Genomic DNA, 144,179 nt, shown 5'->3' on the forward strand with positions numbered 1-144,179 from the left:
AAGACCTATGTGCTTGTTTTTATTTTGTCTGATTTGGTATGAAAATGAGTTAAAAGCTTTAAATGCATGAAGAAGCCAAATAAGATTGATAATATTTTCCAATGACCATGCACTGTTATTGCTTTACTTTTTTTTCTCTGTTTGTTTGTTTGTTTGTTTGTGGGGGTGAGGGCAGGGGCTAGGATTGAGAAGCACTACTGTTCTCATAGTTGAACTAAGTGATTCGTGTTTTCTTTTATTTAGGTACCCTTTTGCAGTTGAGGTGAAAACACGCTAATAGCTGATTTAAGACTGCAAATAGATTTCCTTTTCTTATTGCTTTTTATGAACTTCACAGAAATTGCTTGCGATCTTTCAAGGGTTTTTTGATGACTGAGAACCACTGAATGTCAAAATTGGTGTTTCAGGGGAATTGCTTGATAACAGTTACAGGATTGTGCCAGTAGATGGCAGAGTTAGAAAAACTTTCCTGCAGACAGCTCCGCATGAATGAGGAGATTTTGGGGTTTGTGACTTCCAGCAAGGTCTTTGGCTCCCGAGACGAATTAACTGCTTGGTTTGATTTAATATTTTCTTCTGTGACAGTGAATGTTGCAGTCTGGTAATCTCAGCTGTAGGATTTAGAGCCAGATCTAACTGCTATAATGCTCAAAATGATGAGGTTGGAAGTAAATTTGCAGTTATTCTGCTCAATGGTTGAATATGCTGTTAGATTAAATCCTGTCTACCCTACAGAGTGCAGACTAATACTATGACAAATCTAGTCTTTCATGCTTGGCCAAAATATTTTGGGGCATTTTAAGGTCACCTGTGGCTGAACCTTCTGAGACATCAGTGTGCTCCAGCTTGGTTATCTGGAGTTCCTCATATTTTAAGGACTAAGAGTCTCTGATTAATTTTAATGCTGTCTGAGAAATGCTATGTTCCTTGGGGTACTGTGAAAAATTGCTGTGAAAGCATTCTTAACATGGCTAAATTGATAAGTTGCAGATTTTTAATGCAGCTTTTAGGTGCTGTGCTTGGAAACATTTGGTGTGAAGGATCAGCTGCTGCAATGTATTCTAAAAATATTAGGGGCCACTATGAAGAGCTAAAACTTTGTCAGTATTTCAGAATCTGAACTTGTTGCTGATGGTAATGATGAGCATCATTAAACTGAATTTTTTTGAAGGATTTGGTTTGAAATTTTAAGTTGACAGATGCAAAGGCGGAATGTATACCTCTGAGTCTGTATAAAACTGAATGCATATTCCCTGCTATAAATCGGCTATTTATTCAAATGGATATGTACTCAAATTAGTGTCTTTGTGATAATGAAATGAAAAATTCCACAGTATTTAGGAAATTCAAGGAAATATTTCATGATGACCTACATCAGTCCTTTAGCCTGTGAAGCGTGCGATTGGCCATGGAACAGTCAAAGGAAAAAACATTTCTCGGTTCTTGAGCACAATCTAAAAATTATAAAGATGGGATCAATAGCTGTCCAAGTGCTGTGATTTTGTTTGTTTGAATAACTTTGTGGGCAGTGTTGACTATATATGTTTTGGAAGGGCTGTTGACAAGGCAGGAGAATACTGGGAATAGAAGAGAATGGTGGGGTGTAAAGTGAGAGCAATTTTTGTAAGTTTGGCTAAAAGAATGTGTTCAACTGTCTTTATGGATTGGTTATTTTTCTCAAAACTAAGGCCACTATTTTCAAAAGCAATTATAACACTTGCATAATCAATTTTATGCATCAGGGCACCTGTATTACACTCTTTGCTCTCTAGAAATGCACCATTACTGATTTGCCTATTAAAAAAAAATCTATTAAGATACTGCTAATTGAACATCGAAAACTGAAGCCACTCAGTATCACTAGTAGAATATGGTGAATTAGGCCAAGCTTGAGGAATAAGCTGATATTGTTCATTTTGGCACAAAGTGGATAACAATAAAGTACCTGTAAAACTACTGATCCATGTTTTTGTTTTGTTTTTTAGAAAATTTAACTGGTTTAGAAGAGTCAACCCACTTTTTCACCCAGTCACACTGCCAGAGAGATGTTCAAACCAGACACCATTTCATGCTTCCTCTGCATGGAATTGTCTCACACAGCTCACCAGTTAATAAATGCTGTGTTTAAAGTCCAAGCAGTGCACCAAGTTCTGCTGCTGTTTCACATCTGTGAAATAATCTTTTCTTCCAGGATTCCTGGCCCCCTGCTGCCAATAGAGAATACTGTATACTCCCCCTAACTGTTTTTGCTAGTTGCTAACTAAAAACTTCCACTTGAGTGCTGACACTGTGAGTTGTGGTATGCAATACCCAAAATGACAGGGGAATTGTCTGTTTCCCTATGAAATGTTACCTCTTCTCTTCTTCTTACACTTTGTGTTTCACTGGAAGTGCCATTTGCTTGGTGTTCTGAGGCTGGGGGTAACTCACAGGTGTTCTGTTTGTCAGTGGGTTATGAACTTGATGTTCTTGGAGAATTTAGGGACTTTTTTAACAAAGAGCATGTTATTTCTTTTGCAAATGTTGCTTTGTCATTGTTCCAAAGATGGCAAGAGACCATGTGTTTTTTAAAATTCAATCTTCTCAGCTCACCACAAGAAGTAGATGTGCTGTTAATATCACACAGCTCCTTTAATTAGGTAATTATCACTGGAATGACAATGCTAAGAAATCAGGAATGGGAAAAATAATAGGCTTTCCAGTCCTTAACAGTCTATCAGTTACTACAGTAATCTTTTAGCCTCATTCTCTTACAAACTAATATCCTCAGTGGTACTGTCATGCCTATAATTTTGTTCCTATCAATGAAGCTGCACAACCTAATAGATCTGTCCCAGGTAAGCAGTTTTCACTCTGCAGAGCAGAGATGCTTTGCCTACTCAATGGTCCGTATCAGCTATTAAGTACTGACAATGGTCTTCTCTGAACAGCCTTTTAGCAAACAGCTTATTTCAGTGAGTTTGCCTGGTGCAGCAGGAATATTGAAAGGCAGGGTTTTTTTTGGTTGCTGGTTGGAGTTGTTGATAATTTAATATTCAGTGTCAATTCAAGCAATAGTTGTATCTTTATGTAAGTCTGTTGGGTCCCAAATATGTCCTTGCTCATCATGGCTTTTTAAGAAATTGGTGCACAAAATGTGACTTGCCTTTAGCAGTTCATCCTTCTGGCCACAGAACACATTTATTAATCATTCAGTACATCTTGCTATTTTGCTAGGTGGGAAAACCTTTGAAGATGCATTGTTTCAGAGTTCATTGGTTTGTCTTGGTTTTTGTTTTTTCAGCTTCTTTTCTTGTTTTCCAAAGGGAGAAATGGTAAAATATAGGATTTTATTTTATGCAGTGTATTCTTTGACTTTTTCCAGCCTGCTGTTACTAAGATGATTAATTGCTCAGGCTGGAAGATAGGACTTTCTTCAGAGAGTCCTCTTTATCTGATAGAGGCTATATTCATTGAGGGTAGGGAGAGGAAAATATATTCGTTTTGGCTTACAAAATAGTTTGTGTATTTTAGAAGTAAAGTTTGAAAAAACCCCAGCATTTCTGAGAGAGGAATATGAGAAAAAGAAAGGCAGCTCCATGAAGTAAATCATGTTTGTTGTTTAGGAGCTATTAGACTGAGCTACTTGGCAATTAGAAGAGTTCATTCTATTTGTATACAGGAGACCAAATTATGCACTACTATTATTTATAGTAGTGCTTTCATCTGCAGACTAAGCCTCTGGACCCCTTGCAGGACACCTTGTGCAAAGTCATTCACTGTAGCATGAGATGATGTTTTCAGAATCATCATCTCCAGGGAGAACCATCTTGGTTTGTCTCACTGGAGAAGTGTACTTGATGTCACCTTCCTGGGGGGAAGGCTGGACTGTCATCCTGTGGACCCAGCTGGCTCCTCAGAGTCTCCTGAGAATGGGGTTACTCTGTGTGGATGTTTGCTACACACCTCAGGAGGGACACAGGGTGGTGGCAGAGCCTGAAGGAGGAGCTGGGGGAGAGCTCAGGACCCAGAGCTCTATGTGGATTTTCACAAACAGTGCTTACCCTGCTGATCCTGGTGAGAGGTTCAGATAGTCTTGGGAAGGTGATGGCAGAAAAACCCGTTTTCACGTGCTGTGTTCTGTCCTGAGCTCAGATGCTGTCTGGACCTCATGTAACAAGTGCTATTTTCTGAGGATTTCCTTTTGTCTGGAGTTGCACGGACACTAAAATCTCTGTAAGAACATAATGACCTGTATGACAATACTTACAAGCAAAGGAACCAGAGTGATTTCTGACCTGCTTTGTGGCCTAGAGACAAAAGTGTCTATTATACCCTCTATAATGCAAAGGATTCCTTCCCTGTGTGCATCTCCTGCTTCCCTTCTCTGTATTTCACTGTGTGTGCCCTTCTGCAGTGGGTGTTGAGCAGATGGGCTGGACTGGCATAGGATTATTTTCATCAGCTGGTTCTTAGGGAACCCAAAATGAGGAGAGATCCATTTTATTTAGCAGCTGTGAGAATGCCCTTTTGGTGGTGCTGACAGAGGTTCATCTGCAGCCCCATCTTTGTAGGAATGTTTCCACTGGTTTGATTCTTCTCCAAAGCCAGTTCCACTTTCTGGTTTTGTGACAACGACATCTATATGCTACTGAGGAAAGCTGCAGTGTCCTGATGTGTGTCTCTAAGCTCTTGTGACAATCCGAGCCTCTTGCATAGTTGCATGGAGCAGTGTTAGAGCTGATCTAAATCAAGGTGGCTTGGCTAGCTGTAGAGTTTTTGACTGGGATGGGGAAAAGGAGGGAAAATCTTGTGAGAAGGGAAAATCCGTTTACTTCTCTCTCTTTCTTTCTTTCTGTCTCTTTCTCTACCAGCTTTATGAAATAAAAGTTGTAGCTTTCAGATCTATGTATTTTCAAATAGTACTGCCTTCTACGGTTGTTTCCTGTAAGTGAAAAATAAAAGCAAGAATTTGGAGTCCTTCTAAAATAGATTTTCTCTTTTTCCTTGAACAAAGTTTTGTGCATAGAATTTTATTTGGTATTTTAGCAGAACATTTAGTTTTCTATACCTCATTTGCTACTCCTGCTTGTCTTCCTTACCACCATCCCAAGCTGCTCCTCCCACTCTAGATAAAAATTAAGAGGGGGCAGGAGTGCCAGAAGTATCAGACTGCATCTCTTAGTCACTCTAGAAAGGCAAGTTCTGTTTTTCAATGAGTAAGTTGGAGAATAAAGGAGCAGCACTGGAGGAGGAAGAAAATTTGGGGCTGTTTTGGAATGGAAAATACCTGTCACATCGATCAGCTCTTGTCTTCAGCCTCCAGAAATGCAAGCATTAATCCTGTCCCAGAGTTAGAATATCACCTGATAGTCTAAATCTGAAGCCCCCATTTCTGTTGGTGCTTTCCTGCCTTCATATCAGTGTCATTCATACTGTAGAATTAAATTCTGAATTATGTGAAATGATTACTTTCTGTAAGTGGGTTGAACTAGCCTTTTGGTCATAGTGCTCTAGAAATAAATAATCCATCTTTAGGACAGACTAGATGTCCACTGGAAACTTTTCCAGCACTTTATTTCTGTTGTGGGCATGAGAAAACACTGTCAGGTTTTCGTTTACACAATGTAGTTCATAGGTTTTTCTTCGGAAAAAGGAGAAAGCTTGTTTTTGACATCAGTTTCTTCAGCCTAAAACTTACTGACTGCTGCTACCTTACCTTGTCCATGTAAGATGGAAGACTTTTCCTGCCTGCTGTAACTGACTGATGCATTATGTGCCAAAGAGAAGTAAGAATCCAGTGGAAAGGATGGAGATTAAAGTTATTTTAGGGTAATGTACATCTTTATCTAAAGAGGTCTCAAAATATACAGTTGTTCCAGTTTTAGATTGGATATTGGCCAAGTATTGGAAGTGGTGGAATAACCATCTGTGAAAGTGTTCAAATATTATCTATCTAGTATCTTGAAGACATAGTTTAGTGGAGGACTTGATAGTGCTAAGTTAACTGTTAAACTCGATGAACCTAAAGGTCTTTTCCAACTGTAATGATTCTGTGATTTAACGAATGTCTTAAGTGCTGTACTGGTGGGTTTACAGCAACCTCTGTGTAAGATGCTGTGTTTTATCCCTGTTTGACTACAGTAAGGTAGGAGTTTTTGTAACTGGGCCATTTCTTATAGTTATAGAGCAGATTTATCAGAATTAAAGTTACATCTGGGGGGTGAACAAGAAACAGGGATAGCACAAATAACATACTGTTTTTGAAGCATATTGAAGTGCTTCAATAACAAGCTGAATATTGAAATGCTTCAATAAAAGCTGAAATACTCCATCAGCTTTTTTACTTAGGTTGAGCAGTTAGATCAGAGAAGTCAGTGGCACCTTGTACACAAGAGAAAATGCAGGAGCATCACTGTCTGAAGAGCCCAGCTGGAAAGTAACATAATGGCACATTTCTTCCTGCCAGTGATGTCGTCTTGTCATCAAATTGTCATCATTAGTCCTTTTCTTTCAGGTTGCTGTACTTGGCTATACATCAGATTTTGTCCTGCTTACTTATAAAATGTATCCACCACAGTTTTAAGTGATGAATGGAAGTGTTGCTTCTCTTTTGTGTTGTAAGCAGTAATGTGGTGACATAAACAGCAATGGATGCTTTTAGAATGATAAAAGAACTGCAATTAGCCCATAAACATTTTTATCAGATTTATTTACAATATTTACATAAATACCTTGTTCTTTAACACGTAGAAAACTGAGTTGGGTGTTTCATGCAAACTACCTAACTCAAAATTCCTTCTTGTATTTCATCGTTCCTGTTCAGGTAGAAATATGAAGCCTGTGTTACACCTCTATACGCCTTCAAATTTTGGAAGGAATGTACAATAGTGGGTTCCTATCGATTTTTCTTTTTCCCCTGTGGGTTTGGTTTTTTTTTTTTTGTGGCTGTATTTGTTGGTTTTTTGTTGAGTCTTCAGTACTGGCAAAAATATTTGAGTACTGCTTCAATCTGTCTGGGACTTTTCCATTACAAAAGATACTTATGCTGGTTGTTGGGGTTATTTTGCTTTGTCTATTTGTTTAGGGGTTTTTTTAGTCCTAAAGTACCTGGATTTCCTCTCTTTCTTAGCAGATAATTATTTAAAAAAAAATACTTAATCAGGAGTGTCCACTAGATGTTGGTTAAGGATCTTTAAGTTGATGCTGGAAAAAATGTATTTCATGATGGTGAAGATGCAAATTTTGGGATCCTTTGCCTCTTATCTAGAACTGTTCGTGGAAAAACACCCTTCTTATTTGCTGGATTGGAAGGATTCTGAATTTGTAGTGTGGTTGCACTTGGATTCTTTGGCACTGTTGTAAAAATGAGTTAGGTGGTGCCTAGAGTGTATTTAGGAGTTTAACTGCGTAATATTTTAACCTTCAGTGGAGGTAAGAAAATAAGAAAAGTTGGACTATTAGGTTTGTACTGAGGACAGAACATGTTAAGTTTTAATGAGTTATCTGGAGCATAAAAGGGAGCAAGCACAGAATCAAAGAAGTAAGATTTTATCATTGTTGCAGAAAATAAGAGCAGTATTACCTTATTTTATCTTAAAGAAGAATGGCAGGATGTTGTTTTAATATTATTGGAAGGTGGAACAATGGAGTCCATGTTGGAAGATGTGGTAATGTTTGAGTTTTTGTAATAAATGCTGACCTCAAAAATCCTTATGTTGAGAAAGATGAGCATGCATGAGCAAATGTGATGAAGGATATATGAGATCCTGCAAAGTAAAATAATGAAGAAAGCACTGGCCTTGGCTACTTTGTGCTTACAGCATGTCATTAAGCATATCTTAAAGATTTTTTTATTGAAGATTTTTTGTTTGCTTTGTTGTTGTGCAAAATATGTAATAATTTATAATTAGGTAGTATTCATTATTTATTTGGAAAAGGTGAGGGAGAAGAGAAGCAATGGACTCGGAATTGATAAAACGCTTGTCTAACCAGCAATGCAGTTACAATGACTATTTTGAGAAGACCTCAGTTTTGCAGCAGTGCTTACTACTTCACACATTTCTCTGTCTCATATCAACAGGTCGAGGGAAAGGATGCAGTCAAGATACAACTTCAAGAATAAGAGAGTAGAGACATCTTGTCTGACTGTTTTTCTGCGATATCCCTTAAGCGTGGCATTTGCTTCCCGTCTAAGTAAAATAAGCCAAACTGCAAATTTGCAAAGTGTGCAGCGGAAGCTTGAGGGAGGTAAGTAACTGGCAGGTAAAAAAATGTTAGTTTTGGCTGCAATGTACTTGGTAATTGCTTCAACAAGAACATCCTGACTTTTGTTTCCCCCCTAATTCTGATCTCCTACCTGCTGATATGTATGTGACATCTGTCAGAGTTCTGCCAATCAGCTGACATGGTTAGGCGTCATTCTGTCTCTGCTTAAGAAACGTCTTTCCCTCTGCCTCATGAAAGCCTGAAAAGGACATGCTTGATGAGAAAAAGACAAAACTTGGTAACTAATTTAAGAGGCCATATAGAAAGAAATGGATTCCTTTTTACAGCATTTAAACTTGTGCTTTGATTCAGAAATACAAGTTACCCTTTAAGCTATTCTCTTTGATTTTGGTTTTTCCGTTTTATTTCTGGTGTTTGTTTGTTTGTTTTGTTTGCTTTTTTAAATAAATGCAGTATAAAAAGCTCTCCAGAATAGTGATAATAGTGTTGTAATTCTGGCAGTTTTTGAGGGAATGAACTATAGATTTCAGACTTTATCTGTAACCATGTGGGTGGCTTTTCTCCTCAGCTGGACACATCTGATGAGGGGTCTGACAGCAGCATTATAATGAATTCTTGATTTGTCACATCTCTCAGACCTGTTCTGAAGTCCTGCTGGTCACTTAAGGGACCTGAGGGTGCACTTTGCCATCTTTCTGAAGGAGCTTGCTCTGAAGCTAGGACTGAAATCTTAAAAAGCTGTGATTTTTCTTTTTATTTTCTTTTCCCGCTGCTAACAGACTGGTGAACCTTGATCTTTCCAGATTGTGTTCTCTAGAGTTTTGACAAGCTTCCTTACCTCAAGCTCCTTGCAAACATTGCACATCCCGTGAACACGAAAAGCATTACTTGACCAATCACAAATAAGCAATATAGTCCACTTGGTCATGGGTAAATATTTCACAGAAAGATCTGTGTGAACAAAGATATGAAAGGCCATTGTTTAAATAGTTTTCAATGAGATGGGAAAAGACATCAAGAGCCATCTCTATCACTGAAGAGAGACTGAACTGGCTCTGTTCAATCACTGGTTAAAGTCTGGTTTTGTTTGTGCCTTGGTATTTGTTTTAGTAATGCTCTGTCTCTGTGAATATATTTGGCATCCTGCAGAAAGCAGCTTAAATTGTGTGCAGAGAGGTGCAGTCCAAGACTCCTGATGGAGCACTTAAGGATTGAAGAGATTTGCATTCTGAATAAGAAGATCCTCATTTCTGTGTGTAAACTAATATCATGGTACACTTGGCTACTGCACAGATTACCAGTGTTGGTTGGTGTGGGTTGGTTTTTCTCCTTTGCTTTGATGGGCCCAGTGGTAGAATAATATATTTTGGTATCTGGCTGGATAACTATGTTTTAACTGGCAAATAGTAATGGAGCATTTTAAAAAGAAAAACACCAGCATTGCAGCATTTTCCCTTGGCAGTAATGGACAAACACCCACAATTCTGAAGTAAAATTCTTCTTTAGATAAAAAAAAAAAAGGTACTTAGGCAAACATTGCACTGTTTGATGCAGGAATAGAAATGTGGTAGTTCATTGCTAACCCCAATGTGTAGCCATGGTAGGTGGGGTGTATATTTACCTGACACCCCTGTCGTGGTTCGGGAATGATATTCTCCAATTTAGTGCTCCCACCAAAACCACACTGCTGCTCCTTCCCCCCACTTTTCCCCTCCCCTTCCCCACTTCCAGATGGAGAAGAGAGTTGGAGCCCCAAAGGCACAGATCAGGGGTTGAGATAAGAACAATTTGCAGGAAACAGTAATGAGACAAGGAAACAAGGAGTAACAGGAACAACACTAATGACAGAGGGTGCAAGAAAAGAAATTATTCACGTAGAAAAAGCAACCAGTAATAGACAATACTGGACAGCTCCCTGCACTGTGTTTTCTTGACTGGAAGGAACGCCTTCTCCCTGGAAGAGAGTCTCTTTCCTGTGCCCTGGCAGTGATGAGAGGTGGTGCAGAATAACCTCCATGTCCTGCTTGTGTCCTCCCCTGGACGAGGAACAATACTGGAAAAAAATTAACTCTCTCCTGGCTGGAACCAGGGCACCTCCCCACAGAAAATATTGTTTAGTGAAGTTGCTGCAGAAAACTGCAGAAGTCTTACACCAGATTTAAGGGCAGGTAGATTCTGCCTTCCTTTTTCTGTGTTGTCTTTGATGCAGAGACTGCAGAAGCTGCTTTGGAGCCTGTCCAGAAAGTTATTGAAATCAGTCTTCAGTAACTATTGGCTTTTGCTGTGTACCAAGGTCACTGAGCTGCATGAGCAGACAGCCCTGTTAAAAACAAGATTTGAGGATTTTAGAAGGTGCGTTTACTACTCTTTTCTGCCTCTTTTCCTCTCCAGCTGTGGTCCTGCTGGTCAGTTTTGATATCAGTAGCAGCTTTCCAACATCTGTCATGTCAGAGCTCTGAAAAATAAGTGAGATATTGGCTGCCCCACAGCTGCTGGCACTGATAATTAGAAATACAAGTACATATCTTCTGAGCAGGGTGGTGGTCTGTATTTCTATACAAAAGAGATGGTAGTTTTGGATAAAATTGCTTGGTGTTTTCCTGGTGAAGTATTGTTCTCAGCAGAAACAAAATCAGTATGTCAAAACTTGACTCCTTTCTATCTAAAGCTTCAAGATAGTTACATTTGAACTAAACTTTTTCAGCTTTTGAGTAAAGTGGAATTTCAGAAGGACATGCAGATGCCGAGGTTACTTTTACTATACCAATCACAGCATTCTTTCCACCACAGTGTGAGGCCTGGATTCAAGCTTATCCCTTACCTGCATCAGACCAGTCACCAGGTGAGTGTTAAGACACCAAGATATGATTGGCTTTGGGGTGGATCTCTTGCTTCTTCTCTTGAAGCATTTTGATTCATGTTCACACTGATACATACATTCACTAATTCAGCCTTGGTGGAGGCAGGAAAGGAGAGGTAGAAATAATTTTGTTGTGGCTGTCTTTGCTTCCTGTTTTAGGGGTAGGTCTTGGATGTCTAGAGCAATAGTGTCAGGATAGTTTTCTGAATCTCAGGTAGCTGTAGGAAAGGCACTTCTTGCAGAGTTCTTTAGGGTGATCAAGATTTGCCTTTAATTTTCTTACACTAGAATTTGTAATGCAGAAGGACAACATTTTATAGAAAATAGCTTGTAACTAAGGTGAGGTTAAAAATGTAGTACCATAGTAAATATCTGGAGGAGGACTTGGTAACCAGCAGTCTGTGGAGAACATATGACCTACACATTGTTTGTTATGACCAAAGGTTAAATATTTTTTTTTCACTTGGCTTTTTCTTTTAATTCATACTATTATTGCCTGTTGTTAAAGTCAGAATAGCTGGCCACAGAAGCTTCAAAGCTGTAGTTCCTTCAGCAAGGATAAAGACATACAACCCTTATTGTAGGATTTCTGTGAACTCTATATGAGTTTGTGTGGTCTGTTTTATTCCCAGAAATCCCCAGTGATGACCCCTGCCTTCCTCACAATATCTTTTCACAAGGGAAACTTTTCCAAATGTACATAACTGGCTGGGTGCCTTCAGCATAACAGGCTTATTAACCACTAATCCAGCATTAACAATTATAAGTGCAGCTGCTGCAGAAATGGACAGTGAGGAAGCACAAAAACTGTGCCTGAAGACAGAGGAATAAATAACAGTATGGTGATAATTGCCTCCTGTAGGGTACTGCAGTGTGGTGGCATCACAAAGCTATTCACTGCATCTGCCTTTCCTTCCCTCTGTGATGAGTTTCCTTCATTCCCCCACACTAGCTTGCCTGCAACCTTTTAGAGAAGTTCACTGGATTATGGCTGAGATGTTAGGAGTAATTAGATAAAATATTGCTGTCAATTTCTGTGGAGAGATACATTTATTACCTTAGTTGAAGTCAGGCCAAATATAGCTTCTTCCATGTATAAGTAGTTGGATGAACAGATAAACAGCTGGGTCAAGTAATTTTCCTTTATCTACCTCCAGATAGGACAAAAGGTAACAAACCGAAATGACTGAGGAATTGGCAATCTGTCACTCCAACTGTGGCTTGTTTAATCATGGTCAAATTCCTCACCCTCTGCACAAACTGCTGAGCACTCGCTTCTTGTGTCTTACCTTGTCAGGCTGAGTGAGGAGCCCTCCCAGAGAAAGGTCACACTTTTAGCTGATGGTAGGTTGTTGCTGGCATGAGTCAGGGCAGGATGAAATCCTACTGCGTGTCTCTTCCGATGTCAGCTGGAATTCTCTGTAGGTGTGCGAGGAGTGGGAGATCAGCACTTCCAAATCAATCCAATGTGCACTGTGGCATATTGGCCGCTTGGATTTAATAAGTGACACACCTTGTGTCAGAAGCCTGGGATCTGTCTGAGTGCTAGTGATGGCTTGCAACAATTCTGCTTTCAGAGTTGTATAAGAGTTATACAACTGAATATATATTGCAAGCAAAAATAAGAAATCAGAAATCAAAGTTTTGAAATTGAGTGAATCATAGGAATTAGGGCAAGCTCAACTGACTAAGCAAAGCTATTGAATTTGATGCTCCATCAAGATGTAAGAGTGTATTTGGTGTGATTGTGACTCAGCACTTGCTGGTGAGTCATTGCTCATCACTGGGACCTCAGTGCTGTTGGTTTCCTGGCTGAAAAAGAAAAGACGAGTGGGAAGAGATTTAAACCTACAGAGAAAGTTTAGACTTAAAGAATATAAAAGAGAGGGGGAAGTTTTACCCCCAGTTAGATTATTTTTCTTGAAAGACTTTATTTTTAACTTTTGAATATGTTTTCAGTGGAATGAGATTAATTTTCCCAGCATTACTTATAGTGGATGCTTTTCATATTTTATTTTGCAAAAAATTCATTTGTGACTACATAAAACTACCAAACCTTTAAGGCAATGTAGTTTGCTTTGTCCATGGCTCTTTCACACAGATGAGTTTAAAATACTTCATACCAACAACTCAGTTATGGGAAGACAGTAATAGTGGGGAAGTATTGAAATCAGTAAGTACAAACAAGAGGATAAAGGTCTGTGAATATACAAGTATTTAATGAACTATGTATGTGTAGTAGAAACTGCAGAACAAAGTCTTCTCAGCAGTTACAGTGTTCTGAGAAGGTGTGAGGGCTTTAGGGGAGATGAAAGGTGAAAAGCAGTGAAATCCTCACCTGAACTCTGATGGTCTCTGTGTTCATTATATCACAAGTCAGTAATGGAGCAGAAGTGTAAGGGTTCCATCCCCTGTATCCAGCCAGAGCGAGGGTGCCCCCCTTCAGCCCCAGTGATGGTAAGGATAACAGTATTAATCTTTTTGTGAAGCTTCAAACTTGGCTATTAATAGAGATGCTTTTGTCTGGGGGGGATGATTGGGTGTTCTGGTGTGTTAACCTGTTGTACCAGAGATGGAGGTCAGGAGGGAAAATCCTTTTCCCTTTCGTGTTCTGTTTGCCAAGTCTGGCAGAGATCATGGGCAAGCTGTAGTTTGTGCTCTAATGTACAGCATGGGCAGCTGCTTGGGAGCACCTGGGCATCCCAATTAACAAGGTCTTAGCACTCCTGCAGGGCCAAAGCATTGGCAGTGCTGTGGATTTTTTTTTCTTTTTCCCGTGTCAAATTGAAGTTGTGTCTTTAGCCTTTTGATTGCAAGCCTTGGAGTATTAGTGATCCATTCCTACCCATGTCTATGGTACTGGCTATACGTATAAAGAATTTCCAGGTGCAGCATCAATTCAGAAAGGTTGCAAAATCTTGGGGGTTTTTCTAAATGCAGCTTTGTATGCCATTTGCTGCAGGTGATGTGCTGCAAAATACCTGCAATGTCATATTTCACTGTTCTTTTTTAATCCAAGAACAGGATAAAATCACTTAATGTGGCAAAGACAGTGTCATATGTGCTCTTTACTTATTTTGATCTCTAGACTCTGAGAGTCTTGAATTTAGTTTTCAAATACAAGCACCTCCATGGGAGTCGCAAATCTCTGATGGGCACGTGGTTTGGTACATTAGGTACAAAAGCATGCCAGTGTCCCCACTGGAATCTTTGGCTATCCAGCAATGTTCCATTAAGGAACATAAAAGGAGATGATTACAGATAGACACGGTCTGTGAAATACATCTGGAGGATTTAATAAATGAGGACAGTAATTTTTAAAGGATATGTCATTCTTTTCGTACATGTACTCTTTTATCTCTATGTGGAATGATCACTGGTATTTGATTTATGTTTAGAAGTAATAATATTTCTTATGCTCGTGCTTTTATTGTATATAGTTGGTACTTTTCCAGATCATTAGGTAATTACATTTAAGTGGTGACTGAGCTAATGTGGAGCTAGGCTTAGAGTCTGAAGAAATGGATATATGGCAAAGCCCATAAGACCTGATTCAAAAAGATTTTTCACTTCAAAAAGCCCATAATTAGTTTAATGCAAATTACAGAGGAAGATATCTTGGTGTAAAGCAAGAACAAACAAAGGAAGGTCCCAAGTTAATACTTCCTTTCATCCTGATTTTGTTACAGCTCATGAGTCCAGTGATGTCTTTGACATAAGAATATCTGTGTGGTAGTGTGAGCCCATCTCAGATACATGCTCAGAACATGCTGGTGTCACACTTTCAGATGAGATCAAGCAGTGTAGGCCTGGAGGTTCTACTTCAAAACGTTATCTAAGGATTCAGAATTTAAGAGCTGTTGAAAATAACTTTTAATTTCCGTACTAGCAGTGAAAAACAAGTGGCTAAGTAATTATTTAGTAGGTTCCTTTATTTTTTTTTCCCCTTCAAAATTATAAAAACAAGGCAGTTTAATTTCATACACTGTGGGGTATTGAGTATCTTGAGTATTTTACAAAAAAATGAACAGAGAGAACAGTTCTGGTTCTCATCAGTTTTTTTGGGATGACAGGTTTTGTCCTTTTTTTCCACATTAGAACAAGACTGGAGTGTTTTGATGATACCGCAGAACAAAATTGCGCAGAAGTTGCCCATTTTCAATTTTGAAAGGCCAAGATTTTAATTTCAGCTACTCTTGCTAGAAACTAATCCCACCGTACCTTGGATATCTTCCAGGTGGAAACTTCAACTTGTTTCACTGGAAATGTTCTAATTAGTGCTTGTTCCAGCTTCAGAGTCTTTTAAAACCAGACAAAGCAGCAAACTGCTAGCAAATCTGAGCCAACAAAGATAAAGTGTGCAAAGATTACACTAAAGTACCCTAAGAAGCAGGGGTGTAGTCAGGGTTTTGGACAGATCTAACTTAGCCTAGAAATCCTGTTGGTTTGAACAAGATATTTGTCAGTCCTTGTCAGTTACTTGTCTAGAAACACCCTGAAATCCAGCATTGTGGTATTACTTAATACTGGAAATTTTTCAATATATCACTATTTTGCATGGCTTCCTCAATTTTGATGTGTTTCTGTTGAGCTGAAGCCAACCTGAAAATACTTCCATGGCTGGTTTGCTTAATGTGGTTTTATTTAAATATTAATGTGAGAGAAGTTTTTTCACTATTAAATAAGAAACTTTAGGAAATATGAAAGAGACACTGAGTTTTCTGGTCAAGTGATGGTTTTGTTCTTCTAAAAGGGACCAGCCTTAGAAGTAACCTTTTCAATATCTTTGTCTCTGCTTGCAAAATAACATTTGCTCTTTAGTAGAGGAGTCCCTGTTCCTGTTTGGGAGGCAGACATTAGGGAAAAAAAGTGAAGTCATATTTACCCCCTCCACCTCATACTTGCAAACAAGTGCTTATAATTTTATTAGTGTGGTCTTATAGCTATTTTTCCACATGAAAGACAGGGGAGGAGTAGGGGTGATATTCGATAAATGCACAATCTGGAGGTTTTTCCTACACTCTCCTGGTTTGTTGTCTTCATCACTCTGCTGCAGATTGTAAGACTAGGATAGAAGATGAGAGATGCTATTTAAGAGTGCAGACATTTCAATTTAAAACTATTTTCTCTGTCTAGGCAGGGGTAGATATGCTGGAAGAAAAAAAAAAGAATGGATTATTTATAGGATTTTGTTAAAGGATGAAGAATCTTTTTCACTGTGAAAAGGCTGTATAGGTGTTACTACTCCCTTTCCACCATGCACCAGGTGATCAGAATCCAGTTATGCACTATTGCATATGCCTGAGCTAGGGGTAATTGGGGCCTCTAAGAATAACTGTGATGTTAATGATACACTGTGAACAAATTTTCCTGTGGCATTACGCAATTATTCCTGGAGATCTTGCAGTGTTATTGTTTCTGTGGTGTTACCTATTACATTAGTGCAGCAGTGAATGGATGTAGAAGACAAGTGTCTGTTGCTTGTCTCTGTTCCATATTTAAGGCGTTAGGCCACCACTGCCCTCTGTGCTTCTGGGAAGTGTTGAACATATGGTAAAGTGGAAGCTGTTACCATAAAATGTAATACAGTTTGGTTATATAAATATATTTGTAATTTTATTTTTCTGTGTTCTTTGATAGTAAAGAAACACTGAATACTTTCTCTTTGCTCTTGAAATGTTAGTGGTTTTAGTTGTTACTTTGTAATCTATATGTAGCAAGGCAGTGTTGCTTTCCTTGTTATTAGTCACTAAAAGAAAGGATTCAAAAGATTCATGGAAGCCTTTTGTATACCTGACTTTGAAGAGTACATGTTTATGTCAGCAGTTAAATCTGTACATACAATCAAATAACCATGCTTTTCATTGATCCTTGCTCCCCTCCATCTCATACAGTTTGCAGTTAGCATAATGAATTGCTTTTTTTTGCATGGAAATTGAATCCACTCTATTGTTCACATGCATTGAATTTAGCATGGTGTGCTACATACTGATAGAGAACAATAATGTGCAGTGCTATTCACAGGTGTTTCTGTAGCTCTTGTACAGTCTTTCTCTGATGGGAACCCATCAAATAGGTTTTGTTATTCTTTGTTTCAGCTTTGAAACCTGAAGTATAAAGAAGAAAAACTGAGCCACAGTGGCAAAGACTGATCAAACTATTTGTTTGCACAACTGCTTTTCTAATACCTCACTTCAGTTTCAAATAAACATTTCTTGTGTTGTCAGTTTTCCTCAGTAATAGTTGCATGTTTGGTGTTTAAATAGTATCAGACCCACTTCTTTGCTTTGCACTAGGACTTTATAATAATACCACTTCTTTCTGTGAGTATTTGTAACTTTGGCTATTGGAACACAGGTACTGATTTTTCACTGGTGTTGGGTTTGGTGTGAAACTGGGCGAAAATGGCTTACTTGCAGCTGTTAAGGGGGAAGGTGTAGGATTTCAAAGCACTTGAAGATTTGCCTTCAACTAATGTGAGCTCAATATTCGGCGCATTCTGCTTAGATGTGAACGTAATGCTCTCTTCAGCCTGTTTGCTTGTGTACAGGTGGGCATTGGTTGCTCCCTCCTTACAGTCTGCCTATCAAAATTGCAAGGCTGGGCACCAGGATTCAAGATCTCTTCTAGTTACTTGGGTGCCTTATCATTAAAGAAAGGTGTTGTTCCTGTGCCAGAGGGATGTAGGGCAGAAGCAGGCTGTTGTCATGTGAGACGATTTGTTTCCAAATGTAGTGGACTCTGATGGAGCAGGGGCCTCACTTATGTAAATGTTTAAACAGAATTATCACTGCATGGGTATTTCTGAAATGTTAAACAGTTGTACTGTGAAAGCCTTGTCTATGTAGAACAACATTCTTCAGTAGTCCTTGAAGTTGTTTAGTACTGGTGAAATTGTTCGGTAGTTCTTCATGCTCTTCTAGTAAATATTGGTCAGTTGGTGATCAGCAGGAGATTTCGATCAGTTTGCACCAAAATTCCAGGTTGATATTGGTGCCCTCAATAGAAACAAATGATCTTTCTTTCTCATGTAATATTTGTTTAAAAAATAAAAGACCTCAAAGCTCAACATTTGGAAAGCATTTTGTTTATAATTGTATAGATAAAAGTGGTCTACAGCTTCCTTGCAGGTGGAAGCAGAGGGGAAGGACTGAGCTCTTCTCTGTGGTGACCAGAGATAGTATCTGAGGGAATGGCATGAAGCTGTGTCAGGGAGGTTTAGGTTGGATATTAGGAAAAAGTGTTTTTTACCCAGAGGGTGATGGGATGCTGGAACAGGTTCCCCAGGGAAGTGGTCACAGCACCAGAACCTGACAGAGCTCAAGAAGGGTTTGGACAATACTCTCAGGCACATGGTGTGATTTTTGGGGCTGTCCTGTGGAGGGCCAGGAGTTTGGCTTTGATGATCCTTGTGGATCACCCTTCCAACACAGAATATTCCATGATTCTATATATCAAATTAAATATATTCTTTGCTTCAGATTATTTGCTTAGTTTTGAGATTTTGGTGACTTTGCTTTGTTACCAAGGTCAGCTTGAAAGAAGAGGTGGCCTAATTTCACTGAGGAAGGTATGCAGGGAATTGCTCTTGCTGTATCACTTATGTGGTTATTTGAATGCAGTGAGTGAAATGCACAGGAGGCAAGATAGATAATAGCTACAGAAAATATTCAGAAAGAGTGATGTGGTGGGCTGACCTCAGCCAGCAGCAGAGCTCCTGCCCTAACCTCTCTCCCTCTCCTATCAAATGTGTATAATGATTTCTTGGGAAGACAAATGCCATCAAGAACATCCCCACATTCTGTCCATTTCACTGATATTTTGTTGGTAAGCGTGGCATTGTACAGAAGGAAATGTCCATTTATTCAGTGGAGGCAGCTGTCCCAGCTGTGTCTCCTTATAGCCTTTTGCCCACCCCTAAGCTGCTGGCCTCTGTGTGTGTGAGGTTGGAGAGAAAACCTTAGTTCTTGGTTCTTGCCCTGGCGAGAACTGTTCAGCAATAGCCAAAATGTTGGTGTGACACAAACACTGTTTCACCTTCAAATGCAGAGAACAGATTATACAGTCTGCTATGAAGAAAGTTAACTTTGTCCCAAGAAAACTCAGTGAAAACAAACAGGTTTTAGGAAGTTTTATTTTAATTGCATGAATCTGTATTTGCATCTTAGCAGAAAAGCATGACCATGAGAGATAAGTAAGTGAAGAAGAAGAAAAAAATCTACTAGGTCATCTCCAAATTTCATGCTGACTTTAATTAGTATACTGCTTTCTGTAAATGAATGGAATTACACACTAATGACTGAAATAATTCTTAGAATGCATAGATTTTTACATGACAGAAATTGTTTGAACTTTAATTACAAGATTAAAAGATAGCTTGATAGGTTTCTCAGGACAATATGCCCCTTGAGTTATTAATTTCTAATTATTACTGACTGTAATTCTGACAAAAATATTACCCAAATTACAGTAGGACACCATCTGGGATCTGAGTTCTGTGTAAGAAGTGCTCAGTGAGGCTTCTCATAAAGTGTCAAAATGGGAGAAAGGCTTGAAGCAAGGCCAGAAAAAAGTCCATTCCTGACTCTGGGAAGGCGTTTTGTCTCTGTTCTGGGAGCAACTGATTCTGTTTTGAGACAGTTGTAGAGTTAAACTTGATGAAAAAAAGTGTACTTAGTTGGATATTTATTCATTTGTTTCACTGTGGCTGGTCACAGTTGTACATGTTACTTGTATTAGTATATGTTCTGCCAGTGCTCAAGTGCCAACTTCTTAGTCTCCAGGAGAAGCAGAGAGAGGTGGAAAGAACCAAAGAGATTCTCCATGTTCTCCATGTGATTGTCCTGTATGCAGTTACTTGTTGCTAAAAACATAAGCTTTGCTCAGAGGTGAAAAGTGTTAATCAGTACATGGGTGAAGAACTTGCCACTTTGCACTTGCTGAAATGAATAATCCTTTGCAGACTCTGCAGCGCTCACAGTTGCAGCAAATATGTTATCCTGATCTCTCAGCCTTGTGCAAACAATTCGCAGTTGTTGTTTTCATTTAAATCCACATTGATTGTAGGCACACACTGTTGTCACTCCGGCTGAGGTTGGATGTTTATTTAGATATTTTTAGACAATTACAAGTAAACAAAATGTTAGATGCAGTCTTCCTCTTACACTTGGGGAAAAAGATGCCTTCCTAATTATTTTGGTATTTTCTGTCTATAAAAATCTTCCTTCTGAGTGGTCCTTATGGAGTGATTTTCCTAAAGTTCTGTGTGGCTCTGATAAAGACCTCTCCTTATCTGTCTTTTTGTTAAGACTTTTTTACTAATGGAAGTGCTCTGTGTACAGACAGATATCTTTGGTAACAGTGAGGATTTCTTATTCTGCAGTGATGCCTAATTACCTAAGGGGCATAGGAAAGATGCAAATAGCTCTGAGTATTTGGGAAATTAAGGCTGTTTACCTTTTGTTCCTGGTTAGCAGCTGATAAATGACCCTTTCTCCAGTTGAAGCAGAGACTGCTAGCATGTTCATGTTGAAAATTGGACCAAATATTTATATGCACATTTTGATAAGCTCTTGACATCTTTTTGCATTGTCAATTCTCTACAGCACAGAGACATATAATGCAGTATTAATGAAGATGGTGCAATTAGTAATGTGCCACTTTGCTTGGATATATCCTCCCTGTGTATGTATCAATGAATGTCAATGAAGGGAGAAGTGACAGAGGGGTGAAATGGTTGAATGGATTTTGGCTCAGCTGTCTCTGCATGAGGTCCAGACTAGTTCATTTTGGGCTCTGCAGTTTCATGAATATGGCTTAATAAATGGAAAGGAGCAGTGAAATATATTTCTGTATATAAGTAGGTTGCGCATTGAGCTGACATTTGCTGTATACACATGTTCTATGTGTATATGCACACACACATGTACAAAACGTGCCTTGCATGTATATGATCTGTAGATGTGTACAGATGTTAAACAGCAGCTCCTTCAGATTCAAGTAGTAAGATACTGGGTACTTAAAGTGTCAAAGGATTTCTTTCTGGTTTCCTAGGCAGAAAACTAAAACATGTATTGCAAGTTTAATTTTGAATCCATAGAGTAGCATCTACTAACAGGAGACTAGAAAGTCTAATTTAATGTAAGTGCCCCTATACTGATGGTTTGTGTAGAAGTTCAGGATTTTGGAAAATAAGGTTTCATAAAATATGTTAAAACATATGAGAAGCAGTCACCCAGAAGTTGGAAGGAACTGAAAAGCAGTCGTAGATTTGATGAAGTTTTACGAGTTAGCAAAAGCAATGTCCATTTGCGTTGCATCTCGTGGATGAATTCATGCTTTATTTCAGATAGAAAGTCTTTCTGGCAGTGACAGTGCCTTCATCAAGTACTTCAGTGTTCCATAGGCATAATGTATTGGTAAGAGGTTAATGGATTTATCAGTGTTGCTGTAATTGTTGTTTTATTTCTTTATTTTTATAGAATTTGCTATGGTGACTCTCCTGCTGCCAGCAGACTGGCAGCCACTCTTTGATCAGCCCATTGTAGACAGCTGTTATGAGATGTGACCCAGTGTGATTCCTCTCAGAGTTCTTATTGTGATTTCATTTTACTTTCCCCAATCTAAAAGGGTCTCTGACTGCACAGGTATTTTCTGCCTTTCATATGGGGAAATCTGATGCTTGACTCAGAATAAACAGCATGCTGTTCAGGCTGAAAGTGCAGATAGATGCAACAATGCCTCACAGTCCTTCCCCGTGCCAGAAATAGCAGAAGGCATTTAAATTCCCTCCAATGGCTTTTTCTTGGCAGAGAATTAGATAGCACTAGAAGCACAGAGCAATACAATGTGGGGTTCCCAGGGCCAGCTGTAGCTCAGCTCCGTGGCCCAGCTGTGCCTGGGTGGATCAGCAGAGGCACAGCGCCTTTCTCATGCAGACCTTGGTAAATGTCGAGCTGACTTGCAGAAGGCTGGGGATCAAAATGCCTTGGATTTCAAAAGGATGGAGTGAAATGCTGTGAAGAACACAGGATGAAATGTGATAATAGCCCACCGATTTTTTTTCACAGCTCCTAATTCTCTGCTGTGAAGGCCATGCTTGAAATGAGATACCAGTGTCTGGTGCCTGTTGAGCAAAGCAAATCCTGCACTCTGCAAGTGAGGCTGTTCAGTAACATTAATCTAAGTGTGGATGGTTTGAGTAAGACAAAATGTACCCTGTGTATATTGAAACTCAGAAAAGTGGTGTACTTTACATTTACAAAAAGAAAAAATCGAATGAGCATTTAAATAGTAAGGTTTTATTGTGGAACAACACTGAGGTTTTTTTTCTGGATAGGAAAAGATCCTGTATTTCATCACTGTAGAAATGTTATGTCCTTTTTCACTCAAGCAGACTAAAACTTAACAGCATGAATGATTTCAATGAAAATGAATGTTGGTTTTAAATGCAGTTCTGTAAAACATATCCTGGGGTAAACGCAAACCCTTCTGTGTGCTATATCTGAATTACAAAACAGCAGGACCTAAGCTGAACTATAAAACAGCAGGATCTAAGAGGGAATCTTTTAAGGAAAAGCTAACATAGGTGATGTACAGTGGGGCAATCAACACAGTCCCACTGAGACAGCACTAGGCTGTGCCCCTGGAGTGGTGCAATTGGTAAGAGATTGTAAGGCTGAATGGAGAGAAAAAGAAAATAAAAATGCTTGTAATAGCATATTAATAAAGTATGTCTACTCTTGGAAGTGTTGCCATAGGATTTTCAATGCAGTATGCATTCAAAACATCAGTTGGTGAAATCATCTTCTGCAGCCTGGGCTCCTCCTTGCAGTGGAGCATGGGGCTTGCTGCAGTGTTGGTGCCCAGGTGCTGATGCTGATCCTGCCTGCCTGCCTGCCATTTATTGTGGTAGCATCATTATGCTGGGGTAGGCTTGCATCTAAGTACTTCTGAAATGCCTCAGAGCAAAGAAGTGCAAAGAATGAGATGGGTGATAGATCTACAACATAAAACACTGGATTGCTGCCAGGTAGAGTGGTTTTTTTTATTGTTTAAAAGGAGAGAGTTAATGAGTGTTTTGAATAGAAGTGCTTTGTTTGGATAGGAAACAAAGAGGGATGTTTTGTGAAAATCTTAGCTTTACTCACCATAGTGGAAGGAAGCTAAGGATGCATATACCTACCGAAAATCTGGAACCCACTGCATGAAGTGTTGGGCATATTGGCAATACTCCATGTTCTAAACTCTTTCATAGGTTTCAGATTTTTTTCATACTGTTGTCAGTAAAAGTTTTCAGGAGTCCTGTGAGTTGTGTCACAAAGCTAGTTTATAAGGTGATTTTCTTTCACATTAGGTCAGAGGCAGTGCCCAGCTATTCTCTTCCCATAAACTGAAATTGGTGCTCCCGTGAATAAGTCCTAGCTTTGACAAGGATGCATTTCCTAGCATGAACAGTGGATTTCGTGAGGTCATTGGTACTTTCTCAGCATTTCTGACTAGCCAGATTGTGTTTAATTACAGTGAAGATAAATTTGAATCGTTTTGCCTTGTTGAAAATGACACTGAATCCTACACAAACTGTTACCCTTTCAGTTCATAGGATTGCATCAGGAGTGAAAACAGATTGTCCTCTTTGCCCTGGCAAAATGTGAAGGGAAATATGACTTCACCAACTCAGGTCATCACTGCTTTCTCTTTTCCAGACAGCAGGGGTTTTTTGCATCAAAAATCAGGCTGAGGCTGTGCCACCAACTGTGCAGTTTCATTACAGAATCCATATTGTAGTCCTGCCTGTGCCCTGATGGCATGCAGCTTCTTAGTCTCCCCATGGATGTTGAGGAGGTCAGGCTGGTTTTAATACCTCTTCCCTCTGTCATGTCTGACTGAAACATTCTGAGTTCAGTGATCATAGGAGAAGGCTGCCTGTGGCATGGCAGCCCTGATTTCCCTTTGTGCTCAGAGAAGGGCAGTAGTTGTATTGATGAATGGGTCCCTGGGGTGGTGCTCGAAGGTGGGAGGTTACAGTGCAAGCTCAGACACAACTTGTTTGTAATCCTTCCTGTGTCAGAGAGACCAGAAGCTGTCTCACGTAATTTATTTCTTCCAATTAATCAAAATCTTTCTTTCGTTTATGAAGCTGAATAAAGAGAAATGCATAAAGATTTATACAAAGATTTAATATTTTTAGTAAAACTCTGCCATGTTTAGTTGAATCAGTTAGTGGAAGAATCACAAGGAAACAGCAGCCCAGTTTGTTGTAAGACCTATATGTTCATCTGAGTTTCTTTAAAGAGTGTTGCTATATAATTCTGCCTTTAGGAAGGCCTGTGCATCACCATGATGTGTCTGTAAACAGGATGTGAAAGTGGTTATGCTTCATTAGATGAAGACAGTAATATTCTGTGCACTCAGACCTGCACTGAGCTCTCCTTCAGGATGCAGGCTGGGTGCTGCTGATGTTCCTAGTCAGGGGAAGCAGAAGATATTTGGTACCCAAACAAGTGTATGCTGCTGTGTGTCACATGTGTGCAGTGTTCTACCACCAAAAAAAAAAAACCAAACCAAACAAACCCAAAACCAAAAAACCCACCCCCCAAAACAAACAACAACAACCAAAAAAACCTGCCGAAAACCAAAAACTGCACAAAAACTAGCAGTAATACATACTAATTTGTCTAAGTGGATGTGGCCACATGTTGCACTCTGGTGTATTTTTATTTTCATCATGGTCTTTGTAAGCTACTTCTGCTCAGCAGATGCTCTGTCCTCTTGAAAAGAACAAACTTCTCTGGTTAATTAGCTGTTAAAGGTTTGTTTCTGACAATTTCTTTAATATGTTAGGCTCTTGCAAAATATATATACCCTTTAAAGAGAAAAAAAAGAAGATTCACTTCCCATTCAAAATCATATTAACTTCTCAAGCATTGTGTCTTAGGTCTAGCTTTGCTTCAGGCAAATAGGGGATACACCTTTGGCAGGCAGGAGTCTGAACACTCAGTTTCTATTGAAGTAAACTTCTCAATCCTAGGCACCTTTAAAAAATGGTGTTCTGATTATTTCATCCTGTTTCCAGTCTTCTTATTCATCCAGTTTAAGTCTTATCTTAACCTGTAACCTCTGCCCTTCTCATGGGGAGGGGAGCAGCTTGTGATTTCCTTTTAATGGGAGTACTAAATTGAGGGATACCATTCCTGAGCCATGACAGGTGAGTGTAAAAAAACCACACAACATTCTCTGTACTCCTATAACTTCAGAATCTTGTTTAATACACAGAAAAACTATGCACTAATACTTTGTCAAGGTAGAGTGGAATCTTATGTTTTGACATCGAAGGATTCCTCTTCAAAATGAGAATGCTGTAGTAGTTGGATTTATTTAAAAAGTCTCTGTGCTAGTGAAATAGTTATTTTTGGAAATCACAGAAATACCTTTGGCATAGTTACCACTCATTCTAATTAACATGTTTCCATGCTTAAAAGAGTTATGATACTATTGTAACAGGTTTTTTTCCCTGAATAAAAACTTACTATGCTTTTCTTCTGGCAGAACTGATTCTTCTTTTAGGAAGAATGTGAAATAATGACATAATGAAAAACACTCAGCTTTTTTTTCTTAGTTTTCTCCTTTGTGTGCTCTGCCTATTGTCTAATTTTTCATACCTTTCATAATCTAAAATTTAATCTCATTGTGTATCTACCTCTCTTTTTATTTTTTTTTTGCAAAATGTTTAATGTCTTTTTTGTTTGTTTTAGGATGAATCACATGATGTGTTTTTAAGGTTACTCTGTGCTGTGTTCATCAGATAAGTGAGCTCATAGGTTGAGTTTACATGCCTGGCAATGCCACACGATCTATTCTAAGTCAAGAGGGGAAAAAATGATGTTAATAATCAACTTCTTTATGGAAGTTATAGGCATTTCCTATTTTGCATTAAAAAAGTGTACAGTTTATTAACTTTTTGATTGCATCAGTGTGAAAAACTTGCAAACAACTTTAAGTGGAGGGAGAGGTTACCATCTTGCCTAGAGTGTATCCTGTTATTATTCTGTCCTTTATGTAACAGACATCAGCAGTGATGGTTTGGTGAGACTGTAAGCAGAGGTCACTGTGTGGGTCAGTAGCCATCATTTCTTTGGGTCCTACTCCCTGCTGCTAAACTGCAGTTCATGGCATGGCATCTTCTGTTTCATGTAATACTATGGATTTTTCTAAAAGAGAATGTTTATTTGTACACAACTAAAAGTTTTACCTTGTAAAGATTATCAACCCTAGATTAAAGACCTTTTCTTTATTTCTGTCAGATGCAGAGGATTAATTATAGCCGTTCAAAGAATGTTATTTATGAGAAACATGGTTTTGCATTAGAATATTTGAATACCTTGTATGTTCAAATGTAAAGAATATTGCTAACTTTATTTAAATACTATTTGTTGTTAGTGTTTACAGGTTTTTAACCTTTACCTGCAAGAAAGGCCTTTCTCTTGAAAAGTCTCCAGAGCACATTCTGAACAGTACACAAATGTGACTAGACTCCCTTGAAGTCAAAAGCAATACTTACAATTGACAGAAATGGCATCAGATTGACAAATGTATGTACAAGGATTGTTTCTCCCACCAGTGAACTGAAACCCCTTCAGGGGTTGAGGGCCAGTCTCTGTTTCACCAATTTTCTGGCTGTATAACTTCATTGATTTCCACTGCACAGCCATGACATGTGAAATGGAGTGGACAATCAGGCCCTAGGGATTTGGGTTGCACAGTCAGCTCTGCCTCGTGCTTTGGGGTGAGAAGTGTAAAAGGAACTATGTGCTCTCCTCTCAAGCAGCTTTGCCAGCTGGGCACTGTCACCACTCCTATGTCTCCTCTCCTCCTGTGTGCTACGTACAGGCAGCTGGTATTCACTTTGTAAAGGGTACAGTGGAGATTAGGGCACCTGGTACAGAAATCCAACCAAAGTCTCTGTTTGGCTGGATCTAGACAATAACATCCCTGTGCTGACAAAACCAGCTTAGGCTTGCCTCTGTAGTTGGAAAAAAAAGCAATGTTCTTTAATATAACTTCACTCAGCTAAGAGTATATCATCTCACAGAGGGTGTTTCTTGCATCCTATCTTACATTCATAGACACATCCCATAACTAATAATGAAACAAAGTCTTTATTAACATAGGATGTACCAATTCAGTAAATTTGCATTTTTTTGTCTTTGTAACTAAGTTAAATTAGCGTAGAATAATCTTGTCTTTTGAAAACATCTCATTCTAGGAAGGAGCCATCTATATTTTTACTGCCCATTTAATTTTCTAAATCGTGTATTTCATCAATGTGCACTATAATATAGAGAGAAAATTTTTGCCTCAAAAAAATTGGTTTTACTGATGAGAGCACATGAGGAATGATGGGAACATTCTGAATATGTCTTGAGATGCATGGTAGCATGTAGCAGGAAAGCCTACTTGAAAAATTCAAATTGGCTTAAATAGCACAGTAGCATCACATGGGTTGCAGTCTATGTCATACCTTCTATAAAAAGCCACTGAAATGCAGGCAAGATTTCTGGGTTGAAAGGACAAGTCCCTTCTGCAGATGCGTTGACAGAATTAATGTTAACTGCAGACTTCCTGGTTTTTTCCTTTGGCAAGAGATGAAAGTGAGTTGATTATTTATGGAGTTAGAATACACTTGTAGATCTAATCCAGACATAGCTTCCACAGGAATGACAGGCAGACAGCAGATCTGTGCTGTGCTTGCCTGTGGCTGGCTGCAGCCCTGGGAAGTTACCACTGTAAATAACTGTGTCACAGGCTGGGTGTTAAAAACTCAGTAGGGGTGGTGGAGCAAGCAGGGGTCAGCTGAGACCCAGAAGTGTGACAATGCTCTTTCCTCCCTCCTCCAGCGAGGAGGGCTGTCCCTGTTCCCCTTGGGTTGTGTTGGTCCCACTCAAGGCTTCCTTGTGTGCTACAAACCAGCCAGAGCAGCTGTCAGCCTGCTGGCAGTGCCAAAATGCCACTGAAGGAACCGAGCTGGGGTGAGCATTTGTTCTGCAGCCTGTGCTGACAGATTTGAGTCACTGCTGTTAAGCTGCAACTGTTATGGAACACTTTGTAATGGTGCAAGTGACTTGTAATGTTCTGTAGCTGTAGGAGCCACTTACCAGGGTCTTGGTGCACACTACAAGTAAGTCAGATTTGGAAGGTGCAATGTTTGTCTCCAACTGTAAATGCTCTCTAAGTTTGGAGATACTGAGTGATTCTTCCATAGGTATTCGTTCAGGTCAGAATGAGACCTTTCCTTGTTCTGCTATAAAGTGTAGCCTTCCTGTAACATACTAATCATCTGTTTAGAGATAGTGCATTTTTTTTTCCCCCCAAATGGACTATTTATACCTATACAGAAAGTGAAGAATTGAATCATTTGCCCTCTGTGGGCTGCAGTGATAGCAGCAGGTGTGCTAATACACCTTCAGCCTTTCCATATGTTAGTATTTCTCATCTCATGGCATCTCTGTTCTCCCATGGGTAGTGGCTGTATAACAGTGTAAATGACTAAAAGGAAATCTTGATTTGTAGCAGCTGGATGCAGCATCTCAAGCCAGCTCCTAAACATCCAAGTCTTCATGAGTGGGAGAGAAAAGTCTGTTTCCTGCGCTGAGGATCCTAAGGTGGTTTCTGCTTGTTTGCACATTTATTTTTGTGAAAGAAGGCAAATGTAAGGGCATGGAAATCAAAATGAGTGTGAAGGCAGTCTGAGCTGATTCAGCATGTACTGGGTTCAGCTGGAGGTGGAAAATCTGGCTGATTTTCTTCATGGCACTCCATACAGTGCTGTGTTTTAGGCTGGTGACCAAAACAATGTTGGTAACATACCAGTGTTTTAGCTATTAATGAACAGTCCTTGCACAGCAATAAGGCTTTCTCTGATTCTCACTTTGCCACCTCAGTGAGTACACTAGGGGTGGGCAAGATGCTGGGAGGGGATGGAGCCTGGACAGCTGACCCCAACTGACCAAGTGGATATCTCACAGCATATGATGTTCTGCTTAGCAATAAAATATGTGTGTTTGGGTGGGGGGTGTGGGATGAAGGGGAGAACTTTTCCAGGATAGCTGTTGCTGGGGCATCACTCTGGCTGGGCACGAGTCCACTGGTGGCGAGAAGTTGCTTTTCTTCCTTTCTTTTTCATTGAACTATCTGTATCTTTATGTGCTTTTTGCCCTTCCAGTTCTCTCCCCTGTTCTGCTTGGGGGTTAAGTGATTTACCTGCCAGCTGTGGTCAATCTACCACAAGCACTGTGATTTGAGAATGAGACTGTGGCTAGCACAGGTTTTTCCCATGAGAAGTTTTCTTGTGTTTTGTAAATAAAGATAAAGTTTGGATGTTGTTGGAACAGTGTCCCAGAACTTGGGCAGTGCAGGCCTGGCCAATCAGGCCTGGGGGAAGGCTTCTGACTGACCAATCTGAGTGACTTTTGAGAACTCTATATATGTGATGAAATCAAAACAATAAAGGTCATTCCTTCTTGCCACTGAGAACTGATGCATTCATTACTCTGCTAGCTGCTCAACAGCAACATGAGACTAGTGAGGACTCTTCTACTTTTAGTGCTCAATGGTCAGTATCACCTTATGAATCCTTAATTTTCCTTTTTTGTAACTGTGTTATTAGCTGTAGTATCACAGACTCAGCTTATATTTTGACTGGTAAGGTCAAGCTTAGTTAGCTCTTGGCCTCATACAGACCTAAGTAAGATCAAGTATCTGTTGACAGCCGACCATCATATGCTCATTCAATTGAATGAGATTCTGCAGAATGCCTGGGTGAAAGGGTTGAGGTATTCTCCCAAGAGAACATCCTTATCCCTAGGGGAGAGGGTCACAGTCATGCAGTGAATCAGTCCTCTTTCTGGCCCAGTAAATCATGAATCATGGTTTGCTCAGTGGTGTGGCTTCAGCAGGAAGGTGAATTATGTCACACAAGACACACTGTGCATGCCAAGAATGTACTTTCTGCAGGGAAATACACATATTTCAGCCTCCTCAGGCTGGAGGGACAACACTGTGCAGTGCTTTCCTGAACTGGTGATTTAGCCACTGGGCTATTGGATAAAAGAAGTACTCCAGCCACTGGGAGGCAGAAGTATTTGTGTCTGTAATGTTATAAAATGCCTAATTCTAGAAGTGTGTATGAAACATGCATTGTGCATGCCTCTCAGATGAAATCCTTCTATAGAATTATGAAGAGCATTTAGTCCTGCATGAACACTGGAATGGTGTTGCCTCAAACTCCAGGGTCCATGTTCCCGTTTTTGAGCTTACAAGGATTAAATCCAGGATATATTAATTTACATGGGAACGTGATTTAGAGGGTTCTTCTAACATACTTCTGTAAAGTGTGGGATTAACTCACCTAATGATTTATTACTACTTGATTCACCTACTGATTATCAAGTTTATACAGAAGTAAGGATCCAGCTTTCCAGTTCCAGGCTTAGGAAAGTGGGCAGAACTTAACCAGTAAGGCCAAGGATGTTGGTTTAAATATGGGGTGAAAAATGAAAGAATGAACTGGGAGACAGAGCTTTGTGCAAAAAATTTGTTTTAAATCAAAATAGAAAATAGGAAACAGTATCAGCCTTTCACAGGTGCATGCTTGTATTTTGTTTGTAATTCTCCAGCTGGAGAAGTGTGGAATAGACCTTGTTTTGTCTTGCATTTTTGCAAAAACATGGATGTTTATGTCCATATATTAAAAAAAATGCAATTTTTTAACATGTCAGGTTATTTTATTGAAAAATGTGCATCTCAATTTGGGATTTTAAAATTCCCATTTTTATAAGATTTGGTTTAATTGGAACAATTTTATATTTGTCATAAATGATTTTGGGAACAGGTTTGCTTCCTAGACTTTGTGCAACACCAAGGATTTAAAATTCTGTCATTGTCTAAGAAAAAGGAATGACCACTGTTGGTGATTTTGTTCTTTAAGTCAGCACTCTTCCCCCCCCCCATCAGTATTAGCAAATAAATCTGTTTGCAGCTTCCTTTACATAACTGGATCTGGGAAAAGAAAAGGGCTTAGTAAATTGGTGTCATTATTTTAATGTACAAGGTACAATACTACAGTGGTCCTTGTTGCCAAGTATGCCATGGCTGAATATAGTATGTCATGTCTGAATTCATTGCAGAAAAAGAAAACTCTGAAGAAACTTCCAAGTGCGAAGATAAATATGTACATGCACAATTAGCCACTCTCCTGTTTGTGCTTAAATGTGGAGACCTAGACATCTTTTGCATTGTTAGTTTTTTAAATGGCTTTTGCATGTGATTCAGACAAGGCTGTTTTGCATATAAGATAACTTTTAACTTTGCTTTCTAAACAATTTGCTCTTGCTTACGTGACTATGCTCAAATGTGTTCTTTTCTATTGCTGTCACCAGGTATAAATGTGTGTGTATGGGAGAGAAAGAACATTTGTTTTCAAGACTGAATTTGCTAGGAGTGAGTGGGATGTATTCAATTTTATCTTTTTGTGTTGATGGTGGCTATAAGTGTGAGATATCTTTCCTCACTGACAAGTTTAAGAAAAGCAAAGGGAGATTCAAATATCCATGGAGTTTTTCCTTTGAGACTCTGCTGGTAAATATCAAATAATATTTACCAAAATGGCTGTTCCATATCATTGCAGGGTGAACAACTACAAAAACTGGCTTATTTTTAGTGGCAGTTTAGATAGCAGTGATCTTACCCTTTCTTTTTTCCTCTCAAACCCTCATTTTTGGCTTAATTTTTTTGGTTTTGGCTTTTGTTTCTCCAGTGTTTACTCCACCCCTTTGCCCAGTTTCAGCAACTTAAAACAAGCCGAAATATTAACTTTTGCCTTGGTTGTGTAATTAATGGTAATTAATACACAGTTTTCTCAGTTAGAAATCTTCTTAGCCTGTTTATATGGTAACTGGAAAATAATGATGAATGAAAAATTTGAAAGTTCACAGAAATAGTTGCTTTTCCTAATACTGAACAGGAATTCTGTTATGCAAAAGAACATCTTATACCAATCCTAAGTATTTTTACTGATTGTACAGTGCCACTTCTTTCTCTTTCACAGCTTTTCTCTTTTGCCTTTTGCAATAGGACTTTAAAGACATATATTTGTGTTTTCTCCATAAAACAGAAATTAGTGTATTCATGATAGAAACAGATGCCAGTGTTTTAACCAGTTATCATACCAAACTAGTGATCTGAAGCCTTGAAGACACTTTTGTTATACTTATTTTATTTTGACAAATGTAAAAAATACAGGCTTAATGGGTGAAAGAAGATAATTCCATGTGCATTATGGGTCAGGCAGTGATTAGTCTGTTCATACCTAATAAAAATAATATTTTTGTTTTAGAAAAATTATTTAGGAATCTGGGTGTGAGTGCAAATACATATGGATGGTTGAACCAGATGCTTTCTCTGCAGCACATTGGTCTCCTTCATATGGAAGCCCTGGGTAACAAAAGAAAGGATAAAAGTTTTAAGAGCAACAACTGAAAGACTTGGAGCCAAGCTGATGGAGCAAAAAGCAAAATCCATCTTGAGCCCTCCTGAGGAGACTGGAAGGGGAGGGGTGATGGAAAATACAGTTGATGTATCTGGGGGAGAGGAGGAAATGCAGTGAAAAGATTAGCAAACCGACCTGAAACATCATTGCTTTGCTCAAGACATAGTGGCATATTTAAGATAAATTTGTAACAAAAAGAAAAATGAAAAATTGTAGGTGAGTCACCTAAACATAGAAAATAAACAGTCTAGAAAAGAAAGAAATTCAGAGTGGACTGTGTGAGGTTTGGAGAAGCTTCGGATGCAAGGCATGACTGGTGGAAGGTGCTAATGGCAATGGAGGCATGAGGAGGATGGTTTGCAAAGTGTTGGGCAAATGGCTGAGTTGCACCAACAGATCAGTGCTGCTGAAATCAGCCCTATCTACATATAGAACACTTTTGTATCAAACTGTGAATGATGGTTGCTGGAGTGAAGGGAAAGCAGCCAGCTGGATGAACATTTGCTTCTCCAGAGGGAAAGACTGAAATTTTACGGGTTTGGTTATACTCTAGGAATTAATTCTTGCTATTCTCTTCACTTGCCTTCTTTTCTCTTTTTTCAATTAAAAATTGAAATGTTTGACTGTTTTACTTGAAGTTGTAGATGGCCAAATGTGGTTGCTGTGAGTGCAATTAGTATAATTTCCCCAGCTCTCTGCATAGGTCTTCAAGCCAGTGTTTACCTAGGAAGTCCCTTAAATTTGAATGCAGCTGTGTTCTTGTCAGCAGAATCGTGGCAGGAAGGTTACACTGAAAAGTGATTTGGATGTTTGGCTGGCTGAAGCAGTGACATATTGATTCCCAGGAATAGCAAATATAAATAATGCATATAAATGCATCAAATCCAATGCTGAATTAAGGCTCAGTTTCTGAAGGAAGGAAAGGCAATCTGGATTTCAAAGGCATGCATATTTCCATGCACATTTCTAAACACAAGATTAGCTGAGACTCTTACATGTTTATATTCTCTTTTAGGGAAAGGTAACAGTAGTTAAACTACTGTTTATGAATGAAAGGTTTTTCCTTTTTCTTTTAGTCTTGGCAAATATATTAGTGAGCCTTCCTGCCTTGAGACAACAAATGCCTGCGACACCCTTTCAAAAGCTGGTATCTAAAGAACCACGTGCTTTCAGTTTGTACAGCCCTTACCCTCACATGCAAGCAAATACTGCCTGTGGTAACAAAGCTGTCATGCTAGCTCAGAATTTAGGAGATGTTTTATGCATTGCTGCACTTAGAGAAGCTCCTTTCAGTAGAGTGGATTATAAAACCAGTTGCTGAGGAACATTGTTTGTGACACGTTTTAGGTGATAGCATTTTGGCTGTTGTTCTAACATACATAACTTTGCCTTTAGCACAAAGTAACTCTTCCAGTTCTGCTGTTGTCTCAGTTTTGTTAAGCCTAAACCCAAAGAGCCATAGGGATGGAGTTTTTTTATTTATGTTTTTTTGTTTATGTTTATGATTGCCCTCTAGTTATCAGCTAAATGGATTTAAATCTATCATGTTTAATGTTTTGCCTTTAAATTTGTTTTTTACCTTTCCGATCCTGAAATACTACTCATGTTGCTCTTACTATTGCTTGGTCTTGAGGAACTCCACTCATTTTCTTTTGGAAGGCTTTAGAAATTCTTGAAATTTGGCTGACAAAAGTAGTATTTCTCAGAAAGACTGCTGAAGTTGTCAGTTTGGTTCTCTTAGGGCTGTGAATCATTTAGCAGCATCTCCTCCAGATCTGTCAAATCTCATGCGTTATACATAGGACTCATTCAGTTGGTCCCTGGCTCTGGCTCATGTATTTTCAACAGTTCTGCAGCTCCTCTTCTACTCTTTGAGCACTGCCATTAAGGCAGTCACTGACCGTACAGTGAGCCAGAGGAAAGTTTGGATTCTGCAGAGGTAATGACAAAAATATTGCTTTCCTTAAAGCTGATGGTGCCATCTATAGTGGGGAAGGGTGATTGTCTTTCCCTTATTGTTTGACTGATCTTCCCAAGGGCTTGTGGAGTTATTACTATTTTCCCACCAGGGAGGATCATACACAATGTATAGACAGACAAACACATCCACATGGACACAGACTACTCCTGAGCATTACTGAGTTTCATTACGTACTTTCTTTCCACCCTGTCACTTTCACTCACCTTGTTGTGCTTTGCTACTTGGAGCTTTAACAATCAGAGCAACCTATACTTGTGCTCCTCTCTGAAGGTTGCCTAGGTGGAGATTTACGTGGTTGTCTTTGCTCTCTCCAGCTCTACTCAGTTGGAGAATTGCTTGACACAAGTGGCTCAGTTCTCTGCTGGTGTTACTTTGAGATAAAATGTAATAAGCTGCTCTGTAAATCTGGTGCTTTTTAGGAAGAAATATACCAGCTCATTCCTAATTCCCTATGATGGCATCTTGTTCTTTGGGATTTCTTGGCTGGAAATGCATACACATTCATATTTTTACAGTGAACAGTGATACTGTCGTGCCTTAGATACATGAGATGTGTTGAACACATGTAAGCAGAAATATCCAAGTGGGAAGACAAAATACACCCAGGAAAATATAAATATGTGTCAAACCCTTCTGAAGTGTGATGGTAAGATTTAAGAATGCTGAATAAATCAGTAAAAAATAGGGGGCAAAGGCAACTCAGTACATAGCTTGCTTTTTGTGTTGGGTAGGTCGAGGAAGGGATAACTGCATCAGGTTCTGATGAACAGAACATGAGCTAACTTTTAAAGAACATGAACTAACTTAACCCTGTGTGGTGATATTACAGAAAATTTATGGTGGGTGTTGGAGTGTTATTTTGTGTTAGGATTTGGGCTTGGCTGTTGTTTCTTCTTTTCCTTTTCCTTTTCTCTTTTGAGGGGTAAGAGAGGGTTTGTTTTAGTGGTTTTCATTTTATTTTCCCAGATCATTGCTAAAAAACTTGAGGACTTAAAGATATGGTGTTGTGAATAACAGCTAAAATACATGTTACCCTGTGGCAACTTGGGGCAGTAATAAAATTTCTGTCAATGTAGCTTTATTCATTGCCAGTGACATCTGTATTCTTCCTGCAACACATTTCTTGAGCTAGCTCCTTGCTGTCCTGCATAGCTCATTATTAGGCGCCATGCAAAAATAAGAAGCTGTAAAAAAGGAGTCAGAATTGTGTTATCAGAATTCTATTATCATATTATCCAATCAACATAACATTGAGGTTTTTTTTCCTTGAAACTTCTAAACTGGTCACAGTTGTGATACAACTTCCCCAAACATGAAAACAGGATTCAGCTGCACTATTAGGGCTGTGGCTATAAATCCAGCCAGTGCACACACCACGCAGTGATTAACTAGTTACTGCAACTGCATAGATCTCTATGGATAGCTGTAGCCTGCAAGGTGAAGTGATTGCTCATAACTACTGAGCAGATATCCCATACATCACTGCATGAAGACATCAATCCTTTTCAAGGTTAAAAGGATATTTTTCAAAAGCAGCCATTGCCGCAATTCACAAAGGCAATAGTACAAGCAAACTTTCATTCTTGAACACTTGTTGCTGTTAGAGCATCAGGATAATAGGCATTTTAAGCATGCAAACCAGCACAAAATATATGGGGCATAGTTACAGACTAAATCACTTTCAGGGCTCATCTCTTAATTTCCCCAGTTTTCAACAACTGAAAGGTGTCTTCAATGGAACATGGAAATGTGGCTGCCAGTTGTGTCTTTTTTCCTTCTTTTGGGCTAATCCTTTATTTCAAATGGCAATGAAATATCTTTTATTTGCTGTATATATTCCTTAGTTTTGGTTTTGTATTTATTTTGCTGGTCAGATGATACTATAATATGCATAAATGCAGTAATCTTGTAAATGTTTTTCTGTGTCATAGATGCAAGTTCTCAGGGAGTTTGTTTCCAGTTCTGCGGGAAACAAATTCCAGTCTGTAATTTAAGTGCCTGGCTGGGTGTGGATTTGACCTTTTTTAAGGTCATTGCTTTCTTAAAACTGAGACTTAATGCATATAAAGTGTTGATTATTACATCACTACTGTCACATCCATCCTTATTATGAAGAAAAACTGACTTCATAAATGAGCTGTGTGCATCTGAATGTGGGTTCGATTTCCAGTGTTGCCCAAAGTATTTCGGAGTGATTTTGGGTGAAGGAAGTACTATTTTTATTCTCTGTAAAGTGGCAGTTTATATTTCTGTCTTGGAGCCATTTGGGGAGAACAAATCCACTGCTATATGTAAGAAGTTCAGAAGTGGCAATGGCAAGAATCTCAAAAATCTAGACAAACAGCAAAAACTTTTCTGGAGGAAAGAAACTGGAAAGTTACAAGATTTTTTTTCCTTTTTTCCTCTGTTGTGCTTTTGTCTTTGTAATCCTCTGTAGTCTACATAAATTCTGTCATTTAAAACCAGATTCTGGAATTACAGTAATATAGAGGAAAAAAAGCATGTAAAACCAAAAGAAGTAATTTTGTTCATAGTGTTGTTATAATGGACTCCCAACTCCTTTAAGCACGAATTCAATACTTTCATGTTCAAAGAATGTACGGTTTCCTGCCCAAGATCACATATTATGCTCTTAGATTCACTTGGAGTTTTCCTAGAATGTACAAGAGAGGTAATTTATTATTTTGACTTAAAATCAATTTAAACACAATCCCTTTTGGAACATTAGTATTTGTCAGACTGTTTTTATGTCCCTAGTGATCTTAATGGAGCATCAGAAACTCTTTAAACATGCTAGGTCTTTGTTCAGCTTCGTTTGCAGGTGATTATTTTTTATTTAGGAAAAATTCTCTCCTTTTAAAATTATAACACACAAACTGGCCTTGATAGAGGAAGAGAGTACTCTTTCGTGGAGAATTTCAGTGGCAGGTAACACAGCATTGTAGAGGCACATGGAAAACACATTTTCATGAGTAACATACCTAGAATCCAGCAAACTTAGCACTTACTTACAGACATGTAATTAATACTATAAAAATTAATTGTTTCATTTTTAAATTTTATTTTTTAAATTAACAATTTAATTACTTTCTAATCAATGTGTCCAGTCGATATCAACTTGAATGCAATTTTGATTTGGAGGTGTGACAATGTCTGTGAGTCTGTTCTGGCAGTTTTTAATAAATCTTGGAAAGGTGTGTGAGTATTGTCATGTACACCATGTGGAGTTACAGAAGGTCTTAATGTAAAGCCTTCAAAACTCAAAGGCAGCATTCTTTGGAGGGCTGTAGATCAAGTGCTAAATGACTAATTGCAGTCAAAGGTATCAAATATTTTGGCTAGCTGGCTGTGTGGACAGAATACACCCTGAGGAACACTGGTGCCCCTGTTTGCACAGTACTGGTGAATGCAGAGAGAATGGGATGCTCAGCATGATTTGGTATTGATATCAGTGTTTACAGCCTCCCCTACCCCCTGAAGTCAGCTGTCTACAACGTTTCACATGATTCCTATATTACCTTTCTTGATGTCATCTTTAGGCATTTTGATATATTCTGTAATGAGCACATTCTTGTCCTTTATGAGCATTGAGCATTAGGTGCAAGTGTTGCTCTGGCTCTGTACACAGAAAATATTTTGTGACATACTAATATTGTAACTTTGTGGGAGCAAAAATACACTTGAGAATGCAATCACAGATTTTGACACTACTGATTTGTTTTTAGTATTTTGTTCATATTATATCTTTTCCTATTAATCTGTCACCAGACTTAATGCACAGAATAAGGTACCCTTCTTGCTGTATGCAGGTGTTATGTGAATTTGAGACATAAACCTGTAAAGAATTATTTATTTTCACATGGAGTTTGGGGTTAAAGGCCCAGGAATCAGTAACTACAGTCTTTCTTGACTTGCAGCAATTAATTATGGATTTTTATAGTCATAAAGGAGAAAATGTGACTTGTGTAGCATGTTTCTGAAAGACAAGTCCAGATAATCTCTCTAAAAGTTCTTTTCCCCTTAAAAACCAATTTAAAATATCAGTGTAAATAATTTTAGCCTAACATAACCTGTCTACAGCTGTTAAAGCTGATGGAAGAAATTTGCATTAATTTATTAGGTTTCTTCTAACAAAATGACAGTGAGAATTGTATGAAAATAACAAGTGGAAGAGCTGGATGCAGAATGAAAGGTAATTGATCTTAAGAGCAGGAAAATGGAATCTGTGTTTTTAATCTGGAGGCAAGAAGAGAGGCTTAGTGCAAAAATGTATTCTGTGTTAATTGTAAATTATAAACTCTGTCAGTATGGGAACACAGCAGAAACATCTCTCATAATCAAAATTTCTCTTCATCACAAGATTCTGGCTGTGTGTTCCTCTGAGAATTACACTATACTTGTACCTTCCGAGGTGTACAGGAGCTAACCCCTGGGCAAAGGCTTTGAAATGTCTTCAAGTATCTCTTAGTCTTACTGAAACTGAGCCCTGTATAAGCAGGCTGGTTTGGGGTGAAAGATTAGTGTTGCACAATGGGTATGAAAAAAACAGGTGGCGCTTGGCATGTCTTTCATCCCTTTGCTGGAATTAGTAGAATAGTAAGGTAGAGCTGGTAGAATAATAGATTAGAATAGCAGCATCTGTAAAGAGGCTCCATAAGGTCATAGGCGTTTCTTCATAATCTTGTTATTTTACAATTTATTAAAATACTAAATTGTTGCTTTAACAAAAATCTATTTTTGTTCTCATTGCTTCAGATTTTTATATGAAAATGTCTTTATGTCACTGTGTAATGAGTGAGGTTTTTTAAATGTTGATTATGCTATGGTGACTTACATAACTTTGTGCAAATGGAAATACTTAGTTGGAGTAAATTAAAGAAAATGTTAGGAATTGAAAGCTCCAGGTCATTTAAATTATCATTGGATAAATAATTTTCTTTCATTTAAAGCAAGGGAATGCATCTCTGATCTAGAATTTTTCCTATCTTTCAATATTGCAATAACATACCAGAGAGCCTGTGTAGTCACTGCTGTCACTCCCTAAGCTGATTTAGAGCTGCCTGAAGAGGCACCATTTTGCTTGTGCTCCTGCAGTTTCACTGACTCCTAGAACACAAACTCTGCGACTCTGTTCCCAGTGCTACTGTAGAGCAACTGTTCAGTAACATCTAAAAATACTAGACCTGAGGATGTTCTTACTGCTCTCCTTTATCTTTTTAACTTCATAGACTCATTTGATCCTCTTTATTTTCCTGCATTTTTTAAATCCTGTTAAAAACAGCCTTGAACTACCATCAACACAAAAAATGGTGTGCTGAGTAATTTTTTGCATCTTCAGTTGACCTTAACACATTTCTGTTCATGTTCCTCCTGTCCTTCAGAGTCATCTGTACATCTCTGCTTTGGCTGTGTTTTAGGAAATGTGGTGTTAAGCTTCTGACTGCTTTAGGCACACAGATCCACACACTGAGGATCTCATGTGGGATGGTACATTAGGTAACATGCAGTGCATTATATCAGGGTAGTTTGTAATTTGCATCACTAAATGAATGTAGCTGGTAGGTTAACTTTGCCACTCATACTGTACTAATTAGTTTTAGAACTCAATCAGTGGAACAGGAGGTGATGGACTGATACAGTACATGTTTGTAAATGCCAAACTTAAAGATTTGGCACATTCTTGAAATGTTTTCATTGTAAACAAAGTAATACAGATTTTATGAACATTTATATTAGAAAAGTTAGTACTATTATATTGATGGAAACCAAATACAAAAATTACTAGCAATATAATTAAAATGTGAGGCTGAGTGTTCAGGAAATACTTTTCTTCTCTGTGTGGGGTCCTTAATTTGAATACTACTGCAGAGACTGTAAATCAAGTATACCCCAAAGTCCTTGGCATGTGGTCGCATTGCAGCTTAAGGAGAAACTGAGAATTCTGACCAAGGTAAAAGTTTTCAATCACACTTTTCATTATGCAATGGGAAGCCTGCTTTGAAGAGAGGGAGATAGATGGAAAATTAGGAGGGAAAGACTCCTGTGCAGTATTCTGTGCCAACTTTCACCTAATAAGATATGCAGGAACATCTATAGCCTTAATGACACCAGAATTTGCTTTTCTTCTTACTGATTATAGCCTGGCAAGAGATTGTGTGCTGCAGACATATGGCAGAATGGTTAAGATTAAGGCACCTTTCAATATTTTGACAGTAGAAATTATTTTGGGGCTTTATTATTACCTTAAGGAAATCAATTACAAGTACTGAAAATGTAACATTAACTTCCAAAAAGGTGAAAGTTTTTGTTAAAGTTCTCAGTTTTTGATGAATAAAACATTCACATATGCTTAATTTTGCCATATAAATAACAATATGGTTTCAATTAAGGCACTTTGATAAAAACAATCTAAGATAAGGTTAAGATGGCTTTTAAAATGAATTGGCTTCCTCTTTTAATATGATTTAAGATGGATGGAGAAGGTTTTTTTCTTGCCTGCTAACTCTACTTGGCACATACTCTGGTGAGGAAGTGACTGAGGTTGAGAATTTGTTCCAAGAGAAACCAGAAAGCAATCAAACTTGGTCCATCTCTGTCCTTCACACTTAGGTTTTCTAAAAGTGTGTTACATTGCTGCCAGTGCCTTGATGTGGAATGTGGATTAGCTCTCTGACTCATCCTGATGCTCCAGAGCATCTTTTCAGTTGGTGGTATAGACTGCTATTCGGAATTTTGGAGGCTCCAGCTCTGCCCTCTGTTAATGCTGATCACTGTTACTTTACATGATTAAGCTGTTTTTCCCAAGAAAATCATCAAGATGCTAGTTCTTCTCATTTCTTTTAATTAATTGACCTTGGTAATACCCTGTATAACTAACCATATGCAAAATTATTCATCACTAATGTAATAATTGCATTATTTGTCATTAGTATAATAACTGTAGAGCCTTGCATCAGAGAACTAATACACTATAGGTGGGAAGTGAGCCAAATTCACTGCACATCACCTGAATAATTTCCACAATAATTAATCTGTTGATTCAACAAAGTAACTCATCAAATGCTGTGGTGGCTTCTCTTCTGACACCTCGAATTTTGAAGGTTTCAAGCTTATAATCTGACATTTGCCCCTTTGGTTGCTTTTGCCTCACCTTTGCTCGTATTGCAAAGCTGTTAGGCATCCTTGTTACAATGCACTGTGAGAAGCTGTTTTTACTTCTAATCTACCCATATGGTTGTAGGCTCATTGGGAACTCTGTTGGTTATTAGGTGTGTTGGGATGATAATAGGTTAAACCATTAATTCACTATTGACCTGATTTTGCATTCTGAGGATAAGGCGTGTCTGTGAATCAGGTGGCCTGTACAGAGATTATTTTAGAGATTGGGGCTTGCTTATTTTTTAATCTGTTCTGTACATTGGTAGCTAAAATCCAAAGGGTTGAACCAGGTTATGAAGAGATGTAGCAAAATATATAATTTATTTTCAGTGAAACTTACAACAGAGTGTTGATTAAAAAAAACCCCAAAACCTCATGGCATAGAAAGTTCATTATGAGGATTTTGTGGGAGGGGTATGGCAGGGGGCTTAAAACACTGGATTTTTGTCATTATCTCTGTCTCCTTGTAAGCTCTCTAATACTTCCCAATCCCTGCCACTGAGTGACCTTTGCTTAGTGAGTTGGATGGCAGCCCTTGACAGAGCCTTACAGCCAGAACACAGTAATGACAGCTGAAAAATCACCCATATATCAGAAAAAATAAAAAGGGGAAGGATGAGGGACAAGAAACCTGATACTTCCTTATTTCTTCTCCCTTTTGTCTGCTTTCGGGTATCAACTTGAAATAAAGTTTTAGCTGTTAAAAGATACACGTAGAGGTACATGGACCTAATTTTTAAAGGCTAAATCTGGTCTTCACATGTTTGCAAATAGAATTTTCTCACTATTCTGTAAATCTGTTCCAAATACATACGGGCAGTGTAGAGGTAGTGACATTTGGTTTCCTTATAAAATTAGAAAGAATCCTGATTTAGGCCTTCTATATTTTATTTTTTTTAACTTAAGAAAGTACTTCAGAAGTGGACAGAGGTTGTTTTTGCTTCATGAAGGCTGTTCAGTTTTTCTGAATGCTGCGTGCCTGTGTAGATGACCACATATTTGGCTTGTTCAATGGATGGGAAAGAAGTTCCCAAATTCAGTGAACTTCAGTGGCAAGTAGACATTTAATTTACTCTAGTATTTTTTTAAATTCTTTTTTAGGACTTCCCCTTAGAGCATTTTAACTTTGCTTCTTCATCTTTTTTAAGGCTTCAGAAATAATTTTTCATACAAATTTTTGTGGTTATTCGAGTAAAATTATTCACAACCAATTGAATAGTTCCCATTAAGTATCTAATAAAGATTAGATCTTGTTGTAAAGACCTAGAAAAATAGGAGCAATAGTAAGTATTTGCTGGATGTTGTTGATGGTATACCACACTTCGTGTTGATTTTGTGTAAATTTTAGTTTTCACAGCAGCGAAACTGAAAAGCAAAGAAAAAGTACATTTTACACTGCTCTTACCTATCAGAGTCAGTTGTAAGTACTCAGCAGAGAATCTCATGCATGTAAAATTCATTAAGCCTTAGATAAGCTTTTGGGAGAATTGGATTAAAGAACAGATGCAAAAATTATCTGTTGTATATAGACATATGTATGCATCTGAATACTAAGAAGGTAGATATATTTGTTAAATAAATATACAGCCCTGGTGTTAGAACTCTGTGTTGTTAAGTAGGGTAGATATAGATGGATGTTGAAATACACTGTAATTAAGGCTTTGATTTATAACTGAAAACACTTTTTCTAAGAAAAAAAAAAGACTGGTGATTTTAACTCTTGCTTCTCTTTAGTAACTGAAAGGCAGAGTGGTATGAAGCTATCATGATGTTGAAAATTGGTATGTAGTGATTGAGGTGAAAATCTGATATTTGTAGTAAGATTTAACTCCTTCAGACACAAGGGGAAGCTAATCTACATTAAAACCCTCATGGAATATTTTCAATAATGGGTTCTGCTGAGATTGTGGTATAGTATAGGAGTGTTCTTTGTTGGTGAGAGAGATGGTATCCAATTTCTGCCATGACACTAATTCAGGCAAGCATTATCTTGCATGTCCTCCCTCCAGGTAGGCCCAGAGAATGTGTGATCATTTGATGTTATCTATCTGAGAAGTTCTAGTCATCTAGGCTTCCTCTTTAACAACGTCTGACAGCTCTTGAGTAAGTATCTCTATATAAGAGAATGAATCATCCTCTCGGATGATAATCTTCCACCCTCGACTAGGAAAAGATACTAAGTCTGATTTACACCCTTAATTCAGTTGTTTAAAAACAGGGGAAAACAATTTTACCATTAAAATTGACATGAGTTGCATAAAGTAAAAGAGCCCCTGAAGGTACTCTATCCTAAACTAGAGTTCAGGGTATTAAAAATTCAAAACACAACAGAGGAGTCAGGGTTGGTTGTTTCCTAAAGCTGATTAAAACAAGAGTTAGAAATCTACTTTTTATGAATAACTGTTGCTCTGCTGGGAGAATAGACAATTCTAGATTCTTGTAATGAGAACTGTCACCATTTTAGTCAAATATTCAACTAGTCAGCATTCACAGAAAATTCCAATACCAATAAGACAATGCTTAGAAGCCAGATTTGAGACTACAGCATTAGGATAATAATTCTGTAGTTCCCCTTCCTGGAACCTGTCACAAGTGCATGGGAACACTCCTACACATCCCTGGAATTAAAAATGGACTGGATTTAGTTGGAAAATGATGAAGTTGTGTTTTTTTCCCCCAGAAACCTTAATCTAACTTTGAATTCTTCATTAAACGAGACTTTCTTTCCCTCTAACTGCTTCATTAAAAGGAAAACACCTTGCAGGTGTGCGGAAGAAGATAGTAGAAACTAAAAGGCAGACTTTGGAAAATATCAGGGAAAGTGCTAAGTGACATCAAAAGTAGGTTGGTCATAACTCCAGATGTGCTTGACAGAAATTCAATAACTTGTTTTTCTCTTCTTTTTTTTCATTACAAAATTACTGTTTTTAACCAAAGCTTTCTACCTGTATTCTTATGCCAGATTTCATTAATATTAATAAGGCTACAGGGAATGATTTGATTTTAGAGACTTCTTCAGTATTCATAGGATAGTTTAAATTGGAAGGTATGAAACAGGGTCAAATTTTATTAGTTTGTTTGATGCTCCATCTAGTTGAATGCTGAACGTCTCCCAGGATGGAAATAACACTGCTGCTCTGGGCTCCTGTTCAGTGTTTTGAGTAGCCTCATGGTTAACAAGGTTTTACCTGAATCCTGACTGGAATTTTCCATGTCTCAGTTTATGTGCATTGGCTCCCATCCTGTCACAGCGCGCTTGTGAGAGGAGCCTGGCTCCATTCGTCTTCACATACAGTTCCCACCAGGGTGCAGCCTGGACCTGCTACAGGATGCCAATGATTTCCTTGACTGGAAGTCCACATGTGGGCACACTGCTCCAAATGCAGTCTGAATGGGGAGGAATTCGTTGGTTTGCTGGCTGTGTTCTTCCTGAGGCAGCTGAGTGTGACTCTCTTTGCTGCAAAGCCAAGCAGTAGACTCATGCTCAACTTCTTGTCCACCAAGGGACTGAGGCCCTTTTCTACAAAGCTGCTCTTCAGCCAGACATCCTCAGCCTGTTCTGTTGCTTCCAGATGTAGGATTCTGCATTTGTCAGACTTCATGAAGTTTCTGTAGGGTTGTTTTTCAGCATCTGGGTTTTTTCAGGGTCTCTGAAAGACATCTGTGCCTTCTGACATGTCAACTGCTGCCCTTTGTTTATTATAAATTACAGAGTTGATCTTGAATGAGGTTATTTTTTTTAGGAACTACAGTTAGATTTAGTATTACTCTGAAGAAGTGAAAGTCTCATGGATAGTTCATGACAGACTTTATTTTTACCTTCAAGGCTTCAGTCCAGAAAGAATGACATTGATTCTCAGTAGTCGTATGATTGGAACAGAAATTACATTAGACAAAGGTTCAAGTGAAAGGATGATGCAAATATGCATAGAAATGTTACTGTTGGTATAAAGAAAGAACAAATGGGAATATTTCAGTAGGAAAGCATCAGTGAAAATGGTGAAAGAAGAGATAAGAAATGTGTTGGTGGCATCCAGACCTAGAGATATACATATATAATGATGTATAAAAAATTACAGTGACAACTGTTCGTAGGAATTTAAAAGTTGTAGTTGTAAGGCTTTTGTTTGTTTTTAAACCCCTCAACTTTGACATAAAGTCCAAATAGAATGATAAAAATATATCAAACCTATCGGTTTCAGAAATTTTCTGACTATATCACAAAGTCAGAGTCTACTGTTACAGCTAAATGAGGGAGAACAGCCATCTACAACTACTTATTTTGATGCTGCTGTCTTTGTTTTAAAATTTCTTCAAACGTATATGTAATGAAGTCTTCACAGCAAGAGAATTGGATACATCATTTGTTGCAAGTTACTTTTTTGGCTTTCTTGTTTCGTGAGGTTTTGTCCCTTGAAATAGTCATTAATTCCCATCTTGGGTAAAAAGAAACAGAAGAAATTTTACATATTTTATTAGAGACTCTGTGAAATAAGTGTGAATGATGATTTTTTTCCCCCTTGTTCTAGATCATCCCACAGTACATTTTAAAGTTTAGTTAAAATTTATTGATGCCTTTGGTCTAGACTATCTTTACCAAATCTAAAGAGCCTGCTCTCCTGCAGCTCTGACATCCAGTATGCCGTATGGTTGGTAATAAATACTTCTGTGGTTCACCTTCATGTAGTTCAGTGCTAAGGAGAGGAAGAAGTGGTTCACAAAGTTTTTTCCCTCATCTTTTTTTTCTTTGCTGAATGTGGCTCCATTTACCTTCCTGCTGTTCTATTTAGTGCTCCATTTGTGTCCTATCTGCTCTACTTCTGCTTCCTTAAGATACGTGATGGGAAAAGAGGGAAAGAATCCTAGAAATCCACAAAATGATCTTCCTGATATTGGAAAGGGTCAAAAGGCTGTGGCCTTTTGTGAAAACCTTCTGAAAACGATTAGCAGATCTGTAAAAACCATCCAGTCTCTGCAGAAACAGGCAAGGTACTTCTGCATTTTGGAGAGTGTTTGTTTATTTTGGTCTCCAATAATCACGTTTTTCCACTCTTGCCATGTGTTTTGTCTTACTCCATAAATACCCTGAGAAAAGGGCACTTGTTCAGTGAAGTATTAGACAAGAAAATTGGACAGCAAAATTTGTCTCTATGTAGTTTTGAGAAGTCTTGGTACTTCCCAAGCTAACCAAAATCAGTTGTTGAGAAGCTCACAAGTGGGCTATTTTTTTCTGTTGTTATTTTTATTGTTGTTTGTAATCACCATATTAGAAGCTAGCAAAACCCAGAGCTTTCTCTTGTTCCTCCAAGGGCTGTGTATAACTTGTTTGGCAGCTCTGTCAATTGCTGTCTAAAATAAGCAACATGACAGAACAATTTTCTGAAACTTGTGTTTTGAACAGCTATCACCTTAACAAAAACTTGTGCTGTGATTCCAAGACACGCAGTTGCAATAATTTGCAGTGAGGTTTTTGCACCTGGTTAGCTGTCACTGTGTTGAAAAAAGAATGGGGTGAAAGCTGCTCCTGTGTATTTCTGTGGCTGCTTATTTTCTTTCTGTTTTTACCACATAACAGTAAATAACCCATGGGAAATACTATTTTTAAGTAGTGTAGATGAACATTGATGATGGTGATTGTGGCAGAAAGCATATCTGTGGAAAATTTGCCCCCATAACTTAATTAGGAAGATTCTCTTTTTTAAGATGCCATGCTGACTTCTGCTGTGTCACAAGGAGGAGCGCTCTTTATCTTAAAATATCTCTGCATCCCTTAATTTCTGCTTTGAAGATCCATTCAAACATTTATGCACACTTTGATTTTTATGTACAGGTAAAAAGTGTAAACTTGCAAAGCATTGTAAGCCCAAGCTTTTAAATCAAAAACCCCTTGACCAGTTTCCTTTAACCTTTCTAAAAGCATGCTTTGATTGTTGCAAGAATAAATCTGGCAGCTTGAGCCAAAGTTGTAAATGTGTTCCAATAAAAGGCTCTGTAAAAGAAAGCAGTTGTAAAGTATGGCAATGCATCTGACTGTAAAATTATAGTGAAACAACAGTGGATCCTTGCCCACTCTTCTGATCAGTTTGGTAAGAATCTTGGCCAAACAGAGTTCTCAAGACAGAAACAGGAAGGCTTGAGGTAAATTATGTGTGACTGACACAGTAGGTAATAGGTGATAAAAAATTCTGGTATGATGCTATTAGAGAGGGAAAATAAGCCTATCCCAAGAATAAGGGAACCTTACCTAATAACTGTGTTTATTGCTTTTACAAGATAACTGACCTTACTGCATTATGTTCAGGACCTGATGATTCTGAAATTTCTTTAATAGGAGTTTTCCTTCAAGCTATCTTGTAAACAAAGTTAGTGAGTTCAAGTTAGTTCATCTGAATGAAGCATCAAGATAAAGCATCTGAATCTTATGCTTATATTCAATTTTTTTTCTGGCTGAAAATCCACATTTAGCCCTTGAACTAAGGTGGGCCTATTTTTCCTGACTCTGAGGATTCCCAAGACCTGCCTGTGGCCCTTCCAACCTGGATTGTGTGATTCTAGGAATAACTCATAGGAAAGGTTTTTCTGTGAGGAAAAATTTGATAGATAACTTCAAAGTAAAAGAAGAGGAAAAAACTCAGAAAGGTTTGTAAATGAGTTCCTCTCGGTCCTGTCTCCTGGACTTAGCTGTATGGTTTAATGTCTGTTGTGTTCCAGCAAAGACTGTATGTTCCCGTGGTGTGTAGTCTACCAGGAAGGACTGGGCTGTGTGTTTCCTTCCTGTTCCACTCAGACATGTCTTAGTCTCCTTACAGTGCTGGAGACCTTTTCCATCCTCAGTCTTGTACTCTGCCTTTTCCCATCTCACACTCTCTGTGCCTCATCCCAATCTAAAAAGCTTTTGTCTCTTAGCATTCCCTGTAGAGCAGAAGTAATCTATTCCTCCATCCTGAGGGTTTTTCTGTCATCCTGTTGGGCCCATTTTGAGTGGATAATAGTTTCAAGCTGAGAAACAAAACAAAAGATGTCCATTGTATTGACTCCTCACTGGTATTTCTATATTCTAAAGACAGACATCTTAATTAAATTTTACACTTTTTCCATATGTAGGAAGTCTTAATTGGTCTTTGTAACATTTTTAGAATGCACAAGATGCAGCTAATTATATATCATAAATGTATTAAAAGATCTTCAAATGTCACCAGAGATGCAGAGGAAAGACTCTGTATTAAGGGAAGTATTGCAATACAGATGGCCTCACTCCTAAAAGTATATGACATGTATTAGGCTGTTTCATCCTGTCTCTTTTCTTTTACCCTGTGTACATCTAAGGTTTCTTTTCCAATTAACTTCAGAATATTCTGTCTATCTCAGCTGGTGAGTGAACATGGTTTTCAGTGCAAGGGATGAGGCAGTAGGGAAAAGCATATATTTGCAAAACATCCTTTCATTTTAATGAATTGTGGTGTCTGCTCCTGTCTGGACAAAGGAATCCAGATGATCCCAGGAGATATTTTTGGACCCAGATCAGATTTCTGCACCTGATATTTGCTGCAAATCCACGACTTAATTTCAACTATAGATGCACAATTGAGTGTCTGTAATAGTGATGCATGTGTAATAATGATGAGGTTGTTTGAAATTACATTTAATGCATTTGAGATACTTAACCTTGCATCACAGGCAAATTTTAAAGGATCTAGGGTAATGGTGCTTGCAAAAGCTTCTGGACAATAATGGACGCACTGGGCAAGAACATAACTAACTGTAGGAAAGTAATGTAATTGCATCTCCTGCCTTGCTCTTGTATTTGCTTAAATGGGTAATTTTTGCCAAAGGCTTTAACTGTTGGCAGCTGAAAGCAGGTAGATTGTGGGGAATCCTGCACCACCTCATAAAATGAATATTTAAAGTCAGTACAAGTAGGCCTGAAAGGTTAAGAAGAGCAGAGATTGCTATAGAGCCAGCCTCAGATTAAATACTCTTTAGGTTTTGTATTTTGATTGCTACTGAATAATCAGCTCATGAGTAACGGCGTTGTGGTGCTCTGTTAGGAGTCCTTTTAGTTGGCACTGGTTTTCATACCATAATATAATTGATGGGTTCTTGTGTCAGAAATCACTAGGCAGCCAAATAAACAATATGTCCTTTGGTATGTTCAGGAGTAGTGCAGTGTTCAGAAATATTGATCCCTTGTGCCAGCTAAAGCCATAATGAGGATAATACCAAATGAACCAAAAACTGCTTCAACATGTCTCATCGGTTGCCCAAGGAATTACAAAGTTAGAACCATATTGACCTTGTTGTGACATGCTAAAAGTTACTGCCTCCAGTGCTGCTTAGTGTTTTCAAAAGGCTGCTCTTCATGGAAAAAAAATATATCGCTTGTCCATGACTGGTTTACTTTTTGTTGATCTCTTCCTCACTGCTGATTTAAATGTGAATACTCAGCAATAAGACATCAAAGTCATCTTAACAGAGGATGGCAAAAGAACCTTGTTGGCCAAAATTTCTGATTAGGGAGAATTTGGCAGCTTTTGGTTTGTCACCTCTCCTCTTGCCTCCTTTCCCTCCTTTCTTTAATTCCTAATTATGTGAATGCTTCACCTATGGCAGAGTTCTAGACTTACTGCAGAAGACTGTGAGAAATAATGCAATGCCAGTCCTCTGAGTTCACTGCTCATGCTTAAAATCTCTCCCACTGAACTTCAATTTTCATTGAAATTCTATTCTGTTACAGAGAGCTTATTTCATGCTAATTATGAATTAAAAAAATTCCATCTTGAGTGGATAATATAGAATGACTGATTAAAAGTGAAAAGATTAAAAGACTTAACATGAAATAAGTGCATTTAAAAATTAAAATATATCGTCATCTGGATTTTGACTGTGCCAAAAGAACATCTAATAAAACGAGTAAAATTTAATTTGGTATATTTATTTAAACATCAAGTAGCTTTGAGAAAGTAAGTAGATGAATAAGCTGCTAATGGACTTTATTCTCAACTCATTGCATGGATTGTATTAGTGTTATCTGGAGTCTTGCACTAATACTGAATGCTGCAGAGAATTTTTAATTATGCCTTTGCTGGTAAAGAAAGGAAAGGCCTTGGGGGATCAGTGCTCACACTGCTCATCGGCATGTTTGGTTCCTGCCAACTAGTTCTCTTCCCGCTGCTGCCTGGGCACAGTTCTTGTGAGTTACTTCCAGCAGGAAACTGGGCTGGGGCTATTTTGGGATATTTTGAGCAAAGGACAGTGAGCCATGTAGGTATACACTAAGCTGTCCTGTGCTACTTGGTTCCTAAGGCAAGGATTCCCATGCCTCTTGTATTTAGTAGTGTAGCAGTAACCTTTGCGCTACAAGGTTTTCTTCACAAGCCTTTTAAAAACTTATTGGAATTGGTTGGTAATATTTTTTTATTTTATTTGAACACTTAATAAATTGCATGAAAGAAGATAATGTAGCACCACCAAGACAGTATTCAGATTTTAAAAGCTTCTTTACTTTTAACTATATGTTTTTTTTTAATTAACTTGGATTTAAGCTGGTTTTATTAAAAAAATCCTTGATTCTTTGCTGTCATTAATAATTTTCCCCATATCCTTACATATCCCTATCTCTATCAAAAACCACCTTCAGTGCCAATAATCATTAACATGCATATGCAGGGCCCTACAAACTAACCTCTGAGAAGACCAAAACCAGTGAGATGGACAATGTAAATCAGAGTTTGGGCTCAGAGTACAAAGCTGCTTGTTAAATTTGTTCCTTTTTAACTTAGTATTTGCAGTGACATGTGAGCTGTTACCACTTTTGGAGGTGTCTGATTTCTCCCATAAACTGTGTTTTTTGAACTGGCCAAAGTCATGGACTGTCACTAAAATGAGAGTTCAGAAAACTGCTGCTGGAGTTTCACAGCTAGGGACAGTTTTTCTTGTCAATACCATTAATAGAAACCCATGGAGCCAAGCTTGCACAAATCATTGCCATCAAACTTGAAACAGCTAACTGGTAAAGCCTGGGAATAAACCTCATCCTGTCTGAGGTTTGCTTGACTTGCAAGTAAAAATTGTTCTGCTGCAAATACTGAACTAGCATCTAGGAAATGGAATGTGTTAAAATCTTCCAACCTCTTTGGGTCTTTGTTAGGGTTTAAAAAAAACCTAATTATTAAAAAAAAATTCTGCTTACTCCTTTAGCCCTTGCAATTTCTGGCATATTTTCAATGGTATATTTTCAGCTGGACATATTTACATGAGAATCTTACTAGAACTAGGTCTGTATGATACAAATATTCTGTCTGGAATCTAGTCTCAAGTAGATCTGAAAGAATAGCATGGATGTGGCCATTATTGATGTCAAAATTTTGGCTGAGATGTTTAAGCATGCACACAAATGCATGCTTAGTTATCTCTTAAGATTTTTTTTTTCTTTTTTAAAAAGGAATGAAACTCTTTGTGTTTAACTTTTCATGTGTAATTTTGTTTTTGTAGTGGTATCTCCAAAGAATACCAAAAGTAAACTAGAGAATGATTGTGTGATTGTAGCCAATTTTGTTCTTTGGTTTGAGAAAAGCTGATCTATAATGTGCTTTGTAGATAAACCTTGGAATAAAAGTTCTTACAGTAGCTTCTTGATAAAATTCTCATTGGCATGTGCATTATTCTCTGATTTTTTTTTTTTTCAGAAGGAACAAATGCATCAAACTGAGCTTTGCATATTAAACTTTTGAGAAGTCTACTGTGCAGTTTGTATCTTAATGTAAAATACTAAATCAAATAACAGACTTGTATAGACTGAAGAGGTGGCAGAACACAACTATGACACTACTTCTTGAAATTAAACATAAACCTATCAGCTACAGTGATACAGGCTTTAATCCTGCATAGGTACTGTGCACATGCTTTATTTTATGAAAATCTATTGATAAGGCTTTCTGTTGCAATAATTATTGTGATAGTTGCAAGTAGATGACTTGCACAATATTTCTGTGAATATACTGTCAGGTAAAATGTTATCCAAAAATAAAGTCCATTACTTTTAGACAGGAGCTTTATTTGTCCCTTTGGGTTGGAATTAATGGATTGTTGTAGCTAGATACTTTCCTGAATTAATGCCCCTCTAAAAATCAGTAATATTTACTTCAGTTGAAGTAGACAAGACACTTCTAGACAACTTTCTCGTAAGTTGACCTTCTCTGTAATATCTTTCCTGTGTTAATCTCAGCAATTCCATGTTGATTTTCCTGTTGTAACTTAGCAAAGAAACATGTAATACCAGTTGCAAGTCACTGTCCTCTGCAGCACTGATAGAGAAACATGGCTTGGTATATTTAAGGCAATCTCCATGGAAATTGTAACAAAATAGAACAACAAGAAACAGATTGCATAAAATGAAATTATTTAGAATACCCTAAGGCCCTTAACAGCATTTGAGAGACACAGATCTCAAAGGTATTTTGAAAGGTAGCAGTCAGACTAATTTTTTTCTGTGTTGAAATTTCATATAACTCACATTATTCACATGCAATGCAAGTTTTTAGAGAAAAGCCATGCTCTTCTTACAAATTTTCGGGAATGTATAAAATGTTAAATGAAACCATGGTTTCTTCTTGTGTTGATGTTACCCAGTGAGAGCTGTGCATTGAGGGTCATGCAGGAGTAGAACTCATATTTTTAGAGAATAATATCATCTCTTCTGGGTGCAGAATACTCTTTCAAGTGGTACCCTGAGAAAAGAACTGTGAAACTTGAAGGTTGCTTTGTTTTCCCTCTGCTTTTATGAACTTTATTTTAAAGATGAAGGATGTGTTTAGTACACTCTGAAGTGAGAGGAAGCCAAGTTTGATAACATCTTGTAAATGGACACCACCCCTCCTGCCTCACTACCCTTTAAATTGGGTTTTTACTTCAGTGACAGCTGTATATTTTTACTAATTCTGTGAACCAGATCGCAGCATTTTGAGTTCTAAATTGAAAGACGCTTTTGTCCCAATTGCCAGATTACTAGATAAAAACCCAATAAAGCCACTTTTCATAGCAGTTAGACCATTTGATCATCACAGTTATCTAAATATAGACACAGGCAATTTTTCAGCAATCACATCTGAGACACCCAGTAGTGATGAGAGGGTAAGGGATGAGACAGTAAGAAGTTCAGGCGTCCTTTTCAGTTGAGAAAACCATATTTGTAATACTTCAAAACATTTCAGAGTCTGTTGAAAAGCTGGTGAAAATTAGGTGCCAGTCCTTGCATCTTACTTAATTTCCTGCGTGAGGACTTGCGTTGCTGTTTTGCAAGGTTATTCATTACTGGATTGTACTTTGCCTAAAGCACAGAAATAAAGTTTAAGTGTATTGTTAAGTACTTGATCATCTTTCTTTCCACAGAGCATCCCTCCAACAGTGTTAATTGTTACAGTCTTGGCATTATATTGTAATTTCTGTTGATGGTAGTAAAGAGATGGCATTTGTCAGGATGAAAAGTGCCAAGTAGGTGGTATTTCTTTAACCATTGTCCAAAGGAGGTGTTAGCAGTTTATCTTCATTCTAATTCTAGTTTATGTTAATTCTATATTCAAATAGCTAAATTTCTACTGACAGTGAGGAGTATCAGCATTTCTTCTGCTAATTGTGGTGATGTCAATTTTTATTGGTCTGTGTCTATATAAACCTTTTTTGTAATTGGAGTCAGTACTCCCATTCTCCCATCACCTACAAAAGCCTATTTCAAAAACTCCTTCAGTCTGTGAGAAAAGGCAAAGGTGTGTGTGTACATGAAGGGAAAGAATCTTGCTTCAAAACCTAGAGGGATTTGTCAGTCCTTGAATTTTGGGCTTTGACATTGGCAGTGTCACTAAAACGAAGAGAAATGTTGCTATTAAATACAGACCTCACTCATGGTGAAGCCTATACTCAAACTCATTTTTTACTATCAGCAGTTAGGTAGTAGTGCAAGAGAACCTGCAGAGGAACATTCCTATCTGCCAGGCACAAGATAAAGGAGGAAGTGCGATAGAGGGAATGTAGATAAGAGTATTCCACTGATGCCTCCTCACATCCTCAGAAGTCACCTGTAAAACTGGGGTCTCGGAGTTTAGGAGTTGTGATGATAAAGAAGGGGAAAGGAGGCAGTGATACCTGAGAAACAGTGGGTACAAGTAAGAACTGGGACAGCACATGGGGATATGAGTGGCATGGGGACTTGAGGAGAGCAGATGTTGGGAGCAGGAGAGCTTCAGGAGGTGACTGGCATCCCTGAACTCAACCTCACTGGTTAGCTGCTGGTGCAGCAGTTTGCTGTCAACAACACTTCAGGCATAGGAAGGAGTAGGGGGAGAAACTGGCTACCTGGAAAAAGTAGTAAACATCTTCCTAGCTTTGAGATCAAAGGATTTTTAACTTCTGGATGAGGGGAGGAAGGGAAAGACTTGGGTTTGCTGCTAGGAGGTTTGATACATCAGGCTACCTCTTATCAGCAGTAGCAGCTTTGTGACTTGTTTACTGAGAAAAGAGGCTTTCCAAACAAACTGCCTGCCACTTGAGCATTTCTCCACTGGTCCCTAGCAGTTCTGAAAATTCATAGATTATGAAAGCTGGTGAGGTTTGAACACACAACACAAACCATAAATTTAATATATTTTAAAAGGCTGTCATGATTTATTTTCTTCTGCATTTTCTTCCACTGGAGTGACACTGCATTAAATCTTACTTTAATGTTCTGAAATGCAAAAGGTACTTGTTTCTTTTTACTCTGTGCACCATATGTTTTAGAAACACATTGGAAATACGGGGGATTTGCAAGTATTAAAAGCTTATGCTTTAATTAATGAATTTATTGATTTATTTTAAGAAATGGGTTGTTAGCACCTGATAGCAACATCTGAGCATAAGTGTAGCAGGCCAGGAGACGGAAGGTACTTGCACTAGAAGATGAAAGTATCTGCTTATCTGTTTGCCAGTTAAAAGACAGTAAAAGAGAAACTAGAGCAACACTGTGGCTTGGCCAAGTTCATGTGGTGTGACCTCTAACTATGCAAATGAGTCTGAATATAAAATGCCATTACCATATACATATTAATTTGTGTGCAAAGATTCAAAAATTTTATAGAAAATTGTGTGTGCAGTTAGCAAAAAATACATTAATATATATTTCTATTCTCCTGTCCTGTGACTGACTGATAGTTCTCTTCCAGCAAATGCTTTTCTTCTACTGATTTTATACAGGTTTGTTTATTCAACCCATTTGCATATAAATGTATTTTTGTGGGATTCCTGCTCTGGCGAAACTAATATCTAAAACTTTAGTGAAACTGACATCTAAAACTTTGAAAGTTTTGTTCTACTTTTATGGAAAAGCAGAGTCCAAAAAATAAAGGTATTAAGTATGTGGGTGAAATTGTGTGTAAGAGTTAACTCTGACTGTGCAATGTATTCACTCTCTTTTCTAGTCACCAAAAGGTAGCTTAGTGCAATTTTTGTGGCAAGAACATTTTTAAAACTGGTGTGCTCTCCCAACATGGAGTGGTGGTACCTGCTAAGGGGATGGGGGGGTCTGACATACAGAGTTTTTTTCCTGTGAAACAAAAAACAGAAACAAAATGCATTTCTTTGTCTTTAGAGGAGATTGAGTATCAGAATAACCAATATGCAACACAGTGAAAATGTTTAAGATGACATGCAGTGAGCTGTAAGGATTCAGTTCTTGATATTGGCAGAAGTGTGAAGCATTTGGTACACATATTAACTTACAGATACTTGTTCCCCTACATGTGTTTCTTATGTAAAGATGGTGTTTGGTTTGGTTTGGTTTTTTTGCTATTGGAACACCTAAGGGATGACAGGAGTGAGCAATAACTGGGCCAATGTATGAGGCCATGACCAGTACAGGGTATCTAGGAGAGCAAAGGCAGTTGGAAACAGGAGAGATTCACTCCCTATCATGGAGTATTTTAAGGAATTGTAAAAGCAAGGAAGAGTTGCAGAATGGGGTTTGTATCTTGGTTCTGTTTGTACAGTGTAATGTGGTAGAGCTGTCTGAAAGGTGGCCAAACAGATTCACAAGAAAGCATTAAAAAATATTTTGACATGTTTTTGAAGAATTTCTATCACTCCAGTTTGGGAACTCTGGAAATATGACCATCATATTGCAGAATCTAATGATTTACAACTGCAAGAATGCAAGAGTAGGCTTTCCATCTTGGAAACTGTTCTGCAAAAATAGATTGTCTTAATCCGTTGTGTGCTTGGTAATGACAAGAACAGCCCCCTGTTACTAAGTCAGACTTTTGTTAGTACAACTTTGTACAGAAGTGATTCCTCTGCAGCGTAGACATCCAAGCCTTACATATTTATAGTCAAGGATTCTGGTGAATTGCACTTTCCTGCAGCCTGCATGTCCTTATCTGTCTTCTGAAGTGGAGAATCTGGTGTGCTGCTAGTTCTTGCGGGTACACTCAGGTCTGACTTTTATACATTGCAACTTGACCAAATGATCTGTGCTGCTTTACTTAATAAGAGGAGAGAAACAGATTTGCAAAAGTCACTGGGGTGTTGTGCTTGGTTACAGAGTAAGTGATAAAAATAGTTTTATCCTAAATCCAGATTTTTTTAGTGATTCAGTTGTAGGCAACAGTGTGCATTTTCCTGAGGAAAAGGTTAGAGAGATAAAGATGCAGCTTGCATGCCTGATTTTGAAGGAGTGCTTTGTATTGGGAACAGCTCATTACCATATAAAATTTGCTCCCTTTCTGCTGCTGAAGCCAGCATTAGCACATGGAAAACCTACACAGAGTTGCAGAGTTTCAAAGTTTTCATTGTTTGTTCTTATCTATATTATACAATTGAATTCTGACATGCAGACATGGTGCATTGTTTCTCAGAAAGCTTGACAATACCTAGAAGGGAGAGAACAAGATCTCTTTGTATGTGTTGGCTCCAATTGGCCATGAAAAGGGCACCTCCAAAGATTTGCTTAATTGTGCTCCTGCTCCTTCTTGGCAGAAGAAATGCTGAGCAGTGAGTGTAACAGATGCCTTGAATGAGTGCCATGGTATTGCTGTGTTGTAGCCCTTCAGCTTCTCACAGATGTTCTCCTGCATTTGCTGCACCTAGGCTGTTTCTTCAGCTGTCATGCTTGTCAGTAATAACATAGGGCAAAGATATATGTGAGGAAAACATGGGCAAATGACACTGCTGTAGAGCTGCTGAACAAATTGTCTTGTCATTCCCTGGGATGTGTATGAACATATACAAGCACTGCCTTCCCATTTACTTTAAGGTATGATGCCCTTATTGCAGAGCTTAAGTCATTCTGCATGCATCAGACCATTATGCTTGTAGTACTCCGGCACACTATTACCATTCTGACTTTGCAGATGGATGTAACCTGAATATCCAGAATGTCTGTGTTGTCCTAGGGTATATAGGAAGTCTGTAGCTGAAAGCGGAGATGAAAACTGAGCTGTCTGCATCTTACCTTTGTACCTCAGCCATTTAGTATGAATAGCTGGATTTTTCCTAATAATGGTAGTGTGCATACAGTGCTGTTTACCTTCTAAGAATTTTGCATACAGGAAAGAACAGGTGAATGTAAAAGAAAGTAACAAAAATTAATAATGTGGGGATAACTCGCTTTTCCCACTGCCTTGCATGTGCTCAAACCCAACACTCACTCTGGAGCAGGGGAAGGACTCTCCCTGAGGAGGAAGCAGTGGCAGAAAGAAAATGTGATGAACTGACTGTAACCCCCATCTCCCTGAGCTGCTGATGGCAAGGAGGGAGAGAATCTGGAATACAGGTAAGCCTGGGAAGGGGGAAGGTGTTTTTTAAAAAATTTGTTTTACTTCTCGTTATCCTACTCTGAGCTTGGTTGGTGATAAATTCAGGTAATTTCCCCAAGTCGAGTCTCTTTTGCCCAGGGTGGTACCTGGTGAGTAATCTGCCCTGCTCTTATCTCAACTCATGAGCTTCCATTCTGTTCTCTCTCTTGTCCACGGAAAGGGAGGGGAGTGATAGAATGACTTCAGTGGGCACCTCAGATCCTGACAGGATCAAAGCACCGTGCAGGTCCTTTCAACACTTTTCCTGCTTGTGACATTTGTACCATGGGCATGCTGTGACCTATCTACCACTGCTTATTATGATGCAGAGTTTATGTTACTTTACACCAGCACAGTTCAGCAGAAAACTGTCCCTGAGACAGCTGAAAGATGTCAGCTGGCAACCTTGTGTATGCTTCCCAAGAGCATATATTTGCTGTCAAACCTGACAACTCAAATAGACCATGCTGGTCAGCCCTTTTTCCTAGCTCTCTGCTTCAGCTGAAAGCTTTCACAGAGCAGGATGCCCTTTCCCAACACTTATGGCTAAGGCATGGTATTATCTCTGGCTGTTTGTCCCCATCCCAGAACTTCTTCGTGTTGACAGTCTGCATTCTTGCTTTGTAAAGAGAGCTTCAAGACCTCCTGGCAAAGATTGCTAGTTTCTAGTTACATGACATGAAGTGCCTGGAGGAGAGTATGGACCCATCCTGAAGTTGGTGGATATATCTGAATGTGTGTGGCATTAGGCTTCTCAGGGCACAGCGAGACAGATGGGTCAGGGAGAAGTCAGTGGTGCTTACTTGTCCCTTCAACAGGTTGCTTCTGTCTGAACCAAGAGATTTAGGCAGGAAGATGAGGTCAACTTGGTTCAGAGCCTGGAGAAAGAAGACAGGCAGATCACTCTGTCTAGGGGGGTTGTCAGATAAGGAGAGAGATCTAACAGCTGCATTGGAGGGCAGAATCACATAGAACACCAAAAGGGAAGCCTCAGAGAAGCAGAACTGTATCCAGACTCTGCTTGTGGATCCACCTTCCTGGAGTGTTTTCAGGTTTGGAGCTCTTAGACCCTCTCTGTGGAGGAGGTTGTCTTGCAAGGTGGACCCAGGCAGGTGTGTCCATAGACTGGCTCTGATGTAAGTCTGTGCTCAGTACAACAAACAGTCACTTTGGTCATCTCCAAACCTGCCTGACTTCACTGCCTTCCAGCAAACTTTGTCAGGTATCAAATTTAGCTGCTGAGTGACTAGTAGGTGAGATGCTGGTGGAGTAGCAGCTGCTTAGATGCAGGGTGGCAGTTGATGCTGTCTTTGGATGGGAGTGGCATATAAAACAGATTTGGATCCATTGTTGATATTATTTTTTGTCACTTACAATGTAAGATGAGAGCTGAAAAGAAATATTTTTATATGAAAACCGGAGGAAACGTTGGTGCAGGAATGAACTGCATCTGTCCTTTCCAAATTCTGTCGTTTGTTTCATGTGGGGTGATGTTTTTTTTAAGATACTACAGGCAGGACTCTCTGAGAGTAATTCAGAGGTCCTGAAGATCAGACAGTGGATGGATGAGTAGAGACTTTGGCTAGAAAGAAGCTGGTGGGAACACTGTTTCATGGTATGATAGTTACAGGTCAGAGGGGCATTGATTCACTTGCTTAAAAAAGATCAGAATATTTTAGAAATTTCTCACATCTGCTACAGTTGTTTGCATATGTCCATGTGTTGTCTTTATTTTCTTTCCTTAAGTCTTGCAAATCTGGTACCTTTCTTTGTGCCTTGAAGCTGTTTTGAATTATTCCACCAAAATTTCTCCATCACAAGAGTGCTAAACTGAAGTGTCTAAAGTGAAGCCTGACTGTGACAGCCATTTGTTACTTTTTATGTCTCATTCTGACTGTTGTTATTCTAACCTTGTAGTAAATTCTTCCCCTCCCAAACTAAGAATATGCAGTGTTAAATGGAAACAAAGTTCAATTCATTTCCTCAGTGGTTTGAGACTCCATATTTGGGTTTGTTGATGTTCTCAATTGTTATTTTTTTCAGAAGTTGGAATAGCATGAAAAGTATACTGCAAAGAAAATAAGCTTGGAGGGGTGGGCCTTGTCAGGACAAAATGAGAGAACCTGCCATGGGTGAATATAACTCTTGATTATCCTCTGACAGTGGAATTTGTTTGTTTGGCTGGTTGAACACGTTTGTGATAGGGTTCTGCCTGTAACCAGTGCACCATTTATACCAATATGTATAGCTGTAGTTTGGTAGCTGTAGCCTCAGTAACTATAACTAATAATTATGTGCCAACATTGCATAGGAGAAGGAGTAGAAACAATGTCATGTTAATGCCACAAGCATATGGGTAGCTTCACCTGTGGATAGGTTTTAAAAAAAAATAAGTAGAAGATATAGAAATTTAATGATAAATTGACAATCGAGAGCTGTAACAACATGCATCTGTGAACAAGAGTTTGAGCAAAGAGGCAAGTAAAGGTGTATGGGAATAATATGGGAATATGGGAATAATTCAGATAGCTCAGTGCCATATGGTTTTGAAACAGGAAGAGAAGACAAGCTCACATCTGGAAACTGTACATAAGGGATTTTGGGAAAAAATCAGTCGTGGCACAGCTGTGAAAAGGAGAAAACGAGATGTCTGATAGAAGGAGGCAGATGTACAAAAATGCATTGAAGTGAAATAGGCTAAGCTAGGTGATCCTTTGCGATGAAAAGTCAGAGAAGTATAAAGTATCACCTCCCAGACACCTTTTGACAAATGTATTTTCTGACTAGGGCAGTTACCTGTTAATCTTAACCTGAAACAGCTGAGCCCAAAGTCAAGCAATCCTTCTTGCGGTGCCATGCAGACAGGATTATGTGACTTATTCTGACTCTTTCCTGCCATTACTTTTCCTATCTGGATACTTGCTAAGCTTAAAAGCATGCAAAGCAAGGACTGAACAATTGCTTCATATTTTCCCAATGACCTTGAGTTTATAAAGCCTTGTTCCTGAGCATAGGAAGAAGTACCTACCTTAAACTCTACCTATTTCATTCCTAAACTGCTTCAGAAACTAGGCACCAATATCTATCTGTCTAATCTAATGAAAATTTACAGAGATGTGTCTGGACTCCAAGCTGCCTCATCTCTTCTTTGATTTTGATGTACCTGCAAGAATAAAGCAATTGGAGTTTGGCCTTGTATTAATTTTGAGGTAATGAAAACTAGCGGCAGTATGAAGGTGACAGATGCTGGTAGTAACACTGGAAGTCACTCATGTCCCACAGTTACATGGGATATAACTGTGGGATATCCCTCAGTTTGGATATGCATTCACACTTGTGATCAGTGTACTTGTGGACCTGCCTTCTGAGCACGGTTAAAATCACAACATACATGTGGATCATTCCTTGATCTGTTTTCCATCGGGCATTCCATACTGCTGTGTACTCACAACATGGAGTTTAAAATTGAGAAATGCTTGCATGCACTTACATTAATTACCCATGTCTTTGGCAGGAAGTTACACAGCATAGATACTGAGGAGCCATAGCGATAGATGGTGATGGAAGGCAACACATAATACGTTTAATACTTCAGCACAGTGTATTTTGATTGTTGGCTTCTTGGGAGATTGGTTAATTGCATGTTTATCTTCTGTGTAATTTGTTACAAATAAGCTTTTAAAAGCATAATTCTGGGAACAAGCCAGTCTGAATCCAATCCATGTTGACAGCATAAAGCCTACTTCGGTTATGCATTAATGGCTAGCCTTGTTTGCTGTGCTTTAATGGAATTGTGTAAAATAGCTTGGATGGAATCCAAATAGAAAAAAATTTTACCAAGAGTTGTTAAGTCTTTTTCTGGAGTTTTAAACAGCATGTAATGGGAAAAGGGATGGGAAACAGTTTTGCTCATACTGACTAATTAGTAAAATTAATATAATTACTCTGCATGCATGCAGTGATACTAAAAGGAGCTTTCTGGATCTGCTAGGACAGCAGGTTTTTGAATTCAGGCTTAGCAAACCCGTATAATCCTTCCGGTTTCAAGGCCATTGATTAATGCTTCTTCCAGTCAAGCAGTCTGGCCTGGATTGAAGGAGTTAAAAAGGTGATGGTGAGGCTCTGGCTTGACCATAAAGTGTCTTAATTGGGCTTTAAGGCTTCTCTGATCTGGTCAAAACCCCCCATGATGGTATGGTATGAAGTGCTTAAAAACGGATAAACTCACTGTGATAGCTCACATTTTTTGCAAACTTAGGTAAGCTAACTATGCACTGAAGGCATTACAATGGATCTGCTATATTTTTTCTATCTTTATGACGCATCAAGTATCATCATATTTTCTGGCGATGACACAAGAAAGCATGAAAATTCCATGGACTGTAACATGAGATATAGTAGTCTTTTTGAATAAGGTGCAGGAAGTATTCAATTTTTCAGTATGTTTATCTCAAGTCTTGTTTTACAGTATCTTCCTATTTGAGAGCATGGAGCAGAGGCTGCTATGTAGTCAAAGTGGTGTACATGTTTCCTTAACTAGGTCTCAATCATTCCAAACTCCAAAAGCTTAATAATTCTTGCAACTTGTTTTTCTATTTTGTAGTTGATAGCCCAGTAAGAGTGTTTTTTCCAGCTAGCACTTGCACAGTTCCAAAAAAACAGATAATTAGAATGATGCTTTTAAAGTAGAATGTATAAAAGCATGCAGCTGAGTGTTTTCCATTTTTACTTCAAAGTATATAATTTTCTGCATTTTGTTCCATAGATTTTCCTCTGTGATCACTTTTAAAACTGTATGTTAGAGAGACAGTGAAAATACTTCTCTTATGGGGCATTTATATATTTCAGATGGAAAAACCAAGAGCAGATATAATAGATTTCTTGCAGTGTCTCTGAGTGCATACCATCTCCCAAGTGGTAAAGTTTGGCAGGCAGGGGAATGGAGGAAACAGCGGTAATAACCTTAAAACATTCTGAGTGCCTTTTTTTAATATTGTTTAAAAAAAAAGACATCCCACCCAGCTGACAACCTTTATAGTTTGGTGAATTTTCTAGAGTGTGCAGCTTGGTGTGAGAAGTTAAACTGCATATATTTTATTTCCGTGAAATCTTGTCTGCTGCACTTGTTCTCCTCTCTCCTCCCTCTGCCCTCGCGTTGTGGGTGGTGTGAGGGAAAGGGGCACTTGCTGAGGCAGAGGCTGCTGTTGGCATGTTTTTCCCAGAGCCAGTATTGGCTGGATGAAACTCTTGGAGCTCTGTATCTAACTGCTGCTCTGTTTTCTGCCTTCTCATGTTTTCTCTAAAGCTGGTGAGCATAAAGACATCTGCAAAAGCGTATAAGCAGCTTTACTTTTCAAACTATATTAGTTTCTCTCAGCTTTACACCTTATCAAGTTTCTCTTAATTTGAATCTATTTGTACAAGCTGAAAATGGAGGCTGTTGTCAAATATCTTCCATTAAAGTATTCTATTAGTGGGATAAGGAACGAAATGTGATGTGCAGAACATTCATTAGCCAAAGTTTGCATTGGTCTGTGCGAAATCACACGTTGGTCTCATTTGGTCTGTTTCTGGTTTTGTTACTGTGGTCACTGCAGTGGCCACAGAAGGAACTGTGCAGAGAATTGAGAGATTTGTTCATTGCAGGAGGTGGTTATTTACAGAACAGAGTCATGGGCTGTGACACACTGGTACAGTCATCAGAATGCAACTCACACTGCCACTTATTAATGCTATTTATTACTGTGTGGGAATACTGACTTGGGATCTTAGTTGTCTATTCCTAGAAAGGACACAAGTGGTACAGATACTTTTTGGCTTGTTGAGTTGACACTGTCCAATTTTGAACTGCAATTTTTTCACTGTAATAAGATAATGAAAATAATATTTCCTTTTTTAAGCCAGGATCTGTTGTGTGTGGTTGGGATGAAGAAACTGGGAGATGGGCAAAAGCATTCCCAGATGTTTCAGGTTGTTTGCAGATATTTCAAAATTATCTGTGTCAGTGGAGATTCAAGTCACCAATCTGGTTACTAGTGATGTGTGAAATTGAGAGGCATTTGGTACTTGTCAGAGTTGGACAGGCTGTCAAGCACCTCATCCCAAAGTTGTTATCACTTTCCTGTTTCTTTATGGCATTTTCCAATGTTCTGTTCTAGTCTCTAATACCAGTTCTGGTTGGTTTTTTGTTTGTTTGTTTTAGAGGTTTTTTTGCACAGCAGGCATAGGGTCTTTCTCTGATATCTAGAATTTCATAAATAGGCCTTACAAGTCAATGCCAGTGTTTACAGAAAATAATTGGTTGGCTATTTCAATCATATTCCTTACATAAGACCCCTCTGTACGAGCTTTTTCATGAGAATAGTTTGGGTTTAGTAATGTAACAAGCAGGAAATTACCATTTAATGGGTAGATGATTTTTAAAATACCAGTATATTACTTCTCTTGCCAAAACCTAGTTTTCTGTCTAAGTTGTTTTGTTTCGGTAAGCCTCTGATGTGGTAGAATCTTTCAAGCATTTTGATTGCAATATCAGTTTACTTGGGGCTGATGTGATTGATAGGTTTAAATTCTTCGAGGTTAAACAAGTCTTCCCTTCTATTAGCATAATGAGATGTGGAACAAAATTGCTTCTGAAATTGGGAGCAGAAGAATGAGATCAGTGAATTTTAGGATAACAGAGAGGACCTTTGATTTAAATGAATCTGCTGGGTTCTCTATACTTAAATATAAAGAAATTACTACAAAGAGCTGCCTGAAGAAATCTTTGACTTTATTCTCCCCAGTGCAGTTGAGAATAAGACTTGTCCTCCAGAGTATCTTCAGGAAAAATGTGGAAATTGGAGGTAAATTTAAGCATACTCCAAGGATTAAATCTGAGAATGTAATTTTTTACACAAAGCAGGGATGAATATGTTTTGCTGAGTTGCTTTCTCCTTGCATGGTGGTAAGCAATCTCTCTTATAAATAGCAAAGTAGTGGAATGTGCCTTTAATTTCAAGCCAGTACCTGCTTTTGTTAGATTAAATGGTCAGCTCAAGTGCTTTTCTGAATCAAGGCTTGTATGATGTCTTGTTCATCACTGACAGTGTGTAGAAAAAGTATTAAAGGCACTGTAAAACCCACTATGTGGCTAATCTGTCACCTTGAAAAGGTCACTCACTTAGAATTGCAACTCACTCAGTTGCAATTGAGACAGGAGCAGAGCCTGTGTGGTGGCTTGAAAAGCTCAGGAAAGGAAATACCTATTGCCATTATTTAAAAGTGATGCTGATAATCCTAATGCAATTAAAGTGAGTTGAACTATTTCAGTAATGTCCCTGGGCATGCTACACTCCCTGCTTCTGTGCATTCCTCAGCTGCTTACCTGTAGCAGCTACAGGTGAGTTAACGTGGTGAACAGTTCCAGCCTGAGTTAGTTCTCAGGAGATGTGCTTCAAACTGTGTGCTGGGTGCTGGGGCATCTCAACAGGGACATACTGTAGAAATGTAGCCAGGAACCTGCAGCTGTGGACAGTTTATACCGAGAAACTTCTCAAAGTTGTCCATGTTTTTTAATTTGAGGCCAGAAGAGTCATTGCTCCCATTCCTATAATAGGAGTAAACATGGAGTCATTTACTACTTTTAAGAAACTCTGAAGCAGAATTAGATCTCCATGCTACTTAGGACTTTAAATAGGATGGGAAAAACCCCAGTTTTCCTGCCCCAGCTTTGCTTAACATTATTTAGGTTTCCCGTTAAAAAGGCAACATAGCATGGAGTGGAAGAGCTGCTTGGGGAGAGAAGCTGAAGTACACAAATGGGCTTATTGCAAATAGTGGCTTTCAGGAGAACCAGATTTGTTTGGCACTGTTTGATAGGAGATCTCCATTACTTGGCTTGCTCAAAAGTGAAGGGAAAGAAAAGTGGGATTTGAGAAAAATGTAACCCCCTAAACACCACCTCTGTTATGGTAATTGTTACTAGATTATTTTGATACACGACCTCACTATTTGTGCTGCAGGAAATGGTACAGTACCAATTTCTTTGTGGAATTCTTTTTATTCAAAACAAAACAGATACATTCTGAGCCATCTATTTGTCTGATTTCTAAATCTGAATAAAATAAAGCTAATTAAAGCTGCTTTCTTTTGGGGTTTCCTGCTTAGTCCAGAGAAAATACTGAAACAAGAGTTTAGACATCAAAGCTTTACCCTTTAACTGTATTCAAATTCCATTAAATTATGTAAAGCCATTTTAAAACCTGCTGATGAATGTGCTGAATCACTTTTCTGCAGACTCTTAGCAGTGTGAGGACTGTTTATATATAATCATTTATTTTGTTGTCTTTATGACCAGGGTATATCAAACTAACGTGACATCTGCTAAAAGGCTGCAGCCTTCATTTTCCTACCAATGTATTTTCATCTTTGGACAACAACTCCCAATGTTTCTGTTTGGTAAGCAGTGGAAAATTCAAAACCAGAAAATAAATGAAGTCATATGCTGAGCAATGGTATTTTCCTTTAGCATTAGTATTTCTTTCCTGCCCATTTTCTTTGCCTTCTTTAGGTCTAAAACTTCCCCTGTCTCCTAGCATATTAGAGGACTGTAATGTTATACTTTCAATCTGTATTGCAAACATTTTTCCTCGCTGTGAAATTTACTGGGCAGTGCAAGAAGTGATAGAGCAAAGAGATTGCTGTTGCATGAAAAATAAAAATAATATGCAGTACATGAGCTAAACACACATCTTGGGAAAGATTTGTATGTAATAGAAAAGGATCTGACCCCATGAATTTTTACCAAGTTGAACTTCTGGGATGTTTGATATGAGGCTAACTACCAAAGTTTTAATCTTCCTTTGAGAGGAAGGTGAATGGAGACTGAGTCTGGAAAGCGTTCTCTGTCTTTCTCCCTCTTTTCTGTCTATTTAATTCTATCTCTTTTCCCTTTCCTTTTATAGTCAAGAATAATGTATAATAATTTCCCTCTGCTCTTTTTTTCTGTGAAACTCTCTATGAAGTCCAAATCTTTCTTTCCTCTCTCTTGTTTCTGGGAGATGGGAAAGAAAGTCACTTTGTCCTATTGCAAGACATGGTGTCATTTCCCTCTGATTTGCAAATTGTTCTGGCTAATTTTAGTGTTAATAGGAAGCAAAGAATGTATGCCATTTACCACAAAACTCTCTAGCTGTGGATCTAAAACATAGTGATAAAATTTAGCTCTTATCTCTTCAGTAGCAGATGTTTTCTGGGTTTGATTACCTGGGCAAGGTCTTTGTTCTTGAAAGGATATTTAAAAATGCTCCATAATTATTATTTTTTTTTAATATACATCCCCCCCCATAAATGCTAAAGCTACTTTCATGTCAATGAAGCAGAAAATTAGGATTTTTAAAAATATATTTTATGACCTTACAGAGAAGTGATGAACAATACAGCTATTAGACTAACGCTGGAAGATGTCTTCTTGAGAATACTCTGAGTCAGTCACTGAATCTAGCATTTTCTGGTCTTAGAATTATGGTGATTTTCATAATTTAAAAAAATGTAGATAGATCTGCACAATTTTTCACTGAAGTAAACCATCACACACAATCAACAAAGAACAGTTACCAAAGGGAGAATGTTTCTCAGAAAAGATCTGTGCTCTCTTGTGCTTGATCCTCAAAGGCTGAACACCATTCAAAACCAAGCATGGAACATCAAATTAATGATTCTGCTGGACTCTAAATTTTGTATCACAATATACTCTTTTTCACCTACTGCCTTTTGTGTGTCCCATGGATTTTAAGAATTAACTGACCATGGCATGACGTCTCCATGACCACTGTGTCCAACTGGCTTTTCTTTGGGTGGTTTGACTGTGACTCAGGAGAATCTGAGGAATTATACTTAAAATGTATTTGGTTTTGGACTTTGCTCCTCCCCTTTCAAACAGAGAGTTCATGTGTCCAAGAGCTTGTCTTCCCCTTTCTAATATGCTCCCAAACCTAAACAAACAAAAATTAAGCAATTGAAAACCAACCACACACACAATACTACTTCTGCTTGAAAATGTTGTCTTTCAGAAAAACCAAACATTTCAGTGGATTAATTTGTAATACTTTTTTTGCTTTGTGTCTTTATAGGTTTGGAAAAAAGGGAGTGAATATTTTTGTTGTATTTGTTAAAACAAGGATGCTCTGACACTGGACCAGTGACTGAATTGTGGGTTAAATTTAGAAATTGAGCATTCGTTCTCTGTGTTGTCAGTGATGAGTATACTTAAGAAATAAGAAAGTCTGGTATTTAATAGTATTTCGAAGAAATATACCTGTCATAAATGCCAAATTTCAAATGTTCTCCCCTATTACTTGGGATATTTTAAACACCAGCCACTCAAAATTAACTTTGGCATTTAAGTGCTGAATGGCTTTGTCAAAACCAGGAGTAAGAGATCTTCTAAAATCATACAAGTTATGAAGGTAACTGAAAGCTGTGTTACTAAATAAGGTTTTAGTAACTTTTTAGCTAAATCAGGAGTTGAAATACAAAAATTTGGGGAAAGTCTGGGCTTCACCACACACTTGTCATATCTGGAAGGAACTTCAAGCCTGTGGAAAAAAAAGAATTTTACTTGTTTAAAATACATAATTGATCCGCAAATATTCTTTTTTTTTTAACACATAATTCTGAGCAAATGGCATGTATTTCATGTATTATGTGAAATCAGTTTGCAAATATCATTATGAGAATAAATGAAAGAAATTAACAGGAGAAATTAGTGGAAATAATTTGGAAGATGAGACTGGGTTTGTATCACCACAAAACAAGATACACCATACATGGTTCTGATCCTTGGATGAACATTTTGCAACAAGACTTGGACTTCATGATTTTAGAAGTCCTTTCAAACCTTAAAGATTCTATGATTCTGTCTTTTGATTCCTGGGTCAAAACCCATGCAAGTGTTACTCCTTACTAGGAAATTTTTTTAGAAAACAACCCTCGCAGTATGGTCTAATAAGAAAAGAGAATTCTTTTTCAATGCTGTTTTTTTTTTACTGAGACAGTAATAGGACTTTGTATCTTCCTGATACAGGGAGGAAAAAAATCCCAGTGGTCCCCCTCATCTGCAGCATATATGGTATTAGTTCCTTATTAACAACATGGAAGTTATGCCCCTTTGAGTGAGCTCCTCTGTTGTTTGAGGATATAATGTCCCGATGCCAGCTCATTTTTCACCAAACTAAGCCAACAATTAGCAGTCTGTGTATTGTTACGACTTGTTTTGTGCAACTAAACATGAATATTTTGGTGTTCAGAGTTTTCATATGGGACAGATTTTTAAATGTCTGTATGCACCATTATGTGAATTCATAACAGTGTAGGAATCTTAGAGTGCAACTCGAATGTTACATATAAGACAATAAAAACAATTTTATTGTCATTCTTAATCAATATTTTATCAAAAAGATTAAGTGATAACTGGGCTGTTTTACTTACATTTATATTGTTTTTACCTCTCATTTTGGAAACATTATTTTCTAGTGACATTCATGATAAGCTAATAAATTTAGAGCCTGTATATATATAGTAAAACTGTAGCTTTCACGGGGGAGTTATTTGAAACTGCTGATGATAACAGTTGATGGCATTTAACATGTGAAAGAGAATACACTGGTACAATGGGAGCAGCAGGAGTTGAATATGCAATCCCTCTGTGGAGGAAAATGGTTCCTTTGGAGACCAGCTTACAAAACAGAATGACTGAAATTATGGTAATAAACACAAGACAAATGGGATAAACATTTTTCCCTAAAAGCACTGCTTTGTGAGCACATCTTTTGTTGCTGACCTTGCATTAGGTCTGTAAACTGTTCTCCTGAGTCTTCCTGTGCCTTGCTTGGAGTTGAATTGCTATGAACACAAGTAATCTGTGGATCTTAAGTAGCTCTGTGACAGAAAGAGAAAGAAAAGCACACAGAAAACACATAGGCTCTGCACTCAGTTGTGTATTTTCTTCACTGGTGGGTATGGAAAAAATTCCAAGTGAACCTGGCTGTATTTTCTTCAGAGACTTACAATGTGATTGGTACTTTAAAGAGCAGTAATTCTCCTGAGATTCTTTGGACCCAGACATTGTGAGAACCTGTCCTTGCACGTCCACACTTGGTGTGATGCATAGTGAAGATGTTCTTGAGATCTCCTCTCTGGAAAGAATAATATTTCATCAGGTCTGTATGAATCAAAAAATACAAAACAAAGGATAGCTGTCTGACTAGGAGGAAAGACTGGTTAAAAATACTGGAACAATAACAGTATTGAAAGAAAGAAATCTGACTTTCTTGACCTTGTTGTTCTGTCATTACAGAAGGGTGTGTTGACACTTCTTGACAATTACCCTGGTCCAGGTCTGCCTGCGAACAGGTGTGCTTCCTGCATCTGCACTGCAGGATTTGCAGGAAAAGCCATATGGCTTCATGCCTGCTTGATTTGCTGCTGGAGAAAAGTCCAGTCTGGCATTGTTGGTTTTATATTGGTTGAAGTATCTAGCCAGAGACGAGGCTTGCATGGAAGGTGGGGTCCATCATCCTGTAATGTATATCCCATAATATGCCTCTGTGCAATGTAGGCACAGGTGTGGGAATTAGAGGTGAGTTCTGACTTTGAGATCTGAGTCCAGAAAGTATTTTTTCTTTTTTTTCCCTTCTTTCTTCTCCAGCACTAGAAGATAACAGTCTACTGATATTTTTTGCCTTGCATTCTCAAAAGCCTAGTTTCTGCTTTGTACACAGATCTGGGATATTGGAAGAGGTAACACAAGGATGAATTGAAAATGCTTTCCACAAAGAAATTGATATTCTTTCCTATGAGGATTCCACAGAAAATTTTTGAGGCATTTTGTTATCCCATATACGACTTTACTCTACAGTGGTGCTTATGATTTTAGTAACATTTATTTCAATACTGAGCAGAATGGTTTATCAGTTATATATGCTTGTCAAGATTGGTTGTGACAGGGTGTGTGTGTCGTGGGGTGGGTAATGCTTGAGGATAGAAGGAGATTCAAATACCCAAAAGAACAATGCCAAAAACTTCACAAATATAATAGAAATAACATGTTAGAAATAAGAAACAGAGGATTTGATAGTTGTGTTCATTCTGTTTACTTAGTCCCAGCATTTGGATAAAGTTGTTATCCAGTGGTTTTGATTTTAGGAGAATAAAACCCTTAATCTCTGAAATTCTCTGTGAGTTGTTAGATGTCATCAGGTATGAATATAGTTCCTTCTCTAGCACTAAGGTCATCATTGAGGAGCTTGTATTTTTTCACATCAACTTAATTCTAAATACTTGCTGCCTGACTTCTTAATTTGGTCCTGTGAACTTTGATTTGGCTTCTTGATTAGAAGGCAGCATTAGAATCAAAGTAAATGCAGGCATGACAGCTACAGGCCTGTCGGAAATTAGCCTTGACATTGTAACACCATCAACAATTACAAAAAGTCATGCAATAAGTGTATAGTGGTATAACCCTATTTAAAAATGTTAGGTTTACATTTTTACAGAGTAAAAGAGTATTTTAGCACTGCTGTGAATAAATTTATGGTTTATGGTGGCAGCAAGATACTATTGTTTGTTGAGGCAAAGGTGTCTGCATCACCTTTTGTAAGTTAAGCATTTGTTGGAAAACAGAAAATGATCTTACAGATAAACTAGAAATTTACCTAAATGACCTCATATTTCTCTTACTATATTCTAGACGTGTATTGGTGAAAAATCTGTGTAATGCTTGTTTAAAGTGTGTGTTGAGAGTGGATCAGTCACTTAAATGCAATCTAGTCAGTAGTCCTGAGTCTTTCTCAAAAAAATTGAACATAAACTAAACTTCTTTTAAATGGAAAAATGAAAATCAAACATTTTTGCCAGTCAAGCAGTGGAGACTCAAATGGAGGAAGAGACTATCCTTGGAATATTTATGGTCCAAACGAAGCAGAGAATATGGAATAAATTTCAGATTATACCATTTTTTTCTTAGATATCCAGTTGTGTCTACTCAGGAGGTTTCGTAGGTTACAGGATTTTTTACATTCAAGCTGTTTTTGCCATGGCATTTCACTATGTGCAATCATAACTTTTAATATTAATGTCTTCTCTTTTACTTCTGTATGGGAAATGAGCTTAACAAACCTGAATGATGAAATGGCTCAGCAACCAGGTATTTATGTATTTGATGTAGGTTAACGCACAGAGACTGAGGCACGGGTGGTTTGACTGTCTCAAAATGATTAACAACCAATGTGTTTCACAGAGTGAACTCAGGATTTCCATTTTCAGGGATGCATTGTTTAAATTGATCATGGGATTACTAAAAAATTCATGTGTCCATGATAGATGGTTTTATTTTTTTACTGCTGCAGTTATTCACTGGAAAGGACAGTTTTCTACATAGAACTATAAATCTCTGCTTGAAATGCAGAATTAATATTTTCAACAGCCGACCTCTACTGTTTTTCAGGTAGGGAAACCACTAATCTGTAAAAACCTTAATGTTAATAGGCCTGGATCCTTAAAACAAAGCATCACTGTAAGTTAAAAACATTGGTCAAGCCTTTGCATCCCAAATGATGCTCTGAGTTTGGTTCCCATGGTTACTGAAGGAAGTGCTTGTGTAGCATCCAGCAGAGAGCCCAGGAGGAGGCAACAAGGGAATCATGGTTTTGGAAAGACCAGCCTGTAACAAGCATGACTGCTGTTAGGAAGATCCCTTACAATCTATCTTCCAATAGTGCTGCTTCTTACTGTTGCTGGACCAATTCATAGGTAGTGTCATAACGACAGTTTAAAATGCCTTTCAGGACAGTGGAGAGTTGATTTAAGACCTGTTTGAAACTCCTTGTCATTCGCTATGATTCAGGCAATGTGAATTAGTTTTCAGCCATTACTCACTATAATAACTTCACTATTTTACTTAACATACCAGATTGATGCCACTGTAACTAAAATGAGGATTTAACTGCAAACAACAAATAGGGCTTCCTAACTCCCTTTCTGTTTCTCTCCTAGGACAAAATTTACAGAATAAAATTACCAAAGGCAGCGAGTTTAACTGCTGAAAATGCAAAACATGTGGATGAATATTAATTCAAATGGCCAGTGGCCTTTTTTTTTTTTTTTTTTTGGCACCTGCATATTGGTATGAAAGGGCATCCGAGGAAAAGTCAAGTCCACCGAGATTGTGATGACTGGGCTGTTCTGAGAATACAGCTGATGTAGCTGAGCTTGACCTGATGAAACATGAGAACAACCTTACCTTAAACAAACTGAGACCTTAAACTTACCTTAAACCACTGCCTCCCCCCAATAATTCAGTCAATGAAGGAAAGCTTCCCTCAGCTCAGAGCCAGTGGAAGCACACACCTAAGACTAGTGCTTGATAGCTTCACTCACAGAAGACTACAGGCTTTCACTTCGCCTTAACCCACATTCTAAAAATAATCCCAAAAAATTTGCAGAGCCCTGGATGCATGGCCCTGATGCCAACATTCTCCTGGGACAGCTCCCTTTGCAGCCTGCTCTTTGCCTGGGCTGCTGCTTTCCAGCCTCAATGCCCCTGCAGATCTAACCTTTTTCTTCTCCTCTACCTTAATAGTATCCACAAATTTTCTGCTGGAAAAAGGGTTTTTGAAGCTCCCACTAAGATTTGGCAGGCCCTTGTTGGGGCTTTCTCTTGCTGTCTATTTTAACCCTATCCCTAATATTTCTAATAAATCTCCAAAAGGCACCAAAACATTTGCGTGGTGCAAAATTTCTCCCAGGGCATGTTTACCAATGGTTCGCTCAAAAATGTAAATGTCTTTGCCTTTTTTAAAAGTTTAATTTTTATAAAATTTGATCTTCTGGTTGCGATAGTAAGCTTTACATAAAATGATGTGGGCAGAGTTAGTTTTACAGTTGAAGTCACCAGGGTAGTCCTTTAGAACACTCAGCTAAATGTTATCTTGTTAATTCAGTTTTTAAATCCTATATTTTTAAGCACTGTTATTTTTTCTAGGAGCCATAGTGAACACTTCTTTAAATTAAAAATTAATTACTTTGGAAAGGAAATAAGCTATGATGTGGATAAAAATATATTTAAAGCTGCATTGGCTGTAACACTGAATATCAGTACTGTGGGGTATAAAACTGAAATTTTCTTTTTTGTTTCCAGTGCAGCAGTATTATCTTCATGACTTTTGAATCTAGCACTAAAGTCGCCTACTATCAAAGTACTTTTTCTCCCCATACCCTCCTTCCTATGACAAATGTAATATGATTTCATTTCTGTATCCAAGATGAAAATACTCCAATTTTTACAGTTGCGATTTCTGGCATGTTATTTTAACTTTAATTCTGGGTTTTAACTAGTATATTATTTGGGCTTTTGATATAATGAAAATTTCTTAGACTATGTATGCTGCTATCTTAATTGCTTTCTCAGAGGAGGGGGAAGAGAATGGATTAAATTTGGGTTTTTCAAAAGTAGACAAAATCCTGCTTTTATGGTAGGGATTTTAACTTGTTAGTAAATATTTTTATGTAGAATTAAAGCATTATGAAGATCCTCATGTGTATGAGAGCTTTAATTATCCCTGTGTGGCATGTCAAACTGTTTATTTTAGGAATATATCTTGAGTATCACCATGGGAGGGAAAGAAGCTGGTTCTAAAATGAAATTAAAATTAGTGATGAACCTCTTGGAATGATACACACTTAATCCAAATACAGCTCTAATACATAACAGTTGCAAACTTTTATGCTGAATTTGATCATATTCCCAGTAGCTCAGGAAGTGGAAGAAATTCCTCTAAAACTGTGGGTTTTCTTCGTGTCCATGCCTACCAGTTCCCAGGAGTGGATGCCTATGTCCACAAAGGCATTTGGTGACTGTGTTTGGTTTTAGTTGCAGGTTCTTGTAGGCTGACAGCAAAATGTACTCACAACAAATGGGCAACTGCACTATAGAGTCCCTTTAAATCCCTAATGATAGTTGCTCTAGTAGATGATGCAAGTTGATTTCCGAACCCAAAAGTATATATGAAGGAAAAACAGGTTTTTCCTTCTTGGAAATTCAGGTTTTTCATTCTTGCTTATTTCTTACTGATTCTAATCCTTTTACTTAATCCTATAGTGCTTTCAATTTTGAGCTATTTTCATTGTTTACATATTATGGTTACAGTCTCTCATGTCTAGATCCAAATACATGACAGAAATCTAAGCCCAGAGATGCAAGTGAAAATGCAATTTTTGAGAGGTGTGATGCTGTATTTTGTCTTAGGTGGTTCTCTGAGACATTGCTTCTGTAAATACCTTTAGATGTTGGCATTCTAATAAATTTCAAACAAATGAGCATTCACACATAAACTCATGTTATAAGATGTGAAAAAATGTATTCAAGGACTGTGGCACTGGTGACTTGAGCCTTGTGGAAAACTGATCTCTCTTGGTTTGAAAGACAAGTGTCTTTCCCCTTCGGTGCAGTTACGGTTGTGGCCAGCAGGGGCGCTGTTGGCTCCTGGATGGGTGGTACAGGTGCGATGATTCCTCCTGGCCTGCAGGGGGCGCTGTGCCGCGGGGTTCAGCCGCATCTCCCTCACGAGGTAATGGCGGGAATGGGCTGCAGCAGGGACCTTGGAGTGGCGGCTGGAATGGCAAAGGCTGGTGAACAAAATGTAGCAGAAAACTCTGCAGCCTTAGCAGGAGCTGTGGGGGTTGGGTGGACATGGGGTGCTGGGTTAGAGTGTAACAAAAAAGCTGGGGGCAGTGGCAGAAAGTGGCAGGGCTGGGCAGTGGCAGCCAGGTTCCTCCATAGCCTTGTCCATAGGCATAAACTGCTGGGAACTGGTAAGCATGGACACGAAGGAAACCCACTATTTTGGAGGAATTTTTTCCGCTTTTCATATTAAACATACCCTAACCACACACCTCTCAGGAAGACAGGTACTGTATATTCATCTCGTGAATATATTTATTAGTGGGGACTTCCTTCTAGGGTGGGATTCATCTTTTTCTGCTTCCTAGAGGCTGCTGCACGTAGACAGGGAAGTGTGCCCTCTGGGAAGAGGTCAGGGTCCCAGGTTTTCCCCTGAGGCACGCGAGTAGATGGTGAAGGTCCTTCCCAGTGAAACTGGGTGCTGATAAGGTCCCAGTTCAATGGCTGCTCTTATGAGCAAAGGCTCAGCCGCAGTAAGGAAGGAGCAGTACAGGGCTGGGCTCTGGCTGCGGCAGTGAATTCTCCCTGCAGTAAGCAGCAGCCAGGCTGTCCTCTGATGCCGAGAGTGAGAGAGAGCTAGGAGCTGCACCCAGCCCCTTCCCCCAGTCCAAAAGTCTTGTGGCATCTCTGCCCTTCCCAAGAGAAGATGCCTCAGGTAAGAGAGTAGCCTGCTGCATCCTTTCCCCAAACACTGGCTACTTCTGTCTCTCTTAAGTACTGGTTGTTATTACCTCTTAGCAATAGATGGGAGAACATTCCCTGAGGGAAGGAAAACCAAAGGAGCAATCCTAACATCCAACGTGATCCTATCCCAAAACACTGAACTAGGATTGATAGCTTCTTTCCAGCTTAGAATTTACATCTACTGCTTTAGTTCTGTGTTTATCAGCTAACTAGCATGTTTAAAATGTCTTTTTTATTGTTTGTATCAATTTTCAAATTTATGGGGTAACTTTCTCTATCACTCAGTCAGGTTATAGAAGCCATAATTTAAGAGATCTCTAATAGCAAAGAGAATTATATGGCAGAGGATCAGCTGGAGCTTATTTGGGTAACCTGACCATACCAGGACAGGAAAATCTCTGTTCCTTACAGCTAGCTCTTTCCACCTAGCCTGAATTTAGCACTTCGGGTTCTATTTCATTTGAGTGGACTGAATAGAAGTCGTGTTCCTCTCAGTTGATCATGGTAGTCATGGGACATGGGCATAAAATGGAATAAAAACTTGATTTAAGCTCTAAAAGTCATACAACATTGGTATCTAGGTGATAGGCAGATATGGGCATAATATGTGTATTATACATTGCTGCAGGCAAAAGTGTCTCAGCTAGGAATTTTACTTAATTTTCCTAATTATTTCTAGTTACACTTTTCATCACTGATCCAGGTTATAAGAGACAGAAAATAAACAAACATCTTGGGAAAGAACTCCCCTTCCTCTGAGCTCAGTATCAGTCCAACACCTCTCCTCCCCCATTGTGGTCTCACCTCCCTTTTTGCTGGGTGTTGCACTTGGTGCTCTCCAACCCTTGGTGCAGGAGGCTGTGTATCCTGTGTTACACTTTTTCTCTCTTGCTCCTCTGCTCTTACTGATTTTCCTCTGCCCCCCTGTGCATCACCCATGGCTGCAGTCTCTTGGTCCCTGTGTCCCTGCCCCAGTGAGAGTTGTGTAAGACCATGGTCCCTCAGAAGTGGGAAGAAATTCTTATTTGGTATCTCATCCGAAATAATTGTTTACTGTGCTGCAGTTTTTTGTTCTCCACTGGTAAGTGTATTATGAATAAAATAATAAAACCCCCAAAACACCACTGAGACAATGATTTGAGCTGAGTTTGCTGCAGGATCTGGTCTGATTTTGGTAGCCAGTAGTTCTGTAAGCATTTCTTTTGCTGGATGCATACTTTTAGCTGCACTTAGGAAATAGATGTAATATTCCCCAGAGGGGCAGCATTTGCACTGAAGGTATGCAGGCAAATTGCTAATTCTTCCATTCTGTCTCCAACAGAAGTTCAGTTACTGAAAAGCTAATTATTCATCTACAGGCAGCAATGGATGAGATTGCTGCCTGTTGCTGGGAGACTGGAAAGAAACCACACATGTTGAAACTAGCACCCTTTTCCATCAGGGCCAATGGCAAACATAGTACTCTATAAGAATCTTAAAATTTTATGTTTAAAAAAGAAAAAAAGAATAAAAATGGGTGAGAGATGAAAAAACTTACCGAATAGATCAAATATTTCTTATGATTCCCTAAAGGTGATGTTGATTATGAGCAAGTCTAGGAACTAATTATCTTCTGTTTTGAATGTCTGAATGTAGCTTTTTACATAAATGGTGAAAACAGGTGATAATGGCAGGCACCTTTATTTGATTTGATACAAAGCTCATCGGCATTACTAAAGGGCCTTCCGCTGACTGATGTAAGCTTCTTTAATGTTTAGTGAGTTCTAAGTATTTTGAAATCTGGATGAGGAACAGCATTTTTATTTTAGTTTGTTGCAAAAAGATAAATGTTTTGTATACCTTTTTTAACAAGTGATGTCTTAAGACAAATGGAAGGATGTTATAGAAAACCCTGAGCTCAGTATCGTTGCATAGACTTGTGGTGAGGTGGTTTTCATCTGCAAAGTCTTTTTCCTTCCCCAGAGACTTGCTTCCTTGCTGTGTTCAGTGTATTTTCCGCTGTGCAGATGCAGCTATGTGTGGATTCCATTGGTAATCAGGATCACTGATAGGAACCTGGATTAAAGAAAAGCCCAGACCTCTCCCTAGAGCAAACCTGAGTACTAGTCCTTGTCTATCAGGGTTCTAAATTGCTATGTTATTATTCTTTGCAGTTTCCAGAAATTGCATTGGAACGTGTGATTCAGCTGCCTGATTGCCAAAGCTGTCTGCCATTCAAAAAACCTTTGGCATAAATATAGGAGGTTTTCAGTAAGCTGTTCACAAGCTGAGTAGTGGCAAAAATACAGGTGCTGTGCTCCAGCTTCAGAGTTTCATTGTAGCTGGGGATCAAAATGTTATATGGAAAAATAAAAAAAAGTAACTATAGTCAAGTTAGAAAACTCATGAACATGTCCCTCTGGAAATTTCCAGCAACTCTTGGTTTTGTTTCTGGCATTTTCAGCCCTTCTTTGATTAAATCTCAGGACGAGTTCTTTGACACTGGCTGGGTATGTTTTGCTATAGCTCCACTGAGAGGAAAACAGTATTAGTCCTTTGACCTGGTTTTGGTTTATCTGACTTGTTTCATATAAGATGCCACTTGATCCAAATGTGCTTAAAAGTAGAAGTACATTTGAGTTAGGGGAAAAAAAAAGATGTATGGAAGAAAAATCTGATATTTTGAAGTGTTGATCTTCAGAGTAAACAAGGTTCATCACTTTTAAGATGCAGAATGAAAATTTGATATTATTTTAGGGCTCCGGTGTTTGCTATTATAGTTTTAAGAATCAAAAAGACCAAAGAGTTATTACCTTATGATACATTCAAATATCTAAATAGATAGGATCGGTTATTACATAAGGAACTTTCACAAATCTCTTGTACCTTGATGCTTTAATGGTGTCAGGAAAAGAAAATGGCACTCCCCACCTAGCAAATACCAGCCCTTGTGTCCATGAGCTAGCCTTTGGCAATATCAGAAAGGATTTTGCATCCTGTACACCTGTACATTTAATTTATACCCTAGGAAGGTTGCTGGACACTAGAGTGCATCGCTGTGAACCAGTACCTGGCATAAATAGAGTCAAAATATGCATTAGGGGCCCACTGCTGACAGCTGTTACTTTGTAGCCAGTTTGGGTAAGAACTAAAAGATTTAATGAGCATAAATACGGCCTGATCCTTGTTCAACTGGCTTCAAGGATTGGCATGGTCTTGTCATGTAACAAACACTTGGAAATGAGATATGTTAAAATCAAATGTAATTAAAAAAAAAAAAAAAAAGAAAATTTGGTAATGGAGTGAATACAACAAAATGGATTGGGAGGAAATGAAATGCTGTGAAAAGGACTGAAAATTGCCAAAATTATGCTCACTGAGATCTTGAAATCAGAAAACAGTGAAAAGAAGAAACAAGAGAAACAAGTGGTGAAATAAGATGCTAAAAAAAAATAAAAGGAGAAAACTCTGAAGCAAAGTGAAAACAGTAAAATGACATGGCATGACATGAAGTGCAGGGAAATGGACCAAGCCTTGCCGAATTGATACTTACTGAAATCACAAGATTTAATTTCCTTTCATGAAATGAAACTGCCTAATTAATAGGTATGTCTCAATTTCCCACAGCCAGTCTTCATCCCTGTGAATGATTACTTCTTCACTGCTTGTATTCACTCTGGAATTCACATTTCAACCTTGCCCATATCTAGTGCTCTTTACTGTTTAGTTTACAGATTAGGTTGGAAAACAGAAGGGTTGTCCTAAGGCAAAGCAGTTTCAGTGAGGGTGAAGATTATTGTGTTTTTATTAAATTACTAGTAAACTGTCCTAGCTGTAAATAGTTCAGGGTATGAGAAAGACAGGGAGGAGGAAGACAGAGTTAGTTGGTATGAAGTGTTTAGACTATCAATAGCTTTTAGCAGAATGCACCTTGCAAAACATCTGTGCTTACTGAGGTCAATACAAAATCATTAATTAACCTCAGGTGATGACAAAAAGTTTAATTGGTTTTGACTGTAAAGAAAAGCTCTCCAGGTTTTGAAAGAAAACTAGAACATTTGGCTGTGTTTTAAATGAAATTAGCATCAGAGTTTCAGGGTTTCATTTGTGTATGTATTGTTCTCTCTGTTGAACAAAAATATGACTAAACTATATTTTTTAACATTTAGCTGATCTTTTCTGTTATAGTTTGTCGATAGATACTTCTAAGCAACCATAAACATTGGATTCTTTTCTCCTATTGCTCATAAATTGTGTTTTCAGTCTGTTTTGCATTTAGCAAGAGTTGGATTTTTCTAATACATTCAATCAAAACTATTGTCTTTACAAATATACGATCTTAGTACAACTGAAGAATACATAATGATAAAGTAGGGTGGGAAGAATCCTAATGTATCTGTTTTTAGGAGATGCTTTGAGCCAAGTTATGAAAGAAGTAAGATTTTATATATTTCCTATTTTCTTCAGCCTTCCTAGTAGCCTTTTCTCAGAGAATAGGTGTGAGATATTGGCTCATTCTCTGGACTCTTTGCCATCAATTGTGCCCTTCCTGAGCTGTGGATCCTAACTGGGTAAGGTCTTGTCAATAAAGACTTAATAGTATGGACTGGTGAAGATGCATTACTTTTCTGTTGGACTCCTTTTTATGCAGCCTGCATTGTGTTTTGCCATTTTTTACATGTTGACTCTTGTCAGGTCACAGTTCGCTAGGGACTAAATTTTAATGGCAGTTTTGCCATTCTCTATTTGTGAGAGTTGGTTAATTCCCACAAGCACGTATCTTTAATGATTTTTGTATTCCTCTTTTTCAGGTCTTTGTTCTAATTTCTTTGGAGGTATAATCTTTTCCTCAGTGTATTTGCAGTCTTTTCCAGCTTCACTTCCTCTTTCAATCTCATAAGCCTATTACCTTTACCATAGGCTGTAGTGAGCAGTACCAGATTGTGGAGAAACCACTGTAACCTAATACACAATTCATCACAGGTTTGCTGTGAACCACTGATACTCTTCAAGTTATTTTTTCCCCTTTATTTTGCACCCACCTAACATCAGTTTCAGCTTGACTGATTTCCTGTAGCTTGCTTTGAAAATGCTACATGAAACAGTGCCAGAGGTTGAGCTGTGTGGCACCTACAGCATCTCCTCTGTTTGTAAGGCCTGTTACTCTGCCCTAAGGGCATTTAGATGTGTTTAACAAGCTTTGTTCTTGACAAAGCCATGTTAGTTGCTGCTCTAGCCTTTTTAAATTTTAGAACCTAGTTTTTCATTTTGTGTTGTGTGTTCTTATCAAAGTCGGGCTTGGATTTGTCCCAGGTAAAATAGTACTCTCTTCCCCTAAAAGAATAAATGATTTAAAAAAAAAAATCCCTCCAAAATAAACCCTCCCCCCAGTAATAAATTCTAATCAAGATTAACAAAGAGAGAATCAACATTTAAAAACTGAGAAACAGAACTTCAGTCCCATGTATTGGAACCTAAACGATGTTAATATATATATAGTTTTTATAGATTTTTTTAAAGTTTAAAATTGGAAGATGTGAATTTGTATTAAGAAAAAAATACAGGTTTTGATTGGTAACCTAATTACTGTCAAGTGGATTAGAAGTTATCATGATCATCAGTAGCTATTTCAGAAAACATGTTTACTTCCCAGGAAAATTTCTGTGAAGTATTTGCCTAAACATCTTTCTAAATAAATATGTTGCCATAAATCATGATGCCACAGTATGGAGGTGTAGCCACAGTTCAGCCACAGATGGAAGTTCATTGATCAATTTCTAAAAACAAAATAGGAAGTATTTTCTAACATTTATTTCAAAACAGAAAAGCCAAAGGAAACCAAGGTTGGTGTTATCCATTGGATGCCACTATGCAGAACTGAAGGACAGTCTCATATAGTTCTCTTAAAAGCTTTGCAAACATTTCATGTGCTTCTCACCTTCTGGTTTCCACAAGTTAAAGAGTTGTCAGAAGACAGAACATAGCTCAGTTTTGCTATGGCACTACATATTTATAAGAAAAAATATTTAATGTCCTTCAGTCACAAGGATTTGAAATAAGTGCCTTTCAGGAAAGGGCTCTGCAGGTAGTCTGCCAAGTCTAAATTTCAGTGGACACTGACAGAAATAGCTGGGGCTTTCCAGTGGCTTCTTATGTATAGGCTATGTGGAAATGGGTGGCTTAAAGTACGTTAGAAAACTTGAGGAGAAGAGTCACAACAGTGTTTCCTGCCTTTTGAGTATTATATTATGTAACACATTTTCTGTCTTCCAACTTTTAAATCCTTCCTACAGAGGCTTTTAATTTCAGCCTATTGGTGTTTCCTTTGTCTTCCAGCTTTTACATGAGATTATAGTGACTTTTTAAAGGTCTTTCTTCTTTTGTTATTTTCTTTCACTGTGTTTTTACGATTTTTGTTTTCTCTCTATCTGCCAAATGGAATGGCTCATTTAGAGCTATATTTAACGACACTTTTAACCAGCTGTGTCGTCATTCCTGGAAATAAGGTAGCGTTTATATAATCAAGTCATGCTCTAGTCACTGCTTTCCGGTACTTGCAAGGTAAAATGTAAATTCTGTTTGTGATTCATCAGGATAATTATAGCATTTGCCAGAGTACATGTGGGCAGGTAAGTACACACACAAGTTAGATAATTGGGTCAATAGTGAACAATTTGTCCTTAAGAGAACTTGATCTGATAAAGGTAGGTTTAATCTAAAATGAAATGCCCTTTGATAGAGAAGTTTTCATAGAACTTAGTGTTTCAAAAGCATCTTGCCCATATTAGAGAAAAAAGAGATATATATGTGCTGTATCTTGGACATATACATTTAAGTGACATTCTTTATGATCAAGTCACATATTTTAACATCTTCCTAACTGAAAAGTGCTGATTATGGCTTGGGACTCTAATCTGGAGATCCAAAATTGGATCTTTTAATTTTTTTTTAAATATGTTTAACTGTGATTAGCACATATTTTGTCTTTGAACTTTTTCCTTTGATGTAAACATACTGTCAAGGTGAAGAATGAGGAAGAAGTGGAAATATATATGTGTTTTTATTTTTTTTTTTCCCCACAAAAGAAAGACCTTCTGCCTCTTTGTTAGGTAGGTGTAATAACAAGCCTGGCACATTGGACGCTGACACGGTACTCTCCTGCCTTCTGTAGCGCCCTGCCTTGGGCAGCTTGTGACTTCATTTATGCCTAGAGCTGTCCTTGGCAGCAGTCAAATACCCAGAGTGAGGCTGCATGAAAGGTGGTTGTGCGTTTCCAGAACAACTTGCAGGGTTCTTCCAACATTTTCTCAAGTGTTCGCTCTAAAACTGAACCTCTAACATCCCAAGAGGGTTCTCTGGACTACCACAATAAGTAAAAGACTACTCCACTGCTTCTTAACTTAAGGTAAAGATCACTTCCTCAGTACTAAAATATTTTCTGTTCTGTAAACAGGAACTCTCATTATCTGCTGACCACCTGCAATCCTTGCATAATGTTTCAATGCAGATTGTTGTCATCTACTGAGCTGGAATTAAAAATCAGAATTGCCTGTAATACTACTGAAGTAACTGGTGCCAATCACAAGCCTTCACTACACTTCCGACCTTTAAAATAGAAATTGTACTGACAGAACCTAAATCACCAAACATCCGTACTCCAAATTTGAATGTGACTATTTTCAGATCTGCTGCATTTTCTGTAAATGTTGTAAAAGAGAGAGAAATTTTCTGAACAGAACCCTTAACTTGTGGGCTTTTGTGCTGGATACAGAGCTCCATTTCACTCTGTATGTTGGTGTACAAATTTGCACATTTTGTATATCATTAAGTGGATGTAAGAGATGACGTGAAATTACACACAAAGATTGCACTTCACATTGATCCAATGAATACTCTCCAACTTACACAGGCCAAGCGTGTTCCCAAAGTTACTCAGATCAGCAAGATCTCATTAGGAAAAGCTTGACTGGCTTTCAAGGTTGTTACAGTTTTGCTCTTTCTTTCATAGACTTACAGACATTTGGACCATTGACTTGGTTTAATATATGTAACATTCCCCAAATGAAAGCAAAACAAAACAAATTTATTAACATTTCTGCAAAGTTGATTCTTTAAGAAAAGAATTTTGCATTACAAAATTTAACAGTAGTTTCCCCTTTCCATGATTATAAGTTTAGAATGCCCTATCACTTAGCATGTAAAAGATACCAATATTTTAAAGAACATGATTCATTATAGATGGTAATGATTCAAAATGTATTAAAGGGGAAGTGCGCTTCCTTCAAAAAATTAATCCATTTCCTTTTAGGCCTTGTTAATTAGTTTGTTTTTGTCCAAATTCACTGTTTCTCATTTCCAGATGTGCTTGTTTTCTTCCCTTATGCTTTTGCACTAATTTAAACTTTATTAGCTAGATTAAAGAGCACTAAAATGATTTTTATTTAGAAAGAAACATAAAGTATATGAAAAAAATTTGTAATTATTTTGATTATGATTCCCTTTCTCCCTCTACACCTGAAAAGAAGTAGAGATAGCTCTACTTTGAGTTAAGTTCCAGTGAGGGAACTTAGAGGGAGAAATAGAGACCACAGACAAAGAAAAATTCAGAGAAATAATACTGTAAATATAATTTGTAGCCAAATACTTCCAGTTGTGGTACTTACTATTACCGAATTTATATAAAATGTAAAATTCTTTTACTGTAAAGTACTGTAAAGCTAGGAGGCTTACAACAGGATTCCCTTGTACTGTTATTTCTCAAACGAGTAAAAAAATTGTGGAATCATAGAATGGTTTGGGTTTGAAGGTACCTCAAAGATCATTTAGTTCTCACTTTCTGACCACAGGCAGGGACACCTTCCACACACAAGACTGACCAGAGCTCCATCCAGTTTGGCCTTGAACACTTCCAGCAGTGGGGCATCCACAGCTTCTCTGGGCAGTGGGATGTACCAAAATCACAGTCAGGTGCTGCATGGGCTGGGGGCTCTGTAGGGGCAGGGAGGGGCAGGGACTCCCTAGGGGCCAGCAGGACAGTATATTGGAATTGGGCTGTTTTGGTTACCTAGGAGCTCCATAATCCCGGTGGATCAGGATTCCCTTTGCTGTAGACATTATTAAAACACAGGACAAAGATGCAATATCTGCTTTTAAAGGGAAAATGGGAGAGTAAAACAAAACACTGGTTGATACCATCACTGGAGATGATACTGGTTGGTGTAACACTGGCTTCTGAGCATGCCACCTCTGGATGCTGTTGTGTTTATTTGTAGCCATCTGGAGGGAGGAAGGTTGGGGTGGAAGAATAATCAATTTTCTTTGCAGATGTTCCCTGGGGGCTTCTCTCAGGCATGAGTAATGGGGAAAGCAGAAAGGTCATACAACCTCATTATTCATGTTGCAGGTGTGAGTGGCCATTGCCAGGTCTTGTGAGCTACCTGCAGCATTCATACACATCAGCCCCCTGCTTCTTTCCCCAAAGAGTTCATAGACTGAATAAGCTGTAGACAAAAGAGATTTATGAAGAGATTCAATGAGATGGTTTTAAAAATACACCAAAAAGTCTGCAGTGAACATGGTTGAACTGTGTGTCCTGAATTCCAGTCTGGTATCTTAAAAACTAAATTGTCTTTTCTGACTCCTACTCAGGCTCCTAGAAGTCTTTTTCCCCCTAATATTCCTCTTAAATTAAACTTTTAAAATAACTGGCAACATAGGAGATAACTTGTATTGTGACTGTACATGGCAAAGTGGTAGTTCCATTGTGACTTTTTAGTGGTGTCAATGTGATTTTCCAGAATCTATCTTACTTTATGTATAGATTAACATCCAGGCAACCAGCCTGACAGAACTGTTTCCAGCTTGGATGTGTAATCATGTCTTACCTCTTCACCACTCACTCTTTTTAAAAGGCACAGCTGGGAAAAGGATGGAGGGAGGAAAGATAGCTATACAACCAATATACATTAATTAAAAGTGTATGTGAGTATGAGAGAGAGAAAATGGTATGTGCATTTGAGGACATCCTCTCAACCTGTAAATTCTTCATTACCTGCCTGATTTGGGGCATAGAACTATCAGTGCAATAGAGCTAGAAGGTCAGTTGTTTATATGCTCTGTGAGTCACATGTATGATAAAGTGATTTGTGGTTGCAGTTTGATTGGCACATCTGTTTGTAAATGCAGGGAAGGGCCATAAAATTCAAAACAGGTTCTCCTTTTTAGTGCATTCCCTTTTATTTTAATTCCTGTGTGTATCCATTTTTTAATGTTCTATAGGCTTTCACATATCTCATAATACTATATTTAACCATTTCGTGATGAGCTAATTTAATTTTCAAAATACGCAAATTATAGGAGCAAGCTTTTTAAAATGGTCTTTATCTAATAAAATGAGTCATTTTTCACTTACCAAGTTCAGAAATAAAATTGCATACAGCTATTCTTGTTCTCCTAAATGAGAAGAGGAACAATATTTCTTTTATTGCCTGTCAGCTCTGAATCACTTTAAGTGCACTGTGGGTGGACTGTGCTCCAATACTTTCTTTTCAGCATAGCACCCAGAAATCAATCGGGGTCTAAAACTCACCCTTTTCATTAGGATGGGTCTGACTGGTGACTCAAAACAGTAATGCAACTATAACCTATGATTTTTCTTCGAGCAAAGTAATATTTTGTTCTAATTAGTGCCTCAGTTCTACTTAAAGTGGAGCACATCACCTTGTTCCTCAGCTGATGCTTGCGAATTTGTGGCTAACTAAGAATAGTTCACTGTATTCACTGGGCTCACTGTTAAAGCACCAGAATGTGAGGTCACCCAAGAGGATTTTCTTTCTCCTCTGTGATCTTGTGTTTTTAAAAAATTATAAACTGTAGAGATGAATTTTTGCAATCTAAAATACAGCACATTTCTTAAGTGAAAAAAACCCCCTAATTTCTAACATGCTGGATGTCCTCAATGTTCAGTACACTGTTTCACTGGAGGGAAATCCAGCTCCAATTCAGTTATTTATTAGTGGAGTTTTTTATGAGGTACACTGTAGGAAAAAAAAAAAGTATAGGTCATGACTCTGCAAGACATACACCCATGTTGTCTGCCCTCAGCTCTACTACTATTGATGTTGGATGGTGAGTAGAGGTGTCATGAACTCTTAAAAAATCTGGTTCATAAACCGTGGTGAAATACCTATTTTCTTGCTTCTTCCCATGTAGACCTGTAATATGTGGACTTGGTTTTTTTTAAATATTGTCTGAGTGAAGAGAACAGTAATAGAACCTGTGTAGTTTGTGCTGAGTAGTTTGAAGTTAGAAATTGCTGTATGTGTTAATCTAACAAAATGAAAATGGTAATGCTTTGCATTGCTAGAGATGCACTGTCATTGTCTTGCTAGGTCTAGCTTATTCTTGAGATAGAATACTTCTGAAAGATCTTTATGGAAGTATCTCTCATAATATAAATCAAAATATAGGGCAAATAACCCATCACTGCTCAGGTTGCAAGGTGTGGCTGAAGGTCATATAAATGTATCTTGGTTGACTTCAAATGGGATATTTTGGCATTGTGTGTTCTGTGGGACATTGTGGACTGTGGGAACCATCTTGACAAAGGCCTCTTGACAAATTTTGTTAGCATTTGAAACTCAAACAAACTTTTCAAGCAGCTGCCAAGGTAGTATGTGTCCACACTAACTGGTCTTATACCTCTGAAATAAAGAGCAGATGTACTATGAGGATAGTCAGACAAGTCTGTGACTGTATCTTGGGCACTGACCCTGAGTCTGGCAATATGGCTAATGCACAGTAATTTTGCTGCTCTTAGACTTAGGTAGTGTGGTTTAGATTTTCCAAGAGCAGGTCCTTGTATAAGTGCTTCATCCATCATCTCTTCAGCCAACAAAAGAACTGCTTAAGTCATGACCTAAAAGCACTGTCATTTAGAGTTAGAATGTAGTTACTGAACAATGTGGAAACATAAATGAACAAATTGTTTGAGAGATTTCATTCCTGTTTATACTTTTTGAGAAGAAACCATTCAATTCTCAGTAAGAGCTGAAGACCCTGAATAACTTTTGATAAGCTTTAAGAGTGAATAAGTGCCAGGATCCTGTTATCAGTGTCTCATACTGTAGCCTCTTGCTTGCCTGCTCTCTGTTCAAGATGATTTATTTTGCAACGGATTTTCTCTAAATTTGGTCTGTTACATTTCACCAATTCCTTGGTGAAATACATGGGGAAGAATTAAGGATTTTTGTTTGTTTGCTTATGACAGGAGATGAGGGAAAGAAAGACAAACACTGAAATTGTTTTCTGATTCTGCCTGTTCTTAAAAAACTGTGAACTTCAGTTTTTTCATTATGGATAACTAACTTACTAGCGTGGCCCTGTCTGGAACCTTTAAATGCTGTGACTCAATCTTCTGTCTCTCCGTTTGCATGAGAATGCAAATCCTCTCATTTGTACAGGATGCTCCTATATAGTGGCAGATGATATGTCAGCAATGATTAGTAAGTATTTTGGTTTTTGAATAGAAGAAGAAACAGCCTTCTGTCCCACTAAGTACTGAGCCATGTACATTCACAAGAGTAGCCTTGTTATGTTGCTGTTCACACAAAACCCAGAATTGCTTTGCTTTTTCTGTGTTTATGTATATCATCAGTAGTTCATATGGTCAGCATTCAGGGCATCTGCATTTGGTGCCTTCATTCTCTTTTGGGTGGCTGTTGATGCAGTTTGCTGAATTGTAATGGTTAGTGGTACTGAAGAGCCCAGGGGCATAGTTAACGTGCCTAGAGGCATCCTTATGCTGCAATGAGAGTGTAGTTTTGGAGTAATAATCTAAGCACCAAGACAAGGCAAAGTCTTGGTTTGCACACTTCAAGGGCTTATTTAGTTTTGTTTTGTTTTCCCTGACTAGTTGATGTTAATACCTTGTGTTTTGCTTGTAATGGAAAGTGGAGTATAGTATAGGAATACTTAACCTCATTGGTGGTATTTTCAGAGTTAGTGTGGAAAATAACTGACTAATTTGTCCTGCTGAGTGTATCTTTTGAATATTTGGGCAGGTGTCAGAAGCTTACAGTCCGGTGCTTTTCTGTAATGGGGTTATGTGCGACAACATGATTTTTGTAGACAGCTCCTGGCAATTAAGCTGCTTTAAAGGTGTGTGTAATACTACACTTGGGCATTTTGTGTACATATAGTTAAGGACGTATTTGATGTTAGGGTATTTTGCTGACTCGGCCCTGCAAACCCTCACTACCTTGCCGAGTTAAGTCTCTGGCAAAGTGAGGCAGCACAGCAATCCTGGGAAGATAATTCACTCAGAGTGCTATCACATCTAGTATCATTCCTCTTCTCTGATCCACCCCCTGCCAAACAGCTCCTCTCAATCTTACCATAGGCACATGGCATCATGTCTGTCTAGCTGTCACTCTACAATAGCAATAAAAAACCCCAGCTGTTGTGTTTCCAAAACTGAAGCAAAGTACTGATCTTTAACAGTTCTCATGTAATTTGGAGATCTCTTTCTTAACGACAACAGTAAATGCTTTATCTCCCTTTCCCACTCCATATACTATGGGATATTGACATGAAATACAAGCTTTTTTCCTGCACTTTTCCTACCCAAAAAGTTGTAGTGGCTTTAATAATTTCTAAAAACAAATGGAAGGGTAACTAACTGATACTGTACCATCCCTCTCCCCCAGTTATGGAGCAGATGCAAAACAATAAACAACTGCAGTTCCAAAGGAGTTTATTTGACAAAAAGACACCCCACATAAATTGCTAAAATTGGTGCTTTAATCATAAAAGGTCTTGCAACCTTTATTCTCAAGACACTCTAATTAGATCGATTTAGAACATACTCACTATAAATCTATGAAATTATTATCTCTGAAACAGATTTAGCAGACAGTTCAGTTTCATAGTGAAGAGAATTAAACTCATTTTAGTGGGTTTTGTAGGTGCAGTAAATATAAAAACCATAATGGGATCTAATGAAAAAAGTTAACTTTTATCGTGGCAAAACGTTAAATATATGACTAAATACTTGATTAAATTGTGAGAAATTGGTTAGGAGATAATCTGAAGGTATTTTTATGCAAAATAATCTGTTGAACCTTTTCAAGACAGAGCTCAGTAGGGAAATATGGGTAGAACTGAGTTTCTCAGAAGGAATTCAACCTCAGTGGAAGTTAGACATCAAAATGAGAAGTTTGCTGCTGATGGATGCCTCCTATTTATCCTGTTTTATCTCAGTTTTTGGAACTTACTGTGTTTCATTGAAGTTGGGATATTGCAGCAATGGAAGGACAATTCTTCCTCTTGTTTTAATTAGAAAAGAAAATACTATATTTTCATTTTATGTTTCTCATGTAGTGTTAGCTGGGTAATTATCACCTCCAAAAATGATAATGGATGACGTTAGAAACATTTGACAATGGAAATTTGCTCTCGTAAGTCTAGTGAAGAATAACATTGCACAGTACTAGAAGTTGGCTTTTAGCACATACAACTCTTAATGTTGATCTCTATTCTGCTATTTTAAATCTTTCCTGTCAAGAACACAACTGATGTTTTGGGGATATTGCCATCTGCTTTTCTGCCAGGATACTAAAGTGATGGTGGTAATCCAAAAAGAAAATGAACAATTTCTTCCAAAACATTATTTCCAGCATTAATATTTTCATACTGACCTGTTGACCTGCGGGTTCTGAGATCTCTTTCTCGTAAGCATTAACTTCAGTTGTTGTTCCACAGCAACTCAGTGAATTTTTGATGTATCATAGAATCGTAGAAAGGCTTGGGTTGGAAGGGACCTTAAAGGTCATCTAGTTCTAACCCTGCTGCCTTTGGCAGATGCTCATTCCACCAGACCAGGCTGTTCAAAGCCTCATCCAGACTAACCTTGAACACTTTCACAGATGGGTCATCACCACTTCTCCAAGCCTCCAAGACCTCACCACCCTCACAGTAAAAAATTTCTTCTTTACAGGGTTGCTTGTGTCCTGCTGTGTTGTTCTTCCAATAAATGGTGAGGTGGCTAGAATCTGTGTCTCATGAAGACCAGGGATTGTGAATGTGAGGCTGTTCTGTCACAGCAGCCCCATCCACTCAGCCTTCATGGGCAGGCAGCCTGTAGCAGTCCCCCCACCTGTCCCTGCCCTCCCTAAAATCCTGACCCATAAGCTCTCGGTTGGCTTCTCTTCCTGTATTACTCATAACCAGGGACATTTTTTAAAAAATAAAGTTACTTATTTTTTAAGATGTGAAAATGAAAATGTGGTAAATCTATGGGTAATTCTGAATACTATATAAGAATGTATTACAGACAGTCTAATCACAATCCTTGAAGTCTTTTTCATTTCTACCTGAGTATCTAAGATGGTCTAACTCTCTGATTTTCAAATAATTTATCGGTGATAGATTCATATGGCTTTCCTGGTTTAACTTAAAAATAAGCAAGTGAAAAAAAAATGCAGGGCAACTCTGCTTTTGTTTACCTAAGAATCTAATAGCTGAATCAGAACAAGAGTCCAGAGATTTAGTAATTGTGAAAAGAGGATATGATACCATCACCAATTCAGAAGTTCATTACATGCACTTCAATACTAAAAATAATATTTTGAAATATGGTTGATTTTGTGACAAGCATTGCATAAGTAGTGCATGTTCTGTATAAATTAGGGCTTGTAGAGGTGCCTTATTTTCAGAGTGAAGAATGACAAACCAGAAGAAAAAAGTGCATTTCAAGTTGTCTTAAAATGGAGAATTTTCTTATATACATGTTCTTGTTTTGCTTGTTTGTCACCAGTTCAGTTAGAGACATTTTGGTGCCTATCTTCTCTTTCAGTTAATTGTATATCTGGAAAGTCATTGTCCTGGGGATTTTTTCTTCATCAGATCTAGTGATTGATCAGAGCCAGTGTCATACTTCAGGCTGAATCCTTGGGTCACATTTTCCTCTTGTAACTTTTGCTGCCGTTTCAATTAGGCTTGCAGTCCTTGGAGAAAAAGAGGGATCTTCATGCAAAAGAGCCTGGCGGAACAAACCATTCTCAAGGTGTATGTTTAAATATTGTTACAAGTGTGTATTGCAGCATGTTCTGATATTTCTGCCTTAATCAAAAAAGTTCTAAAGAGACAGTGTCATTTCCTGCAATCAACACTTTCTTAAGCAGAGATGGAAATATTTAACCATCTCTGAAGGAATTGTAATTTTATCTTTTCAAAAATGTCTTCACTTTCAGTGGACCTGAACATATGGACTTCTCTCAGTGATGATGATAAACACTGCCCTTCAGCCTCTTCCAAGAGCAAAGTTTTAACTACTGAGTAAGCACAAATCACAAAAGTATTCTGGCCTCCTTGGATTCACAGACTGTCTTTTGCCCCTTCAGGAGTGGTAGTGCCATGAAAAAAATATGTGGAGAGGTAATCCGCGTGGGTTAAAGGATAATAAGCACTCTTACTTCGACCTCTTTAACTATACTCCTGTGGTATATTGGAGTGTTTTTTCAGTTATGAAGGCAGAGACTTCAGAAATTACCGAAGGTTGATGTTCTCATATTGTTCCTTGACTTCTGATAGGCTGAGTGTCAGATGAAGTGTAAAAGCACAATGTGAAGTATTTAAAGTACAAGGCAGGGACAATGACAGGCTTTTTGCATTTTCATTACCTTGATTTCATGATGGTGTACAAGTGTCTTGTGTATAGAGCAACATTAACTTTTATTTCCTTCCTTTTCTTTCTTTTTCTGTGGGAGTGAACTCATTCTTTGTCACAGGTGACTACATTTAGATGTGGGAGGAAAGCAATGAAGCATTCCTGAAGATCAATTAAATTCAGGAAACATGTAGGCCAAAGGCTAACCTAGTCTAGTTTGTGACAAAAATGTTATTCACATTCTTGTCACTCGTTACATATTGCAGAAGTTTTAATTGTAGATTTTGCTCCTGTGAGTGATTTTGGCACAGCAGATAAGTGACAAAATTAAAAATGGATGCTGTAGTATCTAAAATCATACAGTAATTCGCCAGCTGCAATCAGGAACTTTGACATATGTCCAAATAATGCCATATATATAATGCCAAATAATGCATATCTAGTCTCAATATCTTATTTATACATCAGAAGTGGTAGCCTTGTTAAGAATTACGATATTTAATTACTTGTGCAACCTTAGTACAAAATTCAATTGTATCTGGGAATGATCTCTCTGCCTGGAGAGTGTTCAGTTTTGAGGTTGCACCAAATAATTAAATACCCAATCTATTCCTAATTGCAGAGTGTTCTCTATTAATGGTGTATTCTTGTGGCAAAACAAGGGAAAAACATGTTTTGATGCTTTGTTTTATTTTTTTAGCCTAGATTAGATGCATTAAAAAGTATATTTTCTTTCACTGAATTAAAGAAATAAGTAAAGCAGTTATTACAATAGATGTGCAAATCTGTTGATTTCCTGATTTTATGTAAACAGTAAAGGGAAGTTTGCCTCTTAGTCACCCACTCCTCTGCCAAACCAGTGCCAATAAGTTGAAACTTGTGCCCATCTTCTGGGGCAAGCTGCATTGGGAGCATTACAAGAAAGAGGGAGGCAAGTTTGGCAGAACCAACATTGCAGCATGTTTGGGAAAAATGACTGAGGTGAAAGGCTAATGTTCAGCTCTTGCTATTTTAATGGGTGAAAATGGGCCTGTATTGTTCTTTACTTCATAAAAATGGGTCAAGTCCTACCCCTTTAGGGTAGGATGGCAAAACTCTTTTTGAATATAGGATATCAGAAGACAGCTGTCTTGTCCTATGTGATTTTGAAAATTTTAAGATTCAGAATTGAAAAGTATAGAATAGTTCCAGTTGGAAGGAATCTACAATGATCATCTACTCCACCTGCCTGACCACTTCAGGGCTGACCAGACGCTAAAGTATATTAAGGATACTGTCTAAATGTTTCTCAAACACTGGCAGGCTTGAGGCACTGACCACCTCACTAGGAAGCCTGCTTCATTGCTTGACTACACTCTTAGTGAAGAAATATTTCCTAATGTCAAGTCTGAACCTCTCCTGACATAGCTGTGAACCCTTTGCATGTGTCTTGTCACTGGATGCCAGGGAAAGTGCTCAGAACCTTGCTGTCCACTTCCCTCCTCAGTAAGCTACAGCGAGGAAGGAGGTCACCCCTCAACCTCCTTATCTCCAAAACTGGCAAAACCACTGTCTTCAGGCTGCTTGGCCATTCCTTCCAGCTCCTTCATCAGCTTTGTTGCTCTCCTCTGCATGTGTTCAAGTGCCTTAACATCCTTTTTTAATTGTTGGGCCCAGAATTGCGCACAACATTCAAGGTGAGGCTGGACCAACATTAAACAGAGTATTTCAAAACTAATTTCTGCCTTACTGGGGAGAAACCATCTGGCTTTCAAGACAAAGAACATTCCGATCACATAGATTGCTTTGACAGTATCATGCTAGACCTTGCTTTGGTTTTAATACTTGTACTATTATTTTTATATTTTGTCAGAGAGAAATATATCTGTTAACATGATACAATTTGTGTGAGTATGACTGAACCTTGTTGGTTCATTAAAGTACTAAATGTATTGCAGATCAAAATACATTGGATTTTATGAGTTTGCTTACTCCTTTTAATTCAAGTAGAGTGGCATGGTTCATTTTTTGACATTTTATAAAATACTGTTTCTCAGCTCTTGCTATTACATTTGATGCGACACTCAAAAATTTAGCTGTTTCTGTATTCTTGAGACTAATGCAATCCCCAGGCCTTGATAGAGACAGATTAAGACATGGAGAAAGAACATCCAAACCATAAAATATTAAAATACCATTGAAATACCTCCTGACATCTGTATTCAAATGTCAAAAAATTAAGCAACACAAGACAAAATGAAAGGTAGTGAAAAAGGATGTTACGCTTACGAGAAAAGAAAGAATAACTAATTTAACATTTGATAAAGTAATATTTGTAAACTTTTCTGTACTCTATAAACTAAGGGTAAGTAACCAAAGACAAGCCCTACTTAAGAACTGGAGACCTACACCTATTATTGGTTTATTAAATCCACTCAGGAAGATTTTGCTATGACGTTTTCACTTCAGGCACTTAAAAGGTAATTTTGTCTTGGAAAGTTGAGAAGCTATTGTACATTTTAAATTAAGCTAATACTGTAGATAAGCCATTCCTGCCTTGAAATAGTATCCAGTGGTACCTTAAAAATTTTCCTGAGAGTTTTCTTTGAAATAACAAGTCATTCTTTGGATTGCCTTCAATAAATATGAAGGAATTAAACTTAAAAGACCGTGATCTGAGTTCACCCTTGATGAAAATGAGTTGGCTTTAAAGGAATTGCAGCAGGGAACAATCTGTTCCAGAATGCATTTTTACCTTAACTCTGTCATAGGGTGACGTAATGCCATGGCTGCAGAGGAAAACCACTGCATGGAGGAAGGGAATGAAACTGGGTATTTAACAGAAGTTAACCCTGTGGAGGTAGAATTATCAAGGATGTGCAGGTATATGAGCAGTGAGTAGTTCTGTCACATCATTTGGAAATCGCACAGGCTGATGCTTTGCAAAGACCTAAAACTGAAGAAAGGTGTACCTTAAGAAATGTTGCTCTAAAGAAGATTACATGTGAATTTGAACAGAATCTTTGCTTATTATAAGAACCTTATCTATGACTGAATTTCAAGGTTGCATATAGCAAAGCAATTACATATCTGGCTATCTTGTATTATGTCCATATTGCCACTAAACTTAGACATGGCACACTTAGGTATCAGGCTGTGACCTGTGGAAAATAAGTACTCTTTGTAGACAAGGATTATGTTAGCCCAGGATAATTACTCAGATTTAGCCTGGTTCGGTAGATCAAAGAAGCAAATTTCAAGTAAAACAATACTGAAGAAGAGCTCACACAGCTTTGCCAAAGATGTGGTACTGTTACAGTGCAATGTCAGATGGTTTCTTCAGTCTTGATTAAAACATTTGGGAAAAAATTGACAATAAAATTGGAAACCATGGATAACTAGCTAGCTACCTAAGAACCTCTGAATATTTTGATTAAAGCTTGAGGTGCTTTTAAATTTTGTTCCTTTAATTTAATTTTCTGCTATTCATCATGTCCATCCTCCCCCTCTGTTCTGTATGCCTCCCTTCACATTCCTTATGTACTATGTCTGATTTTCCTTAGGAAAACATAAAGAAATATTGAAAAAACAGGAGAAGGTCTTGTAATATTTCAGTCCTTGTTAAAAACAAGTTACAGGAAATGTCAACAGAGACCTGATTCCCATGAGCTATTCAGCTCATTAAGTTGAAAGGGATATTAGGCCCTTCAGATGTTTCTCCGAATTAAACCTTGAAACCTTTTGAGGGTGACTGGTATTGCTTATCCTGGGATTGGATACAGCAAATTCTTAAGCAAAAAATCTTGAATAACGTGCAACTGGGAGAGAAAGGAGGGCTTGTCATTCTCATGTGATGGCCCAGGACTGAGATGCCAGGGCAGGCAAAGTGCCTCAGACTTCAGCAAGGTGAGAGACTATCAGGATTTGATCCTGCTCTTTGGCTTCTTTACCCCCTTGTTGGCTTCTTTACCCCTTCAGGTGAAATTGGAAATAGCTTTTTTTTTTCTAATAGTTACGTTCTGTCCCTGATTTGAGTTTGTTGATGGGATCATAGGGGAATGAGGCTGGAATAAAAAAGCTCATCTGCATATGGAAATGTAAGTACATCCAATGATCTCTTTCACTGACTGATGAAAAATTTGATCTTTCCTCCCATTTCCTGCGGGAATAGGAATACTCTGTATATACCTATACCCGTGGCTATGTATACATATATATACACACACATGTAGCTCAGGTATAGGAGGTATATAGGAGGAATGCTGAGCCAATTTCACAGGAGAGGCCAGCCTCCATGTACAGGCTTTCAAGAGTTTGTCTAATGTTGATGATTTTCCTGGAGCTGAGGGAAGACACAACTTGTGCCATGCAGCATCCTTGATCTTCCTGAGACTGCAACCTTGTTTGCAACAGGAATGTTACAGACGCTTCATTAATGCTCCCCTTTCCTTTCGCTCTCTTCAGTGTCTCTTCCCACTGCCAGTGACATCTCACTATGTGCTCTATGTGGCACAGGGGGTGGGCTGGTACTGTCAAAGGGGATGCAGTGGAGAAGGCAATGGTGGCAGCTAGTGCTGCCAAGTCCCTGTTGTGCCACTGGCTGGTGGTCTGGGCTGTGGTGGCAGCCCCTTTCTCCTGGGCTAGCTTCTCAGGCAGTGTCCTCTAGGGAGCTGGCAGCCAGGAGCATCCTGTGGGCTTTGGTCCAGCTGCTGTGTTGCCAGCTGGCCAGCACTGTGCCAGTCTAGCAAACGATTCAGTGCCAACAATGGGGGAATTCAGTCCCTGGAGCTACAGCTGGAGCATTGTGCAGGAATCACTTGCACTAACATGTCAGACTGCAGTATTCTGTGTGTGAGTTGTTGTATTTTCCTAATATAATGAAGGCTGAGCCATCATTTTGGATAGCATTGGGGGCCATTCTGAATCAGACAGTTGCTTTATTAAAAAGCTTTTCTCGCCTGATGAACAAAAATCCAAGTATGAGCAAAACTGCTGGGCTATTTAGTATTCATGTGTTGATGGTGATGAGCATCTTGGGACTTCTTTAAGCAATAGTTTTCAGATTAGCTAGGTATAAATGCACTTTATCAAATGTATCTATAATGAACTTTCTAAATCCTTCATTAACAGATTGTGAATTGTTCATTTCTGAAGCACATATTTCAGAATTCTTTTTTCTGTATTATATCACGTTACACATATAAAGTACAACATTATATTTTCTTAGATTTTCTTCAATAACATTTGATTACATAATTATGGTCTATTAGTGTTATATACAGTTACTAATAAATGAAGTCTGAAGCAAGTTTTTGGCCAAAGGTAAAAAAAAATTTGTTTGTTCTTAATAGAGCAATATAATATTTCTAGACTGGCCAAGGCAAGTTGTATAATTAATATGTGCTCTTTATGAGTTCACTATTTTCAAAATAGATCTTCAGGCATGTGATTTTGACTTCATGGTTTCTAACAACATCTGTAAACAGTTCAGTGGGGGTAGTGTTTCACTCTGAATGATGTGATTTATAAATTTTTCTCCTCCCATCAAAGAGAAAAATAACTCATTCAATTATTTATGTCGTGCTTTAAGTGATACAAAATAAATCTGTCCTTGACTTTTCCCTCTTTTTAATGTGCAGTTTCATTTTCTTTTTTGCTGAAGTTTATGTGGGATTCACAGGAAAACAGGACTGTTCCAGGACAAAAAGTAGCGATATAACTTTCACCTTTCTCATAGAGCAGAGAAGAAACTATATTTGCTATTTTTCCACAATGCACTTGACCCAAATAATTTCAGACAAACTGACAGAAAAGGCCATTTCATAATGTAATACATATATTAGGGTCATAGGTAGTCTGTATTTATTATGTGAGTATTTTTGTCAGATAGGGCATTTTGCATTATTGAGAGAAGGACAGTAATATTCAGGAAGTGGAACAAAAAGGTTAGCTCAAATGCATGCCAAAAATAGTTGAAAATGTCGTTTTCCAGTTCCAGTATGCATTCAAAATAATTTACTAGATCTCCCAGAAGACCACATATGGCTATAACATTTTTTTGTTCCAGTTCAGTGCAGCTGTCAATAAAACTTCAACAGAAGTTTCACTGACTGAAGAAACATACTTTTAACAGAATGTTATAATTTAATCTCTCACGAAAAATAAATATGTTTTGATTCTTATACATTATTTTTCTTGTGTATTTTGTGGGAGCTTTAATTCTGATATGTTTTAGCTACTCAGTAGGCTGAGAGTGTTCAAGCAAGCTGCCTGGAGTTTTCACTCAGATATTGGTGCATTTTCCCTCTTGGCCCCTGAGGGCTCATCTCAGCTGCCATCCGTAGGCAAAAGACACAGGGTAAAGCAGCGACACAATTTCTAATCCACAGGCTTAATATGAAATTTCTCATTTGATTATCAGTCAGAAAGCAGTAAAATAGATACTAGTTCTGATGAATATTTTAAAGATGAGTGAACTTAAAAGTACAAAAATTTTAAATCTGATATTAAATTTTCTTAATTTTAAACTAGCAATTCAAGCATGTGTTTTAAAGATTTTTGCTTTTTAAATATTTTTACTTTATTACCAGGCATTTGGGCAGAAAGGGTCAAACCAGAAGATGCTCCAAAAGAACTTTTGATACAGAAACTAAGAAGCTGCATTAAAGACAGTCATGATCAGGCTCATATTCTCAATTTCCTTTAGAGCTATAGCATTATGGTACTCTGCTACTGTGATATAGATTCTGAAGCAGAGCTGGGTCCTGCTGCACCTGGAGGAGAGAGTGTATGAAGATGATGTGTGCCTCTCCTGGACATAGCCTAAAGCTTAGCTCAAGCAATTCAAAATGATTTCTGGTCTTTCTGTACATGAGAGGAGCTTGTCCCAGCTGTAGTCCAGGGTTCAGAGGGGAGTAATCAGAAGGGAAACTAGACTATCTGTATTAAAAAAGAAGCTTTGTCTGCTTGGTTGATATTCTGAATGTGTTATAATATTAATGATAGAATTATGCATTTCTTAAGGGGGAGAGATATAAATAAAGATTTTGTAAAATCAGGAGGAAGTTCTTAAAAACTATAGCTTTGAAACAATACTCCATTAAGTTTGTATTATTTTCTGATGAAGATTAGAGCATGAAGGATTGATAGGAAAGCAGCTAAGACTAAAATTAATATTATTTTCACTTTGAAATTGATCCAATTTTCTTTATCTGTTGTAATGTTTTGACAGTTTGGATGAAGGACTAGTTTGGATATATAATGGGAATGATTTTTAGAGGAAATTACTAAATATACCTAAAAACAAATTTGCAGTTAATAATAATGCATAGCTTTCCATTGTACTGGGAAGTGTGTTCTGGTTTTTGTTTGTTTTTTTTTTTTTTAAATGAAACTACTGGTAATTATACCAATATCTTTGTGGAATAATTCCTTAGTGGGAAATAATGGCAGAACAAAATAAGATTTTGTAAGGAGAGAGACTGTTGGACAGATTTCCTCAATCAGTGAGGAAAGATTCTGGGTTTTGGTATTCCTTCAGTTTTTAAGCAAGTAAAATATGATAAATATACTATATGTCAGAGTTCATGTAGATGTAGTCCTGTTTTCCTTCTTGGAAAACGATTGTACTTTTGGCTTTGGTTTTAAAGAAAGAATGAGGAGAAAAAAGGGGATAGGGTTACAGTAACTTTGCACATTTGAGGTGAAAATACAGTGTCAAATGTCAAGCTGAATAGCAAAAAAAAGTGTTTTCTAGGTTAGTGTTTTTCCTCTATACAGGCTAATAATATGCACTGTATTTTAATGAGTAATCTTGAAATGTGAAGGCAGAGAATAACTCTGTTGAAGACCTTCTTAAGCAGATGTAAAATAGATGCATGTAAAACCAGCAACCCAATAATAACTCAGCTGGATGAAATCCTGCATTATTGTTTTTGCAAGTTTGTCACTATAATTTCTAAGGTGAGACTGAAAGACATAAAAAGGTACATATCCCATATTTTGATATCTTCAGACCAATAAAGTATAAATTGAGACATGCAAAGGAACTGTTCCTATTTAAAAAAGGAAGAGGTCTTAAAAGAGGTCTTAAAAAAGAAGAACCTCAGTAAAGCATGGTCATAAACTGCCAGATCTGTCTGCAGTAAAGAATATACTGTCCAATCAGGGATTTTCCAGGGAGTACTCTTCAGGCAGTAATAAATAATACAAGTCAAAATGTTGACCTGAATATATAATTTCTAGTTTATGTAGTGTATCAGTTTTAGGCTTTGAGGTATTTTTTTGTGTGTGTTTGGTTTTGTTTTTAGAAATATAGAGAAGCTACTTACTGATTTCTGTGGAGGCTTTAGTATTTCTTTACTGGGTATAGGCATGTGGATGCTTTTTTCTTTTTCCTGTTTGAGTGACAACAAGGATGCTATCTGAATTGAATTCATATTAAGTGTCACCTAGGAGATACAGAAAAGGAGCTTCCATAATACTGTCACCGTTTCAATTTTTCAGGAGATAAGCAAGAACCTTTTTGAGCTGTCAGCTATTAAAGTGAGTTAAGTGGCTATTTTCTATTAAAACCACATACAGTATTTTAAGCAGTTATAAGATTTAGGATTAGCCCTAGGGCAATACAAGAGAGATGCAAAATTGCATTCTAACCTCCATTATTTTCATTTACTAAGGCACCAGTTTAGAGTACACAAACACGTATTTGCGAGACTTATTAACTCACTGAAAGAAGATTGCCATTGTAATACCATAAAGATGATTTTTTTCATCTTTTTTAAACACTCAATGTGTAATGCGTATTCCTCACATCTGTTTTGAGATACTTTTAAATTTAAAGGTGAGGTTATATTTTAAAATAATTCTTACCATAACTTTTCCTCAGTACAAATATCTTTGAATACAAGGTGCATAATAGTTTGATCTGGGAAAAGCACATTTTGATAACATATTTCAGTGACTTTCTCTGCACATAAAGCAATGCAAAACGCATTGAGGAATTTGGCATATGCTTGGTACTTTCCCAGAACCTTCATATCATCCTGCAATTCTCTTGAACTTTAGTGCAAACACTAAATAAATTTTCTACAGTAAGTTAATGCTCGATCTTAGCCATATTTATTGCACTGTGTAAGATTACTTCTGTGTTCTTATTGTAAATTATAAGCTAGGATATAAATGACATGTATTATGTCATATACTGTGATAATATAACATGGACAGGCTAGAAATACAGTGATAATACTAATTTCAAGCATTTTTTTTCTCCTTACAGTTTTCCTCTGTTAGAGATACTTGACTAAGTGCAAAACAGGGTTTCAATGTATGCTTCATATGCACAAATATTTCCATAAGTGATATTGTACTAAACTTTTACTTGTTTTTCTGTAAACTGTGAATCTCAAAATTTCCCTCACCTTTACCATTTAATTTCTTTCTGTGTTTTATGCTGTCTTTCTGCAATATTATTCATTACATTATACTGATGGTACTGGTGAAAACTGATTTTACAATTATGATGCCTGACTGACACACATTAAGAGCACAGACTTCGTCAATTAGAATTGCTTGAATTACTGACAAAATACTACTTTCTACTGTCGGATGAAGTGAAAGATGCTGAAAATCAATATCAGTATTTGTAAGGAAGAAGCTCTACTGGTGACATTTAGACCTTTGGAACTATGTTCATGGCAGAGTGAAATAATTATTCAAGCTGTGAATGCAAAATAAATGTGGAATGGCATCAATTTCGTGCTGTTACATTTCTTATAGCTGTCCTCAGGGATATCGTATGCACACAGGATACATGGACTAATGCCATAGTGAACATTTGGGATTGAAAAGTCTGTATCCTGAACCAGCTGTGTTGGGCTGACCTTGGCTTGTTGTCAGATGTCTGCCCAGCCTCTCCCTCAAAAACACAGAGGAAGAAAATAAGATGGAAGAGCTTGTGGGTTGAGATTAAGACAGGAAGATCCCTTACCAGTTACCATCATGGGCAAAAGAGTCTTGATTTGGGGAAAATCTTCCCCTTCTCTAGCATGGGGTCCCTCCTGGTGTATTCAGTTCTCCAGTAACTGCTCCCATGTGGGTCTTTCCCACAGGGTGCAGTCCTTCGGGGTAGATCCCTGTGGTCTCATCACGGGATGGAGGGGAGTCTCTGCTCCTCCACTTGAAGCACCTCCTTCTGCTTCTTCACTGACCTTGGTGTCTGCAGAATTGTTTCTCCCACATTTTTCCTCACTCCTCTCTCCCACACCTCCTATGCCTTTTTTTAAATGCGGTTTCCCAGCTCACCTGTATCCAGTACATTCCAACCCCCATCTCCTAGAAATACACATTTATGTATAATCAAAAATATTTAAATTCATTACATACTTTTCATTAATTTTGCTTGCAGCAACAACAGAAATTCCTCACACCAGAAGCAAAGTAACATCATCACAACACCAACAAACATAGACAGGATAGATACACTCCCAGCCTCTTGGGTTTGGGTGGTGTGGAGCTGGAGGGAAAGCCCTGATGGTGTGTGAGCACTGCTCAGCAACAGGCAAATGCTGTGAAGAATATTAACTCCAAACCAGGCAAACTCTCTGCAATATCATTCTTGTATCACCAGAGAGGTGAATTTGTGAAGTCATGGTGTACCTTGCTTGCTGATCTCTGATTTAAGCTAAGAACTAAATAAGAAATACAGTAGGAAAGGCTATGAAAAGAGTAATAAATGGGGCCATGTAAGTGCACTGACAGAAACAGCCATTCCATGTGTACTCTTTGATATACTTTATGAAGCTGACAGCTAAGTCAAATTTTATTTTCCCCATAGTATTCTTGCTGCCGTGTTAGTGTGTTAATGATTTCTGTCTGAGGATAATGGCAAGCTCTTTGGGAGCTGTGAATTTAAAGTATGGGAATGTTGTAATATTTTAATGGCATCATATCAACAAATATCAAACATTTGTCTACCAAGAGCAAAGTGCTAATAACTATAAATTAGTCTCCAGCTGGTGTTCAGAAGGTCTTATTTGCTTCTAAGCCCAAGTGAGAGAGAGTTGATGTGAATGATGTTTAGGTTTTATTCAGTATTTGTACTCTACTCTTATTTCTCCAATTTGTGATCATATGCCAGAGAGAAAGCAGCAGAGCTCCTGAAGCCAGAGACTTTTGTGATGCTTGAAAGAGTATTATGACTGGTTCTTGCTGAAAACTGTTCAATGTCTATGAAAAACTAGCAATATTTTTGAGGTATTTCTCAGAGAAATTGAAACATGATAGATGATTGTAAATGATCTGTCAACCAGTATTTCTGGTACAAACAAACCTGAAACAATGTTTTATCTTGAAATGATTTTAACTGGGCTCTTTTTTTCTGCAGCCTTTGCCACCCCTTCATTCTAGAACTAGAAATCACCTCTCTTGGCCAGTTTTGGATATTTCCTTCAGGATTCAGTTTCTGTGAGTTTTGTATTCTCTTGAAGTCTTTGGAGAGTCTCAAGGTTAAAAGGAGGTAAAAAAGATTGCAGGTAGAATTAGCTACATAATATAAGATTTTTTTAAACTGCTTAATTTAGGAAATCAGTGAAATCAAGTAGGTGACCAAACAGAAAGGATTATAAACACAATTAGGTAAGACAGGTCACACTGAGGTTAAAGCTAATAGAAATGACTAGATGTTTCCAGTCTTTTATTACTGGAATCTCATTTCATTGGTAGCTTAGTCATGCAAAATAAAAAAATATGTCTCTTATTTGAATAGAGAATCATAAATAGTAGTGGTTCTGTACAGAAAGGTAGTAAAATATGGCTTCTGTATGCTGTAAGAAACCCTTAGAGATATCAGACAATCATAAGTATTTATTGCATAAATGCTCTGGCAGAGCAAATAGCCAGGAGACTTTATAGCAACAAAGGTTTCAAAGACTGCAGGTCACTTTCATTAAAAGAGTTTCTTGGACCTGCTGCGTGTCGCTGTTGAGCCGCTAGCAGAGAAAAGACCCTGTTCTCAGTGGCAAGAAGGAAAAGACCTTTATTGTTTTGATTTCATCATATATATAGAGTTTTCAAAGGTCACCCAGATTGGTCAGTCAGAAACCTCCCCCTAGGCCTGATTGGCCAGGCCTGCACCGTCCAAATCCTGGGACACTGTTTTCAATAACATCCAAACTTTATCTTATTTATAAAACACAAAAGGAATTCTCATGGGAAAGACCTGTGCTAGCCACACTGCGTGGATTCCTTTCCTGAGAACTTTCCACTTCGGGAGGCATGAGACCTTGTATTTGGTGTCCCTTTGTTCATGAAGACTTCAGCTTTCTCCACAGGACTGGCATTTCTCCACATGATTTGGGGAGGTGGTAACTGCTAGTTAAGTCTTCCATCCTTTCTTATGTTGTGTTAATACTTCTGACTGATCCAAGAATCATTTTTCTTATCTAGAAGGAAAAAAATTGTCTTAGAAATCAGATGAAAAAACCAAATACAAAATCACACTTACCGATGCCAGACATGAGAAAAAGTATGTAAAACTGAACTTCTTTGCAACTCACATCATTGATAATCATGAGAGTATATCTTTCCTGCAGCAGCTGGAACAGACCATGGGATTGGGATTCAAAGTGTTTTCTTTGAATTTTTTATTTTACATTTTTCATATTAACAGTACCTGTAGTTTGTATTGGCTGAAAAACAAAAGTTGCCAGCCAGGTAAGCCTGCAGCTGTTACTGTGTTGGTTTTTAGACACTGCTGAAATGTGACATTAAGATGGAAAATTAAAATCCTGATTATTTGTGGTGTGAGAGAAATGTCGTTGGGCAGTAATGTTGTTATTTATTACTGAGGAAACATAGCATATTGGATTTAGACTTAAAAGATCTGTTGGAAAAGGATTTTAAGGTGTTGAGATTAGGTATAGTTCCTGTTTGTATCATCCAGAACAATGCAGGGCATCGGATAATAGTCTAAATGGTCTCATTTGAGTAGTAGGAGACATAAAGAGTTTTAAAGAAGTATGAATGTGGTGAGGGGAATAAAATTTACTAGTGGACAAGCCCCCAGCTGTCCTCTTAGAGAAATCTTTTCCTTTTGGCACGGCACTGAAAGCTCCTTTGTGGACTTATTTTGTACACAACTTCAATAGATTGGTGTATTAATAGACAAGAGGATATAAAGGCTTAAGAGACATGAAAACATTCCCACTAATACTGATATCTGGTGAGCATAAGAGTTTGGGGAAGAGTGGTAAAGCAGTTAAGGATGGTGAGCTAGAAGAGGAAAAATTAATCTTGATAGAAATGGGAAAAAACATTTTGTTGGCGTGAAAAGGATTTCTAAAGCATAAGTAATTGAAGCCTCATGCTATTAGAAATGAATGTATTGAAGATTTCAGCTTTAAGTACTTTTCTAAGAGTAATCCCTCCCTCCAACTTTAATTACCATAAAACAAAAATTAAAATTAAATGATTAATTAAATAATTAAAATTAAAATTATTCCATTTACCTAGCGGTATCATAGGAAACAAAATGCATTTGAAACTTTTGGCTAGAAATCTTTTGATATTATTTCTATTCCTTTGAGAAACTTTAAAGATCTTGGCCTAACACTGATGGTAGTCCAGGTCTATATGAGACTTAAGAGTCCATCCGTTTTTAGAATTGCTGAGATTGTACAGATCAAATGAAGATATTTTAAACACTGCAACTTTTATTGTCTAGATGCACACAGCTAAGATTTTTATTTCAGGGGATTTAGAAGCTTGTGTGAAACCTGGCATTTTTTATTTTAAATACACTGACTTGTATATTAAGTCAGCTATAACATGAATCATGGTTATTGTAATTGATCATACACTGGTCAGTAAATGTGGTTTGCCTAAACAGTATAATTTGATCTCTATCACATTTCTTTTAAAGAATCTGTAATCACTAAGTATAATGATTCTTTGTCTGAAAGTGTAGCACTTCTTGATCTTCTGAACTGCAGGCAGGCAGTTTCTTAGAAGCCATTATTAAAGCTGTGTAGAAAAATAGTTTTTATGTGATCCTGACAAAGGAGAAAATAAAATAAATGTCCAATTTGAAATTATTAATGAAAAATAAATAGTAGAAAAATACTTGTTACCTTGATTGGTGTTAATATAAAGAGGGACTTGTTTATCAGTTCAGATTAAGAAGACATAAATGTATGTGACTTGATCAGACTAGGATGATTTCAAATTCCTTTTGTGCATATAAACTTGTTGGTTCGCTGCTCTCTTGATACTAAGATTGTCAATTTAAATCATCAGTGCTTCATCAAAGGAGCTTTGGAAGCACAGATGAGACAGCCTTTCCTGTAAGCAACCATGGGTTCAACATGGTTTACCCCAGCTCTGTTTGAATTACCCACTATTACTGTGGTGGTGGTTTCTGCAGAGAGAAGCACATGTTTTGCTTAGAGGTTGTAAAAGCCTCTTCAGTGAGCTTTTCTGTGTTTCCTTCTGGGGCATCCTCTACCTAAGACAGGTCCTTATCTAATTAGAGAGGTCCTGTTTTCTTTCATGGTAACATGTTCAGCCCAAATTTGCGCCTCTGTGTTCCATTCTCTGTTCTCACAGTTCGACTGTACATTGGAGCACAGCAGCAAAGAAAATACAGATTTAATATAAATCTCATACATACCACTGTTTTAAAAAGAAATCTGATGACCACTGAGTCAGCTGAGGAAAAAGCCAGTCATAGATTTAACTTGGGTGAGACAGCAATGACTTATAAATTGTGGTGGGATAAAGCCTGGAGTTCAAGCATTAGTTCTACATTTAATTTAGAAACATATTCAAGAACAGTTTAAAACCTATTAGTAATGATACTGACAATAATTTTACCTTAATCATATGGGAAGTGATCTGATAATTTCAGTCTTTAAAGGTAATTCACTTGATTAAAGTAAACTGCTTATCTTTTCCCTTTCCCTGTGCCCAAAGGAAACCAAATAAGCAATTAAATAAAATATAATGAGAAATAATTCTTCTTGATTCTCCTTCTTTCCAATGACTTTGCTAAAAATTCCCCAAACTTTAATTCAATTGTGCCCATTGCCTCTGGTCCTGTCAGTGGGCGCCTCTGAGAAGAGCCTGGCTTCATCCTCTTTGTGACCTCCTTTTAGGTATCTGTGTACACTAATAAGACCCCTCCTGATACTTCTTTTCTCTAGGCTAAATTATCCCAGATCTGTCAGCCTTCCTCATAAGTGAGGTGCTCCAGTCCCCTAATCAACTTTGTATCCCTGGACTCTTTCCAGTAAGTCTGTCTCTTGTACTAGGGAGCTCAGAGCTGGATGCAGTACTCCAAGTGTGGCCTCAACGGTGCTGAGCAGAGGGGAAGGATCACCTCCCTCAGTCTGCCAGGAGCACTGCTCTTAATGCAGCCCAGGATAACTTTGGCCTTCTTTACTGTAAAGACACGTTGATGGCTCATGTTCAGGTTGGTGTCCACTAGGACACCCAGGTCCTTTTCTGCCAAGCTGCTTTCCAGCTGGGTGGCCCCAGCATTTACTGGTGCTTGGGGCTGTTCCTCTGTATGTGCAGGACTCAGTGTTTGCCCTTGTTGAATTTCATAAAGTTCTTGTCAGCCTGTTTCTCCAGCCTGTTGAAGCCCTCTGGATGGCAGCATGACTATTGTGGTGTATAATCCACCCCTTCCAGATTTGTAATATGAGCAAAATTCCTATCCAGTCACCTACATAATTAATGAAGCTGTTCCAAGAGACTGGACCCAGTATTGACCCCTGGAGTACACAGGTACACTGGTGGTTCCTGACCTGTCACAAGAGTTCATGCCTCTGATCCTCACCCTCTGGGCCTGGCCATTTCAATCTACCTCCCTGTCTTCTCATCCAGTCCATACTCCAACAGCTTGTCTTTGAGCATCTTATGGGAGACCTCTCTGAAGTCCAGATGGGCAATATCCACTGCTCTCTCCCACTCATTTAATTACAGAAGTTAATCAAATTGGTGAAGCATGATTACCCCTTTAAGAAGCCCTGCTGAGTAGTCCTCATGACCTTTATGTCCTTCACATGTCTAAAAATATTTCCCAGGATTAGCAGCTCCATCACCTTTCCAGGGATTTATGTGAGGTTGACCAGCCTGTACTTCCCTTAATTGTCCTTCCTGCCCTACTTAATAATAGGGCAACAACTGGATTTCCTCCAGTCTTCAGATACTTCTTCCAGTCAACAAGATTATCAAAAATGGCCTTGCAATGACGTCTTCCAACTCTTTCAGCACATGTAGATGCATCCCATTAGGGCCCATGGATTTGTGTATGTGTGCTGGGAAACAGCTTGGAAAAGAACTGCTAAACCTCAGTTCTCATTGCTTCTCTCTTGGCAGTCTCTGTACCCAGCCTGGGACACAATGCTGTTACCTGCTACGCCTTTCAAAGATCATGTGCTTCCAACTCCTTGCAGTGAGCAGGGAGGGACATTTTTGACTAGATCAGGTGGCTCAGAGCCCTACTCAACCTGACCCTGAATGATTCCAGTGATGGGGCATCTACCACCTGTCTGTGTAACCTGCTCCAGTTTTTACCACTGTCATTGTGAAAAACTTCTTTCTTATATATAATCCAAATAGAAGACCCTCCTTCACTTTAAAACTGTCACCCCTTGACCTATTGCAACAGGCCCTGATAAGTTTGTCCCCATAATCCACATTTTTAATAGAAGGTACAAGCTACAAAAATCAAAGCAACAAATACAATTCTGTGAAAGGGACTATAGATATTACCCTGAAACTTGACTCCAGTAACTACATATAAAATTTTTTGCTGAGTCAGAAGCTTTTTATCTGAAACAGAAATTCAGAGAGCACCACAGCAGCAATTCAACTTTATCTCTTAAGCTTAGAGATGTTTGTTGTAAGAAAAAGTGCTATTGGCAGGAATTCTGCAGTGTGAGATCCATTTATCATGGAGCAGAAGTAAAGGCAGTGAGAAAAGAATTTTGATATATCCCCGTGTGAAGTCACTTAGGAGAACTAAATGACACTCCCATGGAAATGTTATTACAATTAAGCAATAGCTTAGTGTTCAGACTGACCTTCCAAAGCCTGTGTGCTTCAAACACCTGAACCAAAAAATTTCTTGTTTGAAAAAAGCAGCAGCAGCTAGAAAGGTTACTAAGTTATCATCATTCCCCCCCGCCCCCAATGTGTTGAAAGCATTTTTGATAAATACTATGCAGAAATTTTGAAAATTGCCTTGTTTCTACACACTGTGGTAGACAATAGATAGGCTTTGCAATTTTTTGTGTTTTGATGGGAAAAGGATGAGAAGACCTTTTAACTTAAATCAGTTTATTCTTATTTAGCTTTACAAGACTTAATTAAAATCCTGTTGTTTTAAGATGATAGGCCAAAAACCATGGAGTTTTGTAGTCAAAATTTGTATTATTCAATCTGAGAGGTGTTGTGATCTGAAAAATCTCACTTGGAAGCCGGGCCACTTGGGCACTATTCCTGCTGCCACTGAGCTTGTAGCTTTTACAAAATGGATTAGCTTTTACAGCAAGAGCTTGAGATCAGCCGCTTTTTAGCCAATGGTCAAGACACTCACTTGGGCAGTGAAAAGGATGAGCTTTGAATTCTCCATCCCCCAGATTGAGCAGTTAATAGGATCTTTGTCTCCCATAACCTGATACATAACTATAACTTCCAAACCATTAATTTCTACTTCATTTGGCAAAACAATGCTAAAAGGTACATTTGATTTTTTTAATAACCTGAACCTTGTGATATGTCTGGAGTAAAACAATGAACCATTTCAAGTCAACTGTACTTTTGACAAATACGCAATCCTGCCCCATACGATGTTTGTTTTTTTTTAGGGGTAGGAAGGAGTGGTTTGGGGTTTTGTTTTGACAACTTCTGATATCAATATCTTTCTGTACTGATGCTAGACAAAGAAAATGACGTGCCACTTTTCTTTTTAAGGGACTGGCAGAAGTCCAGATCCATGAGTAATACAGTCGGTGAGTCATGAGCTGAACCATTTCTATGGTTTCTTACCAAATACCTGTATCTCATGTGAATTCATAAGTGAGGAAAAGACCATTGATTTTATTCTACTCCATTAAAATAAGATGAGAAGTTAAAGACATTTTTTATACTTGTACATTAGTCTTTGTACAATGGCTGAAGCAATAAGCCAGCATGCAAACTGTATTTCTAGCAAAGGTGCTACACTTTTCACTGTCATGGTACAGAGAGTGGAGAGACCTGTAGGCTATGAAGAGCTCAGCCTCTCATCACTTGGGTCACTCTCTGCTGCCAATCATGGGCTGTATCTCTGTCGCTCCATTGTTCTTCATAAACAATTCATGCATCTTCAGGGATTTAGTTAAATATTCTAAGTGGGTGCTTTGAGAATTTTTTTTGTTGAAAAATAATTACAGCATCTGATTTAGTTGAAGGTTCATTTCTTTCTAAAAATACACTCTTACAAGGAAAGATTTTCTGTTTTTCCATATTCATGGAAATTAGATGCAGAGCTCCTGTCATACTGATGAAACTTCAGCTTCAATATTTTTCCTAGCTCAACTCTGGAAATGTGTCTCTGTCTCTGTCTGCTACTGATCCTTCCTCCTCCCACAAATAGATCCAATTAGAAAAGCTATCATATTGATGTAGTATGGGCAGACACAGATTTGCAATGACAACAAAAGTGTAAAAGAGATGTTACTATTTTCAGCCCTTTTAAGAGGGAAAAATTGAATTTGGTGGATGCTATTTGTAGGAGTAAAAATGTAGCCCACTGACAATTGGGATCCTTGGGATTCTACAAGAAGATATGGGGATTATCTGCTCCTTTAGTCATTGCAGGTATGCTGCTGTGTACATCACTGAAAACCAGAAAAAAGCATTATCATTAGTTCACAGCTCTCAGCAATCACCTCTTATCCGGCTTTTGTTTAATGCTCTCCTTATTTATTTGTCTGTGTGCTGTGTATGCAGCAATCAAATGACTGTAACAGATACTCAAAAGAAAATGCAGGGCTACAGTAGAAGTTCGACCTTGCTATGCCTCATGATGGAAAATTCTAGTCACATATGCAGAATATTTCTGTAATTAGCAAACACAGGATAAGTTTTACTAGCCAAAAATTACCTAGTCCATTTTAGTATCTTTGCTATAATCCAATGCTCCCTTCCCTTCCCAGGGGTGACTTTTTATCTCAGTCTTGCTTTCTAAGATTCACATAATGTCTCCTGCCTGTTTTACCTTTATTAAAAAAAACCCCCAAAACTTGTGATACATTTTATGTTAAAAAATTTGGGAAAATTCAGTTAAATGCTTATAAAAATAACTTATGGAAAAATCTGTTACAGATTAATCAGTCAATATTCAACTGCTGACAAAACAGTTGAACCAGCAATTAATGGCAATTAATGTCACTTAAAATCAAGGTGTTTCTTCAAGCTTTCTATTTATGAACTAGGTCTAAGATCAAACAGCTTATCTTTCAGGGTTTCAACTTTGTACAGAAAATCACCTGTAGATATCCTGTGCAGGTTTGGGCTGGAGTAGAGTTAAATCTTTCATAGTAGCTACTATGGGACTATGTTTTGGATTTGTGCTGGAAACCAGTGAGTTTTCTTACTTTTATGCTTCCAGTTCTATTCTCCCATCCTGCTGGAAGGAATGAGCTGTGTGGTGCTTAGTTGACAGCTGGGGCTAAACTCTGACACATCCTTAAATAGAACCTGCTTAAGAAATGAAATCTAGTAAAGCTGATAAAATGTGACTTCTGTCTATAATACTTTTGACACCTTGTCTTGATTGTCTATGCATATGGTTTGGGTTTTTAGTGTACATTGTCCTTGATGGTTCATAGAAAAGCTACTTGGGAATGGAAAGAGGGCTGAATGAAGTAATTTTGTTTTACCACTTCCCTCTATGAAGAAAATTATGGCATACCTCTGTGGTTTGGGAACAGCTTGATAACAACAAAAGGGCTGAGAATGTGGTATTTTCTGTGTGATGAGGACTTGAGGATAAAGAACAGCAATTGTCATAGTAGAATTCAGAGTGGCCTGAGATCTAGAAATGCTGTCCATCTCATGATGTAGTATTGAGATGTTCTTGCTTTAAACTAGTTTTACACTGCTATTACCTTTAAAATTCCATTTTCTCTCTTCTTCAATAATGTTTCCCTTTGTTCAGCTTTGACATTATGACCTTACTGGCAAACTCTTTGCTTGTTAATTTGAAATACTATATTCTGGAAAAAAGGGATTGATTTCTGGAAGAGGGTTGATGAGGGATAGAAAGGTGGAGATTCAAGGTTTTTATGTTTAAATATTAATATTCTTTTTACTTGCATACACCTATATTTGTTTATAGCTAGTTTATAACTATTTCAGTTATTGAAATAACATATAAAATATTTACTCTAAATAAATTAATACATTATTGAAGTAAAATACCTCATGTCAATGTATCTTAGGTTGAGCTATTATTTTATTTGAAGTGTCCTTCCTTTGACCCAGTTGATACTTCTTAGACAAAATAAAACCAGTTCATTCTGCCTATTTAATCCCCTTTTTTCCTCTAGGTCTTTTTGTGGATTATTTTTGGTCTTAATTTTCTGGCAGGTTTTTTCTTCTTCAGACATTTAGCCCAGTTCAGGGATTAAGGTTCTTTTATTACTATTATTATTATTATTATACCATTCACATTATTGCTAAAATTATGCACATTTTGCTACTCTGTGGTTAGTGCTAATGAGGAGGATGAAGCAGATGATGATGATGGTGATATTCCTCTTCTTGAAGAGCATGTGGTTCTCATTTATGCAGCCAAGTCCTCCATTGCCCCATATCCTCAATAGACCATCCAGATATGAGAAATCTAGTATTGCAGTTTTCCTGCATTATTCATAGAATCAAGTTGTTGGTTGTTCTGATTGTAATTTACTATAATCAATTTTCTGGGTGCTACATATCAAAAAGATTTTAAATTATTAAATACAAGGTTATACATGGGCTCATCTCTCAGAGGAATGTTAAACCTCGCTAACTTATTTAAATTCCCTTAGAAGCTATTTGACCTATGAACAGGATTAAGCAGTTCTTCAATTATCAGCATATATTACAAACACTTTTTTATTGTTTTCTCTTGAGTAGTAACCCCTTCTCTTGCTGTGCTTTTCCAAAAAAGCAAGAGGCTTTCTCTGCCTTGCCTTTCTCCATTAGGTTTATGAAATGCCAGAGTGCTGCCACTGCTGGTCCAAAGGTGTATGAGGATCTCCATAACTCCTTTGCAGCTCTGACTGCACAGTGTGTTGCTTGTAGAGCATTTAAGTGTGACTGTTGAACTTTTGAACTCAAGACAGACACCTTTTTTTTTTTCCCTTGTGAAAGGAGGTGGCTGGAATATGAATACAATGCTTAACCTGGGGGTAAGTTTGCTTTCTTTGCTGTAGCACTGGTTCTGAATTTCTGAACTTAGGTGCCAGTAACTGAGAGAAAACCATTCTTGCTGAACATTCATGACCCATTGCAGTGAAGCTAGTGGAAACATCAGCATTCACAATCAAATAAATAGTCCGTGGGCAGCTTGTTCTTTGCTGACTTGCACTTATTCCTATTGATGCTTTCTCATTTCTTCCTTGGTCACTTGCTTTTTACTTTACAGACTACATCTGATATCCACTGCTCCTTCTGTTCCCTTCCAGCTACTCTTGGGCCACCCCAGCTTCAGCCCTGACAGCTGCATGCAAGACTCTGTTCAGCTCTGCCAAAGGGTAATGCATACAGGAGAAGGATATGTGAAGCTTCCAAGAAAGGCATGATCCTACTTGACCCTTGAGCTCTTCTGGCAGAGAAGTGTCTCCCATATTTGATTTCAAATGGGAAGGTATCCTGAAATACAGCACAGCTATCATATATGTTATCAGTAAAATCTTATGTGATATTTGACAGGCCTGAGTACCACCAATCACTCCCTGTAAAGTAACACCACCAAAAACTGCAGTCAGTTTTCCTGCAGTTGGAGACATCCAGCAGTTTAAGACGTATAGCTCTCAGCTAAAAGCTACCATCTCTCTGGCAGGAGCAGCTGAAGTAATACATACGTATTTTTCAACTGCTCCATTTTAGAGCTGGCAGTGTTAGTGTGGCTGTGCAGGTCTCTCATCAGGTGGTCATGTACTCTACATGCTGGAGGCAGCTGAGGCACTGGTGTGATCCTTTCTGCAACTTCTGCAAAGGACTGCTGGTAATTTGGAGAGAAGGAGCCATACGTTTTAAACAGCTACTGCAGCTGGAGCCTCCAGAACTTCCAGTATGCAGTTTAAAATTGGGATTTATGAAAGTAGGAGTCAGAGGTCAGTATTCATTCAAACCACTATAGTCATTCTTATCTTGTGGTTTTGGGATTATTACAGATTTGTGCATGTGACATACTGAATAAAGTGTAAATATTTTCAACTCAAATTTCACCTTCCCATTATATATATATTATTGGATGCCTTGGTTATTTTAATATTACTTTGTTTAAGCTCCTGAAGTTTATTACCATACTCTTCAAATGAGTTGTCTTTTCAGGCACATAAAAATGCATATACATGTATATGCACATAAAAATGTATGAATACATAGAGCTTTATCTGTACATAAAGGCAGTTCAAAATACTTGGTTAAAACATAAATTACATTGTAACTTTACTGCAGAAGTAGAGCAACAGGCTTGTTGGAATACTTGTAATTCTTCTTGCCCAGTGCAGATTATGTAAAATTGCGTTTCAGGGACTGATGGCAGAGCGATTAGCAGCAAAGAACAGTGTAGTGGGAGGTCATAGAGGTTGAGTCCCCTCCCAGAAATCACTCAGTCTTGAAGGAAGTCTAAATGAGTTGAGCACTAATGCTTCAAAATCTCTTGCCTGGCCACCTGTCTGGGAAAGGGTAAGAACTAGTACTTGTCTGAGATTGGCTTGAAAATGGAATTGAGAGCCCAGTGTGATGCCCTTAAAAGAAGGGCAAAATAAATGTTGAATCAAGGGCGAGGCAGACTTAAATTTATTTGCCTAAAATTCCACTTCTTTAAAATAAATTTTGCTTATGGAAAAAGTAAGATAGTAGTGGGAATTGATTGAAACAACAACAACAAGCCAGCAAACACCCACACATCTTTAAAGCAAAGGAATCAAAAGGAAAGAAATGCTCACAGCAGATAGCAGAGCCATGCAGTCTGCAGCATGTAGCAGTGGTTGGTTGTAGCACCTACTTTGGCTTGGCTCCCAGTGAAATCCCTCACGGTCTGGCTATATCAGAAGCACAGCACCAGAGCAAATCCCTTGAAGTGCTTCTAGTGAGGTCACTCAAAGAGCAGTGAGCTTAGACATAGAAACATGTGCTAGAGGAAAATAACCACAAGAGTCATGCAACAGGGTTTTTGAACTCTACCTATGAGATTTAGGGGGACAAATCTCATGGATGTTTAATCTCTTATTTGCAGTTGTCTTGGCAGCCTCAGTAAACATGTCTGTTTACCTTGCTATAGAAGAGTTCCTACGGCAGAGCAAAATAAAAATGCTCCTGACAGTACACTATCAGAGAGACACACAATGCGCTACCTCCCTGAACCTACGCAGCTTATTTATTGGAAACAAAAGGAAAATACAAAACTAAAAGTAATGTAGCAATATCCCACAAGGGGTGAATCAGAAAGGATGGGATGACTATGTCTGTGGTTGAGCTCAAGTAATTCCTTGCTGCCTTCAGAAGGAGGAGTCTTACTTGTCTTTCTTCTCTCCCAGTTTTGGGGTCCTATCCTTACACTAGATCTAACCTCAGCAGTTCCTTTTGGGACCTGGTCTGACTCATGAAGATGGTAAAAAGCCACTTCTGGGTTTTTTGAAGTAGTTCTTAGGTTCTGCAATACATCAAATTAGCTTGGAGGAAGGAGGGGAGAGATTTATGGGTTGGACCAGATGACCTCCAAAGGTCCCTTCCAACTTTTCAGACTCAGGCAGAAGAGAATTTGATACAGGGAATTTGGTAGTAAGGATGTGAGGCAAAAATTATGGAGTGGAGGGGAGGGGGTAGAGGAGGACTTTTCCATTCAGGAGCAGTGAACCAGTATTTGGGCTTCTCCTGTTTTTTGAAATGGTTTTTAATGAAAAGGTGTGTCCTCGCACCTCCTTGTTCTTCCATTGCCTTGTCCTGGTTTGTATAACAGTCAGCTGAGACTGGAAGCTCTTGTTACTCAGTCTGACTGTAAACTACCATGCAGCATGATTTGCTGTGTTTTGGTGGGTTTTTTGTTTTTGTTCTGTTTTTATTTGTTTTGTTTTGTTTTTGTTTGGTTTGGGTTGGGTTGGGGTTTTTTTGGGTGTTTTCCAACTTGCCACTTTAGGCCAGCAGCTACCTTTAAATGAGTTGATATTTTGGTACAATATTATTTTAATCCTTATTTATAACCATTATTTCCTCATAGCTTCTGCATCTCAGCATACAAAGAGAATAATTTGGTCTCTGAGCCTTTTCCAGTTTGCAGTGGTTGGCACAGAGCTGACCTCTGTACACTCGCCAGATTCTCTTGGGTATATGTGTTGAATAAGATTGAATTTCAAAGGTAATATGTTCACTTCCTTTTCCTCTCCAACCTTCAAAATTGTGCTGCCAGCGTCTTACTATAAATGCCCTCAGACTGGCAAAGTGACCTGGCTCACTTTCATCTAGTCACTTCAACCAAATGCCCTCTGCTAGGTTTGACAACTATATGGTACTTGAGGAAAAGGGACACTGCATAATGCATAGCACACTTTTATGATCCGTCATCTCTCACATGCCCTGGAAATTTGCTGATTTTCTGAGACCCTCTCTGATGCCTTTATTGCAGTGAGGTTCTTTGTTTCCTGCATTGTCCTGCTCCATGGCGAGATATTTTAGGTACAGAATTAACAGCTACACTAAAAGCATACCTGTCCAATATCTGTCCAGCACTCCTTTAAGGAATGAAAACCATAATCGTGCAAATCCAGGCACATTTCTCTTGCCAACCCTCCCCAATCCTCCTCCCAGCCACTGCTTTTTAGAAGGTTAGAGTGGAAGTAATTCAGAAGGAAGTAATGGCTTCATCCTCTCCTCATATCCTTAAGGAATAAGGACTGTGGGATATGAAGGAGAACATCAACTGAGGTTGGCATCCTATCTGAGAGCACAGGGTTATGCCTTACAATTTGGATATAACCTTTTCCTACAAAACACATTTTTATATGCATAGAGGTAAGAGCAAAGCAGCAGTAGTCCACCAAGTCTTCCCTAGAGATGATATTAATGGTCATGTGCTGCTGTATCTCATCCCCTTGCCTTTCTTTATGCCCCTCCTCTGGTGCTAGTACGCTAAAATCAGAGACAAGGTGATTTTAACTGCTGCTTCCTATAGAAAAAAAGAATAAAAGAAAAGTTCCCTGGAGTATGAATGAGTACAAGTTAGGTAACCAGTGACCTGAGACAGCATGCACAGCATGAAATGCTTTTTTCGTGTGTACATACAACTGTTCTTACCTTACATTTTGTAACAGTGATGTCTGTAAAGGCTTGCAAAAACATTAAGAGCTGACTAGAAGAAAAAGTAAAGGAATTTCCCTTTTCTCCTCCCTTCTCTGTCATGTAAAGGACTGTGTGAGGAGTTTTGAAACCCTTATGATAATAACAAAATGGGAACAATGTGTAAACCCAAATACAGTTACTGCTGAAAACATTTTAAACAGAATAAAAAGCACCTAATTGTACAGTTATCTGCTTATTATCACTTAGCACTGTTGTGCATTTCATTAATGTGACTTTTCACACAAATATTCCACACAAAACCATGATCACATCACTAACTCAGGAGTTGAACTGTGTATCAAGGCAGAAAGGAGTGAAATGGAGCAGATGGACTCTCAGATGTTCCCTGAGCCATCAGTCCTGCCTGAGTATATTTGCACCAACCAGCTCATTAGAGGTAGGTGATGGGTGTAGGATGCAGACAGTTGGGGTTACATGAGAAGAAGTGAAATGTCTGTTTGAGAAGAGAGAGGCAGAGAAAGCACTCTCCATAGAGGTGCTCCCAAAACATCCTTGTTAAATATTTGTACTACCTAAAGGTGAATCCATACAGCAGTGGAGAAGTGACTGCTGTATGCCCAGCTTTGCAGCCAGCAGCTCTCTCTGGCAAAAGCAGCTCATGACTGCAGTGGGAGCAGTGGGCTTCTAAATAAAAGCCTGTGGAAATGTTTGGATATATGAAGGGAGAGTCGGGAGGAAGCCTATGAGATTGAATCCTTACTGAAGTTACTGTCTGAACAAACTGGTTCAAAATGAGCCCAGTTACACTCCCGGGTAGCAGTCAGGCCTTCCAGTAGCTGCAATGTCTGATTGCATAAGCATGAGTGGCGAGAGAAACTTCATGGGAATACAGTCCATACTGAAGGGGGAAATTTTGATTAAAATGCACAATTAAAGTTTGAACAAAAGAAGATCAATAAAAGAGGATTATTAAAGGGAAAAAATTCATCTACAGAATGGAACAAAAAGCCACCAACATGCAGAAGAGCTGCAGCAGCTCTGATATATCCTCATTTGTTGCTATAAGAATGGCTATATATCAGAACATGCTAGTAGCAGACAGGTAATTGTCTGCTGCCATAAGCTAATGCATATACAATAAGTAAAAGTTGGAGATATTGTAGTTGTTTGTTTTTAAATGGCTTTGTTCTGTTCCAGTCAGTCAGTGAATAATGTGTGCTGTTTGAGGGAAGATGTACTGAATACGATGGAATAAAGGTAAGCCACAAATCATAAAAGCAACAGCTCAGATTCCTGGTGTATATTGTACTTCTGTCCCTAGGGCTGGGAATTTTGTTGGGTAGGCATGTCCCAACACCTCCTCTACCTACCCCCAGGAACCCCAAGGACAGAGCCACAAGGAGAATGGACTGTGTGGTTCCTAACCAGTTCCAGCAGATTCCATACTTCTAGAATATTAGGCAGATTCAATTATGTTATGGTGACTTAAAACTTTTTTCATTAATATTTAGATGAGGAAAAACTTATGCTGCTAACAAGTGTATTTCTGTAATGAAAAATAACAATTGAAATGATTTTTTAAATCTGGCATAAGTGGTAATTTGATTTTATACCTAATTTTTAGGTGTAATGCTTGTTTGATCTGGAAGAAGCTTGTTGGTAACAGGATAAAGGTGTTTTGAGCAACTCAGAGCACTTCCTAGAAATCCTTGTAAACACGACTTCAGGAGGCATGCAGCCTTCTTAGAAATTACATCAGAGCCCTGATGAATTAACATTGTCTATTGCTCTGATAGAAAGGCTTGTAAATGGTATTCAGAAGAATGATAAGGGTAATAGAAGTAGGTCAGCTTGGCAAATAAATAGCCTGACTTACCCATAGGCCTTGATTTGCTGGCACTTTGAGATTCCTGGCCAGCTATGTACCAAGTCTGCTCATCCCATATCATATTTAATCCATACCATTTTTTTGTGGCTTGTCAAAGATTTATTTGATATACTGTGCGTACAAAAACTAATATTCCAGTGCTGAATTTTTTTAGTAGCTAGTTTAACTTGATTCACTGTGACATTCCCATGTGTAATGACATCTTAGCTACCAGTTTCACATCATTAATTATGATATTGCTCTGTACTGTGACAAGAGGCCTAAATTAGAACTTGTTTTAAAATATATAAACTGACATTTTTGCAGGGTCATTTATTTCATGAAGTAATAGATATTGCAGGCATGAAGGAAATATCACTCCAAACTCTGTGTTTTTCTAACAATCTTTATGGAGCAATAGCTGTTGGATAAACAGAAACAAAATTGATGTGAAGACCTTTTTTCTTTTTCCTGTTCACCCCAAGCCAATGTTTCAAAAGCATCAAGAGTTGTGAAAAGATCTTATATCTTTCATTGAAGAATTCTACTGAATGTGACCTTATATTATCCACTTAAGCATATGGCTATAAAGGGTGTTCCAGAAGTCTCTCAGCAGGAATTTAAGCAGACACAGGCTTAGGAATTTAATCTAAATTGTTTAGGATTAACTAAAAAAATAATCATGATCATTTTATCCAGTGAATAATGGATTTTCTTAATCTGATTTGAAGACTGGATGCAACAGCAGTACTTGCTGTATTTTGGCATTAAGCAAAAACAGACTGTAAGAAAAAGTGCTCTGATTGTGTGATTTTACCTTTTCTGTGTTGGTTTCCCAGTTAACCAGATTATTTTGGGGACACACTTGAGAGAAATGATGATTTCTTGCTCGCTTTGCATTTCAGCACTGCAGGTATCTAGCATCTCTTTGCTCCTTTTCTGCAGTGAGACATGCATTTGGTTTGTTAGCAGATGGTCTTTTTTTCTCTCCAGTGCTAATCAAACTTTGATACCTTTGGATTTGCACAAGGGAAAAGCTGACAAGGCTGACTGAGCGCATCTGCTTGGCTGCTTCTTACAGTTCCTGAGAAATGACTCAATATTCACTTAAGACTGAAATGCTGGAATTGGAGAGTCAATGTGGTGGCAAAAGCTTCATTTTCTGTGATCAGCTAGGGCAGAGCGGCTCATCACACATCTCCAAATAGCACTCAGTTTGACAGCACCAACTCCTTTTAATTGATGAATTGCAACATTACTGTTTAGCAGTATGTGAGCAACATCCTGTTTGTGAAAAACTCGAGTAACCAGGGAATTCCACTTGGCTGTTCTGAAGTGGCTGATTTCATAAACAAGACAGTCTCAAACCTTATTCTTCAAACCATGTTTTGATATGCATGGAGGTTCTGCATATAGAGACCTTTCAGAATGGAGGGTCAAATCAAATTTCTTGTATTGGAATTGATGCAGCAAGAATGGGCAGAAAGGGTGGTGCAGTAGTGTATAAATACTGGGTTGTTTCTCTTTTGCTAGGTTTTTTTTTTGTTGTTTCTTGATTTTGTGTGTTGGTTTTTGTTTGGTTTTGTTTATTAAACTTCTCCCTGGAAGGTGAGAGAAAAAAAAAAAAGAATCTTAACTTTCTGCTAGGCTCTCTATGGTGCCCTTGTCAGTAACATACGATACCTGAGCTGAGACCAGGAGCTCTATTTTTTTGCTGGTAGACTCCTCACTGCATCCTAATATTGTGCTTTCTGGTTACTTATACTGTGAAAAGCCAACCTTTTATCTTTTCACATTTTTTTCCTTTCTACCCTGTGTATCAACATGTGAGAGACAATGTATTTATACTGTAAGAATTTGTACTTGGTGTACAGAAAGTTATTATGCAGCTCTAGCTTTTCACTTGTGGAAATAGAAATTCAGACTCATCTGTGGTAAAATGACATGAATGATCTCTTTAGTGGCCATGTTCTTACACAGCACTACTTGGCAGAAATGCACATCCTACCACAGAGGAAGGTCAAAACTGTGATAGGGAAGTTCAGTTGAGTTTAGCATTGAAAAACAGTTTGAGAGCACAGTGATGAAAACTGTTCCCTGTGTCCCTGCAGGGCATCCATCATTTGGGGTTTCCTTTGCATATCTTTTGTGACTGTTCCAGAAAAGAGGCTTATAGAGGGACATATGTTAATAAATACCACCTCTTCTTTTGTTAACTGAAGAAGAATCATGTGATTTTAAATAGTGTTTCTGGCTCATTTTAATCTCTAGATTTTGCCCTACAAGTGAGTAGCTCTGCTTGTTTATCACCAGGAAATGTTTTATACTCTAATGATTGGAGAGAACGTACAAAAAATCTGAACAGAAGAGGTAAAAAATAAAAGACAACATCTGAGTGTACAATGGATATAAAGGGTCTCCTATTTCCAGTGAAAGGAACTCCAAGTAATTAATTTGCTTCATAATGGGCCCATAAATATTTCAGTGTGTTCAAACCAATCTCTCTAAATCAGCAATTTAAAAATTAATTTATATGGGCAACACCAGATAATAAAGTTTATATTTTTCAGTCAGGGAATTTAACTGCATAAACCTGGAGTGTACTGTTGGATTTAGGAAGGTGGAGTTTGGCTGGTTTACTTGGTGCCCTTTACTCATTCTTAATTTATGTTCCCCGTGAATGGGTAACTCCAAACACTGTGGAAAAGAGGATGTATTTTGCAAGACAGAAAAAATTTGATGCGTATCATGAGAATACTGCAAATCATTCTTGAAATGACAATACTAAAGAAGGATGGTAACAGGATTTGCTTGGTGCTTCTCTGTAGACCATGCTCATGCAAATCTTGAACCTGCAGTTTTACCTGAAGTTTCTAGAATATGAGAGAAGGCAAGGAAGACTGATTTTTGAGAAACTTTTGCTTTCCTTGTTTAACTCTTTTCAGAGTGTGATGAGAGGAACATTTAGTTGCTTTGAGTTGTGGTTAGGTTAAAAAAAACTAGACAGCATTGGCTGAACTCATCACACTGCCATTGGCTTGGACACATCATTTTGCTGCTTTCTGGAGTTACTACCTCAAATCAGCTGTCCCAGAATGTTTTCCTTTATCCTAGAAAGTACTACGTATCCAATATACCAATGATAGTTTCTTTGTTTGAAATTTCGTTTTGTCTTTTTAATTTCAGTTCAGCATTCTCAACGCCAATCATTACCTGAGAAATTTTGGTCCACTTTTATTCACCCTAATTCTGATTTCTGTGCAGTCATATTCCAGATAAGTATTATTGGAATATTCTATATATATTGATTCATGAAGATGGCAACATTTGTACTGATAAGTGAAAATAAAAATTGGTAAATTTTTAATAAGGCATTTTCTTTCCCTTTAAATACTGAGCCCTCCTAACTATCTAAAATTTGTTTATAGTACGGTTTTTTGGGGTTTTTTTTTGATGTTTTGGTTTGGTTTTGGATAATGATTCTGCAACAGCTTAAAATAGATGAGATGTTCTTCGCTTCTTCGTGTATACACATTTCAATATAATATATGTATTATATTGAATATAATCATATATATTTATTTGACTGATACAGTTTATGTTATATTCCAATTTTTAATTATTACTTGAAATAGTGTAGAGAAAATCACTTAAATAGAGAAACTGTTACTGTTTCAGACAATGTATTTTCTCTGTTGCACAGGGATACCATTACTTAAAATGGGATTTTTTGGAAGACAGTGTAGTTTAATTCCTCACCATTCATCAGAGATTGAGGAGTTCTGTATCTGCAAGTGAGAATAATCCTTTCCATACATTGTAATTGTGATGTTTCTCTTTTGACTTATGACCTGTCACTTTGTTTGTCATAGAATGTTGTGATAAAATAGAACTTTCCTTACAGTGATTGTACACACTACTGCATCTAAAGCAACTGTATTTGGTTTATGGGATAGCCCAATATTATCAGTGGAAAAAAGAAAGAATTTTGCTTTTTTTGCTAGCATGGAATATGAAAAATGAAGTTAAGAGACAGAGGTGAAGCAGCTGCATTATCTAGAACCCATGGCAATCCAGCATTCCCTTGGTGCTTGAGTTGAAGCATTTCATCATTTGGCTGTTATACATCAATGGTGACACATCATTTTCCATGATAAACTATTTTTTTAATATAAGCCGTAATATCTGAGTTAGGTTGTCAGATATAAGGTAATTTTATGGTGCACCAGTATCTCTCCTTCCTTATAAATGTCCAGATTGATCCACAGTTCCACAGTAGACAAAATTGGAAAGTTTTCAGATCAAAAAACAATTAGAGTTTGAGCAAAGTTTGCTTTTCTATTTGAAGTAGAGCTGACAATGACAATTTTTGTCACATCACTGTAAAATTGTGCTATACAGTGATATTCCCTTAGATGATCACAGAATCATAGAATGGTTTGTGTAGGAAGGGCTCTTAAAGTTGAGGTAAAACTGATGTTACTTCTCAGGGCTTTAATTATGGATAATGACATTATACATAACTGATTCTTTCTGCAATTGCAGTTCATTCTGGAGACCTTCTTTAGCTCAGACTGAGTTCACGTGCAGGGATGTCCTTTGTGTTGTCTAAATAGTTACTGTTCAACCTCAGATGTGATTGCCCATTAGGGCCTGTGAAATGTTTTCACTTTCTTTTAGTCTCTTTGCACACAAAAGTGTAGGAAGAACCGTGAGAGTCCAAAACCTGCAGGTGGATTGAAATACGCAGTAAGTGTGACCAAATACTGAAAAAAAGATGTCTGACATCTAAGGGGTGTGATTTTTGAACAGTGAAGGAGAAACGAGATGGAAGAAGGAAGTGCATCCAGCCTCCTCCTTTATAGCAGCTTTACATAGATGCTTTGTGCTGCACAGCCTTGTGCAGTAAGTACAGGGTGTGACTGCAAAGCAGATCCTTTTGTAAGACTTTATGACTGCTTTTACTATGGGTTGGTAGAGTTTTTCTTGGTTAACTTCATATTTGGACCATGGTTTTCCACATATATAAGGGCTTATGAAAACATTAAGGGCTGACTAGAAGAAAAAGCATAGGAAATTCTCCTATCTGTCCAGCAATAGTTTTCTGAATGCAAAAGTGCAGCAGTCTCAAAAGACATGGAGATAATGCATATACCCTCAGGTTGAATAAAGAAATATAATGATTATAAAAAGTACTAGGCTTAAAAAATTGCCTTTGTACGTCTCTGTAAAGAAATTATGTTTCCTCCATTTACCAGATGAGGGGAACTGACATGAAGGAAATGCTAAAGTAAGTACCTATCTTTAAGCAGCTTTCTGAGCTTATCTTTCAAGAGCTTAGACTGTAATTGACTGAAAATCTATAGCACTGTTTTCTGTTGAAGTACATTTCCTGGTCACCTTCCTACACCATAATCACACGACCATCCTATCTTACTAAAAACTCAGTTGTCTCCATATCTGCAATTACTTGACACAGCCTGACTAATCCTGAGGCATTTGGAGCCATAAGTGAAGTGGTTATGAAGATCAACAAAGAAAACCTTTGTGAAGAGTAAATCAGCAGCATGTGCTTCTGCTGTAACACCTCTGGTATTTGAAGAGAACCGTAGATCAGAATTTTGAAGATTGTGTAAGAAACATTCAGGAAGATAAAGACAACGTCTGTTGTCCATTCAGTTCTTTATGTCAAATATTTTTTCAAGTCAGCACGAAGAAAAAAATCTCTGAAACATCAAATTATCAATCAAACTATGACTTTGAGGATCAGGAAAATGTTACCTTACCTGGACTATTGGCAGCCTATCTGTGTTATTGTTCTTGATATTATATTAGAAGCTATGTGGAAGGCTAGAAGTGGTCTTGTTGTGAAAGGAGCAGGGACAGGTCTGCTCAATGAGCTTGTTTTTCACAGTAATGCCTCTCATGAATTTGTAAAAAGGGAAGTATAAATTATTTCTAGTAAAAAGGGAAGTATAAATTATCTCTAGTATGGTGAGAGTGGATTTATAAAAAACATTCTGAGTTTATAAAAAACTTTGAGGAACATGCTACAACTAAAACCACAATGAATATATTTATCATAATGAATATGCAATCAGCAGCTGAAAAGGGAGTTCAGGAGTACTGTTTGGAATGTTTTAAAGCGTTGGTGTCACATAAAAATATACGTATCTTTCCATACTAATCTTTTGTTGCACTATGCAGCTTTGAAGTGCTGGGGACTGTGGGAAAAGGCAGCAATTGTGTATGACTGGCAAGAGAATCTGCTACTGCCCAGAGGCATAGTGTGAAGGAAGACTAGATCTGAAAAACAACAACTTAGAGCTCAATAGCAATAAGGATGAGCTCCCTAAAGCACTTTTTCTTACTTCATTTCATATAAGTGATTGGGGATAGCTTCCCTCTGGTAACTTAAGGTTGTCAAGACCCTATGTCCTAGAAACTTCACAGCTCTTAAAGCAGTGTAGTTGGAATTGAAACAAAGGCTCTCATCTAGGCTTATGCACCCAAAACCACAATGGTTGCATGGAGCACCTGGAGCCCAGATTGTATGTTCTCCACTTTTAATTTCTTACCCTAATTTTATTCAGTTAGTACTCTGGGGTATTAGGCAATTAATCACATTTTAATGCCTCAAGCTGGACATCCATAAAATAATACGCTGTTACTGACCACATGGGAAAAAACAGAATAAGTGACCTCCCTACCTGGTCCATTATAAATGCATCGATGGATTCCAGACCTTCCTGTTGTTTCACCTTGGGATTGCCACCTTCACCTGCAATACCTGTCCTTACTGTCTCCGTACATCTATGCAATGGTAGGGTAAAAATCATGTAGGTAAAAGCCTCCAACAATTTGCAATATCGGTAATATGCAAAACTGAGGAGAAAAAGCCCTCTTGTCACATGGTTAAAGACTGGTAAGTTAGTACAGGATGGAGTTTTCAGCCAGAGAAAAGTGCAGCTGGAGGATGTGTTAGCTTAGTGTGGGAGAGGCATCTGGGAACACTTCTAAACTCCAGATTTGGAAGATACTTCAACTAGAGTAAACTTCAAAAAAGTGCCTGAAGTGCTCCAGCGTTTGTTTTTGCTTATCCACTGGCAAAATATTCATCGTGTCCTTCAGATGGATGTCTTTTGTCCATGACTTGCTCTGCCCTTGGCAGCAATAGTGCTGCACAAGGAAGAATAGTGAGAAGCTGTATTTGAATACTGCAGGATCTAAAGCCCCAGCTGTCTGGGCCATTTCCCCCATGCTAATGTGTAACTCTGCTTGTACTTTCCAAGGCCATTCTGCATTTTATGTACCATTCCTAGATACACCTTTTCATAAAAAGAGTTTCTCGCTGGAAACTCTTACAGAACCAACATTTTAGATTGAAAAATTTGATTACCTCTCTGTAGCTGTTACAGGCTGCTCAGAGCACAACTTTTAAGAAGAGCGATGTCAGGATGATTCTTATGGCAGCAATTTTAGGTGATTCCACTCCCTTCTCTGCTGGCTCGAGTTCGTGCTTTCTCCACTTGGCTGCATGTGTGTATGACTTTGAGTACACATAAGGTGTTAACTTCAGCAAGATTTATCTAGTTTTTAAATATATGAAATGTTTGTGTATATATATATATATAGTGCTGAAATCCTCCTTCATTCTCTGTAATGATTTAAACAGGATGCCAGGAAAGTGATTCCAGCTTTCAATTCAAGAGAACATTTTAGCATTTGATAAACTCTGTGTACATGCATAAGCGCTGGCATGAATAGGAATGAAAGCAAGTGGTTCATGGAATAGAAACATGCAAGCAAATGGCACCAGTGTGACTGGTGCTGCAAGTGGTTATTTTGCTACATGTGGCCAATTTGGTGTGATTTGCTGTTGCTACATAAGGAAATGCTGCCCTACTGTTGTGTGTGAAAGTGTAAACATGTTTGTGGCTTGGCTTTAAATGATTCAGATGAGTTACTTGAAAAGATGTTTTTCATCTTCAAACTCTACATTTATGTATTCCTTCTTTCTTTTTTTCTCTTTTTTTTCCCTTTTTTTTTCTCCCTTTTTTTTTTTCTTTTTAATTCCTGCACATGTTCAAATTCTGTTCCTGTGTAATTCTTGGTACTATGTGCTTCTAAATATCTCTCTGAGCTATGAATTAATTTTGATAATGGCATTTATATCTCTATACCTTCAGGTTTCTTACACAGTTCTTATGAAAAATCCTTTATTGGTAATAAGATTTGTACAAATTCATGACATTAAATATCTGTATTTTAAACATTTTTACTGAATTGATTTTGTCTAAGAGATTTTTGCATGTTTACATTGAAGGAGAGCTTTGAAGAAAAATTAGCATTTTGTTTTATTCTTATAATTTGTCCTGGTTTGAATCTGAACTGTTTTGAGGAATATTACTTAAAAGTATCCATAGCTTAATACATAGGACACACCTATCTCACTCTGGTACTACAGAGTTTACTAAATGGGGAGGTGGAGACACCAGAGGCTGGTGACTTAGGTCATTGTAAAGAGGAAGCTTAACGGTGTAAGCTACTTTTTAGTCCTTGTTCAGTGGCTTGGTTGTGCTCCACCAAGCTTCTGGACTGTTGTTCTAAGCTAAATGCAAAGTAGTATGCAGTGCATTTTCCTTTTGTACAAGCCAAGAACAAGGGCTCGAGCTGCTAGCTGTCATCTCTCTGGGGTAGCAGCAGCAAAGTTTGCCTTTGTAACTGCATTTTGGTTAGAGCTTCTAGAAACTCTTTGGGCTTGGTTTGACTTACTGCTTTTTCTGTATTTCTGTGTGTAAAGGTTCTTTAAGATGAATGTAAAGGCCCTTAGAAACACCTTCTCTGCCAGGGGCATTGCTGCTGAGTTCCCTGCTAGATGAAGGTATGTACAGCTGAGCTAAGCTCAGCTCTTTGGCTCTTGACTGCCAAAGGGACAGCCCCACTCCCTCCCAGTGACAACTCATTGACAGTTCCTCGCTGAACCAGTTCAGTTTGCTGTCTGAGTAGGACAGGGTTTCCTTTAACTTAGAGAAAATGAGTTTGCTGCTGCTTTAGTTAACTGAATTAACTTGGCAGTGGGCAGTATGTTCAATGTGTGCCTGAAATGCCACAAGAGGCAGCAGTACGTGATCCAGGGAAGGGCAGGTGTCAGGTAATGTGTAAAATTTGGACATGGAAAGCTGTCTGGGAAGCCATTGGTTTACAGCAGGAGGATACTGAGTCCTGAACAGGCTTACCAAATGTAGTACAGAGCTGACTAAAAGCTCTTCTTTCCTTACTCAGCCTCCTGTGTAGTTGTAGAGTAAAAGAGAATCGTTAAATGAAGTTATTCTTCTCAGGGCTGATTCAAAAAACTCATCACCTTTCATTTCCTCGTTTTCACAGGAGTGTCCAACCTTGCTTTTACACCCTCCTTCTCATAAAAAAATGCCACTTTTAATCTCTTCTGTGGATTAGAGCTTTGGCCATGGGGGTGTAATAAGGGTTGCAGTTTGCATATCCCTTGGGTCACAGAAACAATACTGTTTTGGGTTTTTTTAAAAATTGGAGTTTTATTCTTTCCTATTTTCCTATGTATGTTATTGGGCTTTATTGATGGGACTTCAGTTCATACAGTGGGTATTACAAAGCAACCTGAATCCTTGAAAGTGCCTATAGAAATTACTTTCCTTATTGCATCTTATACTACCTTTGAAAGGTGAATTCTCTGACCCAGGGACTGGCTTTTGGCAAAGAAACAACACTGTCTTATCTTCCTTCTCTGCTTTCCCTTCTTATAGATATTTGAGAGAAATCAGGACTTTGAAAGAGCTAGATAAACTTGAACTCTCCATGTCAGTCATTTTGCATCTTCTTGGCTTTATTGCACTTCACTGAACAAGTAAAGAAGGTAAAATCAAAACAAGAAGTCCAGTATTATCTATATATCCTATTACATTTTTCATCATAGCAAAAGCTGTCATGATTAGTGAGAGTTGGTAGGAAGATACACTGCTGCCTGTGTTTCTCATCTTTGTTGTTACTATCTGCCTTCCAGTGGTACACAAATAACTTGATTGAAATTGCACAAAAGATAATTTGCCAAAATAAAAAAGCTTTCAAGGTGGAGTCCTTTATTTTCTTAAGGTCACAGAGCCATTCTTACTATCAACCACACATTAAATAGGAAAGGATCTAATTAATGAAGTTGTCTATTGACCATTTTATTGTGCACAGTACTCATATCTTCTCTAAAGATAACTGGTGATGTCTGCCTTTGTACTGCAAAACATCAGAGAAAGAATGTCATTAAACCAGTGTTTGTATAATTGTGAACCATATGAATTAGAAACAGAAGGGCTGTTTGGACTACACCTGGATTTTGCCAAAATTGAATTTTCCAATTGGATTTTTTCCTTAGGGAGAATACATTGGACTGCTGAAATTTATACTGTGCTACAGTAAAGCACATATTGTATCCAATTTCTTCTCTAATCAAACTACTTCTAATTACCTGTGATCTAGGAAATTTACTTGATTCTCTAACTTATGTTCCTGTAATTGTAAGCAAGTGATTTTCTCTTTGATCATTACACCTTAAAAACAAGCACTTACCTTAATGTTGTCTCTTGATTTGATTTTTTTTTTTGTTTCTTTTTATTTGTCTCTAGTTCAGAATCTTTACATTATGCATGATAATGAATATCTAAGGACTATTATCACTGCTGGAATATAAACTGGCCAATCTGGGCCTTCCTGGCTGGTGCATCGCTGATGAGGTATGTGAGCAGGAGCTTTTTGTAATGAGACTAGGGCTTCTGTTTCAAGAAGTAATGTTGAACACAATTGCAGCAGGTTGTCAGCAGGTTTTCTGGGTGGCAGAGAAAGGAAAATAACAGGTTAACAGCAGGAGATCTTTTTCTCTCGGTAGTAGGGTGTTACCCTTTTTTTACTTGGTTTGATTGCATTGATCTTCTACGGCAGTATTTATTGCTAGCCATTCAAAGGCATCTCCTTCCTCTGGTTTCCTCATTATGTCCTACATGTGTATAAATTACCATCAATTCTGATTTTCCCCAGCATTTCTTTTCACTGAAAAAATAACTTTACATGGACTTTCGTTTCCCACTGACATTTCACTTGACTGTCTCCTCAGTATATTTCCAACATTCTAACTTTTTCAGTTTCCTCCACAGTAATATCTCTATTCTCTTTTATGTTAACATCAGTATTCTATCTAGCAGGAACTAAATGCATGCAGTTAAGGTGGTCATTTAACACCTGTCATACCTGATTGACTTAATTCTGATTAGAAATAAGAAACCCACTTGATTCTGATTTAATAAATTTATGTGTCTTGACTGCAGTGTGTCAGTTTCTGAGGCTTATATGTCAGATAGGTTAAAGTGCACTTTTTTTCCCTTTAAACAAAATTAACATTAAAGCTTTCCTTTTTTTTTTTTTAATGCATTCTCTTACCTCTTGTCCATTCCTTTCCAGGAAAAGAGTTATTTGTAGCCTACTGATGTAATTTGCTTTTATATGACTAGGAGTTTTTTGTATCTGAAAAAAATAGTAATACCACGTTTAGGATGCTCTGTGGTTTAAGGGATAGTGTGAGAATGGATCAGAGCTGTTTGCTTTGTCAATCTTTTCTCATGCAGCTGGAAAAAATCCTCCTGGCTTGTGAAAGCCCCTAGGAATGTCTCAGCAGGCAGGCAACTGGAGTGGCTCAGCTTCATAGGCGTCCTGGGGGCTGCTTAGCACATCAGTCGAATGTTACCTCTGACAGAGGGAAGCAACAGTAGTGCCCCACACTAGAATCTCTGTTTTTTTCAGTCAGTGTTCCTGTGCCTCAATGCTGGCAAAGCTTCTTTTGCTGGTAGTTTGATGGTGCTTTGGGGGCTGTGAGCTGTGATAGTTTTAGTAGTTGCAAATCTGGCTAATTTCATAAACATGAAGGAAAGAATGGATACAGATTAAGGTCTAATGACAAACTATGCAGGCAATAGTTCAATTTATATGCTAAACTAAGTTAAGTTAAATTAGATTTATTATTCCCCTCTATGTTATGCTTGTCTTGGAAATAAAACCACAATTTTCTTGATGTCTCTAGTTATCTTACAAATAAGACATTAGAGCTAAAATAGAAGGAAGAAGGGGAAAATTGAAAACATTGTTTATAAATATATGATCAGCTGTTTTGAAAGCAGAAAATTCTGCAGATTTCCACCATTAGTTCTGTATTCTCTTGCAGAGTGAATGCTTGACAATCGCCTTATCCTAACTATACAGTCATCGGTATGATTCTCCTGCTGATGAGTTTATAGCTCAGTTTATTGATACTGGAGACTGTTTTGGCAGGATAACATATCTCAGTCAGGACAGATTTGATAACATTTAAGAAGCTAGATTTAATCAAGGTAACATCAGCTGTTTACAAACTAAGGTTTAAAGAAAATTGGAGAATTCTTTTGCTTCACTGTTTAGAGAGATAGTACATGACGAATACTGTATACTGCTGAATAGTCCATTCAGATGTTTTGGTAAATTCACTTGGACTTCATTTGGTAGAAAAAGACATAAGAATCTGCAGAGAGGAGAATTTATTATGGATATTATTTGCATTGTATTGGTTGTCCAGTTCTATTAGTTTTTACTTCCATTTTATTACTGATGAGCCTTTCAATCCTTTTGCTTGGTGAAGAGGGCTAATGTACTCCATTACACCAGAAAAATCTGACTGACTTTTACCAAAAGATTGTCTTCAGATTTTGCTAAAGCTCATGGAAATGCAAAAGAAATGAGTAATAAGAGACCTGGAGGCAATAGAAGCTACTATTTGCTATGCTAGGAACTAGAATGAAAAAAATGGCCTAAAATGCTAATGTGTTACACAGTACCCACACTTAAGGTATTGTTTCCTGAAAGTCAGAGGACAAAATCTAAAAGTGAGGGAGCTGGGCCTGTTCTGCTTTGAGAAGAGATAGTTGAGGAAGGACTTCATCAATATATACAAATATCTGAAGAGAGTGTCAAGAGGATGGAGCTAGGCTCATTTTGGTGGTGCTAAGAAATAGGACAAGGGACAACGGGAAGAAACTGATGCACAGAGAATTTCCACCTGAATATGAGGAAAAACTTCTTTGCTGTGTGGGTGACAATGCACTGGAACAGAATTTTTTGAGTGTCCCTCAGTGGAGGTATTCAACAACCATCTGGAGGCAATCCTATGCTCTAGGATGACCCTTCTTGATCAGGGAGGTTAAACCAGATGACCCACTGTGGTCTCTTCCAGTCTTACCCATTCTGTCATTGTGTGAACTCAGATTCACAAACAGCACTGTGGTGTTTGAAAGGCTCAGAAAAATAATTAGAGAATCCTGAATGCTGGGCTAAACGCCAGAGAAAACGCAAAGCACAAGAGAATGTCTCAAACCTCCCTTCTCTGCAGATGTCACAAACTTATGTGCTTTGAGGCATGCAGACTAAAAGCCATCATAAGACAGATGCACTTTAGCATTAGTTTTGAAAGAATGGAGCAGATCTTCCTTCTTTCCATCAAGGCAGAGTTAGGCAATACAACCATTCTGCCAGATGAAATGTTTTACCCAGTGATCTGCAGGAAGTGCAGAAAGGAGAGTAGGAAAGGCTGTGTAGTACAGCAATTACTTTGTGGAGAGTGAGGATGGGGAATCTTGTCTACCAGTTCTGCTTTCACAGTCTTTTATGGAGATTGTTCTGTAAGCATGAATCAGAATCTGGGTTTCCTCATCCTGTGTTGATGTCCCAGTTGGTGTCCTGGCTATGAGAACCTGGACTTGGTTTGCTCTTTCTGCTTTTTTTCTGCTAGGCCTACTCCTCTTCCTTTTCCCCCATTTTTCTTTTTTTTCTCTTTGCGAGAGATGCAGTTCAAAATGGAAAATTAAGTCACCTAGGTTAAACTGATAGGCTGCTGAGTGGTGATGTTTTTCTATGAGATAGAAGATTAACAGGTCATGAAACCAAACTTTACCATTCTGGGTAAATATTTGAATGACCCAAGTATTATCTATTATCTACAAAGTATTTAAAAGAAATATTAAAAACAAAGATTTTCTGAGATGCCTGTTTTTTTGATCTGTGTAAGGGACATACCAGATCAGTCACCACATTCCACCCTGCCTGGCTCTAATTGCTGGCCATTTCCTGGCCCATGGCCACCATGGCCCTGATCCTCTGGCAGCCCTGTCCCACAGCTCCCAAGTCAGACCCTTCAAACATGTCACCACAGGGGTTCAGCTGGTGGAGCAACTGGTGGATATCTGAGCAGAAATCCCATGGGCAAGGTTGCAGGCCAGAAAGGAACAGCTGTGAGTGATGCAGAAAGTTGTATTGGCTGAAAGACATCTTTAAAACTGCCAAGTAAGGTTATTTCCTAGGTGTTTCATTGCTTAAGGAAACAAGGCTTTCTCTAAGTTCTTTGAAAATAAGGTGTTTTGGTAAAATCCTGTTTACATCATCAAGTTATCTTACTGGCTTCAGGAGGGTCCTGAGTATAAATCAGGCTTGGATGCAAAAGGACCTCTGTGAGTCCTGTTCCTGTAATGTACAACGTGTTATTTCATTTTTTAATTGACAACTGATTGTTTGGTATATAGGAATTTTTTGTATGTTATATTTGACACATACAATTATATAGCGATGACAACAGAGTTTCCATGTCAGACAGTGAAAACATGAGCAAGCTGGTGTCCTTCTGTTCACTCTGTTTCCAGGAAGACACTAGTGTGTATTTGAAAATGCACCTCTGGCTTTCTGGCATGTGTACTCTTCTGTGTTCAACATGTTCTTCTGTATATTGTCACCTTATTAGATACGGTGTCTTTATTTGCTGCAGTTTGTCCAGTCACTTGCTCTACCTGCATCATTCAACTCAGTGTGATTTCTCTAGAGTTTCTAATGAATTTTTGCTGATAGGATGACACTTAAGGATACTTAAGCACTTTATGGAATTTAGAGCCTGACCCTTTTACTAGGAGGTACACTGGATTAACTATCTCTTCTTAGCCTTTTTGCATAATAATGTTACCAGTAACAACACTACTCTGATTGCCAGAGTTCCTCAAGAGTTCAAGAAGCTGTTAATATGGTTTATTTTTAAAAATTTGTGCTTTTACCTATGAAAGAAAAAAGCAAGAGTGAGCAAGATGTTTTAAGCTGATACAGTAATTATTAGAACTTTTCTCTGGGCTTAATACTTCAAATAAAAGCTATAAAAAGTGAAAAATAACATGTAGGTCAACATGCAAACAGCAAACACACATCTCAAAACAAGATTTTGTCAGTTCAGTCAAGCTCAGACTGATGCAAAGAGTGAAATTGTCCAGCTTGAATGTTCCTTCTGCTTCTGAAACAGATTCTAAATGACAAAACACGTATTTTTGTTCTTCTTTTGACAGATAATTTCTCCATAGCTTCAGTGTTTCTGAGTGGGAATTTCATCCAGGTGAACATTCTTACATGCCACCTGCTTGTTTTGTGTTAAAAAAAAAAAAATTGCCTGCCTGCAAAATGATTTCTAACATAGTATTGATATAGGATTTAATGGATTTAATATTTTTTCTTTTTTTTTTTTCTATTGGTCAACTAAGCTAGCTTAGCTCAGTAAAGAGTTTTTGTATCTTGCCAATATTTCCTTTGCTGCAGCAATATAAAATAGCATTTGACATGGGGTTATTTTTTTGTAATTGGTTCAAGATTTTTTTCTCTAGTCCAACGTAATTTTTCAATGAATAATTTATATGTTATAGGTCCCTCTGGGGTGAAAGTTGTCCTTGATTTGTCTTTGTTGATACACTTGGAACCAAAATACATAATCTACTTCTAATGGCACCTGGTAGAATTTATATAATCTGGAAAATATTTTCCTATCTTTTTATGAAAAAAATGTAAGTGGAACAGGTATTTCTTACTCCTGTGCAAGTTAGTGTAGACTTGCAGAAATAAATGACTTCTAGTTTTTGGTAAACAGGAAAAATAAGATTATGTCAATGCGATTGCCCATGAAGAAAAGAAAGTCCAGACAGTATATTATCACAAATATGCCTCCAGAAACAAATTTCCAGACCCTGCAGATGAAAAACCTTAGAGGATTGAGAAGATGCTCTTCAGTCATCTCTTCGCCTGGATACTTTGCTATTATCTGTCAGGTTCTAACATCCCTGTTGCAGTGGGATCACACATCAAAAACTTCAATCACCACTTGCCGAATATTTTTGAATTTAACAACTGCCTTTCTCTTTGTTTAGACTTTGTTTTTGCCAACCCAAGCTCAACCCTGCTGATGTGGCAAGCAAAACACCAATAACTCATCAGTCTGAGCCAGTCTTCTGTTCTGATGGCACTCTGAGCAGATAAACAGGAACCTTATATCTAGGAGTACCAATTTGTTTGGCGGAGGTGAGAGGGCTCAGCTGCAGAAGCTGGTAAAAATATTTTGCTGGCATGGAGTACCCAAGAAATTTACTCTTTATTGCTGAATTTCACAGACAGGGAAGCACCAGGTCAGTAATACATTATTCTTACACAGTGTCATCTCCCCTGCTCTATGTCATCCTTTGCAGTGTCGTCTCCTTGCTCTATTTCCCTTGTTTATACACCAAAACCTCTTATTTAGCCTCTTTGCTACGGCCTTATGCTGGAGACAGGTTTTCTGTTGGTTTTGTAGCATTATTCTCAATCTGATTTCATCATGTACCACTCCATTTTATTACATCTGTACTGTAGATCTGTGCAACTGGACTCTATACCTATATCATATCGTTCATTTCACAGTACCTAGCTCTGTATTTTGGGAGTCCTGAAGTGCATATTTTTCTGCTAAGCCTATCTTATGGAGTATCCAGGCTGGCCAGTTTAAGCACCACTAGCTACAGTGTTCTCAGACTTACTAGCTTTACACTGAGCTTTGGCACCATTTGCAAAAGTTATCTACTGTTGTCTTTTAATATTTGCTGTAAGAAAATGGTGAATATGATTGAGTTTTAATAAAAATTCTAATTAAATAGTCTTATCTGGGTTTTGGTTTTTGGTTTGTTAGCTTAATAGGACCAGTGAGTTGTTTAGCATACAGGATGAATGGTGCTCACCATTCATGACCAGCTATTTAATTTTTCACTTTTATCTTCTCCATTCAGTATTTGGCCTTATATTTTATTTATTTCAAATTATAAGAACATGCAGTGAAGGTGGAATTATTAATTTCCTCATGGACTTTGCTGCAGTACTCAGAATAGTGCATCATACTTTTCTCAGTGCTTCTGAGGCATGTATTTGAATACGTTTCTAGCAAACTCCTCTGAGATACAATGTTATGAATATTCCTGTTGTACTGAGAATGAACTGAGATAGATGGAGGCTTAGACTGCAGTCTCACAAGAAGCTAAGCTGATGCTCTTTCCTTTTCTTTTTCTTTTTTTTTTTACTTGTTAGACCTTTTCATGAGTCATTTCAGTTTGTTATGTATAAAACTATTTTTATTTCTTACTCCCTGGGTAAACTTCCTGCTATGTTGAAGTGTTGTACAGGCTTGTGGAGTGGTTTCAGGAGGAGAAGTGATTGATAGGAATGGACTTCTTTACCTGTCAAGAAAAGTAGGCAGTTAGATTTGTCTACATGTATCCCACCCCAAGCTTACATACAGCTTAGAAGGAGCTGCATTTATAGCCATCACTGAGCTTAAGACCAGTTGTTTTCCATAATCTGTTCCTACTTATTCCAACAGTTAAGAGTTCATACAAGTGTAGGTGGTGCTGTTTAAACATCTTGGTATGTTCTGTAACCTCATGTAGTCTGAGGGCTGTTAGGAATCTGTCTGCATTGTTGTGTTTTGAATTCGTTTTTTGAGCTGCCACGTTTCAAACTTTTGAATGGTGCTTTTGAATTAGTGCTGATTTTCTTCATAAGCCTCTGCTGCAGCTGACGGTAGTGAGATGAACAGGCACTAGTACATGTAATAAAGACAACGTGGACTCTTCATTAGCAGAAAACAAATATTACAGTTAAAAAAGACTTAATTCACAGCATTTTGAATCTTGTCTAGCTACCAGATAAGAGATCTGTTTTCAGCTAGCTCATCCAAAAGTTCCAAGCACAGAATTTTTTAACACAGGTCAGGTAATGATCACTGAGCATCCCCTCCAACTCAGGATATTCTCTCAACCCCTGTGACAAACAAAGGAGAGTTTCCAGTATATCTAGACTCTACATTTAGTCATATCTTTTTTTGATCTGGCTGATATTAATGATGAAGGGTTGAAGCCAAGTCTCCTGTGACAGCAAGATTGCTTTGAGGACCACAGTTTACTTCTGTTTGCATCAGGTGGGAGAATTAGTTCAGGTATCTCTTGCATGAGACTGAGCACAATAACATGGCTAATAACGTTTCCAGAGCTCTCTAAGGAGCTGTGCTGTGCTGTTGAAATCTTCTCTCTTACAAATCAGAGGAACTCTTCACAGTGAGTTCACAAAATCAATTGACAGCCTGCTCTAGCTGTGGATGACTTTCTAGAGATAGGTCAGATGTGAAGTGTCCACTGTTAATTACCACTGATGAAAAGTGAAATTAGCATAAGTGATTTGCTTAGCACCGCCCAGGATCTTTTTGGAAGATGCTAGAATGGGATCTACTTTTCCAGAGGGCACAAAGTTATAGGAACTGTATGTAAATCCCTCCAGTTCCTCTTTATTCACTTTTACATTTTCCAATACCTACAAAGGAACAGGAGCTCTAAAGACGGAAGAGTTTTTTGTGATCCTTAGTTATTCTTACAATATACTTATCTTGTGCTCTGAGAGAAGGCCCTTCAAAGAAAAATAGCCTGCAATCATAACAAAAGCTGTATTTGTTATTGTCCCTGTCCTGCTGAGGTAGGTAGATGTTATCTTGAGTGCTTGGTTTATTGCATCTCATTTTACACTGTGTAAAAGTACAGTTTCTAAGGGAGCTGCCAGCCAACCAGAAAAATCTCTTTATAAAAGATCATGGACAAGCCAATGGATTTCTATACACTGAAAGTCTGGTTATTTATTTCCTACATGAATAAAACTTAACGAAGGTGAAAATGTTTTAGATAATATCTATATTTTTAAATGGTTGTAAGGTCTAGATTTATGTAAAAATTTTATGTAAAAAATGCTTTCAGTGCTTCCAAAAAGCTGGTGATAGCTGCTCTCAGATGGGAAAGTGCAAGTTTTTAGCTTTGTGCAAATGGTATGTAAAATATTTGGCAGCTCCTGTTTCTGTAGTGTTCAAGAACCAAATGCAAGTTTTCCAAAGTACGTAGCAAGAAAATGTTTAATCCATGGGACAGAAATTGTGTAAACATGGCTGCTCTCTCAAATCCTTCCTTTTCCTGCTGTATATTTTTTTTTAGGTTGAGCTTCCCAGCACAGTGTTTGGGAATACCAGGTTCCCTCTATTGTGCTCAACACAAAGAGACATGGCTAAGAAATTACCTTTCCTCTATTAAGTGAAATTTGGCTAACTAATGAAAGGAAATGAAGCAGAGATATCAAGTCCCCATAGCCCTACATCCTCCCTTATCATGAAGGATCCTTTTAACCAGTGTTGTCTGTAATGCGTAAAGCTTGTGGATATCTCAAGAGAAAAATTTGTGGTAGTCATGTGTAACAGAGTTTTAAGGGAACAGCATTACGTAGGATAAGATTAGCATAGGTTCATTGTAAATAGGTTCATTCATTGTAAAAATAATAAGAATGTGGCCATATGAGCAGTCAGAGAACTCCCTATTGAGGGCCATTGTGCAGGCACAGAATGCTGCTTGTACTTGTGTCTTGGTCTACCAGGCTTGGTAGCACATTTGGGATCCTTCTCTAATGCAAGAGGGGAAAAAAGCCTCAAATATTTTACCAAGGGTTATTGAGTTTTGGTGGGAATGGATCTTCCCAAGTGAAGGGCTGCCACTGATTTTACAGTCAGAGACTTAACTGCATTAGCTGTTGTAAAGCTTCCTGTTGAGATTATCACCAGCTAAAAGTCATCAGAGCCAACACTGACTAAAAGGATGTATGTTGACTGGAGAGAATATTTGTGTTTTGTTTATTTTTTTATTGTGTGTCTATGTTTGTATATACCAAATGTATACCCCACCTCACCCTGGGGTTGTTACCTCCTCCTCCCCATCTAAGATATATCCTTATATTTTTCTCTGGAATATGCCAAAGCCTTCCAGGAGTATATTACTAATGCAACTCCTATCTTTTATATGTTGTTTACTCTTTTCTTATCTTCTTCATGTAAGGAGAGGTTTTTTTGTAGTAGGTTTCATTATGCTACAAGTCCTTTAGAAAACAAATATCCTGCTGTGTCTTTCAGGTAGGATACATCAAAGAAGATACTTTGAATTTAAAAGACAGTGAAGTTTGCAAAAGTTCTTAGTTCTTTTCAGGTCTAATATCAGAGGTTTAAACCTGCCCTGGAGAAAGCTCAGAAATGCAAAAGTTGGTTAGTTTTGTGGCAGAAAGTGCTCTTTCACCTGAAGAGTGTAAAATAAAATAAAATAAAAAATGACAACAACAACAAAAAACCAACCAACTAACCAAAAAAAACCCCACACACAAAAACCAAATGAACCACAAAAAACCCAAAAACCAACAAACAAAACAACCCAACCTCCTCTGACCATAAAAAACCACACACAAAAAACCCCATACTTTAAATTATCAGCTTTCGCTTCTGGCTATTGATGGTTTCATATTTCTGTGTAATACTTATCCAGTACCCTACAGAGTACACTTTTCAAAACATTGGGAAGACATGAACGATAGTCTGGAAAAATTGAAAATTTGCAAGTGAAACATACAGGACCCTTTCTAGGAAGCTTTACAGGTACCTGTAGGAGGCTCAGATCTATCCTTAAAAGAGGGATTTCTGTAAAGATTCACATTAGATAGGTAGCTAAATCAAATCAATTAATTTGATTTATGCAAAATACTTGTGGAGTTTGAGGCCTGTAAATTGACAGAGTTGAGGAAAAAAAAAGGAGAATGGAGAAGTGATATGCAGAAACCATATGTTTTAGATTAAGAGTGTGGATTTTTTATCTTGTAAATAAATTTAGACCCAACTGTAAAATTGGCTGGTGGACTGGATATTTTTTTTGGCTACAGTAGGTGTGAGGAGTCCACAAAAGACAAAATTAGACATATACTGAAGTCATATGCATGCACAGAAAGAGAGGCTACATTTTAATTTATAAAACACTAAGGAGTAGCTTGTGCGCATTATTAGTATTGGGTAAAGATGAAGAAAGCAAAGCTACAAATTATCTTATGGTTGACCTTGTCATTAAATGGTGCATCTGTTATTTTTTCTGCTAAAAACAGTAGTTTAGTGGGATTGTGACAAAAAGGAAATCTATGTTCCTGCATATTATTGCATTGTTAGTGGTCTTTTTTATTGCAAGTGTCTTGATGTACAACCACTGTGTTTTATTCTAATAAGCAACAACATGACTTTCTTGCTCTGACAAATAGAAGACTTTCTCTCTGTTAGGAGACTATAGTGACTGCTGCTAATACTTAGCCACTTCAGTTTTCTCAAACCTGTAAATACAGGAAATTATATCTGCTTAAGTCTTGAACTGGTAAACTAACCTCTTCTTCATAACTTTCAATGTCAGTGACCTTATTTTTAGTTGAACTTTATTGCTTTCTTTACCATCTTCATTTCTCTGTCTCTTTTCTTACGTCTTTCTGAGTCTCCTCCCTTACACCCTCCTCTCCCATATTCAAGTGCCATTTCTTGGCACTGATTCTTTGATTGTTGTAGTGTGTAAAGAATTAGTTATGAATTAGTAGTCAGAATTCAGAGTGTTCCTGTTTGTTCACCTAGTCCCCCTATGCATGCAAAGTCTGCCAAGTGGGCTAGATTAAATGCCTAGGATCCCATTTGATCTTCCACTGTCAGTGGGCATTCTTCATAGCCACTAGCCATACTTTTAGTTTTCCATTCCAATTAAAAAAGGACATATTTTTTAAAGAAAATCATAAAAGAAGATTTTAAAAGAAATCTTCTTTCTGCTTAGTTTGTAAGACAACTAAATATTAATGGAGAAGAAACTTTTCCTGAAAATTAATTTCTGCAGTTTTTCTAACAGAACACCAATAGCCTTCTGCATCAAACTTAGGATAACTCTGTTAGCAATACAGGGTGGACCTGGAAAGTACTAATCAAGCTCTCATATTCATAAGTCAATCAACAGGTATGCATGGTGGAAGATAATGATCTGAAAAAGCTCTTAACTCCACTTAACCTCCTTTAGCACACAGGATATGGGGTTTTGTTCTGCAGCATTTAGCAGAGCACATGCTCAGAATTAAACATATGTTTAGGTTCCTAGTTCAGTGAAAATCGATTTCAGTGTGTTTTTAAGTATAATGAGAGGTTTAATGAGAGGCAAAATGTGGTCAGTTCAGTCGTATAACTGGGTTATGGTTCAGTACTGTCAGTCATCAATGCAAGTTCAGAAAGGTCTATTTCATGGAGCTATGAATTACCAGCTTGTGCTTTCCATCTCTTTCCTAGTCTCTTTTAAACTAATGATCTGTGTTGGAGCATTAATGATATTGTTAGTAAAGTAATACAGAGAAAACTTGTCTTTTTGGGAGCTGCATAGATTCTGGGAGGTAATAGTGGACGGTTGATGGTTTTTTATTTCTTCTAGCTATTTCTGAGGAATGGATGCTCGTCTGTTCTCCTGTGGAAACCTCTAGAAGAATGTTCACTAAGGTATAATGCAGCTATATACCTAGATATTAATTAAGAATTGACATATAAAGTCAAGGTGTTCTCACTAATACTGCTTTTTGAAATTTCCTTCTCTGTCTTTTTTCCCCCCACGTTCCTTCCACATCTGTTTTTCCCAATTCTGTATGTTAGATTTCTATTTTCTTCTGTATTTATTTGAATTTAATTTAGGCTTGAGTTTCCCTATTCTTCCTTGTTTCCAAACTTATGTTTATTTTAGTTTGGTTTTTTTTTCAATGAAAGCAGGGGATGCTGGAACATAATGAAAAGGGCATTTACTTTACCACCTCCTCTGACTATGCACATGGGTTTGACAAGTAGGACAGAAAACCTACAGAATGTCCATGGCATGTAAAATGTACCAT

The sequence above is a fragment of the Lichenostomus cassidix genome, chromosome 2 (assembly GCF_008360975.1).
Source record: "Lichenostomus cassidix isolate B80296 chromosome 2, HeHo_3.0, whole genome shotgun sequence".
Taxonomy (NCBI): Eukaryota; Metazoa; Chordata; class Aves; order Passeriformes; family Meliphagidae; genus Lichenostomus; species Lichenostomus cassidix.